We start from the raw sequence: 110913 nt of genomic DNA on the forward strand, positions 1-110913 counted from the left end.
GGAAAGATGCACGTCCACTTCAAAGACTACAAAGACATTGCTATTCTGCAGGAGAGGAGGACGAGTGGACAGAGTTGGATGGAGGAGACGGAAATAGATGTTGAGAGGGGAGAAGGGAGGATGGGAAGGTGGAGGTGCGGTGCTGGTGCTTCAGATGAGACTCAACACGTCTCAGTCGAGCTGCAGTGTGTGCAAAAACTCGTGCCTGCTGCAGAAAGGCTGAACTTTGATGGAGCTCCGGGGCGACATCACACGCACTCATTCACACGAGTTGAGAGAAATCAACAAGGACGAGTTCTCTAACTCTCTAAGTTTGCACTCAGGGAGCCGTTTAGGCTTCAAAGTGAGAGCTGAGAACAGAGAAATGATGCAGAATCCTCATCTATCACACGACTCCAGTAAAGCACTTCTCTCTGGCTTATTTGTGCTTCCTTGATAAAAGTCCACGCTTGGCTTTGTGGACACCATGTGCTTGTATGTCATTAACTTGCGTCTCTGCGGTTTGTTTTGGCCTCTGTGCTCCTCTTTTCTTTCTTCCTGCTGTCCCCGGGTCTGACTGTTGACACTTCCTGTCTGATCGTTTAAACGATCGATTCATTACTTACCAATAAAATCTTTTATATAAAGAAACTTGAAACAAACACTTCTGACAGTTTTCAGGCACACAAAGATTGTGTGTTACACCTGTGTTACATGAGGAGGGTGAATTTCATCAGATCATTTCCGAGCAGCTCTGTTGGACAGATCATGTTTCAGCACAAAAACAATTCAGACATCAACATGAGAGCTCTAATATTCAGGTTTCAGGCTCTTTAAGCCTCTTTGTTACATAAGAAGCTGTTTAAGGTCTTTCTGATGATTTCAGTGACCAACACTGAGTTTGTCACAGTCCCGATTCTCCTCTGACCCTGCTCTCGACCTTATCTCCAAAGAATCAGGTGCAGTGTGTGTGTGTGTGTGTGTGTGTATTCATATCTTTATGGGGACCAAAATCCAGGTCCTCACAAGTTTGAAGGCATTTTTGAGAGTCAAAATGTGGTTTTAGTGTCAGGGTTACAGTTAGGTTATGGTTAGGTTTAGGGTCAGGGTTAGGGGGAGGGGCTAGGGAAAGCATTATGTCTATTTGATGTCCCTACAAGATATGAATACCCGACGTGTGTGTGTGTGTGTGTTTAAAGGTTGACCAGTAGGACCTGTGTGTGTCTGAATACGCCTACTTACTTGTTTACATAATCCAATATGAATAAACATGAGATGATTTATGAATAAACATGTACGAGGCAGCAGTGTGAACACACACACACACACACACACACACTGCTGGGAAATCTCAGTGCTTCATGAATATTCAGGCGGCGGTTCTGTCGTTCGTTCTCACACTCATTCGTTCTGTTTTCCTCTCAGACTGACGGCTCTCTCAGGCTGGATTGACACTCGTCCCACTAAGCCTCTCCTCTCTCCTCCTTCACTTCTTTCTTCACTCTCCTCTGTTCCTCTACCTTTACCCACCCACCCACTCTCACACACACACACACACACACACACACACACACACACACACACCGGGCAGCCATCACTTCCTCACTTGCCACACTTTCCTCTCCATCTTTTCTTCCTTTTCATGTCTTCTTTGGTCGCCTCTCAATGAGGTCATCCACTCTTTGACCTCTCTCTCCTCCTTCCTCGTCTCCTTTCCTTGCTCCTCAGGTTTTAATGCACCAACTAAAACATTTCCACAGTGGCTTTGTTGTTTTTGTTCATCAGACGTAGTGAATATTCAGTGTTTTATGTTTTAAGCTGTTCACTTTGGTCCTGCAGTCTTAGAAGCTTTACGACTAAAATCTGGATATTTTGTAACAGTTTAGAGGTTTCGTTATGATGCTTCATCATATCTTCTTGAACATTAGGGCCCAGCTCCAGTCCAGCTTCAGCACGTCCAGCTTCATCGCGTGGAGGCTCTGCTGTTCCAGATTAATTCGTTTTAAGTGGAGGTGAGTTATAAAGGCCTCCAGCTCAGAGTCAGGAGTATTAACAGCGGTCTGTGGGTCCAAGATGGAGGAAAGTCAATGTTTCATGAGTGTGACTTTATTTTGAAGGCGTTATGCTTTTAAAAACAATATTATTACCAATATGAACAAACAAGAAAGAAGAAAAGATCACAAACACATGGAAGCAGGTCAGACATGCTGTTACAATTTGGTTTTCCAGTCAGTGGACTTGATCTTAATACAGAAATCTGACAGCAGGTTAAAATGCTGCAGACTGTTTGTGTTGGAGAAAGCCGAGGGAGTCCCGGAGCTTCCTGCTGTATTTTTGAAGTTTGACTCCACAGAGTTCGGCGTGTTACGGAGCAGGTGAGTTAGCAGCCGGATCGGAAATGGCCTTTAGTCGCTAATGATCTGGTGGCCGGGTGTGACTGATGAGGCGACTGACAGCTACGACACAGGATCCGACTGCTGTGAGATAAAGACGTGATGGTTTTTATGAATATAATGCATTTCTATTGTAACACGTGTACTTTAAGGTGAAAGGTGAGAACAATATTTAAATTGATCCATTCGGCTCATTTCCAGCTCCGTGTTTTAGTGCTTGGACTCTGCTAGAGCAGCTTTGCATGATTCAAAGGTCAGAATAATCCTAACTTATCTCATTCTGTCTGAAACAAGCTCCTCCCATTTAATCAGAATCAGATACTTTATTAATCCCTGAGGAAAGTATGTGTGTTGCAGTTGCTCCAAGACAGTAACAATAACAGACTGAACTAAAAATACAAAATGTTACAGAACTGACAAATTTAAGAAATAGCACCAATTCTAAATATCAAGAATTTGAGAAGATCAAGATTTAAGCCAGCTTTCTTCTACCTGAGGATGGCGGTCATCATGACCATATAAGGATAACTGCTCATGATGACATCATACAGAAGAGTAGGGTAAAAAAACTGTCTGAAACTGAGTGTTTGGAACAGTCTGATTATTTTAAGTCTTTAATATGAACAGCTACAGAAACAGGAGATGCATGAGAGACAAGGAAAATGAAAAGTCTCGTGAAAAAATAAAAAGCTTTGCAAACTTTAGAATGACAGATTACTATTTAAATATGTTTCACGATAGGCTAGTTAAACAACACTGAGTTCAGACTCTTCGTACCTCAGTGCTTGGCATGAAGCTCACAGATCTGGAAACAATAACTGGTTTAAGTCATCGTTGAAGGAACGTCTGACCCTTCTCTAACTACATTTCAGAGAAACACAAACCTGACTTTTGGGAAGAAAATGTGAATAGCTGTTGATTTGTGTCAGCTGGAATAATTAATTCCTTTGTTCTGTGATTGCCAAGAGAAGTGGGAGAAGTCTTGGCAATCAGAGAAATGACATATTCTTATTGGCTGTCAGGGGCGGGCTCGTCACTGATGGTGACTTAGACCTCAGAGAGCTCAATCTTAACAATATTTCCACAGGTGATGAAATATTCCAGCAATCAGTGTTTTCACATCATGCAAACATCAAACTTTCTCTTAGATATTAGACACAGAAACCGCCTTTAGTGGAAACTTCCAGGTGTTTGCTGTCCTAGCTCGCATCTTCCATTGTGTTTGCACAGTTGCTGTTATGTTACTGCTGCAGCTGTGGTGGAAGTTTAGGGCTTGTTTTGTGCTGCCATGATCAAAGTATCTTAAAGCTGGTCTTTCCTAGCGCTTGGTAGACGCTTGGTTTCTTCATGTCTGCCTCTTCCTCAGCCTGTCATGCAGCGACTTGATGGTCCACGCTTGTTCCTCTTCCTGTTCCTCATCACGTCTGTCTTCAGCTGCCTGAGGCTTTCTTGGAGCAGCGTGTCTCGGGAGGCTATCATCCTGATGTACTAAGCTCCGTGTTTCACACACATGTTGGTTTTATTTGGTCTGCAGCACCTGGAGACGTGTCTCACAGTCGAGGAGTTGCTGCATAAAAACTGAGACTAAATAAAAACTAAAAGCAGACAAAAGCAGCTTTTCTGAGCAGAAAGAAGGAAAGTCACAGAGAGTCGATGAAAGGTGAAGTCGTGCGGTGCTCAGACCTTTAGTGTGTTTGTTTACAGGCGGAGACCTTTCTGTGACCTTTCCCTCTCCGATGGACACACAGATCGTTTCAAATCCACCGTCTTGTTTACTTTTACATTATTTAGCTCGATCATTTGCGGGCCCCACAGAGTCGGGCCAAAACCTTTAACACAAACTTTAAAAGGTCAAAGTACATTTCAGCATTCAGAATGTGTCAGGTCCGATTTAGTGGAGGAGAAATGACCAAAGTGGCCCGTGTATCAGCAAAGTACGAAGACACAAAAAACTCCTAAAAAGCTGGAATTCTGCAGAAAATGTCGTTTTACAAAATGCACTGACGAGCACATCTCAAGACTTCATTATTTCTTCACAATGACATGTCCTCCCCGCTAAGAAAACAGAACAAATCTACGAGAAAAGAGCGAAAAATTACACACTGTGTTCAAATCTCTGTCCAGCATGCAGGTCATGAGTCCGGCTGGAGCCACGTCTCAGAGGTCAAAAAATCCAGCTGTGGACCATTTAAACATCTACACTTATGCCTGCTGTTAGCAGCATCATGCACATCATGCTCCCAAACACAAGAAGCAAAAGCAGCTTTTGTCACACACGAGAGTCACGAGTTGGCTTTGAGTTTTTCTTTCCATAAATAAAAACATTTGCACCAAGAAATGAAGCAGAACAAGAAGCAGCAGGTCCAGAAAGTTCCTCTCCAGAGTTTTCCACGAGCAGCTTGCATGAGGATGCAGAGGGAAGCTGGGGAGGTGCTGCCCCCTCTGGTCCTCACCGGTCCTGCAGTAACTGTTACACTGCCCGGTGACGAGAACATGAGCAGGACCACAGACTGACGGCGGCTCAGTGCATTTACTCAAGTACTGCACTTGTACTTTATTGAAGTATTTTTCATTTGGATATTTTGGATACATTAAATGTTTTATGTTTTGTATATGATGCATATGTGTCATCATCCGCAGCTGCAACATTAAAGTGATTTACACATTAATGAATTAAACATGACCTAGTGGACCACAGCATGCAGATTTTAATACCAAGACTTTTGCACTGTTACTGTCTGAAGTAAAGGACGCGTTTCCCTCTGGAGAAGACTTTTCTACCTTTTGAAGGTTGCCGGTTCGAGCCCCGGCTCGGACAGTTTCGGTCGTTGTGTCCTTGGGCGAGACACTTCACCCGTTGCCTACTGGTGGTGGTCAGAGGGCCCGGTGGCGCCAGTGTCCGGCAGCCTCGCCTCTGTCAGTGCGCCCCAGGCTGTGGCTGTGGCTACAATGTAGCTTCATCACCAGTGTGTGAATGTGTGTGTGAATGTGTGGATGACTGGATGTGTAAAAGTGCTTTGGGGTCCTTAGGGACTAGTAAAGCGCTATATAAATACAGGCCATTTCATGCAGAGGCACAGGCCTGCACACGAGCATCAAATCATACAATATCTTTGATCAAATATTCTAATATTAAACAGCAAACGTCTCATAAAAATCTAAAAATAAGTCCAGAAGTTTGTTTTGAATTTTCCCGTCATCTCATAACTCGCTCAGACTTATTTAGAGCAGAGGCATCAAACTCACTTTACTTCATGAGCTGCGTCTTCAGTGGCCCGGAGCAGCGAGCCCATCGTACCAGCTTCACTTACACGATCATTTCCATGTGCAGGTGCCCACAACACAAACACAACAGTCGCAGTAAGAGCCACAGGCCTGAGTTTGCTCCACTGATATCAGGATGGCAGACAAACATTGAACTGGCACTGATTTTGTACCTGAACATGTTTTACTGAGCAGCACAGCTGCTGACATCTGCAGGGGGAGGTCGCCCCCCTGTGTCTGCATGAGCACACTGCAGCTTAAACAGCCGAGGCTCTAACAGCAGCAGTAATGCTGACGTGTTTGTTGTTTCTGCAATTATCTTCAAATGTCGTACTTTCCTAACTTTCTATTGACGACAGTACAGGACAGAACAGAAACAGGTTTATGTCCAGTGTTGATGATGTCACAGCGTCTCACACAGAGGCTGTTTGTCATTAATAGTCTCAGTAAGACTTTCACTGCTGCAGCAGAAAGAAGATGCAGAGGTCTTTTAATGACACGAATCAGTGGTGCACATTTAAAATAGACTTTAACTGCTTTATCATTTTACTTTGGTAGGTTGAAGCTCCTTTGCCTTAAACTGCTGCCGAGCATCAGGCGTCGAGCTCGCGGCTGCTGCGGCGTCTCTGAAGCCCAGGATGTTTAGACAGCGACCTTCAGCTGGTCTGTGTTTTTGGATCACATCTTTCACACCTCATTCTGAACAACACTGCCGAGACTCTGTGGGGTTCAAACTGTGCTCTTCCAAACATTTGGTGCAAGTTTTAGCAGCAGGCCCTGGAGAACGAAACGGTGGCTTTGGATGTGATGAAGCACAGCGGACCAACCACACGAGCAGACGACACCACAAATCATCAGATTTTCACAAACAAGAAAAAGTTTACTTTCACCTGAGAAGAGGACTTCGGACCTTTGAGCAACCGTCCGTCCTCTGACCTCTCAAGTGAAAATGAAATATTCTAACACTGAGTTACTGGAGCTCTGCTTCTCATGAGCAGTAAAGAGGCTTAAATTATTTACTTATGATTAACATAGATGTCTCATTTTTAGGTGCACTATTAAGAACAGTGTTAGCCCTCAGCCTCCTGGCAGCTGCAGTTATGCTATTAATTTGAAAATCCTACGTCGTTTCGTTCTCGAGTTATCACATTCACAAACTCGCCGTCCACGCCACCCAGCGAGGCGATGACATGCCCCGTGAGCTTTTTACGGCTGAGGCGCAAAAATGACACGATTTAGAAGATTTGTATTAATTACAGACTTTTGTATAGAAAAGTGTCTGGACTTCTTTAAGTTGCTTGAAGACGTTTCACCTCTCATCTGAGAAGCTTCTTCAGTTCTAAGGTCAAATGGTGGAGAGTCCCAGATCCATCTGCATCTAAAGGTCAAAGGTCACTCTTTCGAGGATGCCAATGTTCACATTTTGGACAGAGAGGACAGATGGTTTGAAAGAGGAGTGAAAGAAGCATCTATGTCCACTGTGAGCGACCATCTTTGAACAGAGGCGGGGTTTACGACACCAACTCTCTGCCATCTATAATCCAGTTTTGAGATCCTTCCCAGACGCCTTAACGCCCACTCACATCCTGGGCCATCTGACCTCAGGAAATCGCATGATAAGGTGGGGCCAGGTTTCACAATGAGCTCACCCGAAACTCTGGCTGATTGGGACCCACGCCCAGTTTCCCACCTTGGCTCAGGCGATTAGAGGATCATCAGGGGGTCCTTTTGTCCCTCTGTGGGGGGTCACTCCCACTAGGTTTATATCTGGGACTCTCCACCATTTGACCTTAGAACTGAAGAAGCTTCTCGGATGAGAGGTGAAACGTCTTCAAGCAACTTAAAGAAGTCCAGACGCTTTTCTTTCCAAGCTCCTTAGACTACGATGACCTGGATGACTGAGAACCTTCACAGACATATCAGACTTTGTGGAGCTTTAATGTGAAGGCGAACAGTCTGGAAACTTCACATTAAAGGTCGACCGCTTTGTTGAAAACAAAACAAACTTGGAGTTAAAAGAGGGGCAGAAGTTTTAATGTTTAAACATTCAGCTCTTTACAAACATTTTTGCAGGAAAACGATGAATGACGGGAGACTCGGCTTCAGCTTTAATGACACAAACAGCTGTTTCACACATCAGCTCATCAGCAGCCATAAATTAACACCCCAAAAATACTTAAAGGGAACATTTGATTCTCGTGGCCTCAAAACAAGCCGACACTAAACTAAATACACAGAAGACGCATTTTCAAATGACACAAATGAAACAAAGATTAAAAAACATAACTGGAATCACTCGGAGCTGCTCGTGTCCTCACACAGAAACAAAAGTACAACATGCTGCCACGTCCAGTTCAGAGAGAAACACAATTATTGCAGTTTCAGATGATCAGAAACTAAAAACAGTCACTGCAGCAACAAACACGCAGCTCAGACAGCCAACATGCTGACCTCCTGTCACATTAAACCACTGCTCTAAGCAGATGATCATCAGAACATAAAACAGACTCAATTATTTGTATTTCACACGCTGTGAGAACATGGCGTGCACTCTGATCGCAGGTGCACGCTGGAATATTCACTTCTACTCTCGTTTCTACTGAAGCGAAAAGAGCGTAAAGGTTGGAAACCCGTCTCACCCGGGCTCCTTCACTCCTCTGTACAACCGAGAAAGTTTAAATGAAAATGGAGGAAAACTGGAACGTTCTTCCACTTCCTGCTTCACTACAAGGTGAAACGGCTTTAAAAAGGTAAAAGAAAAGGCAGGAAACAACAACAGGACATAACTGTAGCAGAGTTTACGACGATGTGCTCAATACTCCTGGATGGCTTCTTTGTAGCCTGACAGGCAAGACTCGGGGCAAACTCCAACCTTGGCATTAAAAACAATAAGACAACACACGCCGCTCACGCTGCGGTCGGGTCAGCTGTCTGCACGCTAAAAACACTCCAGAGGCGCTTCCAGACGTGTCGCTTCCTCCCACTGTAATCACACGATGAGATGAAAGCACAGGTGCCGGGTGACAAGCAGCCAATCAGAGAGCAGCCACAGAGGGGGCGACTGTAAGAGGACAGAGAGCACTTAGACGACCTCACTCCAGGATTACACGACACAAAGCTCGCAAGCTCGGCTTCTGCGACGGCAGCAGCAACATTCACCTCCTTCTCTCCACCGCGCTCCTCCGTCTCTGTCCGTCCCCCGCTCAGGTGCGCCTCCTCTTGGCTCCTCCCGGACTCGCCGGGTTGGAAGACGACAGGAGCTTCTCAGCCGCTCGACTCCTCTTCCTCTTCTCTGCCTCCTTCCCTCCACTACCGCTTCCGCCGCCTCCTCCCGTCGCCGCTGACGACAATCCTCCGTCACTTCCTCCCTTCTCCTTGTCTCGCTCTCTCTCCTTATCCCGAATGCTGCTTGTTCGCTCCGACATCTTCACAGAGGAGTTACTCCCTGAAGCAGAGAGACGGAGGATCATATTAAAACCTGGTGTGGTCTAAACTCTCCAGACTGCACAAACTTCACCTCGTCGCTTATATTCTTCTAAGACTGCTGGGACTTTAATCTCTCCTCATCTTTTCTGACTGATTTTATTAGATTTACACTTGGCTGGTGTCGGTGTCACTACTGGTAGCACGAGGCGACACCTGGAGCAGAACGTTTGCTGTGGATCCTCCAGGCCCGTATCTGCTCCTTTATCCAAGGAGGAAAAGGATGAGTGCAGCCAGAGCTACAACATGACCTCCAGCAGGACACTGGTGAGAATGTCTCTGATGTCTCTGACCAAACAATCAGAAACAGACATCACGAGGGTCGCCCGACGGCCAGACGTCCTCTAGTGGGCGCTGTGCTCTGACCAAAGTCTGACTTTACAAACTTCTGCAAGTGTCACTATCATCTGCTCAGCGAGCAGAAGCAGCTGGAGGGTGTAAGGTGTGATGGAACGACTGGACTACAGAGCGGATCGACCAACTCTAGCAGCTCCCAATGAAACCTCCAAGCCTTACACATGGTTGACGCTCTGAGTCGGTTTAACCTTTTCAGACTTCACATGCTATCAAAATGTATCAAAATGCTCTCCGTGAGGAGAGGTCAGAAATATATGTTTGATTATATCAAGCTGTGCATTATTTGTTTAAACCCAGTGGATCACATGCACATGTGTCTGAAAGCGAGCAGCTAACTCTGAATTTAAGTGTAAAAGAACCGCTGAGGCGCCAGGACGCCCCAGCTGACTGCACCTTAAATGCGAGACAGTCTGGTACCTTCTTCATGTGTAGCTGGAGGTTCTCTCTCCATCCTGAACTCCTCTTTGGACTCCTCCTCTGAGCCCAGCTTCCCTACAAACGCACAAATTAGCGTCCGTTTAGACAAAGAAACGATGTTAACTTTTTTGTACTGGTGTAAACAATTTAAAAAAGCTGCATTTCTGACGGCAGTTCCCTCACCTTCCTTCACCTCCTGGATGATGTCATCGGGCAGGGAGAAGCTCTTCTCGTTGTTTGGGAACGGCAGGATCTCCGACTCGTGCTGCGTCACAGAGAAATGACAGTCTCAGTGGTGATGACCGCGTTCAGCGCGGCATGTAACAAACACTCAGCATGTGTGTGTACGTCCTCACCAGCGCCTGCATGTCGTACATCGTTCCCAGGTGGTCCCAGATGACGGAGGAGGAGACCTGCCGTCCAATGTTCTGACTGAACTTGTCTCTGATGCAGATCATGTGGAAGTGACGGTTCACGCCTGCAGACAGAGACACACAGCATGCACTGCATCATGGTCACTGTTTTTTCCCAGGAAACACATTAACGCATCAGCTCTTTTGCCTTCCTGCAGTCTGACGGAGCCACCTACAGGCCAGCTAAGCCAGATCAGTACATTTATTGGACCATAACTTTTCATATTAGCTGTATTTTATAGAGGAACCCAAATCCTTTATAATCCTCCTCCCTCAGTTAGAGGGACTTAGCTTCTCTACTTTATACACCTTTCTTCTTTTTTGTAGAGTTTTCTTTCTTGAAAATACTGAGTCACTCTGTTTACACATAAATCCAAAATTGGATTTTTAAATGACTTCTTTGAACTTTTTTACTCTTACAAAACTGCAGGAGCAAAAATAAAAATAAAAAAAATTGGAAAAATATGAAGTGAAACTGTAACTGTACTGGAACTTAAACAGCTCTTTTCCACATTTACTGAGCACTCAAAGCATGTTCAACTGCACACTGCATTCAACCATTCACACAGCGAGGAACCAGGCTGGACGCACAAGAAAAGTGGTGTAGTTTTCCAAACACCTGGACTTTATTTTACCCGGAAATAGAATAGAATTCAACTTTATTGTCATTGCACATGTCACAAGTACAAGGCAACTAAATGCAGTTTGCATCCATCCAGAATAAGGCTGCCACGATTACGTCGACTATCAAAATCGTCGACGACTGATTTAATAGTCGACGCGTCGTTTGAAGCTTTGTAAGATCCTGATAGACGCAGGAATAAGTAGCAGGATTTAAGAGTGTAATAATGGACTGAAACAGAAGATGGCAGCACTGCATGTACAAGGATGCCAGCTGCCGTTAAACCCCGAAGAAGAAGAAGCTGTGTCCCAGAATTCATAGCGCAGCCCAGCTCAGTTTCCAACAATGGCGGCAGCTAGTTAGTTTTAATATTACTCTTATTATTCTTTCTGGGTCACAAAATAAACGTTTAACATATTTTCAGGCGAGAATGTAGCTGTGTAAACCTCAAATATCTGCTCAGTTTATCAGGACACCACATATTTTCAAAAGCGCTCCGACGTTTTCGGAGACGTCTGTTACCCACTAGCTCGTTAGCTAGGCGGGGGCAAGGCTAACTAGAGCCGTGAGAACACCGGACTCCCAGCACATCGTTTTCAAACCCACCGCAATCTTTCCTACTCAGGTTAAACATGATATATGAGTCACTTAGATAACTTACAAATGTTATTGTTTGGCTTTTTTAGTATTTTATTTGTTCCTGAGTAAATCAGTTATAGTTATAGTTTTTACACAGCTGAATAAACGTCAAGCAGACAGCTGATTATCAGAAGTGTGAGATGCTCGAGAATTTACTCCGGTGTCCTGTTATATTTTAGATAGCAAGGAGTTTATTAAACTTCACTGAAACAATCTGCAAATTTCATTAAAATTGAATAAACTATCATCTTGTCTTTATTTTTAGTTAGCACAGACCTTAAACACTTCAAGCTGTAAGCTAATGATAGTTATATAAGAGCAGATGCTGCTGGTGCAATAAGCTGCACGTTTTACATCCAATGGATGATGATCTGATTAGTCGACTAATCGCAAAAATAATCGGTGACTAGTCGACTATCAAAATAATCGTTTGTGGCAGCCCTAATCCAGAAGGCAATATTATAGCTCTATTACAAAAATGGGTTACAATGTACACGGTATGAAGGTATTTTATGCATAAATAAATAAATTCAAAATGCATAAATGCAAAAACAATATTAGAAAAGTTAAAAGCAACAGTGGTGGGCCCTTAAAAGAAGTCAAGTAAATTGAGTTGGACTGTAACAGCAGTAAGACTCCAAAGTAACATAAGGATCAAGACCTGTTCCAACAAAGAGGAACTCAAATACTGATGAGATCAACACTAACACACGACGTCATTAAAGGAAACAAAGGCAGCAGTTGGTTAAATCTGATTGTGGTGTTGATGAGCACTGTTAGGTTTGGTCAAAGGTATCGGTGTAATATGAGTTAGGTTAGGCTTCCTTAATACTGGCCATGGGTTGGATGCAGTGAAGTAAACAAACAAAGAGCAGTAAACCTCAGAGTCCGCACAGCTCAGCTGATCTCACGATTTTTATTCAACTTATCTCGAAGTCAGCGTGTAATTCCCTCTTTGGGTTCTCTGTCCTGCCAAACACAATTAACAATCGTTTTCCTCCTTAGAATCAGTTTCACTCTTGACCTGCTAACCTAAGTGTCTCACCTGCAAGGCGAAATCGCTGGTTTTTAACTTTTTAAATAAGCATCCTCCATTAAACACCTGTTATTGCAATAAACTGAAATTAACGGTTTCCTAGTGTTTACATATTGATTCAGAGGCTCCTGAAAGCAGTCCAAGTTAAACTGGTTTAACTAGAGGAGATGCTCCAGCTAGCCGCATGCTAACGTTAGCTCTGGTCTTACCGACTGGTTTATGTCCGATCATCGCGTGGAACAGGCACACCTCCACCTCGTGGCTCCACACCACCGAGTCCTCTCCGGGAGCCAACGCCGAATCCGGCGGCTTCTCGTCGGTCTGGTTCAGCGTCACATCAGCTTCTCCCATTATTAAGGCAAAACCTAAAACTGGCCAGAAGCAAACGACCGTGCACCGTTAGCATCGGCAACCGGAAACGTAGTAAGACTTCCGGGTATCGGATTTCAAGATAAAACGACAAAAAATAGCCAGAGTGAAAAAAATTTTAAAACCGAAATTTGAGGTAAATTCATTTATTTGTTTTTAACAAATTCCAATATTAATCCTACACTTACAGTTTCAGTGACCGTCAAAGTTAAATGATAAACGGTCCGTTAAAACGCCACATAAAGATGGCTCTAGAATTTTCTCTTACAAGTGGCATGTGTTTGGCACAGAGACACCTCAGAAAAGTGAAGTTTGTTCCCCAAATCTAGTAAATAATTCAATAAAACTAAGTAAAAGTGTCTAGGGACCTAAAAGACATTAAAACTGCTTTCGTTTGAGGAAGTCGCAAAGAAAGCGACTGGACTTAAGTTTCTTTCCAAGCCAGACACTTTACTGTTTTAATTTTACTAGAGCATCAGAGATAGGATTATTTGTATTTTTTGGCATCAACATTCAAATTTATGTTAAACAATTTTATTTTCCATGATATTTCCATATTTTTAAAGCCTCAAAAGACAAATTTAAAACCAATTTATCAGTGAGTTTACCATTGTCAGACATCAGATTTAAATCAAATTACAAGCCTCAAATATATTATCTCCCCAAATTAGGAGTTCCTCAGAGATCTATTGTAGCTACTCCGTGGTTCTCAAAACAAGACAATGTAGTTTAGTATATGTATAAATGCCCAAACAAATGAACTTTGTCGTGATAATAAAAAAAATGCACTTTTTCAGGTGCTATTTTGCCAAGTAATTAAATTGTTAAGCACCAAATCTCTAAAGGTGAACATACAAGCAGTGGATGAGGAGTCATAGAAGCAGCCAGACTCAAAGGTTATGCTTCTCTATGCGGTGATCAAAACACCAAAAGTTTTATTGCAAATAAAACGGATACAGTTGGCGCCGTAAAACGGCCGCCACCACAAATACAACCAGAGAGGAAGAAAAAAAAACAATTTCAGGTACATTATATTTAAAATTAAGTGGCTACTGAACTTCACTGAGCTGAATAAGAGCATTTTGTTTTTACATTGATACAAAACTGTGCATCTCTTAATAAAGCATCCATAACAATCAATAACATTGAGAGTATTAACGTGAGGCTGATTATGTTCAGTTAGGCAGGGTTTTTCCAAGCATCCGAAAACTTTGTAATTATCTGCAACTGCATATGATTTTATTTAAAAACAAGTTAGGACCGTTTTCCGTTTAAACCTTTACTTTGAAACTCTGAATTACATTAAATTGCAGTTGTACTTGCATTAGGTTAAGCTCACTGGCTTATCCCGTGGAAACAGTTGTAGGATATGTTGACATTATGGGAAATGCAGTTTCAAGCAGCAGATTTTGGAAATGAACCTGTAACACAGGCCAACAGTCACCATGTCTCCGATTCTGCTGAATTCTTTTTGGCTATTTTTCTGAGTTTGATCCTAGTTTGAGGATGCTTTTGTAAAACACCCTGTGACACTTTGCCTCCTGGGCTCATTCTCACTGCTTATCAAACGAAGAAGCCACGGAGCTCCTCCCATTGCACCTTTTCACCAATAAGGTGTGAGAATGATGCCTCTTGCTGGGCAGTGAAGGCAGTTCAGTCTGCCGCCTCCTCCTTTTGCTCTTCTTCTCTCACAGGCCAGAACTTTAAGACTGAAAACCAAGAATCCAGTTTTTATTTATCCACACAGGAAAAAGTTCACCTGTGCAGCTGATTAAATTCCAGACACACTCCAACTGAAAGGGACAGCAAGGAGCGAAATTGAGGGAAAATATTTTGTACCTTTAGTTTCTAACTACTTTTTGTCATCATTATTTATTTATTACGAGTGGCTGCACTGCAGTATTCACACCTGGAGCTATAACTAATTATTCTCACTAAAGAACCACAGTTGGAGTTCAAGTCGCCCCCTCGTTTTCAACAAAGAAATCCAAACTGTGCTTTTGGTTTCTAAACATTTTCCACAAAACCACACTGGCATTTTTCTGTCACCACAAAAAGTGTATCTGTTACACGTCTGAGCAATAAAGCTCCAGAACCTTCATAAGAGACTGTAAATAAAAGATGGACAGCCACTGTGGCATCAGTGAGGGCAGGTCTGACGTGCTCACTGGCCACAGACGGGTCAAACCTGCTGTTTCACATTTAAACTAAGCTAGTGACCGACGCCGTAGACCAATGATTGCTAACGTGTGGGCTGCAGCGATAACAGCAACTCAGTTTTACTCAAGTATGTAAGTTAAATATTTATATAAATTTATATCCATTCATCCTCTTCTGCTTATTGTCAGGTTCACAGGCAGGTTGGAGTCTATCCCAGCTACCATTGGGCGAGAGGTGGTGGTTGGATTGTTATTACTGAGCTAAATTTGCTGCTCTTGTATTCAGTTGTGTCCCAGTGGCAGCTGGTCACACATTGGCCTCAACGCTTTATAGCAAACAACCTGCGTTGTGTTTTTTGAAGAAAAAAAACAAAAACTAAATTAATACTTTCTCTTGAATTTCAGAGGGAAGCTTTTAAGACTGGATGAGCCTCGTGGGACTTTGTTGCAGCTCTCTTGACTTTGGGGAAGAGCCATAAACTATTCATCTAACTAATCCAACACATTATACAACTGGAACTCTTTCATCTTTTATAGACGTGTCTACGATATTAGCTCTCATCTGTGCACCAATTCACCTCCAATTTCCTAATTCCAAAACAAACCAACTACTTGATCCTCGTCAGGAACAGGAACCATATTTTAGGTTAAAAACCTATAATACTCGGACTGTTTCTACTTCCTTTCTCAGCCTCAGCTGTACGGCCCTACGACCTACAGCTGCAGGGTTTAACTTGAAGCCACGTTAGCACCACAGGTCTGATTGGAAAGCAGATTTATTCTCTGGCAAACAGCTGGACAGACAGGGAGAACTCACATGTACAGTCAGCATGGAGACAAGTGGATGTAAACACAATACAGCTTTAACAAATGACAACATAACTGTATACCTAAAAAACTGAACCTGTTAGCCGGGGTTTCCCCTCTTAAAATTCTGGCCTATTATAAGAAACAAATACAGATAAAACCAGTAGAAGAAGCTGATGCTGACGGAGCAGACGGCAGTGTGAGCAGCGCCTGGTGAGCGGAGACACCCGGAAACAAAGAACCACATCTGGAGAGTTCCCACGCCTCCAGACTTTTTTACAGGATCAGATTCTGGGGATCATCACAATCGTCAGCGGTTCTTTGTTTGAGGGTTTCAGAAAAAAAAAAAAGTAACAAACAAGAAAGAAAATGGCAGCAGCGCTCGTTTTTCCGTCCGACTCGTCCACGCTCGGGGCCGTGTAAAGGCTAAAACAGGCGCTCCTTCTCGTTTCTCTGCCTATCTGAGCGGCGAGCTGCAAACACATGATGAGATCCGATTGGACAGGTGTTCCCTGACACGCCACTTCGTGGTCCTGTGTGAGAGGATTCGTGGTAGGCACCGGGTCCCAAAACGACTTTTAATAATTACAAACATCATCGTTGGCAGCGCGACGGCAGTCGTAACCACGGGTAACAGTCGGCGGCCGCTCCCGTGGTTATCAGAGACAAACGCGTTGGCAACATGAGCCCCGTTTCCCCTGGCTGACAAGCTGGAGAGACTGGAGGAGGCGGGGCTTCAGTGAAATGTGGTGGCAGCAGGCTGATGATGAAAAGTGTTTGAAGGAGGAGGGAGGGCAGGGGGTGGGGGCGACATGGATATTATTGGTCCTTCTTCTCTGATTCTGTCGCTTCCTCTTTAGTCTCCTCAGATGACTCCTCATACCTGAAGAAGAGAAGAAGGACGATGTTAGTGTGTTTCACGAATATGAATCCAATGCTGCAGTTCCTCTAATGGCCTCTGGAGGCTCAAACACCCCGATTCAAACAGTTTGGATTCTCGCCAATCTCCACCTTAAAACAACTGAAAGGTGAGCGATCGCTTTTCTAATAACTCACCCATTTGGCTTTTCTCGAGGCCTAAAGTTACGGGTGCAGCTGCTTTGCAGCGTTTGTAAAGATCGGTGGAACAAACAGTATCATCGTGTTTCATTTCTCGGTTAATTAGCAGCGACCTGTGTCTGTGCACTGCACCTGTCTGCTTTACCAGTGCTAATCAAGCTAACAACACCCCACCTTTGGATCAGCTGAATTTTTCCTCCTTCATGATTTTATTAATGCTATAAAAGGTGAATCTGATGGAGCGATGGTTTCATGTAAGCAGGTTAATGGGCTCATTAATGGGCTTTTTACCTGCCCAGGTGAGACAGAGAAGGGGACAGTAAAGATAGAGGGGCGGGGCTTCTACATCGAGGTGGGTTGTAATCTGCGGTGGCGCGGGGAGGAGCCTGTCGCCACAGAGACGGCATCCATGGAGCTAGCCAGGCTTGCGGGAGAGCCGCTGACGGTTGGAAAGGAAGTAAGTCTGGGAGAGGTGGGAAGAACTTCCTCTGAAGACTCATAGCTAACCACGGGGGGGGGGGGGGGGGGGGGGGGGGGGACACGGGGAGCAGAGGAAGGAAATGGAGACACAGAGGAGATAAAAGAAAAATACAGAGAAAGAAAAAGGAGATGATAAAAGTAGTGAGAAAGAAAGGAGGCAACGACAGAGTGTGGTAAATCATCTTAAACTCTAAAGGTCTAAGTTACTATAGAGCTCTACTGCCGTGACAAACGAGGAGGACGGAGGATAAAGACCGACCGGAAAGGTGGAAGAAGAGAGGTGGGAAAAAATGTAAGAGAAAGTACAAAACAGACATGGGAGCAGGGAGTGAAATGATGAGGTCGATGAGCAGGAGACCCTCAGTCTGCTGACAGAAGCACCTGAACATACAAAGGAGCCGTCATAGACTCTGCATTTAACATGGAAACTGCTGCTCGGAGAACCTCGGCGGTTCCTGCAGCGCAGACTAAACTCCAGACTGAGAGATCCTTTAAAAACTGAGGAGGTGCTCCTGTTTTTAAAACTCTATCATTAAATCAGGCCCCGAGGTTGTCTGTGCTGAAGTCAAGGTCCAAATCTTATTTATTCTTAAATGAAACAAAGAAATGTGGTTTAGCAGACGTGCACTTTGGTGCATTTAATAACAGAAATGCTTCAGTGTCATTGGTCGATAGATCACACTTTTAAATTTTACATTATACCCGAAGAAAAAAAGAAAAGAAAGAAATCTGTCCAATCACAGAGCTTCATTCTGGAATAAACAGCCAATAGGGTTTCAGCCCGCCAGGCATGAGATTCTGAACCTTTAATCCACTAAACAAAGAATCCTCATGAGTCTAATTTCAGTAATTACAAATAAATCTCTCAGCTCGTTAATTTTAGTGCAAACGTATGTTCAGACTTCAGAAACATGTTTTCCTGCTAAAACAAGCTCGGCCCTGCTGCCTCACCGTGGTTGGTCACCGTGGTTACTCACCTGAACATCTCTGTGAGCTCTCCTTTGAACAGCGCTATGATGACGGGGAAGCCGACGCAGGCGGGCACCAGGTACAGCAGGGCGGGCTGGACACACAGATTTAACAGCTTTTAACGTCCTCAATCATTAAAACTGAGACGGGCAACATCATCGGGTCTTTTTTAAGTAAATGATAACTGTAAATCCTAAATACAGCAGCACAGCATTTAATGGTGTCTTTCCCTTGTTTGGATGTTGGTCTGTAAATAAATAAACTGCACAACAACAAACAGCCGTGAGCGACGAGTAAATCCTTAAAGCTTTATTGGCTGCGGCTTCTTAAACACACCCTGTACAAATTTAATACCTACAGCAGATTTTCCAGAAAATTAAAACTTCAGACTTTTCACTTAATAAGCTGCTCACAAAATCAGACTTCATGTTTGTCCCAGTTTTAATAAAGCCAACGTTTAGTCCGCTTCCAGGAAACAGACTCCACGTCAGACAAAGGACGGACGCTGAAGTTAAAGGTCCCGACCAGTGAGAACACAGAGTCACTGCAGCCATTTCATCAACCTCATGTTCTTGGCAACCAATTATCAGTTGTTTAAATAAGAGGAAAAAAAGAGAGCAGATTAGCTGACTGTAACTCTGGTCGGTATGACAGGATGTGGTTTTCATCGGCTTCACATGGGGAGCTTCAGGGTCCCAGAGGTGGTTTAAACTGGAAATTCGAAGCTTTACTGCACTGATGATAAAAGGAATAACGCAGGAACACAAAGGTCCCAACCCTTAAATCGGAGCCTCTCTCCTATTCAAAGCTCTCTGGAAATCTCCCCGACAACATTCAGCCTGGCTCAAGAGCAGTTCTGGACATTGAGTAGACTAAAGTCTGTATTCTGCTTGAATAAATTAGACTGAAAGGAACAACAGCAAACAGAACGCAGGAAGAACTCTGGGATACACAACAAATCGAATTTTAATCTCGATCACGATTTAGACTAAATTATCAAACGATGCGGCGTTTGCTAACGTGAATCGTCCAACATGAACTCAAATGCCCGTAACTGCGAGTCCTCAAAATGAGCTGATGCGACTGGCTGCAAAGAGGCTGTTTTGAGAAGAGACTGAACAAAACAAAGTTGAGAAGAGTGATTGCGCTTTAAGCCTCGTACCTGTGCATGTTTGAAGGTGTGCATGACAAAGATGGTGAGGCCCAGTCCAAAGATGTAGGCCAGGAAGCTGGAGTAGAAATACGTCCTGCTGTTTTTATTCAAGCTGCAGGTAGAAGACGGTTTCACATGAAAGGGAATAAAGAACATTCATCTTGTTTAAATCCCACAAATGAGAGAAAACAAAGGAAACGAAGCAGCTGAGAGGAAAGAGGACCGAGTGTTACCTGACATCGAAGCGCAGCAGCAGAGCGATGAAGATACCCGGGATGACAATGTCTCCCAGTCCCAGCATGGCAAAGTTACTGGCCTCCAGACCTTTCTCCAACAAGTCCTGTGGAAACACCACTGCAGTGGAGCAAAGACGGGTGGGGGAGATCACAGCAGGACAGGAGGTCAGCTGGGTGAAGTCTATGAAGAGCAGGAGCTAAAACTGACTGACACGGTCATACACAGCACTTACATTTGATTGGTGCTTCAAATGACTTGGCAACAGTCACCATGACGTTGGTCCCAAACACCTGGAGACACACAGAATAAGGATGATGTGCAGCTGTGTTCATGCTGGGTCATTGTTGGAACATCTGGATTGTGTCAAAGTGCTGAAACTGAACATCTGGACATGACAGAGCTGAGCTCGAATCTTCTGGAACGTTTCCGTACGACTACCTGAGCTGGACACGTGATCTACTCACCCAGAAGACGTCGTAGATGAACAGCCCCCCCAGCAGGATACAGCCGGTGCTGACGTTGTTCAGGTGGAGCAGCTCCACTCCGTTCAGGGCAAACGCCAGCCCGAACAGGTTATTGGCTATCCAGTGCTGTGATGTCACAATACACACGCACACGTGAGCACAAAATGACGCATCTGAGCGGCTGAGACGAACACATTTACACAAATCCTTTTGTTTTTGAATCCTTTATACAGATGTTGACCAGATGTTCTTTAGTCTCAGCTAAATAAACGAGTTTGGATTCAGAGGTTTTATCCTCATTATTCTTTAAATAATAATTACGGTAGAAGCCAAAAGTGAAGCTGACAGCAGGCTTCGATCGCATTACAGATTTCAGCTCTATGTCACAGCGTGGAACATCATTTCTGATGGAAATAATTAGAGCTTACATTTTATACCATCTGTCGGAAAAACAGGAAACATTTTAAAATCTGTCGATTTTCTTTGTTTCACACCAGAAGGAATCAAACATAAGCACTAAAAGCTATTTACTCAGTAAATAACTAATTTGGCATCTTGATGAAAAAACAATAATAACGTGCTTCACTGTTTTTACTGCTTTTATGTAAAAGAGTAAACTGAAAAATTCAAGAACAACAAAAACAAGATTTTAACACCATGAACATTAAATATCACTTTGATTATAAACTTGCACATGTTTGTGGATTAACCATTACTGTCATTTAGGGCTTCATAAATAATTCATTACCCCACAGATCTAAGCTCAGCCATGTCGGAGCTCACAGCTATGCTCAGCTCTGTGTGCTGCACGTGTCACTTTTACCTTTTTGAGCAGGTACCAGACTCCCACCACGCTGCTGATGAGCAGACACACCAGGTTCTTGGTGTCAAACTCATAATTGACTATTTCTGTAGAGACATGGAGAGACGCAGGTCAGACATGAATGTGAAAGACGTCAGGAGACCTAAATCGGGTTCAAAAGGCCGTTCAATAAACCACATTTATACAGAGATGCTTACAGCTCTGACAGATTCAACCTAATAAACTTTAACTGAGGCCGTTTGTCGCTTCCTCAGTAAACACGATTCAACGAGAAGATTTACTCTAAAACTTTACTCGTGCAGATGAACCTGTACAGCAACATTATCGTCCTGACAAAGAGAAACAACATTCACTGTTCTAAGGTTTTATACATCAAGACATAATAAACAGATCATGTGTTTCTTTACTGCTTCAAAGGGACCTCAGAGGGTAAGTGGCAGCCAGGCGCTGATAGTTAAATGCACTTCATTAAGTGATCATCAGCAACAAAGTCCATCATTCTAAAATTAAAAAATACTGACGGCTGCTAGTGCCATCTGTCAGCCTCCTCCTAACTCAGGGATGGGGAACTGCAGGCCTCGAGGGCCGGCGTCCTGCAGGTTTTAGACGTGTCAGCTGATGTAAATGGCTAAATGACCTCCTCAACATGTCCTGAAGTTCACCAGAGGCCTGGTAATGAACTGGTCATTTGATTCAGGTGTGCTGACCTGGGGTGATCTCTAAAACCTGCAGGACACCGGCCCTCGAGGCCTGCAGTTCGACAGCCCGTCCTAAATTCACCTTTGGTATCATTTTGAAACCTACGTACAGAGATTTTCAGACCTCTGAGGTCACTGAGATTCTAACTCATTCGAGATTAGTAGCTGCACCTTTGGTATGAATTTGAAAATACTGCGTTGCCTCATTCCTGAGTTATCGCATTCAAACTCGGGTCGTCACCTCGGCCCATCCACCCGTAAAAATACCCTTTTACAGGCGAGGAGGGCAACAATTATTCATCTGAAAACTTTCCATGTCAGACTCTACAGGCCCCAGTTAGCATGTTAAAGGTTAAAGTTCATGACAGCACAGTTAGAAAAAGAAAGCACAGCTTAGGTTAGGGAAGCTTCATCTGAAGGAACGATGACATAATCCACAGCAGCACACACATCTCACACCAACCGGCAGCACAGCAGCGATTTAATCATCGAGCCGAGCGTGAGGTCCTCTCTATACCAAAGTATTCTGGGGTCAAGCGTGAGGTCGTCTGTCTCATAGCTAATGCTTGAGCTAACATTTGGTCCAGAGGAGGATCCAAGCACAGCAGCAAATCTCCAACAGAATAAGAAAAGAATCACCGTGCAGCAGCGACCCAGTCAAAGTCCAGACCCGAGTCTGAATGAAACTCTGCAGCAGGACTTCAGAGAGCCACGCATTCACGAAACCCCACAAACCAAAGACTGGACTAAAATTCCTTCAAAGCAATATGCAAAACAATTCACTTCCTCTGGCATCTTTGCCGTGCAATACTTTAAGAATTAAATCGGAGCAATAAACAGTTTGAACACGTTTTGGGTTTTTTGTGTGAAACAAAAACATTTGCCTGCTCTTTTTAGGAATCTGGGTCTTTTAAACTGTATTTTTAAACGGTGTTTGTTCCCGTCGTTGGTGGAACGGGCAGCAGGTCTCACCTTCTTTGGACTCTCCGGAGCCCTGAGTGAAGAGCAGCTGGTACTGTTTGTTTGGGAAAGATGCTGGGAAGACTCTGGACATCAGAGGACTGAGAGACAGAACCAAGAACAGAGTCGAGTCACCTCCAACATCAGTTAAACCAAAGCGATTCACTCGCACACACATTCACGTTCTCTGACGTACCTCATAGTGTGAGACAGAGCCAGGACGCCCAGGACGAAGAAGTAGACCGACAGCAGCAGGTTGATGTACTCTTGAGAGAATACCTGCGTCACAGCACACGTCCAGCATCAGAAACAAGCCTCATCTGACGAAATGCACCGTTGCAGCTCTCCCCGAGGTAAGAGACGCCGACTTACCTTGAAGAAGAGGTAGAGCCCAAATAAAGTGCAGCTGGCGATGATGGGGAACCTCGCTGCGTCCCGACTGGTGATGGTCTCGGGCATGTCGGCTGCATTCTGGGAGAAACGGAGCGGAGACAGAAATATGAGCAGGTAAGGTGAAGGTTCACCAGAAGACAGGGATGTGCACACCAATCCAAACACCAGGTGAGACCACACCAAGCTAAAGCTTCCCATCACAAATTTAACCTGAAAGAAGATGAACTAGTCTCCAGACAGAAACCAGTGAAGTTTTAAATGAAGATCATCAATTTTAAATTAGGGTTATATGGACCACAGTTTATGTGTTGTAATGTAACTGTTACTGTCAACGTTTAACGCCTAAACTAACCCAAATACCGGGATTAACCCTGAGGCCGTGTGAGGCCCTGTGAGGCCCTGTGAGGCTCTGTGAGGCCCTGTGAGGCCCTGTGAGGCTCTGTGAGGCCCTGTGAGGCTCTGTGCCAACACTGCAATAAGCAGTTGCTTCACTCTGCAACCACAAACTAATCTGAGGCGCCGCCTGCTGCTCGTGAAATGAGGCAACACAGGCACCACAAACCTGCCTGCACAGCTGTCATGCTGGGGGTCAAATACTCAGTTTTGCTTAGAAAGCCTGAAGTAACTGCAGCTGTAATCAGAGCTGAGCCAATCTCTAAATACTAGAATAACGTGCTGCGGTGCGTCCTCCTCTGTGGAGGTGACAGTGGAGCATCGCTGAAGAAAGAAAGGAGAAACTGTCCAACAAGTGCTCACCGGGACTGATGGCAGGCACACGGGCACAAATCAGGTAAATATTAGTGTGTTTTTCACGTCATGCTACAAACTGATACGAGTTTAACCTTCAGTGACAGCCTGAGTTAGACCCACAGACGAACACTGAACACTATGCCTCTGTGATAAAATCTGATTCTTATCGAGGCGTCGCTCGTGTGGATATTCATCATTTAGCAACAAAGCTTCTGAAAGCTGGGACTTCCTGGTGGTATAAAAGGCTTTGGAGGATACAGCCATCACACCAGCGTGGGTTTGAGCGCTGCAATAATTACACAATGGCAGAAATGTGCGTTTCCACAGACATGCCAGAGGGCACCTCCCTGTCTCTACCGAGGCCTGTCCTCCTCCCGATCAGGCCGTCCTTCCACACTCGGGTCGGATCACAGAAAAGAAGAGCTACTGTAGACTGACAGAAGCCCTGAGAGAGAAGCCTGAGAGTCACCTCCATCTATATTCTCCTCCATCTACTCACCCGAGACAGAAACTGGGACAGAGGAGGATGTAGAGGGATAAGGAGAGGAATCCTACACAAACCAATGCTTTATAATCCAAAGCTCAAGTTTACAGTAAATGCAGGATTAATATTACAAACATTTTCTAAATGGTAACATCCTGTCTTTCCTGAAACTAAAGATGTTTTTAAAGCAACATGAGCTTCTATAGAAACCAGTAAATCTGCAGGTGACTGAGTTACTAGGGGTGCAACGATACACAAAATTCACGGTTCGGTTCGATACTTTGGTGTCACGGTTCGATATTTTTTCGATACAAAAAAAATGTTCATGCCTTTTTAATTTGTCATTTATTAAAATTATAAATATATATTTTAACTCAAAAGTACAGTTTTTAAATTTAACCCTAACCCTTGTGCGTGTTTTTTATTTTGACAGCGAATGCGCACCTGCGGACCACTTATGTGCAGCCCTGGTTATTTAGCTCGTCATATTGCAGCCACAGAAATTATTTTGTCCATGAAACCATAAAGCTGCACTTTCTTTTTGCCTTATAGTCTGATTTGTCATAACTTCTCCTGCTGCTTTTACACATGCACTCACATAAGCTCAGCGATTCTCTGCGCGATCAACCTCTCACATGTTTAAGCTGCGGGAGATTTCACTTGTCATGTTTGCATAGTAAGCTAACGATTAATAAGACGATGTCAGAGGAATTGGTGCACAAATTATCATCACTCACAGATCAGTGCTGTCGCTCTCTATACACAGTTCGCACGATTGCAAAGTGAAAGCAAAAAAACAAGCGCAAATTCAAACGCGATTTCAATATGTCACATATTGACAGTGGCTCACCGATGCCAATGACATAATTACCCAGCTACATTTCCGAAAGAATGCAAAAGCATTGACATATATTTTTCCTTCCTACAATAGCCCGACGGGCAGGGAAGAGATAGATTTTGGTAGCCCGACTGAAAAAAATCGCTAGCTCCAGGACGTCGGGCTAGCGATATTGCGAGCCCTGTATCTGATTGAGGAATCACTCATCTTTGGAAAAGAGAGTTTATTACAGAGAAATGGCTCTTTCCAAAATAAAAGCTATACTATCCGCTTCTTCTGGGCTATATTCTCAGCAGCATATTAAACAGCTGTCTAAATGACTCGGCTAAAGTTAGTAGCATGCTTGTTGTTTTTGTCTTTGCACTAGGATGATGTCAGCGTAAATGTGCAGTCATATTCGTTGTGTTCCCACTAGTGCTTTCAGGTTAATCTCGTTGAAATGACCTTAACGCCACAACACGGCAAATCTCCGTTAACGAGCTACCGCCGATCGCTCCGTGCATGGGGCTAGACAGCCAACACGTTAACGAGCTAACTGCGCTAACACACTAGTTCCCACCCATGTAATTGAGCATTGAGTGGCACATCCAACATACTGTTTTACTTTAGTCCATGACTCGCTTACCTTCAGGGTCATACGTCACATGAAAACCAAAATAATTCCAAACGCCAGATCTGAATGAGGGTGGGGGAGGTCCATGTTGTAAGGAGAGCTTAACTTCTGTCTCGCTAGCTTGCCCTGCGCTCTTCCTTCTGACTATGCTGTCTGTGTTGAGCGCTCAGTGAATCTGCGTTCGACTACTCCGCCTAGGCTGCACTGTCGACCCTAGGCGGAGTAGTCGAACGCAGATTCACTGAGCGCTCAACACAGACAGCATCGTCAGAAGGAAAGTTGATAAAATAAATTACAAATTTTGTATTGTTCGATACATATGCGTACCGAACCGAAAGCACTGTATCGAACGGTTCAATATCGATACGAATATCGTTGCACCCCTATGAGTTACATGTACCACAAACACACAGCTGTTAGCAAACAGGCTGAAGTAACACCGTGTTAGTGCGAGTTAGACGCTGCTAAGATCTACATGAGGACGAGGTTAGTCGCAGGAACCTTCCTGCACAGTTAATATATTCTAAAAATAAACCTCAGTACTGTGAGGTTGTGCGTTTTATGTACCAGTGTTTGGGCTCCACTGAGTCCAGTCATTTTTACTCCCTTTCAGAAGTATTTTCTACTTTAAGCCGTTATTCTATTTGCAGGCTGTGTTTGTGGTTTTGGCTTCTTTAACGAGTCCTCTGTGCATGAAACTGGTTCCTGGCATTGCTGTAGGACTTCCTGCCAACATCCCCCCCCAGTCTGTGTTATGTGCTGCTTTGAATTTGTTTTTGTTAAAGTCTGGCTTACAATTTGCATGAACCTGAACCAGACTAAGTGATCAGTGCAGTCGGGACGCAGGTGAAGCTTCAGTGGAACTTTGCATGTAATCCAGACGCCGCGGTCTGTGTGCGACTGCCGAACCAAAGAGGCCGTTTAAAGTAATCAAGTTCACGTAGCGTTATCAATTCCTTACGTCACCCATGAAATGCCGTGCTGATGGTTTGAGGACAGTTTAATGCGGCCATCAAAATGCACATTACTCTTAAATTTCGTATTTTCTTTCACTCAACCTTCATATTTAGACACGTCATTTCCCCCATTCTGATAAATTCCTTTCTGCACAAATTTTCCTGAAGTAGTTTTAGACAATTTCCTGGGAAATCCTGCAGCAGAATCTTGAACCTGTTTCAAAAACGTGTTTATACTTTTGGCACCGCGTTTCATTTTCTCTAACGCCTACAGAGCGTGTGAGCAGCTAGCTGTACCCACTAAGACACAATAAAGTTGAATATATCAGGCAGGAATAAGCTGGGATTATCAGCCACAGCAGATGATCTTTTTTTAACTTATCAGTGCAGAAAAACAGAAATCTAAATCTGATTGGTTCTTGACCCTCTTCTTCTCCATTGCAGGCGTTCCTTTTATTTCACATGTCTGTTTGTTTTTGGACAGCACACACACTGAAACAAGCGTGAGCTGATGAGCAGTTTGTTGTTCCGGCTCCACCCAACACCTCTGCGTTCATGCAATCCCTGCTGTGTCAGTGCTGGAAACCAACAGTGTCTGGGTGTATTGGTGCACACAGCGGCTCTCATACTCACTCTGAACCCAGAATCGTAATCATTTTCTCCGAGCTCCTACAGATAGACAGACAAACAGAATGGGTGGACAGACAGATGTGCACACAGACAGACAGGGAGAGAGAGGATCAGATCGGCAATCAGGAGCAGGGCTGGAAGCAGGGCCCAAAATTAAAGCAAGCAAACAGGTGTCCAATGCAGGAAACAGATCATCATTGCTGGAATTACACAGGGCAAAAGCTTCAGTGAATAAAAGCTTTGATGTATCTGAACTCATATTCATATTATAGGATGGCTGACAGAGGAGAAACAGCGAGAAAGAGGAAGAACGGAGGAAGAGAGGAAGGATGCCATGGACGCCGATTTTAAACTGAACATCACCCGAGGCTCAGGCAGAGACTTTCTGTCAGATTTACCAACGCCAGCACAAAACCGCGTTTAAACCCCCCCACACACATCTTTGCTACAGAGGTACGACCCGAGTCGTCACCCAGAGGGTTTACAGCCCAGCTCCAGGTATTTCTCATCTCCAGTGTTGCTATCCCAATGTCACAGGGCAGAGCGTGTAATGCTGAGGAGAAGGAAACGCTGAGGAGCCACAGAAAGAGCCATACAAGTCACAGATGTATTAAAATGAGACAAGTATCCCCGTACAGTGAGCAGAGCGCTGTGTGGAGGGTTATAGTCAAACTTCTGCAGAGTTCACACATCATCAAGAAAACCTCCATTGGTAAGTGCGCACACACAGAGCTCTGCAACATCACAAATCCCTGTCATGTGTTTTGCAATAACTGTTAAAGGCTCCATCCCATAACACGGTGAAATATTTGAATTAATTATTCAATACTGTATTTCAATTTTCTAGGATCATTTAATGCCATATACAGATAGCATTGTATCTCTGTAATGCTTTAATAAACAACACATTTGAATGAAGTCAACACAGTCAGGCTGATTTTCATACCTTGTTTTTTCCGTTTCCAACTAAATGTGAACAAAGACCCAGTTTGTAGATTTAAATTATTTTGTGAAGAACTATAAAATATTTAAATTCTCAGCATTACTGAAAATTCTCCCAATGAGGTGCTTTATTTACGCAGTAATTACAAATTACAATCAAAACAAAGCCTATAATGTTAAAAACCCACATATTTCAAACTATTTTCCATCTTCCTCACAACGGTGGGAAGAAACTGAGCATATGGAGAATTAGCAAACTGACAATTTCACAGTAGTATGTATAAATGTAGGGTTGGGGTCAAAATGACCCACTGGAAAATTAATCCACAACTAAAAATAGTCCCCCGAAAGAAGACTGCCTGCTGTTTTCAACATCTAACCAGCTGACGTTTTAATGGTTACTTTGTTCTTTAAATTTCCAAACTGAACATAAAATTAAATATTTAGTTTTGAAATTTCATGTCAAATTATCATTTCAACTTTGTAATGATAAATGTATTTTACTAACTTAAACATATATTTTATCTCTAAACATTTAATACTTTTCTCTCTTTATCATTATTATCACTCCTGCTATTTTCTTAATATAACTGCACACTTTCTATTTGCTCATGTAAAGCTGAGGAGCCAAAGAATGTCATTATGGGTAAACGTGGCTACACGGTTTATCTGCACATGACAATAAAACTTGACACTCTCATACTTGCTGTGTAATAGTTTCATGTAAGAAAAGACAGAAACTGCGTCCTTTCGAAAAATTATTTCCATTCTGTGAACATTGTGATCTCAATCCATCTCATTCCCACCGAGTACGATCCTGTTTTGTGAAACACCTGCCTCAGGCCACCGAGCCCATTCTCTCCTTCCTCGCGAGATTTCATTGGCTTCCTGTTTTTGCAAATGTGTTAAGCAGCCGCTGATATTAAAGAGACCAAAGGAACACCCGTGGTTATGATTTCAGTCTAGTTACTGCTGTTTACGTCTCATTTCAATTAATGTCGCAATTCCCCCTGCGTGACACGTCCGCCTCGGTTTGTGGATGCGTCACATGCGAGTGACAGGACCCGCTGTGACTCAGTGAGATAAAACAGAGTCTACGTTAACTACAACCATCAGTGAAGGCAAACGTCAAAAACCAAAGAAACGAGCGACAGAAAATGAGAAACATGACAGACAGCAGCGTGAAGCGTTCAGTCTGAAGTCATTTCTGAGAGACAGGTGAAGCTTTCTGGCATTACAATAACTGAGCAGCTCATGTCAAACTGAAATTCATCAAAAGTGGTTTTAGTCTTGTGCTGTAACCAGGGGAAAGGTACATTTGTCCCTAACGTGACAAGAATCCATCTAGTTTCTGTTTTGTCTTTAGCCAATTAAAACATCTTGAGGGGAACTGAATATTTCTCTCTGCTCGGAAACCCGTTTTTATGCCTTCTGTATACAAACAGAAGAAAACAACATCTAAAGTCATTCTCTTCTGTCTCATTGTCATGTGTAAATCTGAAAATTTAAATACCTATAGTGCCAAAAACATTGGGCGGGTGTGCCACTGCAGAGCACTGATGCACTCTGCTTACTGTTGTTCAGCATCTAAGTACTCTTTTAAAGAATCCCCACAAGAGCGTCATCAAAACTTTTTTCTGGAAAAATCAGAAACAGGTGTGTCCCAGAGCACACGGAAAACACCTGACAGCTCCGGCCTACATGCTGTCAAAGTTTAATCTAGTCTTAAAGTTTCTGAATGTGTCTGATCTCTCGACGCTTCTCACGGTTGCAGATCAGGTTCTGGGTCAAACTGATATTGCTCCTTCACTTGGACCGTCACACAGATATCACCCACTCTGAGAATTCAGTCTAGACATTACTCTGTTTCATGACCCGACTTTTCCCTCTTAAATCCGAACTTTGTGCATCAGAGCATGGGGAATTTTCCCCGTTTCACCAGATCCTACACTTGCTGCAGGACAGGTAGTTTTAACATGCATCCCCAGACAGTGCGCCCATAAAGGCAGAGCACCGTTAGAGCAGGGTGTGTCTCTGCTGGTGATACCTGAAACAGCAGCCGGTTTCATTTCACAGCTGTTATTAGCAGCTTCCGTTATGCAGATTAACGTGATTTTCTGCCAGCTGTGTTGCGTCCTCAGTCACTAATAAAAACCTCCATCACCTCCACCCGGCCGTTCAAAGGATGTGGGAGGTTTTTTCTACTTTAAGCTAACTGCGCATGTCTGCAAAAACCCCAAAACGAGAACAAACAGAAACAGTACACGTCTCTCTCCATCACCTGGTGATGCGTTCACGACCACGAGGCTAGCTTGGCGTTTTCTGACAGTCGGTTTAACCTCGTATTCATGTCACGACTCCGTTCAGCACAGTCTGTTTTCGGCTCACTGTACAACTTTTACTACAACTTTAAGTTACTACTCCCCACCCGGATGGCAGCGGTCCCTGTTACTCAGCCAGGTAAAAGTCCGTTAGGAAAAATGTAAATAAACATCTGTGCACACATCCTTTCATCACACGCCAAACAAGCACAAGTTGAGAAAAAAAAAAAAAACAGTTTAAACAGACACACACCAGAGGACCCGACACCCACTACGCAGCGTTATGAGTGCAACAAGTGCAGATAACGACTTTAAAAGCCTAATTAGCATCTGGAAATAACCGGTAAAATCAAACAGCTGGATCTTTAAACCTTCACTCGGAGTCTGGACGCGTATTTCCCAACTTTATCGATAATTTCAGCACATCATTCTTCAATTAACTCTATCGCGACTCCCACTTCTGTATTTGTTTTGGAAAAATATTATTTTTAGCGTCCTGGTGAGCCGCTAGTTAGCCAGCCGTTAGCTGTAGCAGCTAGCCGCTGAAGGCTAACGAGAGGCGGGCTGAAGTCAAACCCAAACGCCGGGGTCCACTAACAGTTACCTTGGATTTTGAGCAGGTGACGGACCGCAGGGCTCCGAAGAAGATGGGCAGGAGCGCCATGAAGACCAGGCTGCCGTACGCCAGAGCCGTGCCCTCCGGGGTGGCCACGAATTTGGCCGTGGCGTTGAGCGCCTCGGTCCCGTTGGAGTCCGTGGCGTTCAGGGCGTCCAGGACGGCCGATGCGGCGGCCTCCGAAGCAGAGGCCGGGATTTGCTCAGCCTCAGACATTGTTCTTCACACACAGAGAGGCTTCGGGGTCTGTTGAGGCTGTGGCGTTAACTGACAGGCGGATAGAAGTGGAAGCTGAAGCGGGGAGTCTGTCATTCATCTACCGCTGTGCTGCTGGAGTCCTGATAAGGCCACGTTTCCTAAAGCAGTGAGCGGAGAGCAGGCAGGAAGAGGAGGGCTCAACCCGCTGCTGTTTCCGGGGACACTGACAAGGCGTGCACGGCAAAAGAGGAGGTACCACGGGAGTAAAAAAGCAGGTAGTCACCATCTCTTTGTTCTGCTTTCAAAGCTATCAGACTCATATATTATCTATGTATACATAGATAATATATGCATATTCTGAGAAGCCACTAGATACAAACAGCAAGAAAACATAAATGAATACATTGCACACAAATAGCAGGCTATCTATATTAATGCAACTGAATTGTAAAACAACGACAACAACCCCCCAAAAAAGTTTTCAAAAAGCGCGAGCAATGGGATTTTTTTTTACAGTAATAATGAAAGTTTGTGATGCATGAAGTGTGTTGTGCTTGCAGAATGACGACACGCACAAGCACCAGATGCTTATTTTTACTGTTCCCTCATTCACAAAGAGTCGTCGCAAGGAAATGATCAGTGGGTGGATCGATTCAAATATCAGCGGTAACCTTAACAACGCTGGGATCGATCACCTAAGTCCACTAAGTCGCTCCCGTATCAGAGAGGAGACAGGTCTGTGCAAACACCGCTCCTCTGCTGCAGGAACACTTTGCTCCGCCACCTCTTTCCTCCTGTGCTATTCAGTAGTTCCACAGTCACGTGACTCAGTGGGCCAACATCAAGCAGGGCTGGCTCAGTGGTTGAGAAGGGGCGGAGCAAAGTGTGACAGCATGAGAGGTGTTTACATGCTTCCTTTCTGATGACCGAGAGCAAAGTATTGAACTTACAGCAGAGAAGCAAAGTCCAGCATTGATCCTGTAATAATATCAATATCCAACTACCAGCCTCTGTATATTTTATATATTTTATTTTAAACTCTAATTTGTAAAATATGTATACACACACACACGTAGATATACATATTTAGTATACACATTCAGTAATGTGCATACACTCTTATATCGTACATATATTTATTCATATAATTCTCAGATTTAGCCATTCCTATATTTTGCTTGTTCTTATGTTATTGTATTTTGCACACCTCTGTTGCTTGTGAAGCTCGCACACAACAATTTCACTCACATGTACTGTACCAGTGTACCTGCACAGGTGATGTGACAAAAGTGATTTGATTTTAACACTATCATTGATCCAATGCTGATATCAACACTGATATTGATACTATCAGTGTTTGGATCGATCCCCCGAGCCCAAAGCACTGATCGATGCAGGCTGCAGTCAGGAAAAAGTGAAGTGTGCTGGAAAGGTATTATGCCACGACACTCACTAATCTCATTGATGCTCATGAGATTAAGGAGTGTTATAAAAATAAAATGTCTCCATAATCCCAATCAACAGATTAGTTTTGTGATTAAGTGAATTTCAGACTGACATACTAATGTTCTTTCACTGATATACAAATAATCAAAGGTGATAGGATCAGCAAATCAATTTGAAATACATCCTTAAAAACTTTGTGGTGGATGAAGTGTTTTCTTACTGCAGTAAGAAGAAATGCAGGATAAGACGCGTTCTGCTCAGTTTTAATTCCAATTCACAACAACAGTCGCTTCAAGGTAAAAACAGGAGAACGTTCAACACCTGTCTGCTGAGGAAAAATGACAGACCGATGATTTTTTTGAAACCCTTTAACTCATTTAGTAATCGATCCATCCCTGTGGTGTTTTCAGGTGAACCTGTATCAATGCAGGCAGCTCGTCCCAAAATAACAACATCTTAAGAATGTTTTTTAAATTTTATTTTACTATTAAAAAAAACTTTACTGAATTTTATAAAACTCAAGCAATGAAAATCTTAACATTTTCAGAGGAATTCTAAATATTTACATCAGTTTCTGTACAGACCCGAGGGGGACACATCAAGAAAAAGATGGAAGGAAGAAGAAAACAAAGAACTCCTAAAAAATAAAATCAGATTACATTTTCACCTCATAACAAACAAGACTGTTGGATGCACTTTTGTCTTCATGCAAAAACCTTAATTTAAAATATTTTAAAATCAGCACCAAAAACCCTGAAAGTCTCATATTTGAATTTTTGTTTTAAAATTTTACACATTCTGTTCCTGGAGCTGCCTCGCTGCTCAGTCACTTCACTTTGGTCTAAGAGCAGTAGAGCTGGGACTATAAAATAAACCCGTGTTAAAAGAACGGACAGCGCCGAGTGATCCTGGCACAGCTAGAAGGTGAACTGGTTTTGGAATAAAAAAAAAAGACAAACGAGTATATAAAGCATTCAGAGCCTGGGATGATCACAGGGCAGAGAGGAAGGACCAGAGGATCACAGAGGCACTTATTAGGCTCAGGAGGGGCGTGGCCTGAAGGAAGAGGGCGGAGCTCTTTAATACCACTTCCACTGGGTAATGGTCGCTCAGCTGCACCACCTGGCAGACAGAAGCAATGGAAGTCAGAGTCAGACATCATCAAACAGTATTTACATCGGCTGTTTTAACAGGACACACAGGAAAAGGTGACAGATATTTAAGGTGTCCTGGCAAACCCGGCCTGAGAATGAGGATAAAAGCCGATCACTTAAAAATGACATTTATTTTTTAAAAAAGGAGGAAGAAATCCAAAACTATGTTGTGCAGCTTTCTATATTTTGGATTTAAATACCGTTTTTTCAGATGCTGTATTATTATAGATAAAGCTACCCAGCAACAGATCAGTGCTTACAATATTAAAGTAGTATACACATTCATTATTCCACATGTATCAATTAATCTTACGGATCAAATAATATAATTTCTACATAATGAGTGGCCACTTTATTAGGTATACCTAGCAAAGTGTTGAGCTGCTCGTTAACACAGATGTGATCAGTCACACGGCAGCAGCTCAAACAGAGCATCAGGATGAGCAAGGAAGGGGCTTTAAGTGACGTTGAAACCTGCTGTGGTTGTTGGTGCCAGACGGACTGGTCTGAATATTTCAGAATGGTAAATAGACCGGTTCTTAAATAGGCTTTTCTGCTCCGAGTACTCAAAGCTGACGTAGTGGAATTTTCCCACACAAACATCTGTTTACAGAGAATGATCTGAATGCACAAGACATGAAACCTTGAAGCAGATGTGTTACAGCACACTCTTGTCAGCTAAAAACAGGAAAAACATCAGACTCCTTTATCATGCAGTGTATCTGTTTGAGGGCTCAGGCTTCGCACGTACTCTCATTACAGCTCAAGAAACTACTGATGTGCCATCATCCTAAAATACAAATTACTCATAACTTTAAAATAAACATGTAGATAAATTGAACCCACTAAGATGTTCTAATTTATCAAACTTCCTTTTCAGACGTGTACCAAATTATTGCAAATCCAAATGATTCAGAGTTAAATTTTATATGTTTGATATGATAAGACTTTTACAGACCGTTAATGAGTAAACAAACTGTCTATGTCTGCACACTAGAGGGCGCTGCAGAGGATTCTTAAATATCAATTTCATGCTTTCAGACATAATGCAGTGTCAAAAAAAAAAAAAAAAAAAAAGAAAATATGTCAAGAAGACTACAAGCAGCCAAATGTCAGCATAATCAGCAGATGATCATAACCCACACTGAAGACAGACAGCAGCGTTTGTCCTGCTGGGCAGGAACTATAACTATAAAGACTGTAACAAACTCTGACGCTTCCAAATGCTTCAGGAAGGCTGTGATTGTGTTTTATTAGACCTATTAAATGTGACCAGTATATATGTGGTGTCATGTGATCAGTTACCTCGCTCCTGGACATTTTGAACTCCGCTCCGAGATCAAAGACTTTTGCAGAGAATGGCTTGATTGCCCTCAGGAAGGGTTCTCCATGCACAACAATCCTGCGCGCACACACACACACACACACACATTATTTTCTGTTCAAACACACACAAACTAAACCATTAAAATTAAATGCAAGAACATAAAACTCATCCACACATGAACCTTTAAAGTTAGATTAATAACAATAAGATTAACTGTAGCTGACATCCAGCAGGTAACTCTCTACATTCACCAGCTGTTATATATTAATCCACAGTTTTGTCAGCACACACCTGTCGTATGCACAGCTGGTTGCGTCGGTGACAGTGGTGTCCTCTCGGTTTCTGATCAGCCAGGAGAACTCCGACTTCATGAACAGCCGTATGTTTTTCCTGTCACTTCGTTTCACATACGCACAGCTGGCATGGAAATCTCCCAGGAACATCACATTCTACACACACAACAAAGCGAGTGAGTCAGCCTCCAAAGAATCCCACAGTAAAACTTCACCAGTTTTTTAAATCCTGCTGTGAAGGCCAGTGCTGCCTCTCAGCCTCCAAGCAGATGCACCTGTGGTTTCAATCTGAAACTCCTACATCGCCTTGTTCTCAAGTTATCACATTCACAAACTCGCGTGTTCGTCCTGCCCGGTGGGGTGATGACAATACACCATTTACAGCCCAGGGGTAAAAATGTTTACATTTAAAAGACATGCATAAATGCTTTTAGTCTCTATAAATATCTGCATCTTGATGAAGTCAGTGCTTCTATTTATTTTTATATTTCCAAGTTAAAGCTTGCTGATAAACCTGACATCTTCTGTCTAAATACGGACACTTTTGCCTGCAAATAAATTATCCAACAACACTGCAGATGGTAAAGTGCTGATACCGAGGCTTCAAAATCCTGAGTGCAGAGTCAGGCTATGGTTTCAAAGTCAGTGGTTTTTGACTTTTGTGTATAAAGTGACCTTGGATTCCTTGAAAGGCTCTATGTGAATAAAGTCATTTTCCATTTTAAAGCAGACCTTTACAAACACGGATTATGTGAAAATCAGAAAAAAGTTCTCTGTCACATCTGTTCTGATAAGCCTGTTATTAGATGAGTTTTCGCACCGTGTTGTTCCATTTCTTGCTGACTTCCACAAAGACGTCGTAAAGCTTGTTGATCTCCTGGACGGCCTTGCTGGGCTCACTGTGGAGAGGGACCAAGATAAACTCCCCGATCGCTGCCGGGTGGAAAGAGAAAAGGAAAAACAAGAAGAGAAAGAAAAAAGAGAAGAATGAAGGGCACCGTTTTAGTTTAAATCTGAAACTAAGAAGAAAAGCATTCAAAATGTTTTCTTATGCACTAACATGCATTCTTGCTTTGGAAGCGAACCACAAAAGGCTCTCTGACAAACGACTGCTGGCTCCTGTACTGGTATTGACCCGTCACGTTCACCGTCTGCATCCTGTTTGGAGAAGAAAAGATTAAATGCTGTTTAATCATTGGTACGAGCAGCATGTGACCCCTGGTTAATCTAATTTTTGTTCAGCCCCTCCTTCATGACGATTAAGTGGCAGGGTGAAAGTGACGGCGAGGTCACGCTTTATCCAAAGCTGGACAATTTTAAATGTTGCATTTGATTAATGTACTTTAACAGTAGCTGTGAAGCACAGACGCTCGTCTACACTTTACAGTTCAAATCAGCAAGAGATCGCCGAATCACAGTTGGTGTTCACGTACTGCAAACAATCTTGTAGCCTACAAGCAACAAACACCAGAGCAGCAGGATGAAGCCAACACAGAGAGGTCTTTTTCCAGTCCTGGACCACAGCCGGTAGCGGTTTTTGATACGGGCGACACGGGTGGTTGCCCGGGGCGGGATCGTGGTGGGGGCGGCATCACGGGCATCGGCAAAAAAAAAAAAAAAAAAAAAGGAAAAACCATCCATCCATCCATCCATCCATCCATCTTCATCCGCTTTGTCCGGGGCCGGGTCGCGGGGGCAGCAGCCTAAGCAAAGAGGCCCAGACCTCCCTCTCCCCAGCCACCTCCTCCAGCTTATCCGGGGGAACACCAAGGCGTTCCCAGGCCAGCCGAGAGATATAATCTCTCCAGCGTGTCCTGGGTCTGCCCCGGGGCCTCCTCCCGGTGGGACATGCCTGGAACACCTCACCCAGGAGGCGCCCAGGGGGCATCCTTGTCAGATGCCCGAACCACCTCAGCTGGCTCCTTTCGATGTGGAGCAGCAGCTGCTCTACTCTGAGCCCCTCCCGGATGGCCGAACTTCTCACCCTATCTCTAAGGGAGAGGCCAGCCACCCTTCGGAGGAAGCTCATTTCTGCCGCTTGTATCCGCGATCTCGTTCTTTCGGTCACTACCCACAGCTCGTGGCCATAGGTGAGGGTAGGGACGTAGATCGACCGGTAAATTGAGAGCTTCGCTTTTACACTCAGCTCCCTCTTCACCACGACGGACCGGTGCAGCGTCCGCATTACTGCAGCTGCAGCCCCAATCCGTCTGTCGATCTCCGGCTCCCTTCTCCCATCACTCGCGAACAAGACCCCGAGATACTTGAACTCCTCCACTTGGGGCAGGAACTCATCCCCGACCCGGAGTGGGCACTCCACCCTTTTCCGGCTGAGAACCATGGCCTCAGATTTGGAGGTGCTGATCCTCATTCCCGCTGCTTCACACTCGGCTGCGAACAGTTCCAGTGCGAGCTGGAGGCCCTCACCCGATGAAGCCAACAGAACCACATCATCTGCAAAAATCAGAGATGAGATTCTGAGGCCACCAAAGCGAAAGCCCTCCGCCACCTGGCTGCGCCTAGAAATCCTGTCCATAAAAATTATGAACAGAACCGGAGACAAAGGGCAGCCCTGGCGGAGCCCATCACCCACCGGGAACGAGTCCGACTTATTGCCGGCAATGCAAACCAAGCTCTTGCAACGGTTGTATAGGGATCGAATGGCCCGTAGCAATGGGCCAGACACCCCATATTCCCGCAACACCTCCCACAGGACACCCCGAGGGACACGGTCGAATGCCTTCTCCAAGTCCACAAAACACATGTAGACTGGTTGGGCAAACTCCCATGCACCCTCAAGTATCCTGGAGAGGATAAAGAGCTGGTCCAGTGTTCCGCGACCAGGACGAAAACCGCATTGTTCCTCCTGTATCCGAGGTTCGACTAACGGACGAACTCTCCTTTCCAGCACCCTGGCATAGACTTTCCCAGGGAGGCTGAGGAGTGTGATCCCCCTGTAGTTGGAACACACCCTCCGGTCCCCTTTCTTAAAGATGGGGACCACCACCCCGGTCTGCCAGTCCACAGGTACTGCCCCTGATCTCCACGCAACATTGCAGAGGCGTGTCAACCAGGACAGCCCTACAACGTCCACCAGGGGCTCTGCCACCAAGGAGTTGTTTAACTGCCTCAGTGACCTCGCCCCCGGAAATTGGCGGGTCATTCCCCTCATCCCCAGACTCTGCTTCCTCCTCGGAAGACGTGTCAGTGGGATTAAGGAGGTCCTCGAAGTATTCCTTCCACCGCCTGACAATTTTCTCAGTCGACGTCAGCAGCGCTCCGCCAGCACTATACACAGTGCAGGTAGAGCACCGCTTTCCCCTCCTGAGACGTCTGACGGTTTGCCAGAATCTCTTCGAGGCAGTCCGAAAGTCTTTTTCCATGGCCTCTCCGAACTCCTCCCACACCCGAGTTTTTGCTTCAGCCACTGCCCGAGCCGCATTCCGCTTGGCCTGTCGATACCTGTCGGCTGCCTCCGGAGTCCCACAGGCTAACCAAGCCCGATAGGACTCCTTCTTCAGCCTGGTGGCTCCCTTCACCTCTGGTGTCCACCATTTGGTTCGGGGATTACCACCACGGCAGGCACCAACCACCTTGTGGCCGCAGCTCAATGCAGCAGCTTCGGCAGTGGAGACGCTGAACATGGTCCATTCGGACTCAATGTCCCCAGTCTCCCTCGGAATGCTGTTGAAGCTCTGCCGGAGGTGTGCGTTGAAGATCTCGCGGACTGGGGCCTCTGCTAGACGTTCCCAGCACACCCTCACTACGCGTTTAGGTGCACCAGGTCTGTCCAGCGTCCTCCCCCGCCACCTGATCCAACTCACCACCAGGTGGTGATCAGTTGACAGCTCAGCCCCTCTCTTTACCAGAGTGTCCAGAACATATGGTCGCAGGTCTGCTGATACGATTACAAAATCGATCATCGACCTACGGCCTAGAGCGTCCTGGTGCCACGTGAACTTATGGACACTCTTATGTTCGAACAGGGTGTTCGGAAAGGAAAAACAAAAAAGAAAAATTGCTTGTACTCATTGGGCAAGACACTTCACCCATTGCCTACTGGTGGTGGTCAGAGGGCCCGGTGGCGCCAGTGTCCGGCAGCCTCGCCTCTGTCAGTGCGCCCCAGGGTGGCTGTGGCTACAATGTAACTGCCATCACCAGTGTGAATGGGTGAATGACTGGATGTGTAAAGCGCTATACAAATACAGGCCATTTACCATACAGTCCAGTATATAGAGAGACGAGACGACGAGGCTCCAGTTACAGCAGTGCAAGTAAACAAACAATAAATATAAGAAGAGTAAGAAAATAAATCTACACTTTAGGACCAGGGGTAAAGGGTCAATAACAATTTAAAATTTATATTTTATAGTTTGATGATTTAAAGTCTCACACACATTATGTATTCATGATCTGAATCCTGGGTTGTGTGAAATCCCAGAAATAAACCTTAGACAAAGTGAATCTGTGAACTAAGGTGTAGGTGTGTTAGATCATGTTGTGGTGATCCTCGAGTTGGTGGATTTGTGTTCATACTGGAGGGCAAAATTAAAACCAATGGAAGATGGACAAGAAAAGTTGAAAGCCATCAGGTGCTCAGTTTAGAAATAATAGAAAAGAAGCGAAGAGAAACGAGCAAAAGATGCAGGCAATACAGGCCAGAGGGAGTGTTCGCCCGGGGCGCCAAACAGGCTAGGACCGCCACTGACCACAGCCATGTCTTACCTGTAGATGAAAACATACTTCTGCTTGTCGTCAGGAGAGTTTCCCAAACTCTCACTGGCCACTGCCTCGTAGTCGTACTCGTCATACCTCAACGCAGAGAAGGAGACAAGAATGTGGAAAAACGCAGCAGAGAAAGGAGCTGCACGTCACACAGTACGCAATACATGAGCCCGCCAAAACATCAATGTGAACAGAGGAGCACAAGGACCGCTGGGGCTTATGAAGCCATCAGGTGAGCATTACAGAGCAGTCCTCATTGTTCTTTCAGAGAAACAAGGAAGCTAAAGTCAGATTTATCCCAGTGATCTGCTCTGCTGGAGTTCACGCCTCGATGAACGCTCCCTCGTGCACCTCTCTTCACATTGTTCAAGCAAATTTATACCAACATTCCTACAATTTAAACAAATTGCATTTTTTAGGTAACCAGTGCCCTAGTCACTGAAATGTCCTTTTTTTAATGGTCTTTTTATTTACACTTTCAAAAAAACAAACAAACACACACACACACACACACACACACACACACACACACAACCCAAGATTGTGCATGTGTGTTCGTGGTGGGAAGTCATACATGCATGTATGTAAATCTGCATGTAACCTCATTATCATGTTTTAGAAACACATTAATGCTTTTTGTGCCTGAAATGCTAAATAATATGCTAACATGACTAAAGCTAATGTAGCCCAGTCCCATGATTTTTACTACACCTAAACATAGTATCCAGGTACTTCTATTTGGAGTATTTTTTATTTTTATTTTATTTTAGCTCTGTTTAGCTGCTTTTGAGCATTTCCCCTCGCCTTCTCTTTCCATCATTTTAATCGAATGTTTCTGTTTTATGAGACCGCTGTAGTTTCATTCTGTGTTTTTTTTTTTTTTTTTTTTTTTTTTTTAACTCATGTAGCCATTTTTCTCGTTACATTGTGACTCCTAATGTCGCTTAGCAACTATTTCATGTCCACTTACATTAGAAGCTTTTCAAACTATTTCTGTTGTAATGCTACTAAAATTAATACTGAAACTTGGCACTTTAATCTACTGTAGTCTTATGAAAATGTTGCATGGACTTTTATTATGGGACTTTGGTTAAATATGACAGTAAGATTTCTTGAGATGAAGTCTTAATACTAGAAAAGCACATGAAAACAGTCCAGCGTGATAGTCCCAGAAGTGGAGCTCCCCAGGGCTTAGCACCCGGCCTACTAAGCTTTATACATGTACAGAAAGTATTTCAGTCACGCTGTCAGAAATATGAGACATATTTCAGCACGTGAAATTTGTAGTTTGGGATATTTACATCTAGCTAAATAAAAGTACAATTTACAAAACAAACAAACATGAAAATGTTTATTCTTCAACTTGAACCCACAGCATGTTTTTTTTGTACAGCGCCCACCCAAAGCTTGGACACACTGCACTGATGGGTAACACTTTATTTTGTTAAGTCAAAAGTACCTTTCACAGTAACCACTTAGTTGATAAATATTTTTGCAATTTAAACAGTCAGCAGTCCATAAACACATCACATATTTACATTTCGTTATGTGCTTTCACATGTGTGCTCATCTGCATTTACTACAGCTTTGATCCTTGGCTGCTCAGGTCTCCATGCTACTTCACCATTGTGAGTAGAAATGTGTTCATGTTAGATAGAAAGCACTTACATGGGAAAAGCATAGAAGAAAGTGCTTGTGTGAATGTGTGTGAATGAGGCAAGCGTTTTGAGTCCTCACTCAGACTAAAAAGGAGCTACATTTTTACCAAATTTAACAATAATAATAATAATAATAATAATAATAATCAGGGTTGTAGTGAACGTTACTTGAGTTGGCATTTAGATTGATATTAGTTTCTGTGTTTCTATTCTAGTTTCTATTCTTTTCCCCATAAAGACTGCATTTTACCACCTCCCCGTAACCATAACAACAAGTTTTGACATCTCCATGCGTGTCAATAAAGATGAGGTTTGATGACCTTTAGAATAGTTTCCAGGTTTTTCCCACGGTAAGTGCATGAGCAGAGACCGCCCTCACTAACTTCTAACGTGTCGCTCTATAAGCAGACATGAAAATGACAGAAACAGCTCAGCTCATGAAGAGGTTCAAGGGTCACTAGTGGCCCTTGAACCTCTTTTTAAGGCCCTGCTACTGACTAGGAGGCTTTCAAGTTGTTCAGAGTTAAATCAGAATCATTCAGTTCATGCTTTTCCCTTTAACAAATACTGGACTGATAAACCTGTATGACACATTTCCATCCCGATTTTCTCTAATAGTGACTTTCCAAAGTAAAGTGTTGCCATTTCAGGCATTTTGGTTAGTAAAGGGTGTAAATTTCGATTATTAGGATTAATGAATATGATTAGATGATACTTCACATGCTCATTAAATCCAGTGTACCTGTCAGATCCCCTGTTGAAGGCAGACAGCAGACACATAATGACCATCATTATGCACATATTGTGGTTAAGCAGTGTTAGAATACTAGCTGAGTATATTAAAAGATCGAGCAGTTTACGGTCTTGTATGTCAGCAACATGCCCACGTACTCTTTAGCAATACAGCAATCTCTTTGCATCGTTATCATAAAACACTGACTGGTAGTGAACTGTAGCTTTGTCAGTACACACAGAGTACAAACATAAAACAGGAGTAAGCCACAGCCAACTGAATCATGCTGACACCTGTTAGTGCCATCGTGCTGTGTTTTCATAGAGCTCACAGCTGCTGTATTAGAAAGGGTCAGACTTCCCTTTTGCTCTCACACAGTCTCGCTTCATGCTGAAGATTTTGGAAAATGCTTTTCCTGCTTATACTTTTTCCTGTCAAATATATGAAGTGTAATCAAAATGTTCTGGGAGTGGGTCTACAAAAATCAAATACCCTAAATTATGTAAGTGATGTGAGGCAAGGTAATCTTATGGAGCCCTGCACTATTATATGGCTGGTTTTATTTGAGAAGAGAGAACAAAGTTGCCAGGTCAGGTGAGTGAGCGCAGAATGGGACATCCAGGAGAACTACAAATAATCAATAATAGTGAATAATGACATCATCATATGATTATTTCAAGCACACACTGTCTCTGTCCGAGACCACAGAAGTCCCACCTACCTAATGGTCAAACTTTCTCTTTACGATTAGCAACCAATGAGCAATGAGTAGAATAAGTCCTCTTTAAGGGCTGAAACTCAGCTGACAAGATTTTCATGCTGATAGTTTAAACTGTAGCCAGAGTTTCCAGCGAATGTTTACCTGTTGAGCACAGACAGCAACGTTTCAATGGCTCGACCGTCTGGATCCACCACGTGCTGTAGGAGGCTGATATCACAACGAGTCAGGACCTGGACAGACACATGGGCACACAGAAAAAAGGTCATAGGTCGAGTCATAAATACAGCAACAGATCCAATTCTGCCAATAATTCATTCATAACGGCAGCAGGAAAAAATATAATATAAAATGCATAATAAAGTGTGTGTTACCAGTTTGAGATAGTGCATCAGTCTCTCGTCTGATGCTTTCGCAGAGTCGAATTTCTGCACGTTGTAGGCACAGATCCTGAGTTCAGTTGCTGACTTCAAGACAAAAATGGAGAGCAAAAGGAAGAGGGAAAGACCAGAAGAGCGCCACCTCATGGTTGGATCTGTGAAGAATAAAAGACGCACGATGTCACTGATGCAAAGCACAGTGTCCAAAACGCACAGCTCTCACTGACGTGGAATAAGCTAAAGAAACCAACTTGTGGAATGTCTTCACAATGCCTTGAGTTTGGAAATTTGATATAATAGTGAGAATAAAAGATTCCAATGACAATCAACCATCCTGCAGGTCCGACCTGCGTGCAGCCATGAATCACCCCAAAAAGCCAAGACGACAGAGCAAGGCCTGACAGTAACTGTGGTGTCACTACAGATTAATAACCACACTTCCTGTCTGCACATGCAGAAACACAGAAGCAATTTACAACCATCACACAAAGACGGTGCAGCAGCAACGCCACTCACGGCACAACCACACTGCCCACAGTCTCCATTTCTATCGATATTCTTACACAAGTTCTGTCAAACTCGACGCATCATCGTTTCCTGTTCGCAGCCTCTGGCTCACATTATTAGTGTAAATGTTACACAAATTGATAACCTATATATGAAATGACTACATTTTTAACCTGATTGCAAATATGAGAAAGCACAATCCTAAATGAAACAGGGACCAGTGATAAATACAGATTCAGTCAACACAGAGATTACAGGACACACAGCAGGCTGATCCTTGTTCTACAGTTACTTTCTACACTGAGCCAAATTTCTGTCACATTGTTACAGATATCAGCTCATAATGGAAACAAAAACTGCTCAGAAAACTTCAGGGAGCAGCTGACCATCACAGTACGACACAGTCAGGTAAACTTGAGGAATATCAGTCTGTCCAGTCTGGACGCATGAGGTGCACTGGAGAGGCAACAACAAGAGAACGTCCCAAAAGCGAATGTGTTAGCAGGCGGCGTTCACAGATGACTCTCCTCTTCCTTCCTCTCTAGTTTTGTGTTTTGTTAGTGACCGTCAGATGTTACCTGCACCAGCGTCTCAAGGATGGCATGTCCATTCATTGCATCGCAAGAAGGCCCGTGCGCCTCCCAGCACAGTCCATGACATGACCGTTAGAGAAGACAGACACACAAAAGGTCAGCAGCAGGACCAATATCTGCTCCTATGTGAGAGGAGGGAAAAGAAGCATGGCCAGGAAAATCACTTCAACCTGTCAGAAACTGAATTGAAGAGGTCCCAAAGGTTGATTCTGGTTAACTCGATGTAACGTTTTCACTGGGAGAAATGTTTTGTTACTCATCCAAGTGACTTCTTCAGTCTCAGCTGACTGCATTTCTGAGTCGAGGAGCGGGCCTAAGGGTACATCTTTCACCTTACAGTGCTGTGTCTGCAGCCATTCCCCGACTCTCTGTGAATGGTACTCATGGCCATTGATCAGTGGTTGTTGATCAACGGTCATGGTTATTTGCATATTAATGATCAAGGAACTGACCTCACAGCCCATTGTTCCTTCAGTGGGCTGATTTCAGTCATTGTTCAAATGTACTGTTTATAAGGTTGGAAGCCTGCAGTCATCTGAGACTGAAGAAGTCACTGGATGAGTGACGAAACGTTTCTCCCAATGAAAGCGCTACGTCCAGATGAACAGAACCAACTTTTTGGCGCTGCATTTTTTGTGCACTTTCAAATCGTCTATATCAGGGGTTCTTAACCTTTTTCACCTCGCGGCCCAATTTTTTCACTACAAAGTGGCTTATAGCCCAGCTTTAATGGCATTCACCACACATCAACAGGACTGGCAGGTCTGACACATGTGGAAGACATGAGAGTCTGGAGGCGTTGAGGAAAGTTTTATGCATCATCCAGCGTCAGTGGAGGCCTGAGGAGGCACGTCCTTATCCTGCATATTCTTGGAAGAGCAGACAGATCCCGACTGCTTTTAGATGCGGGAATGACATCATTACCCTTCTGCTAATGCAGTGCACTCTGGGTTCCTCCACTGCCTCATATTCCCCAGATCTGAAACCAACCAAGAACCTCTGGGTGCCACAAACAGTCCACGAGGTCACTGAGGTCACTGCCCTGATCCAGATGTGGGAGGAGGTCCTGAGGGCAGCCTTCACTGTCTCATCAAGAGGTTGCTCCCAGATTGTTGGGAGTGTACACTCCTGAACAACTAATGCAGTTTTACTTTAAACATTCATATAGTATTACTTCTACCTCACTACATCTTGGATGAAAATACTACTCTTTGTACACTTTTTTAAACCTTTAGTTTTTTCCTCATTTTTAATATTTCAAAAATTCTGACGTAAAAAAAATGCAGCAGAAGTAGCTGGTGGAGTAAATATTGTCTTTTTTAAATGTTTGAGAATCTTTTTGGTAGTAAAACTTGTTTATGACATGTGACTGTTCTGGGGCACTCAAGGGCAGTGAGCCAAGCTGTGAAGGCATCTTCATTATAACCATACATCACACAGACAGGTGCTTCTGTTATTTAGTCTGATCCTCATCTGCATCGTCCTAATGGCGACGAGCGAGGCCCTGCTGCAAAGCAAACGTGTTCCCAGATTTAATGACTACACAGGTGAAACAGCAAGGTGAGTCAGTGATGCTTAACTGACACACCAGCGTCAGCTCACAGGAGCAACTACATGGAGAAAGAGGACGAGAGAGTGAGGCTGCTGGGACAGAGAGAAACTCCACATCAGCCTCATGACTGCAGAGGAAAAGGGGAAATGTTCAACAGTCTTCAGGGGAGGAGACACAAAAGCAAGTTTGTACAGCTGAGAATGAGAGCAGGAAGTGTGCCGCTTGATTTTAAACACCAGCTTAATCTTGGCCTGTAAACATCCTTTCATAACTCATGAGTGTGACGGAGAAACATGAGACAGTGTGAGTGTGGAGGAGTCGTCTGCCAGCAGAGCTGACTGGTCTGACTGGTCTGATGGACGAGTGACAGCATGCTCAGGCCTGTGTGCAGAAAAGCTGTTTGTTTGCTGACACACTTTAAATTATTTTATTGTTGCACATTTTCACTCCATTTCAATAGTTTTGATCATGAAAATTCTGTTTTTTGTTTGAGCCATAAAGAAAAAAAAACTGCTGCCGTGTTTAATACTGCTGTTCCTCGAGAGTGTGCCGAGCTACTGCAGCTCTTTGTGATACAGCGCATCCTTGTGCAATACGATTTTCATCGCCCTCTGATGCTACTTTTTCATACGCTGACAGCAGAACTATCCAGGTCATCAGTTAACATTTACAGTCACAAGATTACTCTAAATCAGCCGTAGGTGTAAATGTGAGCGTCTCCATACAAACAGAAGGTCTGGCAGTTTGAGTGTCAGCTGTATGTTAACAGTGTCACAGTCTTCCAGGATTCAGTCCAAGGTCAGACGTTTAACATGTTAAACGTTCAAAGGTCTGCAAAGCAAATGCAAATCTGAACAAACAACAAGACCTTTGGAACAGACAAGACCAAAGCGCAGGAGTTCGGTCATCATGGAAAAACCAAGCCAAGCTGTGCAATACAGCTGTGCATAAATCACTGCTCAGAAACGTCAGTGAACTGGAGCAAGGCTGTAAAGACGAGCAGGTCAAAATTCCTTCACAGTGACGCGAGAGCCTGAGTCGTAGGTCGTACTTTCATTTTCCTGGACCTGAAACATTTGATTAAACTGTTTTTAATGCAGCCTTTTTAAAGTTGAACCCATATCAATATTAAATACACAAACACACTCTGTCCATGACTTCTCACTATAACATGACCTTATAGGAGGCACAAACAGAGCGAATGAGTAGAGATGTATATGCCGAGTGGCTGCCTGTTGCTAATAATAAAATGAGGAACCTGCAGGAATTAAAGTGAAGTGGTTACTCGCTGTGGTCGGGTTAGTTAACAGTCAGTCAGCCCAGCTGTGACTCTTCAGATGTCTTCACTCCGCCCCTCCCAGGCGTAAATGCGGTGCGACCGGTCGAGTGACTCCCTCAGTACACCAGATTTCTACACACCGACCTACCTGACTGACGACAACAACCCTCACTAACCTGCACGATACGAGATTACAGCACAAGGCGAGCAACAGTTTACAAGTTGCTTTGCCAAGTTGAGCACTTTGAAGGTTCAATTCAGACTTGGGTTATTTTTCAGGCTGTGGACGAGGATGTTTTTGTATCAGAGGACATAAGGCCTTAAAATCCTGTGTTGGCAAAACAAACAGTATCATATTGCAGCCACCACCCCAACCACCTTTCACAACCAGGGGAACTTTGTGGAATTAAGCTTCTGGCTACACAGTCATCGAGCTGCTTTCGAGTACAAACACAGTTTGATTTAAAACTGCGTAAACTAATCAGCCTTAGCTTTCAGACTGAACATAGAATTAAAACACTCGCTTCACCGTTTCTGACACTTGGTTGAAAGACTCATTCGGCCTGAGAAAGTGTTAGACGAGGAGCCCTGGAGCAAGGTGTGCCATTTGAAATGCAGAAGAGCCTCACAATGAGTGACAGCACAAAGTTGATTTTGATGTTATTTAACCAGGAAGTCCTGCAGGGTTAACAGCACTTTGCAGGGAAAGGAGGAGGGGCTTACTTTGTAGTCACTGCCACAAAAGTTCTAGAAACAAGTGTCGCCGCTCAGCAGGTGTTTTGAAAAGCCTTATTTCAGTTGTTATTTTAAAGTATCGCCTACATTTAATTTAACTTGTGTGGTTACCAGGAAAAAGTCTCACGTGGCCATCTTTGTTATTTACGGTTGTCGTCTTTCTGTCCCACAGCTTTGATGTCAGGACTCTGAGCGCCACGTCTCTCTCTGCTCTGACCGAATCAGTAAAATATCCAGAACTGACTTTAAATTCTGTGAACGGCTCCAAACTCCTTGGAATAAACCGTTGGGTAAACGGCAGCATAGTTCATGTGTTGTGTGGCCTGCTTTATTGTTCTTTCTGTTTATGAGTTTTAAGAAAGGATCTGTGTGAGTGCTGCGCTCTGGTAGGACACACCTGCATTTAAGGGGGTTTTGAATTCAAGGACACAAGGTCCGACATCTGATGTGTTTGAAGCATCTAATCTTAGAAGATCAATGCTAAGAGCTAGCTTCAATGGCAGCTACCTGCCCCTCCCTGATATGCACCACTGGAGTTTTATGGGTTGCCAGTAAATAACGGTGCATTTCAGAGACTTTCAATGTCTGTGTTAGGAAGGTCAAGGCGTGCAGGAGGTGCTGGCTAACATTTCAACTCCAATGGGTTTAATTTTTTACTCACTTGTTAGATTTAAGCATAAAAATACTCGTGAGTTGGATTAAACACTATGAAATGTTCAGTTAAGGTTATAAAAGATTACAAGCAGCAATAGAAAACCAACAGATGCCACCGTTAACGTTCAATTTCTAGTCAGCCCATTTATCCACCCCGACCTCCTCTCCACCTCGACAGATAGTTGTGCAATTCGACTTCCTCCTGCCATCATCACTGCCGCCACAGAGAGTCCTGTCACCAGAACATGAACTCTACTCATTACCATTCACTGGCATCAGAGAGAAACACATAAGATTCCTTGTCTTCATAGTTTGTTCCACATATTTATACACATCCAGATTCATCATGACTCTAAAATGGAAATTCATAAATCGTTCCTGTTTTTAAGGCTCCGTTAACAGTCCCAGTTAGAGAGTTCAAGACACACCAACCTCACTGTACCATTGCTGGTTTCTCACTTTGTTCAGGCGTGAAGCAGCATACATGTGAACTCAGCAGCAGTTTCCAGGTTAGCCGGTGACTCGGCTCTGAATGTTTCAGCTGGTGAGGTCAAATTCACCAATTATTAACAAGTTAATGCTTAACACTGGTCGAAAAGCACAAATCGCATGACTTTAAAGCTTCTTTCATCCAGAAAGAGACACAATGAAACCAAAATAAGTTCTCAAACAGGTCTGTTAATGATAAATAGACTGAATGCCAGTTTGGCACAAACTGACCTCAAAGGCAGACAAAAGAATAAAAATGGTTGAAAATATGAATCAAGAAGGGAACAAAGACACGGCCGACTTCAAAATGAGGAGGCAGGCAGAAAAATGCAGAAATCATTTTGCATTTTACACACCTGGTTTTCTCAAACGTCCATGGATACGAACCAGTGCTGAAGCTCATCTGCAAAACTTTCACTTTCAGCATGTTTTAAATAAACACCACATATGTATCCTGAATAAAGTCTTTCAGCTCAGCTGGACCATTAATAAGTGTGAGTCCAATCACGTTTCCAACTCAGCACCCTTGAATTTGGAATATTTTCATGGAAATAATCCAAGGATCTTGGAAAGAAAAGTGTCTGGACTTCTTTAAGTTTCCTTTAAGAAGCTTCTTCAGTTCTAAGACCAACTGGTGAAGAGTCAGACAGATTTCCTCAGAGACACTCCCTTAATTTTCCTGTTAGAACACCAAAGAGGCAGAATTCTGGCCAAACAGAGACTGGGTGAACAGGAGCTGGTATTTATGCTCCTGTTTACACAGCGTGCGTGAAAATATCTCAGTTTTAAATATTTAATCTGGAGTAAAGATTCTGTTTAAAGTGTTGCTGCATAATTTGAATACCTCCTGAGGAACTGCACAGCGTCTTTCTACATCCTACTGTGACTGGCTCTGTTTTACATTCCTGCTGCTTCACCTGCTTTATGTGGTTTTTCTTTCTTATTTTCTCTCCACCTTTTGTCACGGCCACGCACTGAAATACCAACATAGATTCCTTTGACGTGACTCTGAAAACATCCGAATTTAAGTTGGGAAATTTAAAAGATGTTAAAAACTACTACCATCCTCACAAAGGCACGAAAACACTTAAACATTGACAGAGTCCGTTCACACAGCCTACACACCCACGGCCACTTCAGTTTTAAGCACTCACACACTGAGCAGACCCAGTAACCGGTACTGGTCTCGTCCCAGTAACGGCTGCTGGATCAGTTGTTGTTTTTCGTACCTGTTCAGGTGAGTCAAATTACGACCGTCTGCTGCTAAGTCTCTGAGCGTATCCTGCTGGGTGTGGACGCTGTCTCAGCCTGGCGCAGGTATCGCCGTCCAGGTTGTTCACGTCTACAAATGCAGCATTCAGGGTCTGTGGTAAAGACGGGACGTTTTTTACATCATGACATCTGTGACACCCATTTTATGTCACATGATCAACCAACTTACCTATCAGCTGCAGCCCCAGAGCAGGTGTGAGCCACAGATGAGCATGACGTAGTCTGGTGAAATCTGATTTCCTTACTGCAGCCACATAACGCTCCCACAGCGCAGTGCAAAAAAGTATCATCGTCATAAGAATTATTTCATATTTAACACATAAAGTGACTTGAACTGTCCAAAAAATTGGTTAGGCAGTGAAAGCATGTTGGACTGGAGTCAGTGAGAATCTAAGATTAGTTAGAAATGTCATCTCTGGATATTTAAGTGTGTTTTTACAGTAAAATCAAAACCACCTTTGAGTATTTCCTCATCACATGCTCCACAGTAGTTTAAAAGGTGTGACTGATCATGTGTGATGATGAAATCCCATGGCTTCTCGGTTGTGTTCACACTGGAGTATAATAGCTGTGAGAAAATGTTGAGCAACACAATTATTTCCTGTTACTCCACCAGAGCCACACTCACCTGATGGCAGCTAGCATGAGCTCAGCTGGCTGGGAGCTCGTGGCTTCAGGCTGAATTCTGGGTAGAGGCAGAGGATCTGTGGGAGCAGAGCTGTGAGTCCGGAGAGGGCTGCAGAAACTCTACTGCTGCCCTGCAATCAGGCTGCTCAGCCACAGGCCTATACTCCTGGCAGGAAGAAGGACGCTGAAAAAAGACTTGTGAGCTGAGCTGTTCAGCTCAGAGGTGGTGTGTGTGGGTATCCTGTTCCTATTGCACTCTTCCAGTTTGAGGGTTCACAGTTCCTAATGCTCCTATTACCACTGAGACATTTTGTGCTTTATTCCTACACGTTTGCTCCACTTCTTCCTTCAGTGCCCTGTCCTTTACCCCATCCTCCTTATTTCTGATGTTACTGTCTGCTGGGATTGCCACATCTATCACAGCTGTGGCTTTCCGTTCCCTGTCAGTCACCACTGTGTGGTGGTTGGCCAGCAGCCGCCTCTCTGCCCAACAGGACCTCAGCCTGCTATTCTTTCTCAGCTGCCTTCTGATGTGTCTCCTATCAGGCCTTCTGCAGCCCTGATGCTCGTGCACACTATCCCAGCCACTTGGTTGTGCCTCTCGGCGTCTGCTGTTTCAGCTCGTATCCTACAGCCTGCTACTGTGAGCTGGACTCTCTCTGGGTCACTGTTGCACAGCATGCAGCTTGCATCCTGTGGTAGCTTGTGCTGTGGTAGACTCCTGTCTCAGTTTATCTGGTGCATAGGGGCCATGGTCAGAGCCTCTGCGATGTCCTTCAGGCCGGCTTATTTTAGCCACTTCCACTGTCTCTCATCCATCGGTCATCATCAAACATCAGAATTTCACAAAGAATCCCAACTTTTAGAGACTTACTAAACTGCCTGTTTTATTTCCATCAAACTGCTGTAGGACTTTTGAATTCAGTTTCATAAACACAAAGTTGAAACAAGTCATTCAACTTTCATAATTATCAAGATAGCGAGATCATTTACAGTTATTCTGGTCTCTGGTGTGTCTTAGCATCAGGAAGAATGAAAACAGTATTAGTGAGCAGGTTAGGAGGTCACTATCAGTCCTGTATACTTCATTCATACTTCCTTCTAGGAGAATGAAAAATTAAGAAAATAATTGCTTGAAGTTCATTCGGTTATATGACCACAGACTCATCTCTACAGATTGTTGTGTACTGTTCTTCTTCTTTTGGTTGGTCCTTTTAGGTCTCCCTACAGCAGATCAACTCATCCATGAACCCCCTCTGAGGTTTCCCCTTTTCCTCCTGCCGGGCAGCTCCTCTTCAACATCCTTTGTCCAGTATATCCACTATCGCTCTCTGTGCATGTCCAAACCAACTTTGTCCCTGTGACATACTAATATTCTAACCTTGTCCATTGAATGCCTGAACATCTCCACCTCAGCCTCCTGTCTTTTGATCAGTGCCACCATCTCTAAACCACACATCACAACAGGCCTCACTACTGTCTTTTAAAACTTCCCTTTCACTCTTGCTCTTGCCTTGACACTCACTCCACCCTGCCTGCCCACACTCTCTGTTTCAGCTCTCTTGTGGACTTGCAGCTTAAATTATCAGCTCAAATAGCTGCTGCAGCCCTGGATAGATGCACTGTGACCCCTGTGAACAGAACGCTTCCAGTGTTGTGCCAAAAAGTGATTAAAGGTTGGTGGTAATTAATATAGAACCTGCCAGACACATCGCAAACATATCTCTCATAAATGATACGACTTTAAGTATATTAGACATAAAAGCACACAGAAATCTGTTTTTGGTAGTCCATCGCTTTGATCTCACTAATTGCGACGACTCAGTGAGCATGTAGCCCCCTCTGCTGGTCGGACCCGAAGAGTGCATGTCCTTATATGGCAGCTGCCCGATATCCAACCCCGGGCCGCCTCCTCCTGTAGGCTGCGGCGGGTGGACAGCCCCAGGAATAAGGATACAGCTAGTCAGCTGTGTGCGTGTGCGGAGCCCACAAACCCCGACAGGATCGTGCGACTCCCAGATCCCGACCCGCTGGGCTTCAAACTTTACTCTGGAGGAGCTGGTATGGAGTAAAAGGAGCGGAGGGAGTGCGGGTGAGTCCCGCGGAGCTCGGAGTTAATGAATCGGAGGTGGAGGAGCAGCTCGTGGAGTGTAAACAAAGTTTTCTGGGGTAGCTTGTTAGCTAGTTAGCCGTTAGCGCCACAGCCCAGTTGATGCAGTCATAAACAGGAATGTCAGCTTCAAATTAGAGGGCGGAGACTTAAACGTCTAATCCACGGTGCTCGGATAGATTAACAGGAGCTGTGGGAGTTTTCCGCTTGAGCTGCGGGGTGAGTTCGTCCAACCTCCGGAGAGCTAACTAAACGCGTTTATCGTGTGATGCTCAGTAACTTTGAACCCCCGACAAGCAAAGCTGTTAGCTGGTTTGCTAACGTCACACTGCTGTGCGTGTTAGCCTCCACCTCTACAAAATACACATTTTATTACTGGTGTCCACAGCTGATACATACTTGTGTATTTAACGTTGTTTCTGGTGTTGACTACATAATAATTATCTGAGGCTTTCACGGACGTCACGTAAATTCTCTTTCCTCGTGCTTAATAGTTGTAAAGCGTATTCAAACTTGTTTATATTGTTAATAGTAATTGTTATAATTGTTTGTTTAGCTTTTTTTTTTTTTTTGCGTAAAGATGCAGCCTAAAAGAATAGTAAAAGTAAAACAAACAAAAAGAATGAAAGAAGTAGAAAAAAGATTTGATCAAACAAAAATTAATTAAAAATAAAACTGATGGTGCCCCCCCACCCAATAAATAAATAAATAAAAGTCCAATTTAAATACAATTAAAATGAAAAGTGAGCAGCAGACGAACAGATGTTAATCAGGATTCACTGTTGCTGTCACTCAACCAGCTGTCAGCTGAGTTGCTGACTCCCAGCTCTACAGGTTAAAGGTGTTTGTTCTTGTTTTGGTGGTTTTGGAATAATTTTAGAAGAACACCAAAACGGATAAATCCTAAAATCTTGTTAAACTCCTTTCACAAACAGCCCAGATATACATGTTACAGAATGCAGTCTTTAGCAGTGCTTGTGACTCAGTTTACACAGCCTATCCTTTTTATGTGACATTTTATAATCCATTGACCTTTATTCAGCTGTAACTTTGTGTTTAGCACTTTTCTTTTACAATTCTTGTCTAAACTTTTTATTCTCTCTGTATGAAGATAAACACACCAAAGTAACAAACCAGTCTAATTTTCCATACGCTCTGATGCAGCCTGCTGGATGGCTTAGATAAAATGCATTACAGTTGATGTAATGCAAGCACAGGAGAATGCAAATGAAAAAGTATTTTTAGATTAGATAAACTATTTGAATCATACTGTTCAGCTGGAACAGGGAAGGGTTTGTGGCTTTATGGATCCACTATGATCACTAATGTTTCATCACTAGAGGTCAAATTGTTTATGAGCAGAGTCCATCTGCTGGTTGTTTTGTAGGTGATGTGGCTCTTTTGACTTCATCAGACAGCGACTTCCAGCTTCTACTGAAAGTAGCATTAGAATTAGTACTTCAGAGTCTAAGGCCATGGTTCTCAGTCAGAGTGCAGTGAGTCATCAGATGTGTTGAAAATGCAGAATTGGTGAGCGAGGCATCCTGAGGAAGTTCAGCAGGCCAAAGCCTGGCTGCAGGCTGACTTAGCAAATCGGTGCATTATTAATGTGTGACATGGTTTCCATTGAGAGGAGCTGCCAGCTCTGTAACTGGAGCCAGCTCAGCGGGTTTGTTTCACATGTGGATCAGTGTGTCTGCAGTCTCTTCCTGACCTGGATTCTAAAAGTGAGTGAATTTTATTTTTCCCTGTGGTGCTGATTCACAGTCCCAGACACAGAATAGAGTGATTTGCAAAGCAATTCAAGTCTGTGTTATAGAAAAATAACACAGAAAATAGTGCTGTTTTTGTCAAATAAATGCACTTTTGGAATTTGTTGCCACAGTGTGTCAAATGAAATTGCAGCAAGAACATGTTTCGTCTTCTTTTAACAGCACTCTGTAAGAGTTTGGGACCCGAGGAGCCCAACTGATGGACTCAAATGTTTTTCCATTCGTGCTTCAGGGTTTCAGCTGCTCAGCTGTTCTGGGCCTCCTTTGCTGTATTTGTTTTTGTGTGTTGTTGTTTTGCAGTTCTTATGAGTGGGTCACAGATGTGGACTCTTAAAACTACAAGTCTAAAAAAGGAGAAAGAAGACAAGAATATACCATAACCAAATGTCTTGATGCACCTTCATCCAGGCAAGGACATCCCAAAAAGTTGAGACTGAAGAAGTCACTCCCACTGAAAACGCTACGTCCAGATGAACAGAATCTACTTGGGATACCAAAACATTCCTCAGAGATTTTGGTCTTTATTACATGACAGCAAATGGGTTCTACTTGACTGAGATCTGGTGACCGGAGGCTGTTTGAGTCCAGCGAACTCAGTGTCATGTTCAAGAAACCGGTGTGAGATGATCTGCGCTTTGTGCACTGCTGCTGTTGTGCATTTAAAGATGTTCTTCTAGGACCCTGCTCGTAACAAGTTGTTTGAGTTAATGTTGCCTTCCTGTCAGCTCAAAGCAGCGTGCTCCTTCTCTGATGCCATCATCAAGGCTTATTCTTCCACAGAGCGGCTGCTCACTGGATGTTTCATTGTAAACCTTGGAGATGTTTGTGCGTGCTTGGTTTGAAGTTTATCACTGCTTACTAGAGATGGACCGAGCCGATATTACGTATCGGTATCGGTCCGATACTGACCTAAATTACTGGATCGGATATCGGAGAGAAATAAAAAATGTAATCTGATCCATTAAATATCAAAAAAGCACCTCACAAAACTTGTGACACGGTGTAACTCGGCTCATAACCGTAGCATAACCGTAACTGCCTCTCTCCCTCTCCGGCTGCTACTTCAATCATGAAACTGATCAATGATCAGCTGATCGGCTTTTCTGTCGCGAGTCCGTGTCTCTTGTTTGCTTTTGGCCCACTTTGCACCAGAAAGAGGAAACCAGCGGCTGAACAACAGCAGCACGTTTAAGCTTGATCAGCTGTTGTTAGAATTTATTTAATATTACTTTCTACTCGAGGATCTTTTTCTACGTAGCTGACGGCTGGTAACTGTGCAGGGGCGGATCTAGCAAAGTTTAGCCAGGGGGGCCGATAGGGCATGAACAGGGAAAAGGGGGCACAAAGACATACTTTTCTTTCTTATTCTCATTTAAAATGTCTAGCTTTTAATAAATAATTATCTGAATCTTACACCCAAAGTTTTAATCTTATGTAAAATATATAGAAGTCCATTACTGTATATAGTAACTGTTAAGTCTAATATACCCTAGTAAGCTATAGTACTTTTTCCTTTGGGAACCATCTGTGCAGTCTGCAGTTCTGTTGAAGAAATTTGTTGAATCTATTTCATTATTCTTGAAAAAGAATTTATTTCTTCATTTTTTTTTTCACACTGCATCAAATTAAAGTTGTTTACGTCGATTAAGCATCATGAGGTGGAGGGTGGGTGGTTCCCTATTTTTTTTATTTTTTTTATTTTTTTATTTTTTTGCTGGGAGTTGGAACCCTACTAGTTAGGTTGCTTAATATTTCTGCTAAGTACTCTTTAAAATACCAGAATAGGGAGGATGGTGTAGGTTTAAGTTTATTAGATTGATCAGTATTGCTGAACTATGAAATATATTGGGTGCAGTGTATTTTTTTGCATACAGGTTTAACAGAAAGCTTTAGTGTTGTTGTTTATTTAAACTTGAGTATGAACTCATACAAAATGCAGCAAGATATTAAAAAACAGTTTTATTGATTAAAAAACACTATCAGATTCATATCGGTATCGGCAGATATCCAAATTTATGATATTGGTATCGGACATAAAAAAGTGGTATCGTGCCATCTCTACTGCTTACTGAAATCGGTTTGTTGGCATGTGATTTGAACAGGCCTACCTAATGACGTGGCAGGTGAGTGTGTTTCTAAGTACAGCTTCGTTATCAATGCTACATATACATCTACATGCATGTAGATAGTTCATGCAAATGTATACAAATTACATGCAATGAAAACCTGTGCAAAACTAGAATGAAAAAACAAATGAAGCTTTAAAATAATATTATCAGAAGATGCTTTAATAAGTAATAGATAAAATGACCTTGTAATCTTCTATTTCTTTAGGCTCCTCCCCCTGTGGTGGCCTGGCAACATCATGGCGTCTCGGCTGTTGGACCGCCTGAAGCGCTCGCTGTTTAAAGATGGTCAGGGGCTGGAACCTGAGCAGGAAGAAGGTGGCGGGCCGGAAGAGGAGGCGTTCAAGCAGGATCGCTGGGAGGACGAGCTGGCGGAGGATGAGGAGTGTGTAACCGATCGGCTCGGAGGGATGCTGTGCTTCGACGGCACAGACGGCGGTCTGGAGGACGGAGCCGAGGGTGAAGGGTCAGGACAGGACAGCGACTCTGACTTCCTGGGAGAGTCGATGGAGGATGGTCCCAGCAGCATGGGTGAAGTGCTGTTCTCTCTTTTCACTCGATGGACCTCGAGCGAAAACATTTTAATGTCTGAATCTGATTGAAATCAGTGCAGATCAGCACTGATTCAACATCTGTTGAAATTCCTACATACAAGAATGACCCGAATGAGTATTCTTCAATACGGGGCGATCGTTGGGAGTTCGTCTTGTAATCGGAAGGTTGCCAGTTCGAGCCCCTCTCGGTCGTTGTGTCCTTGGGCAAGACACTTCACCCGTTGTCTACTGGTGGTGGTCAGAGGGCCCGGTGGCGCCAGTGTCCGGCAGCCTCGCCTCTGTCAGTGCGCCCCAGGGCAGCTGTGGCTACAATGTAGCTGCCATCACCAGTGTGTGTGTGTGTGTGTGTGTGGATGACTGGATATGTAAAGCGCTATACAAATATAGGCCATTTACCAATACTGTTGTTTGGTTCAAAGACTTAGCAGACATTGATTAATGATCAGCAGCAAAGTCAGACTGGGCGGCTGTGACAGAGTTTATTTATCAGCTATCGATAGAAAGTAACAAAAGTTTACCCAGCGATGGAGCACACAACAACTCACAACCTAGCAGCCTGCAGTTAATACATACGGGGATGTTGTTCATAGTTGTACTTATGCTTTAGAGATGTTTTTATAGCTGAAACCAATTAACAGAAACTATAATCTAATGTAATATGTTAGCCAGCTCCATGGTTACAGCTCAGCAGCGTTGATCTCCAGCAGGGGAGCAGTTTAGCTTCAGTCCACTGGAAGCTAAACTCGAGGAAACCAGGACATGTTGTACTCCCTGGTCACCTGACCTGGCTTTCACCTGTCTTTTGTAGACACCAGTCCTGTGGGTATTTCCCCAGTGGGCCACTCCTCCTCTTCCTCCTCCTCCCTGCTGACTCGGCAGCTTCAGGAGAGCTGGAGGAGTTTGCGCGGACTCAGTGGAGGAAGCTCTGTGTCCTCTGTGAGATGGCAGACGGACAGCGTGTTGTTCGAGGTGACCGACGCCAGCGTGGTGCAGGACGGCTCCTCAAAATATGTGGTGAGTTGGCAAAGAGAAAAAAACTGTAACACAATAACCAAAACAGACATAAAAGCTTCAAATCCAGGCACTCTAGATTTGACAAAGGCCTTTAATTTATTGGTCTTAGGACAAACAAATACACCGACAGGTATCAGCTTGTCCCTTCTTCAGGCTGCTGAAATACGAAGATGCCTACAGAGCAATTTGAGCTTCAGGGCCACAGAGAGCCCCTGACCCTTGTATCTTCTCTGTGTAAAGTGCTGGTGCACATCCATAGATTGGATTTGGATGCTCTGATCAGAGTCACGTATACGTAATAGTCTCTGATCCACAGGTGATGTTTTAAATGTGCCGTGGGACAGATCTGTGCGCCGTGGAGCTCAAACTCTCTGCTCTCCGTTTCTCTCCAGCTGTACACGATCCATGTGATCCAGTCTGGCGCGAGCGATAAGATTCCTGCCATCATCACGCGTCGGTACTCTGACTTTCGGCGCCTCCATGCCACTCTTCGCCGTAAACACGGCGAGCACATGGAGCGTTTCTGTTTCCCACGTGAGTAAACCTCATGTATGCTGTCTTACCTTGATGCTGTGGTTGTTACAGTGGTACAGGGAAGTAAGAACTTCATAAAACATGAATGTTTGGTTTGAACCTCCGCAGGAAGAAAACTCAGGAGGAACTTCACAGCAGAGACGATCGCTAAGCGGAGCCGGGCGTTTGAACAGTACCTGTCTCACCTGTGTTCCCTGCATGCCCTGCGGGGGGCGCTGTGTGTCCGTCAGTTCTTCTACTTAACCGACTTGGAGACTGGACAGCTGCTCATCAGGTAACTCTCATAAACCTCTGTCTCCTCACCTTTATCCGTCAATGTCAGTGTTGTGTAAGAAAACTTAACAGGAACAAAGTGAAATGATCAAAATGCTCTCAGTGCTGAAATGTTATACTGTTTCTATTACGCAGATAGTGAAACAGGCTAAAAAAACAAAGAAGGTATTTAATAGATTAATAAAACTTTGAGTTAAACTATTGAGTCATCGCCAATTTGTGCTCTGAAGCTAGCTACAGTGTTTGCGCAAATTAATTACGCTGTGTGGTCAAATATTAGAGGAAATGTGTCCAACATGCACTCTTTGTTGATCAGTGTTGGGTCACTAGTCAAAAAAGTAATATATTACACATATTACAAATAACTAGGGATGGGTATCGGTTAGGTTTTATCCGATACCAGTACCAAACCGGTGCTCAAACGGTGCTCGAACCGGTGCTTAAAGAATGGAGAACACAAAATTGGTCCAAAAACCTCTCATGTTCAGCTGTTGTTTTGTAAAAAGATAACAGTGTTAGCCTTTTCTGCAGCTATGGGGCATATATGGCATCACTCTTGGCTGGAAGCAGTGCTTAAACAATGGAAAAAACACAAACTTTGTCCAAAAACTTCTCATGTTCAGCTGTTTTCCACTTTTTCTGTGGTCATTTTAGCCTTTTTGGCCAGGGTGAAGGGAGTATCTGCCATCAAACAAGAAGACAGCCGCATGTAGCTACGACGGTGTTTGCTAGTTCACCTTACCTGCATTAATGTAATAACGTGGTTAGCCTACTCAACTAAATTACACACAAACAACATTAAGCTCCTGACGCAGAGAAGAACGGCTGCTGCTGCATCATCATCCTCATCATTTCTGCTACACTGGCAGGGCTAGGGGCCAGGACTCTCCTCTTCGGGTTTTTGGGGGATGTTGCTAACTCCGGGTCCGACAACAGGCACCACACCCGCAGTAGATGTGCTCGGTGTGAGGTCTGGCAGCAAGCTATTAAATACGGTGCATTTCTCGGCTTTTAACAAAACGCTATACGTCGCCAGGTGTTTCATCAGATTTAGAATAGAATAGAATTCAACTTTATTGTCATTGCACATGCACAGGTACAGGGCAACGAAATGCAGTTTGCATCCATCCAGAAGTGCTTTAGTGATATAGATATATTACAATATATATTAGCAATAGTATAGATATGTAAGTATACTACAGAAATGGGTCTATTATGGTATGTTATAATGTACACGGTATGAAGTATGTTGTGAATATTCTATAACTATAAGTATGTACAGGCTGTAGTGAGTACAAGCTATGTACAGGATATGAACAGGATATAAATATGAAAAACTATACAGAATATGAAATAAATAACTTTACAGAATCTGGGATATACAGCTATACAGAAATGGGAACTATGCAAGTTGTAAACAGTTGTAGGATTAAAGATTATCGAATGTACAGAATGATTATTTACACAGAGCTATACAGTAGTGCAGTTAAGATAAGTGAGGGTGTAGATAGTTTCTACAGAGGTTATATAAAGTGCTGGTGGTTGTGAGTGGTGGTTCACTCCATGTTATTATTGTGTTTGAGGGTACAGTTGTCCATTGTGGGTGTGTGTATGTTCAGTCCATGAGTTTAACGTGGGTCAGATGTCAGGAGGCAGAGTTCAGGAGTCTGACAGCTGTGGGGAAGAAGCTGTTCCGGTACCTGGTGGTCTTAGTCCGGAGGCTCCTGTGGCGCCTCCCAGAGGGCAGGAGGGTGAAGAGTCCATGTGATGGGTGACTGGGGTCTTTGATGATTTTCCCAGCCCTTTTCAGACACCGCTTCCTGTAGATGTCTTTTATGGCAGGAAGTGGTGCTCCGGCGATGCGCTGGGCAGTTTTCACGACCCTCTGCAACGCCTTCCGGTCCGAGGCAGAGCAGTTCCCGTACCAGACTGTTATACAGTTGGTCAGGATGCTCTCGATGGTGCAACGATAGAAGTTCACCAGGATGTCTGAGGACAGGTGGTTCTTCCTCAGGGTCCTCAAGAAGAAGAGGCGCTGGTGAGCCTTCTTGACCAGCTTGGAGCAGTTGGTCGTCCAGGTGAGATCCTCGGAGATGTGGACTCCCAGGAACTTGAAGCTGCTCACACGCTCCACAGCCGTCCCCTTAATGTGGATGGGTGGATGTGGGTCAGCATTCCTCCTGTAGTCCACGATGAGCTCCTTGGTCTTCTCGGTGTTAAGCAGCAGGTTGTTTGTGTCGCACCACTCAGCCAGACGATCCACCTCCTCCCTGTAGGCGGCCTCATCGTTGTCACTGATGAGGCCAATCACCGTGGTGTCATCTGCAAACTTAATGATGGTGTTGGAACCATCAGCAGGTCTGCAGTCGTGGGTGAAGAGGGAGTAGAGGAAAGGGCTCATCACACAGCCTTGTGGTACACCGGTGTTCATTGTGATGGTAGATGAGCAGCGGTTATCCAGCCGGACATGTTGGGGGCGGTTGGTACAGATTTGAGGTGTTACCTCCTTTGACAGTATCACAGTATCAGCTTAAAGCACTTGTTGCTGCTGAGTTTGCATCTTTTGCTGTGAAGTACAGCCAGACTTTGACCACTTCGCCTTGGTCATTTTTAATCTGTAGCTCTGCTCTAAAAGGACGTACGTACCTGGACCCGCCTACTACGCTCGCAAAGGTAAAATGATTGGCTGGAATCCAAAGTGTGTGACATCCGGATATTGGATGGTTACTACCGTTTATGTCAGAACAGGTGCCATCATGGCACCGGATACCGGTACCCATCCCTACAAATAACACTTTAATTTAAAGTAATGCAGTACGTTACTTGGTTACTAAAGGGAGATGATAATTCATCACATTTATAACATTACTTTCAGTTTACTCTGTAAAACAGCCTGAAACACATTGTGTCATAATTACCATTTAACAGTATAAACCTGAGGCTACAGCCCCCCGCACCAACACAAACCCATAATGTATTTAGTTATGAACAAAAAGCCGACAACACAAAACGAAGATGAAAACCAACACGAAGAGACTTTAAAGCCATCGTCACGGTGATTCAGGTAGAAACGAAGGCTGCAGCCTGACGGCTCATCCGTTTGTTATGCGATGAAGTTCAGCGGCGGCTCGCTTCACCGTGGTGCCTTGCATCACTCTGGGTTTTTGACTAGCTTAGCATTAGCATGCTGTCTGTGCAGGTGCTTGCAAAGAGTCGAAGTTGTGTTAACAGCATAATACAGTTGTTTCTGTCCTGGATACAGTTTACCATTACGTTCTTGCCCTTTTGTGCAATAGAAATAAAAGTTGTGTCCATCTCAACGCTGTAAACTTCTATTTTCCTTCTCCAGCAACTGAAATCAGCTGATTGCAGAGCAAATGTAAGAACCAATAAGCAGGATCGATAGGCAAGTAGACTAATAATTCCAACTAGGAAAGGTTCTCGATTGCCATCCCTACTGAGTACACACTCATACAATAACTACTTCGCTGCACTGAAACAAACATTGCTTCAATATCCTTTTTGATTCTAATGGTTGACTGTGGTTTACAAAATAAGCACCGTTTCCTTTAATTAGACTTCAAACAACCAATTGAGTCCACAAATTCATCAGGAAAGTGTTTACTGACGTCAACTATCAAGTGAAAATATCAAGATTTTGCAACTAAATGACTCATTTAAGACTCATTTAAAATGAGGCCATTTAAAAACAATGTGGATCCACATTTATTTAATTGTATTTATATAGCGCCAAATCATAACAACACTCACATCAACAAAGAAATATAGTGAGAAAACCCCAGCATTCAGATGACTCACTATAAGCAAGGACTTGGTGACAGTGGGAAGGAAAAACTCCCTTTAAAGAGGAAGAACCAGAAGGGGCAGCCGTCTGCTGTGACTGGTTGGGAATGAGGGGAAAGACACAAGACAATAGAGTAACTGTGGAAGAGAGCCAGACTGTCCATCTTTTATATACAGTACATGCATAATGCTTTGGTGACGAGTGTTTCCTCAGGGAGTTTCAATTTTTGTTTATAGGTTTGGCTTTTTTTCAACTCTGTAACCATAAAGAAACAACTATAAATGATATACAGAACAAATTTAGCGTATGCCTTAAGGCAGGGGTGGGCAAACGTTTCAGGTAAGAGGTCACATTACGTTTGAAAATTTGACAGGCCAGCACCAGATGCATACTGTACATATCAAACAGAAGCCTAAAAAGGCCTTACAGTGACAAGTCAGACTCCCACGTAGCTTGTGCCTCTCGATGACCCCAACACGCTGTCGTACAGGTCCTCTCCACCCATTTTCCCCTTTAGGAAGGCCAAAAACTCCTCCGTTATCCCAAAATTGTCATTATTCCCATCCATTCTATACATCCAATTTCTTGCGCTTATCCGGGGCCGGGTCGCGGGGGCAGCAGAGAAGCCCAGACCTCCCTCTCCTCAGCCACCTCCTCCAGCTTATCCGGGGGAACACCAAGGTGTTCCCAGGCCAGCCAAGAGATATAATCTTTCCAGCGTGTCCTGCGTCTGCCCCGGGGCCTCCTCCCGGTGGGACATGCCCGGAACACCTCGCTCAGGAGGTGCCCAGGAGGTGCCCATCCTTGTCAGATGCCCGAACCACCTCAGCTGGCTCCTTTCGACTTGGAGCAGCAGCTGCTCTACTCTGAGCCCGTCCCGGATGGCTGAACTTCTCACCCCATCTCTAAGGGAGAGGCCAGCCACCCTTCGGAGGACACCCATTTCCACCGCTTGTATCCGCGATCTCGTTCTTTCGGTCACTACCCACAGCTCGTGGCCATAGGTGAGGGTAGGGACGTAGATCAACCGGTAAATTGAGAGCTTCGCTTTTACACTCAGCTCCCTCTTCACCACGACGGACCGGTGCAGCGTCCGCATCACTACAGCTGCAGCACCAATCCGTCTGTCGATCTCCGGCTCCCTTCTCCCATCACTCGTGAACAAGACCCGAGATACTTAAATTCCTCCACTTGGGGCAGGGTCACGTCCCAGACCCGGAGTGGGCACTCCACCCTTTTTTCTGGCTGAGGACCATGGCCTCAGATTTGGAGGTGCTGATTCTCATTCCCACTGCTTCACACTTGGCTGTGAACCTTTCCAAGGCAAGCTGGAGGCCATCACCTGATGAAGCCAACAGGACCACATCATCTGCAAAAAGCAGAGATGAGATCCTGAGACCAACGAAGTGAAAGCCTTCCGCCAACTTGGCTACTCCTAGAAATTCTCATTTCTAGTCATTATTCCCATTGTTTAAAATTCAAAGCTGAGCGGTGTCTCTACTTTCGTCCAGTGCCAAAGAATACAACTCTGCTTTTTGGTTTAGCTCACTAGCTAAGTCTTCATCAGCTAGCTCAACACAGTGAGTCACTGTCCTGCGTGATAAGCTAATTTTTTTTTCTAATTTGTTCAACATCCCTGGACGCACTCTTTGAGAAACTGCCCTTGCTGGTATTTGCTAATTTGAATGCCAGCAAACAACTTTGTGCTTGATTCTTGGATGGCACTTTGTCGGCTAAAAATGTTTTGCTGATTCTGCAAACTAGCTGCCGACCCCGTTCTTGCATTGACCGGTTGTTAGCATTATTAGCATGCTTGGTGGAAATGTGACAGCTGATGTTGTATTCACATCTAGACATACATCCTTTGACTGAGGTGAAAAAGTATAAACACTCACACTCGATGTTTCTTTTCTTTTCTGAGCATGAGACCACAAATCACTGCGCCTAATGCGCCATCTGGTGGAACGCCAGGCATTACAGGACAAGGTCAAATGAATGCAGTCATAATTATCATCTGATTTGGGCAATTTTGTGCTAATCTTCGGCAGGCCAGATTAAAAAGACCAGGATGTGGCCCGCAGGCCGTAGGTAGCCCATCCTGCTTTAAGCAGAACTCTGTTAGTCCAGGACAGAACAGCGCACCTCAACATCTCCTTAGCTTGATGCTTATTTCTAAATGTACTGTAAGGATAATATTAGATTTTCTTGTGCATTTCTTGAGTTTCATTATTTATTGAGCGGTTTGCCACTGAGTGTTTCACTGTTCAGTTTGTCTTGTTTCGTTGAGGGCGGGACGTTACCAGGATGCCTTGGGTCCTCTGCTCAATGCCAAGAGACTGCAGCAGAAACTGGGATGGGCAAGTTTCTATGACAACCAGACTCAGGCCCCTCCTCCAACCTCCTCCCATTGGTTCTTCACCCTGGTGGGACTGTCGAGCTGTTTCCAGCAGGTGGACCAGCTGGAGGAGGCTCGAGATCACTGTGACCACGCCCTGCGTGTTCTCACCCCCACAGAAACTCAGACTAACACAGAGGATAAGCCCCTCCCACCTGACAATAAGCCCTTCCAACCGTTGGAGACATCGCGTCTGGATGACGACAGGCCACACCCCTTGCTGTTGCCGCTGTTACGAGTGATGGTTCGGCTGTCGTGGCAGACGGGAAAAGACAAGCGACAGTGGGAGGAGCTTCTGCAGCATCTGGAGGAGCGGTGGGTGGGGCTAGACAATCATCCAACCATCAAAGAATTTCTGGTTAAACACAACCTGCAGGATGGCGAGGGTGAGGGCTAAAGAGCGCGCACGCTGCAGAGGGCAATCAGTACGGTACGGGTCGAGTGTTAGAGCCACTGCAGGGGAAACAAAGCCGAGATTTTCAAAATAAAATCTGAATGTTTTGAGTAATTTTAGTTTTATTTCTAATAAAAAAAAAGTTATTAAAGGGAAAAAAGTTTCACCTATAAAATCTGCTTTTTAATGTTGTGACGTTGGGCATTTTAATGTGGTATTGGAGGCAGCCTCAAGTGGCCGTTAGAGGAACTGCAGCTGTTCACACGAGTTTGGTTTCAGTAATAAAACCAAAAACATTGTTCTGAAAAAGAGTGATGTTAATGTAATGAAAGAGTAGGCCTCAGTAAATATCTGGTGGAAAGAAGCAAATCACAGAAGCTTGATTACAAAATGACAGAGCTGATGAGACTGAAGGACAGTTCACCTGAAACTCGGCCAGTTCAAAATCTCAGTTTTTATTCCCCCTGACAGCGGCTGTAATACTCTGAGTACTAATGGATCAGTCAAGGGTTCAGTCGTAATTTCAAAGCCTTAAACTAGTTCAGTGGTCTTTGTAGGTCCGATGCTTCACATGAGTTTTGTTCTTAACCGTGACTCCTCACAGGATTTCTAAAACAACAGCCTGTTATTCTACTTCAAGAGGAACTTCTACAATATTTAAGACTTTTCTTTTTCAAATAAATTTATTTTGAAAATTTGATCCAGTCGAAGAAAAAAAGTGTCCACATCACATTTTCAGAGTTACAATCAATGAAACTGCAGAAATGTTTCGTAGAAACGTGAGGAGCACAGATTAAGAACAAAGCTCCAAGAAGGAAGCAGAGGAAGGAGAAAAGGCTGCCTCAACAATCACGTTTCACTCTGTGACTCTGAGGAGGGAAAACACTTACAGTTTTAAAAGTCCTCTGACTTCCTACTAAAAGGTTTACTGATGATTAACAGTGTTACATATTGCAGCATTTAAAAGGGAGCAAACGGTGCCGAATGTAGAGACTCCGTGAATCTTGTGGACGATGCACGACGGGTTCAAGGCACCTTTAAATGTTTCACAGCAGAAAACTTTGATTGTATTTGAGCTCTGATGAAAACCACAAGACGAGCGACACACGTGCAGAGCGCGTCCTGCAAAAACAAATGACAGTCAAACTTTAGTATCCATCTATAAATCGATATCGGTAAGTGAGGCGGGGCTTTCTACTCATGTTGAGCACTCAGAGGCTCCAGGCCTCATTCACCCAGTCACGCACACATTCATGCAGTGCTTTTATTCAACACTCAGCCATCCCATATTACTCTGCTTATCCACTCGCTCTCGTGTTCGGCTGCTGTGGCGTCGATCCGACTGTGCCTGTAAATAACAGTACTGTGGCGCACTGAGCTGAATTTATGTTACTGCAGTAAATGACTAGAATAGGTCTTTAGGTCATTTTAAATATATTTATATTCTTAAATGTTTTGTTCGTCATGTTTTATTTCAAATGGAGCCTTTCGCGTTCCTCGCACTGAGGAATTCAGCGTCAGACGCTGTCACACATCCCTGCTAATATATACGCCTGTTTCTCTTATTCCTGCATATAAATCAGTCACGTTCACCATATTATCAAACTGTGTCCGGTGTGGGTAAAGCTCACAGGGCTGAGCAGGTGGATCATATGGCTTAAGGCTGTTGCAGAGGCCCGGGCTTTAATCCATCTAGAGGCCTTTCACGGTTCCCCCCGTCCTTTCTCTGTTGTTGCAACACAATAAAAACTAAAATCACCAAAAATATACTTTAGAAAAACCCTTTTTTGGTTGCAGGGTTAAAAAAATATAGGCACCACGTTATCTGAAGGTTCTGTTAATTGATGGCTGAACTTGACAGTTGAGCTGGATCCATGATCAGTGTCTCAAGTCAATTAAAAAATATATGCATGTTCAAAACAAGATCTGTGGCACACTAAGTGTACATTATTCAGACAGTGCTGCAGGTGAGCATCCTGCTAACTCATTTAGTGCTTTAAAAGGTTGATTGAATGAATTTGATAACATGTAAGGCCTTAATTATTTTTTTAGAAAGAGTGAAAGTATTCAGTGCCTTTCTAGATTTTAACGAGGTTGTGATCCACCTGTGCACCAGGAATAAAGGGAATTGTGAGTGCAGGTCAAACAGGAGCTGCAGAAACTCCACAGCGCACCTGTAAAGACCTGAGCTGTGACACAGTCGCGCTCACACTGAGCCTGCTCTGTGTGTGTCTGCGTTATTTACTCTTTGTGAGAGAGCTTTCATTTCACAGCTGAGGAGTAAAGCGACTTACTTGCACGTGTTTTCCTCCACCTGCACCGTTTCCACCTGCAGTGGAAAATTTCAGCGGAAAGCTTTGCCTGCTGCCGGTGCGTCACATATTCAGCGGTTAAAGAGGCGTTAAATGAGAAACGCTGTTTATCTGGAGGAACACTTAGCGCCTCTCCTCCCCCCACACAGCTCTCACAGCTTCGCAGTCATTCGAAGTAAAATCTGCGTGCTTTTTACGTGGATACGGTTACTGTGGAGACCGGCCCGAGTGGACGGCCACACGAGACAAAAATAGACGCGAGGAGCTGGATTTACATCAGCAGGAGAAATGTCAGACAGGACTGATGGATGGAGAGGAAAACAGGTGATTAATAATGAGGGACTAAGCAAAGTTGCCAGCGCCGTGATTTTGGGGCTGAAGGTTGGACACTGCACACGTAGAGATTTATGCACTTACTGTGTCACCTGTCATGTAGAAAAGCTGCTGATTTGTCAGATGTGAGTGCTGCAGGATCACAGTACATGTTCAGTATTATGCAGAGTTCTGTTATATCCAGCTGTTCTGCCGCACTACAGAAACCCTGCAACGCTCTCAGCTTCACTTTCTCATCTAATCTGGTAAATGTCTGTCTGTGTGCAGCACTTTATGCTTCTCTTTATGCACTCAGGACCATCAACCCTGTGATGAGTGCAGGAGCAGCTCTGGCTCCTGAGCTCCCTCTATACTGAAGGTAGAGTCAGAGAGGCCACTGCAGAGGAAGCGTGTATACTGGAGACTATGCACAGTTAGGCAGTTTCTCACTTCAGTTGTGTTAGCTGTGACCGTTACACAGTAACTGTCAGCCTGCTCTGGTTTCATACACACCACAGTAACCACAGGGCATCGAGGGGGGTCAGTGCATTCACACCCCGACTGTGAAATACTGTCAGACGATGCTAGTGCTACAGAAGCATGTGCAGGGCGTCCTTCGGTCTCAGCGCGTCTTTGAACGTAGGGCCGCTCCTGCAACTAATGATGATCTGAGTAAACCTGAACCTAAGTGACTCATCAAAAAGCAAGAAAACACTTGGAACAGTTAAATCTGGTTTGATGTCCACACAGCTGAGCCGAGTGTTTTAGTGCATCGCTCTCTGATATTTCAGTTTGAGGAAATGAGCGGCAGTGTGTCAGAATAAAGTCCTGCAGGATGCTTCGTGGGGCTGTTGTCTGCCTTACTTTCCACCTCACATGTGTGCAGTTTCCCAGCACAGAAGGAGAAGAGTGGGTTGAACCAACTAATAACTCTAGTGCCGGACGTCCTTATTTTGAAGAGCTGTTCAGGGACGGCAGAGGAGTAAGTGATTTTAACCCACTTCTTACTTTCAGTTTAAGCAAAAAGGACTTTCTGAGAGGTTCAGCTGAGATTGTGGTTTAGGTTCAAATATGCTTCTTTGCTGCATTGAGGCTGCACAGTGCTTTAGATGAACACTGTGCAGCTGCAGGTTCTGCAGGATCTGACAGCTTCAGGGCATTACACAAAGCACCTTTCTCTCTGCTGATCTCACAGCTGATTGGTTTAGACCAAAAATGTGGAACGTGGTTTCCCCTCTCAGCCTCTGCAGCTCTCCATAGCTGCCAGCTGTCTGTTAATAACAGATGACATTATCATTATTTTTATTTTTACATTACAAAGCCAGTCTGTGCAAAAAATATGAAAGTCCTCCACCCAGAGTACTAGTTTCTGGAAGGTCACACCTGATTTCTGTTTTCTTGTTTTTGTGTCTTTTAACCTGAGCTGCAGTTTGCAGTGAGAGCGTTTCTGTGTTTTGTGACACTGACGTGAAAATGAAAACAATCATTTGAGCTGTTAATCGCATGAAATGTGAAAAACTGCAGTTACTCTAAATGTGACTCCTGCTCCTCGGCCAGCTTGATGAATTTTTATTTTAACGGTGTTATTTGGGCTAAAGCTGACGCAGACACGTCACAGATGTTTCTAATGGTTTGAAAATGCACTTGTTGTGTCAGATGTGCAGTTTTCAGTGCAGACTGTGTGTATCCCACTTTATGCAAGCGCAGAAACACGTGGAAGAAATCTGTGCGTGGGGAGGCTTAGCGTGGATCTTTTGGCCTTTGCAGCAGCACTTCATCGTAGAGCTTTATTCAAGTTTATTTTCTGGAATATGTTTGTTACAAACTGCAGATCATGCCTTTGTTTTTCTTCATGTGTGCATCTCTGAGATGATTCTATTCTACTTTATTATAGTAAGAAATGTGAAGATCTTGACAGTTGTATAAAATTATAATAAATATATATTTTTCTTTTACTAGATGATGTCTTGTTTTTATCTATATGCCCTGAAAGCAAACTGATGATGTTACCTACTGACCGAGTCTCCTATCAATCATTTCTTTAGGTGACCTAATGTAACGCGTTTCCAAAGAGCTTGTTGTCATATAACACATGTTTAGCTTCATCAGTTTGCTCGGGCACCCATAAATTTTCAGCGGGGTCAGGTGACTCTGGAGCAAAGTCTGACAGTCAGCACTCCTTTTCCTTCTTTGGGGTTCAAGTAGCTTTTCCTAGATAAGGTGTTTTAGGCTCCTTATGCTGGTGGGTTAAGAATCCTCCACAAAGATGTAAACCAGCGAGAGAAAGTATCCAGGAGTGATGGACAGGAGGTGAAATCTGGAGCCAAATAAACTTTTAAAACAACATTTTAACTTAAAAGGACAAGATTTCATTTGTTAAATGTTAAAATTAGACGAGAATTTCCACTGTTGATAAAAGGAGTTCAAGTGGATCAAAAACATTCGTTCGTGTGGAAAACGACACTGCTGCCAAATCAAAGACACTCTGGGCAACAAGAGCCTGGAAAGAAGGCTGTTACCTGAGGAGCAACACTGCACAACAAGCGAGTGTAGGTCTGCAGGGAGGTGGCGCAGAGGGTGGAGCAAGTCTCTGAAGGATGTGGTTGATGTCCTTTACCCGTAGAAACCTTCAGTCGAGCCTCGATCCCACATCGATGAAGCCTCTGTGACGCTGCACTCAGGTCTGCACAGTCAGCAGTTTGTCCTCATAACAGGTGAGCAACGGCTGCAGGTTCAATCGAGCTTCTATGAGTCAGGTAAATCCATTAGTTTCATAGGGGCGTGGCCAAACCACCGCTCCTTCCAGAAGATTTGTTGCAGTGGCCGCTCCGAATGCAGGTGAGTTTAATTCAGGTGTTCTCAGGCGTTTGGATCCTGCTGTAGGATTTCTTTGTTATCTAAGCCAGAGCTGTTGAATGCAGATCGCTGACACGGCAGACTAACATCTTTGAAATTACAAAGTAAAACATTTTGCTGTGGCTGTCGTCGTCGGTGACTCTACAGTGTGACGGGATGCGAGCAGGTGGGAGGGTTTCTGAGAACATGAGATGGGTGCGTTTGTGTTTGGCAAAATGAGATTCAAAGGCAAACACAGAGGCCACAATATGAGCCTGACTGTGTGCTGAGCTCATCCTAATGTAGTCCAGGTGAGTGATTAGACGACGAAGAGCTAATCACTCACTCGCAGCTGAGGATGCAGCTGGAATTGGTAAGCAGCCACACCTCTGAGAGGACGCTCAAACAGGAAACCCGTCCACCGACACAGAGGTGGCGGGACGGCATCGAAGACACGCAGCGTTTCCTTTTGGGAGCTGATGCAGAGCACTTTAATCACAGTGACAAAGATCTCTGCCTCTGACGCACTTATTGCAGCATTCAGTCATACGTTACTTTAACAGCACGGTGTTAGCTTTATCTCAGTCTGCATACTCAGACACTCACTTTTTATTAGCCATAAACAAAATAAGTGAAATGAGGTTAGGGCTTGAAATTGTGAAAGAATTTTCCAAAACAAACAACATTTAAATTTCAGATGTGTCAAAAATATTATGGCCTTGAGTTTGTGTCTTTATTCTACTTTAACCTATTGTCTCCCATATCTCCTCAAATATATCCAAAGTTTCCCGTAACGGTATGGAGAGTGTATGTAACCCATATGTGCAAAAAGTTTATTCTGCTGTTGGACCTTTGATGTCATCAGACACACAATATGGCCGTGACCACAGAAACCTTACACGCCTGATGTTTTAAACCTTGTGTCTGTGAGGGGCAGCCAATCAGAAGAAAGCTGTTTTAGGCAGATGAACTGAAAGGATGCACCAAAGCTCGATATAAGATATGCAAAGCTGCTTGGTTAGAGTCCAGGAGTAAATACGTGGAGCTGCACATGAACAGAGCGGGTCCCCTTTAATGATGGCGGCAGTGATGCCTCCTGATGACCAGCAGAGGTCGCCCTCTCTCAGCACATTTAGTCATGATGACGCAGTTGGCTTTGAGGTTCCTCAGATCCTCTGATGGAGGAGTTTGCTCAGTGTGAAGTACATCGCGGGCAGTTGTGTGTGGCAGCTGTGCGGGGGTGAAACAGTTGGACGGTGCAGAGCGTGCAGGAAACGGACCCGCTCTCAGATTCAGCCCAGGTGGCTCGCTGCTGCTTTTCTCTGCACAGCTGACGACTGTAAGCTGTAAATCAGGCCTGTGCGAAACATTACCATGGTGACAAGGCCAAGAGCTGAGAGCTCAGCTTCTGTGGAAACACCAGTTGCTATGGCAACGGTCAGAGCAGGAAAGAAGCGCCAACATGGCCGTCGATGGAAAGCGTCACGTCCGAACTCGGAGCGCGGTCACAGCTAGTTTTTTTTCTCGCCTCGCAACGAATGAGGGGAAAATGAAAGAAATCTCAGTGACACCTGTGACTGTGTGAAGCTGAGCGCTGGCTGTCATGGAAATAACTCATTTGGTACAGAAAGGGTTTCACTGGTCTGCTTCAGACTAAAGAGGCTCTTTGTGGTCAGTTTCCAATCCTCATGTTTGTCCCGGGACGAGAGCTGCTGATCCTCAGTGGGAAACAAATCATTTTAGCTCCCTTCCAGCTCCTGTAGTTCTACTCTGTTTCTGATTGGTTGCCCTTCATAAACGGAAGGTTTGAACAACAGGTCTGTGGGGCTTCTTCGCTCAAAGCTTTATGTTTTCATTCTAGAAATTCACAGTGTGGCTTTGCATTACTCACCGTTGGAAGAAATCCTTACTGTGCCTGTGAGCTGTGCTTGAAGACGGCACAAAGAAATGAGCTCATCGTGTTCAGCAAAGCTTGCTTGTAAAGCCTTGAGCTGAGCGTTTTCACCTTTGTTACTAACAGAGATGGGCAGTAATCCGATTACTTTTTTCAAGTAATGACTAAAGTAAGGGATTACTAATGCAAAAAGGTAATTAGATTACGGTTACTTTCCCGTGAGCACGCTGCGTTACTGCGTTACTAAAACCGTGATTTTTTTTTTTGCGAGAGTGTCTCATGACAGTGACGTAAGCGAGTGCGACATTTGTGGCAAAAGCTGTGTGCAGATCAACAATGGATCATATATCGCGTGCGGGAGAGAGTATGAGCGTGCAGCGTTTAAAGCGTGGAAGTACCGACCTTACTTTGAGTTTGATTCCGTAAAAAGTGACAAAAACATTAGCGTCCGCTGTTCGAAGAAAACTTCTTTTTACAGCTAAAAAACCCTAAACTTCACTGACATGACGGCTGTGACACACCTGCACCAGGGCAAACCTCCGCCTGCCTCACTCCTGCTTTACAGGTGAAAATAGAGCAACAGGACCGCTGAGTCTTTGATGTTATTTAGTTTCTGCTGTGTTTTACTTGCATCTATTTGAAAGAGTGAGTGTAAACACAAAAAACTTTTATTTTATGTGCTGGAATGTGCAGAAAATAGGTTTAAATGTTAAATTAATTTCTTCCAGTCAGAGAATGTTGCAGATAATTTAATATTTGCTTGATGCATAAAGTTAAAAGATTAAAACTAATAAAACAAGTTTTAAAAAGAGACTTTTCCATTTGATTACATTTTATATGATGATTATGCAGAAAAAGTAGAATTGGGATTGATTTGTCGCTTCATTACCTATTCAGGGTGTAAATCGTGTTGTTAAAAAGTAACTAAGTAACTAATTGCTTTCAAAAATAAGTAATCAGTAAAGTAACAGGATTACTTTTGGGGGGAAGTAATCAGTAATTAGTTACTGATTACTTTTTCAAGTAACTTGACCAACACTGGTCACTAAAACCAGGTGTTACAGGTGAGACAGATCTGACAAACTACAGATCCCTGCTTGGTAATCACATGTTAAATACCCAGACATCGGGTCTTTGGTGCTGCTGTAGTAGGTTATGCTAAGGTCATTCCCATAGTGAAAAAGAGGGCCATCATAGGGTCTGACGCTGGGTCCAAGCCCTGATTCAGTCAGGGTGCTGTTGCCTATCCTGTAGAGGTCTGTACATCCCCCCATGGTTTCCTCCATCCTCTTGAGACTCTGCTATGAGACAAAGCAGGCTTATCTATCTGTGTCAGAAAATAAGGAAAAGAGGAACAGGATGGAATCCAGTCTTCAAGTCTGACATCATTAGCCATGCCTGGGCCCAAACTCTGCTGCAGGGCCCTAAGTCTAACGATCACTGCGGCATCACAGAGTTAAAAACTGTCTAAATCGTTTCATCTGTAATAAAATGATCAGCGTTGCTGCTTTACCAGGTGTAACAATTAAGTTTAACATCCATGAAAACTGAATTTATGAAATTTAATGGAGTTAGAAGTTAGCAGGAAGTTAGCTCGCTAGTTTACACCTAAACATTTCATACCATGTTCTGACTGAGAGATTTCTGAAACAAATTCAAACGTACAGCTCTGCTATCACTTTGACATAAATGAAGACAGGAAGGTAAACAGCAGTGACATTTGTAGTGTTACTGAAGTTGGGCTAGCTGGTATATAATGACGTGCTATGTGATTGCTAGCGACACAGCTACGTTAGCATAAACAGTGAAGCTGGAGGACGAAAACTAACTTTTTCCCACTGGATAAAAGTTAACATGAGGGTTCCCGATGGTTAGGGACAAATGCAATCGCATGGCAGGAAGCTGTAAACGGGCCAAACTTCAGTCGGGAGAACAACTGAGATAATCCATCCACAATACGAGGTTAGTCATTCATATACTGCTGCATGGGCTGGGCTGTAAGGTTTTAAAAACTAAGCTTTAAAATGATTAGCGGTAATAAAAACCTAGAGAGGCCGACTGTGATCACTGACTGTTTTTAGGGGCTTGTTGAGATTAAATAGAACAAGATACAAAACATTAAAGCATGTTAAAAACACAACAGCCTTATTAAATGCAGACTACTTTGGGCCCGGAAGCAGGATTCATCACGTCATCACTTAAAGACCGGATAGGTTCTCATTTAGGGAGAATTGGAAAACTCGTAACTCCTCCCACCTGCAACTCATCATAAGAAATTAGTTGTGTTTCTGTATTTGACTGCAAACATAAAGATGGGCAGCAGAGAGCAGGGTCCAGCTCATCAACATATCATCTAAACCTGGTTCGCCCCAGAGGAAAAGGCCACGTCCAAAACATTTGTCCACACTATTCACTTAAAACTTAAAGACACACAACTCACAACACGCATGTTTAAATGTTCACAGTTTACTGACATTTCTTTACAGGAGTTCTGGGTGATCGATCAAACCAGCAGAAATCTCTCACAGCTGCAACAGTTTCACAGACATCATGATTCAGATTTTCTGTCACATTTGTGAGGTCACAGGGTTCATGAAAACACAATCTGAAAAAATAATCGACACCGTCTCGTCAGTAGTTCATCACACATAAACTCGCTTCCTGACGTCACGCAGACACGACCTGAGCACCAGGCGTTACAGTGCAGTTGTGCAGAAGGATGCAGTCCCTCAGAATCAACCTGCCACAGACTGCAGTGAGAAGTTTGGCAACACGACCTCAGATTATTGCACACAAAATCGGCGAAGATGCATGAACAGATTCGCACAACCTGAAGAACATGAAGGGTCATTTACTCTCTAACCGCAATCCTCAAAATGTGCTGAAGCATACTTTGTGTTTAAAAGAATTCACCAATAGCCACTAAATAAACGGTCAAACATTTGTGGAAATTTGCTCATTTCTCTTTTCTTTTGAGACTGGAACCAGGACATCGCTAACAACCCTGAAACGACCTCTAAAGTTACCACGCTCATGGTTTCTTGATGGAACTGCTTTTTGTTCAGCGGTTACTGTGCGCTGCCTGTGGCACCATGGCGTCTGATCTAAAACCTGTCCTCGGTGACAAACATGGCTGACACTACGCGGAAGAGAAAAGAATTAAAACCACAAATTTCTAATTTACATGCTCGTCTGTGTTTGGAGTTTTCTAGTAACTCCTAACTTCTAATCTAGAAGCTTAACGTGTCCGATCATCCCATGCTGAAAACAGATGGCTCAACGTCTGTGTTCATTTTGTTAATTTTGACAAAAACTAGATTGAAATTTATTGACACTTTTGTTGATGAATAGTGACTACATGTTGTGCAGCGGAGTTAGACGTGCACAGTTTGATCTGGGGGGCGGGATTACGCTCACATGCTCCGACAACATGTCAAAGCTTGGGAGGAAGAGAAGAGTAAATTTAACGCTTCGTAAACTGTGTGCAGCAACTTTTACATTTTTACACTTTATATTTTAGTCAACTTCAGATTTAGTCTAAGATGATCCAATAATGTTTAGTCGACTAAAACTAGCCTAAGTAAAGGACAAGTCTTCACTGTCAAAGGTAAGTACAAAAATCTTACACTGGTTATAGTTACATAATTAAACCTGTGGTTTTAATTTCACAGTCAAAGCAGGAATATTTATTTCTGTTATTTGCCACTTTGTTACATATGTATGTAACGAAGATTTCACGACTGAAATTAAAACCACGGATCAACATTATGTAACTATAACCAGTGTAAGATTTTTGTACTTACCTTTGACAGTGAAGACTTGTCCTTTACTTAGTCTAGTTTCAGGAGGACCTGGCAGGGTTCAGAGAATAAATGGCACTCTTTGCAAAGTAGCTTGTTTTGACCTCCCGAGAGTTTTTCAAGGATGCAGCATCTTTTGAAAACTATGAAATCTTCATGAATTGCACACAGCCATGATAAGCACTATGAAGGTAGAAGTAAATATACCAGTGGCACTGGAGCACCAGACTTGGTTTCTCTTTACTTTTCCGTGCTAAGATAGGCTTCCACTCTGATGATCATCTGAACCCAAGAAAAAAAGGAAAGAGCAAATTTCCTTGAAAGTTGTTCATGTTCAAAGCAAAAGCTCAGCTGACTGGAGTTGGCAAAATCTCAAGAAGCTTTAAGGAATCACAGTTAGCAAACTTATCTTCCCTTTTTAGGATTCTCTTTGGTCTGGAAGAAGTTTGGAGACAGACTTTCGTCCGGCCTCGGAGGTTCTGGACAAACTGGCATTGACACTAGCTAAGTATTAACAAATTATTTACATATTTAATTAAATTCTTATTGTTATTAAAATTCACAAGATAAGTACCTGTAGCAATCCCAAGCATGTCCAGTTTTTGGCTCTGCTTTAGCTTAACAATTTTAATTATTAGCGCTGCCTGTCAGATGTCCGATCCAAATAAAAGCCCAGGCTGTAACTCCCCCCCCCCCACACACACACACAAAAAAGAAAAACAAACACAGGACGACAGTTTTAGCACAAACAGCAGTTTAGGCAATCAATGAAACACTTGTTCTGTGCTAATCAGGTGTTAGCATGCTAGGCTTTGACTGTAATATTAGCGCTTGTATATGCAACACTCAATACGCTAACATGTATGTACACACACTAGCACAGCAGGATGTTGGTGTAAAGCAGAAGTAATCTATTCAAGGCAAAATAAAGGATAAAGTATAGAAAACTACTATGATTATAAAATATACTTTTACACGGTACAGAGATATTCTAGATTGTCCACAAACCAAAGTTACCCTGTTATCTTTGGATAATCACTGCCAACAAACCAGCAAATTCACTCTTCTTCACACACACACACACACACACACACACACACACACACACACACACACACTGCTTAGAAAAAACCCTCAGATATATTCGTTTGACAGGACCAACCTTTGAAACTCACTTTCTTCCAAATCTTCCCATGAAATATGAAAATAAACAGACATTTTCTCATATTTAACAAAATTGCATTGAACAGTTAGATTATGACACATTATTAAATCATAACATTTAACCCTGATAAACATTTCTTAGATTGTTGAAACCACCAGCTTCCTTCAAAGGTGCCTGCAGTCATATTGGCTCACAGCAGCCCTTGTGACAAGATAACAGAAACCTTGATATCTTGATATTTAATCATCCTCTCTGATCTGAAAATCTACCTGAACGTCATCACTGATAATCTGACAGGCTGGAACAAAGTCTCAATTACGCGTTTACAGAATTAAAAGTACAATAATTAGACTGAATTTGCAGCTAACAGCTGACGTGTAGTGATATGTACCTGTACTCATTCATGTACTGTGTTTGTGTAGTATCATCAGTGTTGTGTTTTCACAGATTTCAGATGCAACAGCTCACAAGAATATAGTGTTTTTGCCTCCTGTGTGATAAGACTGATAGTTCTCTCATGTCTCTAATGGTTATGAAATTATTGCCAGAATGTAGTTAGCTTAGCTAGGCCCGGCTAAAAGATTAGAAATAGAGCCAGTCTAGAAGAGTCTACTTCCTGGTATTTCCACCAGGAATCCAGCCAGGTGAGCAGTAGGGGGCGATCGTGAGCCAATCCTGAATATGTGTAAATGAAGCTCAACAGCTAACACGTTTATTTACACCCGTTTAAAGACAAAAAGGCTATTTTTATTTTAGTATTTCTAACACAACACTGATAATATGCCAGATTTGATATGAAACGACTCTTTTATCTCTCCTTTGATTTTTATTTTTTCTAAATTATGCATCGGTCGTTTAAGGACGGGGCGTACTTTCTCGATGGCTGTGGGAAGCGTAGCTTAACAACAATGGAAACTTCCATTTGTATATAAGAAGCTACTGGTTGCGTCCCACTTCAAAAGCTGTAAAGCTTTCTCAGATTTACTGCAACACAAAACTGTAAAACTCTTGAAAAAATAAAATAAATAAATAAAAGTAAATCTGTTGGCTCAAAGACGTCTTTTAAGAACATCATGGAAACTCGCCAAAGAAAAATGCTTTCTCCAGTAGAACTGGTCTTTTTCTTCATCTACATAGAGCTCCACTGATTATGGAATAACTCGTGAGCGCCCCCTACGCTCTCTGAGAAACAAGGGAAAATGGGTATCCTGGTTAACTGGACACCTGTGAGGTCACAAGGTGTTATCTCAGGTGTGCTGGCAGATTTGGAGATTTTGCTTTATAACATTTGAAACTGAAGTACAATCGTAATAATTTCTATGCAAAACTCCCAACATTCCCAAAATTCCCAACCATGTGCTGCATGTGGCCTCTGTGTGGATTTGTTACTTTTCTTTGTCCCATGTTACACAGAAAGAATTTATTTGATAAACTGATGGATGACGATGAAGCCGCAGGATTTCTGAGGGACAAATGTTTTATGCTTTTGGTACGCTACATAAAAAAAATAATTGTTTGTGTGTTAAAAATATAACTCAGTACTCAGACAGGCGTTTACCAGGAAAATAAACTTTACTTTCATTATTTCATTATATTTAAATTTGAGTTATGTTTAAAAATTCAAAAGGTTGTTTTCAAATAATGACTTTTACAAACAATAAATAAATAACTGGTTCAGTTTGAATGTTAGGATTACTGAAAAACATACAGATGGATGAGCATGAAGGTGTTATTGGATGTGGGGTTTTCATTTGTATTCTTTAGTGTTGAACAAAGAGCCAAATTGGATATTTTGTATCAAGTCTTCACAAAAAAATATCAAATTGAAAATAATGTCATAGACATCTTTTTGTTAACGGAATAAAACGAACCTGGATTTGAGAAGTTCATACGTGGTGTGGACGGCCTGCTGTTGTTTGTATTTGTCCTTAAATATAAAGTTGTCCAAAGTCAGTCAGTAATTGTGTTAAATAATCGTGATCTCCATATTTACCAAAGTAACTGCGCACTGACAGATTTGTTATCAGTGGAGCGCTCTCAGGGCTACGGTAGATATGATACATCTGTCCTGTTTGATTTCCATGTCTGACCCACGTATTTGAAACACAGAACATTAGGATTTTGGACTTAACTCTGCAAGAATGTCATACGAGAGAAAGAAAATCAACAAATCCGACACTCTGACACCAGGATGTGTTCTGCACTGCAGCTTCAAAAATCATAATATTCATCATCAATTTATAGATGAATCATCGGGACTGGAGAACCAAATGTGAGAAGTGTGCGAAGTGGAGATTCAGCTGAACACAGCGCTGCACAGAGACTTGCGAGGCCTCTCGATGGCGCCGCATTTATTTACACTCCGAGTCTGTGGGAGTGCGTGGAGATTAAAACGGTAAACCACCCAGGATACGCCAGTGAAACGACGGTGTGTTGAAACAGCATCTTAGAGAATTTAGAGGCTGTTTGATCATAAAGGTGCAGAAATCCTCTAACAAGCTTAGAGCGAGCAGTTTTGTTGCTTCACACAGTCGACTTTGACATTTTATGGCACAGAAACAAAGGCGGTCAACTAGAAAAGGAGCAGAGACACGTTTCCACAAGGCAACACATCCAGTGGTGTGATATTTGATGCCGGTCGCAGGCGGTCTGGTGTGTGAAGGATCTGACCAGTTCATCGTGCGAGTTAAGAGTTTGAAGCTCATGCAGCTCTTTAGAGTCTATTTACTCGTTCAAAACAGCAGAGAGTCATTTTTATAGCAGGCCCTTGATTAGAGGCTCTCTGCAGATGGTTGTGTTGCTGAAACTGAGCTCAGGAAGGCTGACCGTCTCCAGGACTGGAATGATCATCAACATTTGTGTTCATTTAGCCTTTTCTGCAGAGAGCTTTCTCCCTCTGAGCCCCCGTTTTGGATCTGACCACGCTTTTTTTCTGCTCTTCGGTTGTTTTTATAAACCCAGATGCATTTGAAGAGCTCTGACGCATCATCAAATGAGTCAGAACTACCTATCAGATATTAAATAACACAGCTGAGATCCAGATTCACTGAGAGTGTGATGTGAGTCTAATGTAACCTCTTAACTTCCGCCGGGAAACTGGAGACCCATTTAGGGTTCTGGGTGGGTTTTCGCCTTTTTCTAGTTTCTGAAATGTGCTTGTTTAGCATCAAGCTGAAGCGTCGCCAAACCCAAGCTCTAATTCTTAGTGGGTCACCAGAAACCATTTGGATGTCTGAGTAGAATTTTAGCTCAGAAGTTTTTTCCTTTACGTCTTTACTCGGTGTGACGGAAATGTTCAAACTTTAGTCCCTGCAAGTCAACATCAGCTTATCTTCTACGGTTCTTTCAGATAGAGTAGCTATAGTAGAATTTATGAAATATTATGACAGTGTATCGTGGCCATTAAACCTTTAAAAAACATGAATGGAGCAAAGAGAGGAAGGTAATCTTCCCGAAAAAACGTATATAATTCTTGGTATTTTAATCCCAGATATATGGATTTGTAATCTAACGTTCAGAGTTATATATTTCTTTGAATGGCAGCGTACCTTGGAGAACTGATTACTGAAAGGTGTAAACTTTTGTCTTAATTTTTCTCTTTATGAGGACTTAAAAGGATATTCAGTGAGATTTATGTTGGCAAATCTTGCAAATTGTGTCCCAATACACAAAGTTTTGTTTTGAAATATATTTAAAATGTGATTTCTATGTGTAACTGAGGCGTGAGTGACCATGAAGTTTGCTGTTTCCAACACACACATTTAATGAATCTGGGTCTGAGTGATCTTGGAGGTTTTGTTCAGTGTGATCAGTAAACGATGACGTATTGCGTTCCCATCAGACAGTAGTGACCGACAGCAGTGGGCTGGGACAAAGCTGGCTGTCGCTCTCCACTCGAGTCCCGTGAGTCAACAGCTCCTCCACCGTTGTCCAATCATCGAGCAGCTTGCTGTTCCTCAGTCGGTTCTGCTTCATGTGGCTCAGTTCCAGCACCGTCTGAGATGACAGTGACCCCTGAATGCCCCCAGTTTGCTCCTCCCCACCTCCTCTCCTCTCTCGGTGTTGGCGTGACAGCGCCAGGTGGCGTCTTCTTTCCGTCCGGCTCCAGTATCGCCCTGCCAACCGTCCATCGTCTCCTTCCTCCTCCCCTAGTCTGCCTCCTTCTCCTCGCACCTCCTCGTCTGTGGTGACCTCACTGCGTTCCCTGGCCAGACGGTACGCTCGGGCCCTGAGCAGCTGATTCCTGACTGACCTCTGATTGGACAGTCTGGAGCGAGGTGAGGGTGGAGAGCGAGGACTACGTTGCGGCGCTCCAAGAGTGCTGTAGAAAGGACTGCACGTGCCCTTTGGCCTGCCAGGGCGGTTCCCGAGGGTCTGAATGCCACGCCAGTCTGACATGCCACTGGAGCCGGATCCAGGGCTCTTAGAGAGCGAGTCCTCCTCCCTGCTGCGGTTCGAGCCCGGGCTGTTTCTCATTGTGTTCTGATGATTGGTCAGACTCGTTTTGTCTATGCTCAGATGACTAGCAGGGTGACAGTTGTTGGGATAGCTGGCCCTGCTCCTGGGCCCCAGTGCATTGCTGGTTGTGTCTGGCTGGTTTGTCTGGGCTGTGTTTGGATCTGTCATGTTGGGATGGCTCGCCCTGCGCCGTCGCTGTCCTTCACTCAAATCTGTTATTGTTCGACTCCTACCTGGACCCTCTACAGTCCCGCCTCCTCTGTGCTGCTGCTGCTCCAACCATAGCGCCCTCCGCTGACAAGGCTCTGTACGACAACCTGTTCAAAGAAAGCTGTGATTAGGCGTTAGATATGTGTCTGCAAGAGTGTTTTTGGATATACTGAAATATGCTTGACGGGCATCTCTGTCCTACAACCCCAGAAACACTCACCTGAACCTGGATTATAAACATATGAGGTGAGACGCAAGTTTGTCAGGTCGTGGTGCATTAAGGATCCGAGACACTGAGCTGGTGACTTAATGCTATTTTGCTAGAAAGTCAGCACAACAATACCACGATGCAGTGCACGGTTTGTTATATAAACAAGCAAATGTGGAAACTACACGTTGAAATGTTGGCTCTCAGTCAAGACATTTAAGCATTTCTCTCCCTCACAATGAGAAAGTCTGAGACTTTATGAATAAAAGAGGGATTTAGCCACCGTGACATTGCAGATTGGTTTCTGTTAGCACTTTGTCCATCTACTAAAAGTGACTATGTTTGAATGAGATGGTAGCGTGGCCAAATTATCAGCTTGCTGAGCAAGATTGATTCATAGACTATGGGTACATCACACCAGCAAACATACGTGCTTATCAGTGGTAAGTTATGCTTCACCAAAGTCTTTACTTCAGCAACACTGAAGAGTAGACTTCTTGGATGGTCTGCAGCGATCGATGCAGGAGATACAAACACAGCAGAGAGGCTGTTCTCATTAATTCTAGAATGTGAGGTCCAGCGAATAGCTAACAGCTACTATTACCTGTGTCAGCACTCTGTCAAAGTGGCCACTCCCCTAACTTTGAGCCTTTGCTGTATCTAAATGGATGGATTTTAAACCTGATGTGTAGCTTATGTGAAGAAATCCATCTATAGACAAAACTCTACCCAGCTGTTAACCTACCTTTGTGATGCTGTAGAGTTGGGCATTTTAACATGAGCTGTTGGAGCCGCCTCAAGTGATCGTTCAAGGAACTGAAGCTTTGTCCCTGCCTTAATTTTCAGACGCAAATTTAGCTATTTGATTGGAGGGTGTAAACCTGATAATTCTGTGTTGATGTAGTTATGTTTTTCAGGAAAACAGGGATAAGAAGAAAAGACACCCGACGCTAAAGTCACTTTGACCTCTGGTTGGACTGTGATGAAGCCATAGCTCAAAACTTTGACAGATCAGACATAGGTGTGGACAGACAAATTAAAATGACTAAAAGTGGAGATTTTCACAATTATTTTACTGTGTTTTACTAACCGATAGAGGGTGAGGGTGGTGAACGGTGACGAGGTAAAGTGGGACTCCTCTCAGCTCTGTGGAAGTGAACTGTTGTGGTCGTGCTGTTACCCACAGAGCAATGGGATGCTTTTGGTACTCCAGGTTGGGTCATCGGAGTCGTCTCAGGAATCGACTCCAAATCCCAGCGTCCTCTCTGCTCACGAGGGGAGTGGCCTGAACGAAGATGGTGAGCTTGCCGGTGAGTGTGGCCTCCGTGAATCTTGTGTAGCCGTCTGTGCTCCCCAGTGCTGACACTGTGGAAGCCTGAGTCGCTGGGTTCGGAGGAGATTAGGGACTCTGAGGAAGAGGAGGATCCTTGAGAGGAAGGGGTGTGGCCAGGCAGTGATGACATGGCATCTGTCTCAGCTTCGGAGAGCGCTATCCGGTTGTGTGGGCTGTCGGGGCCACAGCCTAACCCGCTGTCAAGCTCACTGAGGGGAAGGTAGCCAAGAGGACGTTCAGACCTCCAGGGCTGACGATAGTCCGACTAAAGAGAAAATAAAAGAATTTAAACTGAGGTTTTTTTTCCAAATCAAACTGCAAAATATGCTGCAAATGCTCCATAACTGCAACATTTACTAATAAAAAATGGAATAGTTAGAGAAACAGTATAACAGAGACAGGGATAGGTCTGAGAAGAGGGCATAGCCTTGATACTGAAACCAGTTACCTGTCTGGGAAAAATTGTCGGGTCCACCTCTTCTGCACCGTAACAGCCAATCAGACAGCTCTCAGAGTTAGGCTGGTAGTGCAACATTTCTTGGCCCTGAAATAGAAACAAAGGTGAGAAAGGAAACTAGTGTGTCTTCATTGGAGAGGGTCATGAGTTAACTTTAGTGCTGAAAGTCTCCCAGACGTGACCTTGAAGAGGAGTTCAGTCAGATGTTTTTAAGGGCCGATTTATGGAACAATCTGGAAAGATCGCAGCTAGCGTCATATTTTAGACGAACACATTCAAGTGATATTTCAGAATAAAATGGTGTTGTAAACAAAAACAAGTTACCCGGTAGTCCAGTCTGTCCAGGTGGTCTAAGCTGTAGGACACACTGGGCAGGTAGTTGTTGCCTGGGTGCTGGTCATTTGATGATCTGGGGAGGTATCCATTGGGTGGGTAGGCATCAGGTGGCATCATCATGTGACCATTGGGAGAGTATAGGTCAGGTGACACAGTCATGTGACCATAATAAGGCCTGTGTAGTGAAAGAGATCAGGTCACTTTATATTTTATGAGGAAGAGGAATTCAATAAGAATGTAGGACGCTCCAGTAAAAGTGTCATATATACCTGCTTAAATAAAAACAATACATGTATAGTCTTCATGTTCTAAGCAGACAGGTACTTCAGGAGAACAACCTTCCATGGCCATGAGAGAGACACTTGATGGAGCATCGTGCTGATCTTGCAAACTCAATTTGCCCCAAACCCTCAAGTAAAAAAGACACATTGTCCTTCAATCTGACATATCATGCAAACAGAGGCATAGGATTTATTTTGGTGTTTTTCGTTGCAGTCGTTACACGTCAGCTCATCCCCAAAACTTTTCTAAAAGTTTTTATGATACGTGTTCTCATCCTTGATCCCGAACCCACATTATCTGCTTTGTGGTGAAAGTTTACTTTAGTTGTCCGTGTAGGTTCTCAGTCATCCAGGTCATGGTAAACTAAGGAGCTTGGAATGAAAAGCAACTGGATGTTTCATCTCTCATCTGAAAAGCTTCACCAGTTCTAAGACCAAATGGTGGAGAGTCCCAGATTTTAAGCCCTAGTGGGAGATCTCCCTTGAGAGGCTCGTTGACCCATTAACTGATCATGAGGTGTGAAAAAGGGTGTGGCTCATTATCAGCAGAGACCGGGTGAAACCATTATCAGGGTGAGTGGGTGTTAAGTCGCCTGGGAAGGGATCTCGAAATTGGATTATAGGTGGCAGACAGTTGGTGTCGTAAGCCACGCCCTTCTGTTCAAGGATGGCCGTTGTTCAGATGGTTTCTTTCAACTAAGCCATCCATGTCCACTGCTGGGAAGGCCTTCCACACCATGTATAAACTTATTCTTAGAGTTCAGATAGATATCTACAACCAGATTAGTTTTATTTCCTTGAGAATAACAAAAAGATATCTAACCATTTGTTTTCAATTTGATATCTATTTGTGAAAATGTGATACAAAATATCCAACTGTCTGCCACCTATAATCCAGTTTTGAGATCCCTTCCCAGGCGCCTTAACTTCCACTCACATCTTGTGTCTGTTGGTCTCAATAAGTTACATGATAGCGTGACGCAGGGACTCACAATGGTTTCACCTGAAACCTCTGCTGATAATGATTCGGATAAGAGGTGAAAACATCTTCAAGAAACGTAAAGAAGTTCATTTCCACTTTCCTTAGTTTAGCTTCAAACTTTCAACTCACCCTCTTGCCATCTTTTAGTCCTACGGCCAACATCTTATCCAGTTTGCAAACACCTTATTCCCAAAATCGGACCTAGGTTCCAAACTTTGCACCATTTAATTCTTTTCCTTCTCTATAAAAGTCTCTCATACTGTGAAAAACACAAATTTCTCTATTGTCATGAACGTATGGGGTTGGGGCGCTGACTTGGTTATCAAGTCAGATCTTGGCTCCTTAAAAGTAAAGAAAACTGAAATGTTTTTTACTTAAATCACAAAAATGATGCTGTCAGAATACGACAGGAGTACGTACCCTGCAGTGTAGCCGTCTCCCTGACTTTCCTCTCCCTCCATCAGCCCCATGGCTCTCAGGGCCTCCCAGTGTCTCTCGGTGGGGACGCTGCACTCAATTGCACAATGGGACCTTCGCCTCCTGTGACCATGCCCCCTTTTAGCTTCGACCTGCACAGCGACCGGCTGGCCATACTCGTCCACGTAGTGAAGCTCCTCTCGGTGTCGGTGGTGAGCAGGTTCACGAGTTTTAGCCTAAAGACCAAAAAAACATGAAAGCACTGCAAGCTTAAGAAAAGGTGGAAATGAACATCAGTAATTTGGTTCCTTCTATAAACCATTATTTATATTTTCAGCCACCCGAGGTTTCTGCCGTGAAACATCGCAGTATTTCGTGGAGTAGTGATAAAGCAGATAGGCTGCATAAAGACACAGAGGCAAAGTGGGAGTTTGGCCTCCAATACAAGGTCAGTCAGTGCTTTTGATCCAACTGTTTGGCATGCCTGACTACAATTGCGTTACATAAAGTGGCAAATGATTCACACTGTCTTTATATAAAAAAACGAGCCATTTTGCATAAGTTGGATAACAAAAGAGAAAAGTTTGGAACTGCAGCAAAGTTTTTCCTTTAGTACTGTGTTTACTGTGTTTACTGTGAGTGTGTTTTTTAATGGAAACAGATGTTTATTGAATATAAAGCCTCTGACCCATGACCCTCTATGACACCATCAGCTGTGTCTCAGAAGGCTCCATGCAGTATTCATGTAAACTGGAATAGTTATTACACCAGACAAATAAAACCACTGGGTGATGAATAGATCGTGTAAACACACTGGTACTGCTGTCCAGGCTCCTGTGCATGTTCATGCTGATCTCGCTCTACCTCCAGGATGACCCTGCTTTCATATCTGTGGGATGCAGGTGAGCTCGGCTGATTGGTTGCTGTTTTAGCTTGCTGCAGGCCTGACGCTTGAACGCTGGCTTCCCTCCAGCTCCTGTGGGCTCTCCTCTTTCCACCTCCAGCCAGCAAGCAAACTAGTCACTCAGCCTGTGTGTAGGATGTTAACTGATATCTGCCCAAAAATGCAACAGTCCAGGTTTGGTAGAGGTGGGTGGCATCTCTGTGTAATCCTCTATTTCTTCTATTTTGCTGAGTTAGGAGTTTATTCTTCTCTTTTATTTCATTAGGTATGTTTAGGTTGTAGTCAGGGGTGAACTGAAGCAAAACTTCCTTCAGCGAGTTTGAGTCTATCCTCAGTCACACAGAAATTTTTATGCTAACCATGCCTCTGTAGAGCTGTCACGATATCACATTTTCTCCAACAACCATGCAAACTCACTATGAATACACTGACAGCACCGATGTTCAGAACAGTTAGCATAGACCTTATAAACAGAGAGTGTTAATGCAGGCTGCATTAACACGACTGTGTATGTCTTTGGATGCATGCGGTCTATAGGTGAGCGTGACAGAGTTGTGCTGAATTTAAATGCCCTGAAACTAAACTACAAACACAGAAAGTCGAGAAGGAAAAAACGCCTCTCCCTCTACTGCACGCTCATCTTTTCTCTTTTCTTTCCCTTCAAGTTTAAAAGCAGATAACTGCCTCTCCCTGACCCCGGTTCTACTAAAGATCTCCTGTTAAAAGCACGTTCTTCCTCCCCACCATCCCCAGCTGCTGGCTCACAGGAGATCCAATCATTATAAATCAGTCCTATTTTATTTTGTAATCTTTGGTTCCTGAGTATTCTTGTAGTATTCCTTTGACAGTTTTCCCTTATTTTTTCAGCCCTGCCATCACCTGTTTAATTAGCCACACCTGTTCCCAGTCAGCCAATCAGCTGTGTCTCCCCCTGCTTCTCTTTGTTCCTTTGCCCGATCCCCTCATCTTTTTAAAGGTTTGGTTTTCCGGCAGTTCCCAGTGCTTTAAGCATTCCTCATGTTCCTGATGATCTTGTGCACGGCCTTTTTGGATTCTCTCTTTTGCCTGCCCCTTGCTGGAATTGTTTGCTCTGCTAGCTGACCCGTGCACGACCTCTGCCTGGTCAAAGAATTTTAGTCTCTTTGCCTCCGGGGTCTTGCATTTGGCTCCTCTGCTCAGCGAGCCCTGCACTAACAGTGTCGGGTACCTCAGTCTATAAAGCCCCTTCAGATGACTTTTCTCTATATGGATGCAAATGAATTCACACAGTAAAAGACAAAAAGATTTGCCTTTGTTGTTTTAATTATGCTATTAAGAAAAACTGTGAAAATCAACAAGTAATGCTGCAAACTATTGAACGCTTCCCTAAATAAGGAAGTGTTAGACGTGAAAGGCTGAATGATGGAGAGTTCAATAGAACTGAAACCAGCATAACGGAGGTCTGAGTTTATAAATGGAACAAAGACGAGTTCACTGAAAAATCGAGAAAGATTTCAGTTGAGTGACTCACATACAAATAAGGCCAGCTGTACCAGAGACGCACGATAAACACTGAGACGCCAGACTGGGAAGATTTGAGATAATAATGAAAAAGCTTCGACTCAGTAAATATTCTCTGCTGCTCGTTTCTGAAGGAGAAACATTGGCTGAGATTTTGTTTGGCTAGACCTTGAAAATAACACAAGTCTGGAGATCAGGCTGATCACAATATCTCATTTTTACAAATTAATTAATGAAGATATGATTTTGAAAAATAACAGCAACGATGTTATCAGTCAAATCAAGGTTTAACTTTAACTTAGGATAAAATGAGACCTGATCATACAGATTTTAAATATGAGAAGTTTCTTTATTAATTCCCAATTATTTAATTTAGAATTAGCTTTTTCAGTGCTGTATACCATTTTATTTATTAAAATACAACAAATAAGATCAAGCAAGCTCACTCTGTCCAGAGTGGATCGTCCTGTCCAGTCAGAGCATAAAAGGACCACTCACGCTCCGAAGGACAGGCAGTCATTAGGTCGGCTAAAGCCAAGTGATAACAAAACCCCCGTGTAACGGTGCAGCCTTGTGTTGGAACGTCACATGTGAAAGTTAAGATGCAGCGAAGTTACAGAGAGGCGGCATCTAGGTCAGGATTCAGCCCCCCGTAACCTCTGGACCAGCACTGGAGTCTTTACTCTCTCAGTACAAGGCATGAGGTCTCTCTCACACACACACACACACACACACACACACACACACACACACACACACACGCTCACAGAGCAGTCAGAGAGTGATGTGCTGTACCCTGGAGAAGTGTGTCGCGCTCCACTGCACTTTGACAGTAACACAGACTGATCTCTCTCCCCTCCCTTCATCTATCCGTCGCTCTCTGCTGTTTGTGATGCTTTGACTCAGTTTTCAGTCTCAAAGTGCAAAACTCTGCAGAATGCAGACATTCGTCATTCTCAGCACAAAATCACAGTTAGCATGCAACAAGAGAAAACAAGTGTCACATGAGGAAGGCTTGGTGAATCTGGGTCCACCAAAGTTTGATCATCAGAGCGCGAGTCACTGCAATGCAAAATGTCAAACTAGGCTATAAAGATAAAAACAAGTCTGATACTCAGCCTGCTGTCTTTTAAAGTAGATGATACAAGAGAGTCAAATTTATTTATACAGCATCTTTCATACAAAAGCTGCTCAACGTTCAGAGACGAAAAGATAAAAGCATTAGGACGAAACAAAAATGCAATAAATACAATAAAGTTTATATTTTATGTAAAAGCTACAGAAAAAAAGGTTTTAATCCTGATTTCAAATAATACACTCTTTGTTTTATTCCACAAACGTATGTTACTCTCATTCTGTAATCTGTAGTGGAATACATTTTAAAAGCAACCTTCCCAACACTGAGCTCCATAATCTGAGCTAAAGAAAGCATATAAATATTAAAAGGAAGCAGTCCAACAACAGAACCCTGAGGAACCCACACGTGACCTTTATTTGGTCAGAATTATGGTTGTAAAATGACAAAAAAAATCTGAATTTGTCAAATAAAATTCAAACCAATTAAGCGCAGTTCCTGAGAGTCCCACCCGTTTCTCCAGCCTATCAAGCAGCACTGAGATGAAGCACTGCTATGACTGTAACTTTTGATGCATCACTATTACGCTGAATAAAACTGTGATAAGAGTGGTGTCAGCGCTATGATGTGGTCAGAATCCAGACACTGAGAAGATTGTTCTGAGGGAATTTGCTGGTAAACAACCGTCTCAATAACCTTTGCCAAAAACGTTAATTTAGATATCAGCTGGTAATTACTAATTACTGAGACATCCAAGTTGGACTTTTTTAAAAGAGGTTTTATTACTGCATTTTTCAGGGTCTTAGTAAAATGCTGTGATTGCAGAGATGTATTATCTATCTGTAGTATTAGTGGGCAATATATCAAAGGAGAAAGTTGTAGATTTCATCTATTTAGCAATTTCTGTCAAAGATATGAGGTTTAAAGGTTTATTATTAAGTTATTATGTTATTACTATGTCTCTTGAAATGGAAACACCAACTGGTTGACTTGTCTTTTGTATTTTCTCAGTAAAAAATGCTGCAAAAATCATTACATGGTTTATTAGACGATAACTCAGAAGGAAGTGGTGGCAAAGTTTTTGTTAGTCTATCAATAAACTAAATAAAACACGAGTGTTATTGACATTGTTATTGATGATCTTTGAGAAAAAGGACTGTCATGCCCATTTTTTACTTTTGATTATAAATCTGAAGATGTCTTTATTAATATTGTAATGAGCCTGCACTTTAGTTTTCCTCCACCTACATTCAGCCTGTCTGCACTTCCTGTTCTGAGTTCTAACCATTAAATCATTGATCTTTTCCCTCCACGGATAATTTTGGTCTTAATTGGAGCAACAGTATCCATAACAGTGAGCAGACTAAGGTAAAAACCATTTACAAGATCATCAGCAGAATCCAAAAGCAAAGATGATGGAGGTATATAAGCCTCAATAAACTGTGGACAGGTATTGTCACTGATACGTTGATAACTTCATCTTTACCAGTGATTTTAAACACGACACAATAATGATCTGAAAAGGCTGCATCACTGACCACAGTGTCAAATACATTTAAACCTGTAAAGATCCAATACTCTTCTCTGAGGGCCTTTAACTTTCAGATTAGTGCAAAGCTCAAGCCCAGATTACGCAGATCTTCAGGATCGGATGCCAAGTCTGCATTAATGGTGCAGTTTGAGGCTCCGCCCCATTCATTGATGAACGATTATCCAAATCTTCAGGATGGGATGCTGAATCGTCCATTGATGCTACAAATCTGTTCTGTAACTTCACGGCCTGTTCACCGATAGGTTTATTCTTTGTTTGCTTAAATACTCAAATGAACATGAAGCATCAAAGGTCAAAGGTCACTCAGTCTGCTCTTCAAGTCGATTCATTCGTCTACATGGTAACATGCACTGTGCTCACAGTATTATTAACAGCTTATTGGCACATAAACCATAAAGTGCAACACACACATTTCCCCCGATTTTTCCCGTTTCTTTAAGACCATGCATCCCAGCTGTTTCCTCAGGAATCTCCCAGAATCTCTGACTTTTTAAAAAAATAATTGGTAAACACATATTAGTAAGTCTTACGTGTTTGTCGTGTTGCCAGAAACACGGTCCACACACTAAATACAGTTTATACCCATCTGTCAGTGCAACCTGGCAACACACAACCCGGTTCATTTGTGCTGCTGGTCTCAGGAACACCACTGTTATTTGCTCACAAAGGCGAACTGAGCGTGTGTTTTTGCCTTTGGTATAGTTGGAAAGATATTAATCAAGCCAAACTTCTGGCATTAAAAACTTGTAACTGAAATATGGTAAAAAGACAATATAACTTTATAAACATTCATGAAAATATCCACGCTGGACAGCTAAAAATGGCTGTGACTCGTCTGTGGTTGGAAAAAGGCGGGTGTGCAAAATACAACAATGAAAAACAAAGATGCTGCAAAATCAAACGATTTGGGCAGCAGGAAAATCATTTCACACATCATCCTGTCCCATATCATTTTCATTTTACAAGTATTATTATACATGAAGTCACATGTCAAGTGCCTTAAGGACACGCTATGAGAATTAGCCTGGAAAAACACTTTCCACAGCTTTAGTGCAAAGACTTAGCATCAGTTTTCTATTTCAGGTAAACGATACAAAGCTGCTGCCAGATGCTATTTAGTCACACTGATTAAATATCAGAGTTTTAAACTGCTCCAAAAAGGCACCAACAACACAAACACAGCTGGAAAGAGACTCCAGCTGAGCCGAGGTCTGTCAGACAGCTTAGAGCCGATTTCCCTTCTAAGTCCAGGAAGAGTCAACAACAAAAACAACTTCCAACATACCCAGAACCAAAACTGTGTTTTGTAGCAGGAGACCAACATGTTAATTTGGGCATTTCAACAGAGGAGTCGGTGGGACTGGCTCACGTTTTGGATAAACAGGTAAGTTTCATCGTGGTAGCCTGGCTTTCTTAGTCAGTAAAAATAGGACCAAACGTCTGACTGACAGCAGACTGATTTCTCAGGTTGTTAACGAACCATCAGACCACTGATGCTCACACCTAACGTCAGTCTGAGCTTCTGTGACATCACAAAACTGGAACTCTATTCAGATTTGTAAGAGCCTGATGTCGTTGGCTAATGTGCTGCATATCAACATACATCATTTAATGTAGTGTTAAAACCATTAAAAATAAACTTGTGCTTTTTTTAAAGAAAAAAGGTTAAACGACATCTTGCTGAACCCAAAATAAAGCACACGTAAGGCTTCACAGTAACATATACATGCTGCTGATGAGCTGAAAATCTATAGTTGAGGTGGTGTTCGTCCTCTGACTATGCAGCCTGACAGATGCAGAAATACTCAGGAGCAAAATAGATCATGAGCTCTGTGATTTGGGTGAAGTGGAAGTGAGTCACATTTTCTTTTGTATCGTACACACAAAGAAGGTCGTTTTTTATGAAATGATTGGACAAAACCCTGAAATGTTCTGGTACGAACATGGAGGCTTTATCTGAAAGCATCTAAATTTGTTATCATGTGATTTATCTCAGTTATAATTATCAGAATCCATGTTTGATCAGTGATTTGTGAATTATGCCGCTGACACAGTGTACTGTGCAGCCACGGGGAGGACAGAGCAGCAGCACCACTCTTTTATGTCAAACTGTCAGTCTCTGTGCAGTCACATGCCACGCCCTGCTTTGCAGCCTTAGATTCCTCCGATCACGCACAAAGCGTGGCTTTCTGCTCTGTTTCGTGTTAAAGCGCTGTCAGCACAGACAGGTCAAACATTCACATGCAGCTTTAGGGGCCATGAAAGAAGATCCTGCTGATCGTCTCCAAGAAAAACCTTGAGCTTTCACCTGGCATGTGAGCAGAGAGTCAATATGGACCGATTCAGTCACAGCACCAGTGGGATGAAGTTGAAATGACATCCTGGGCACAATCGTGTTGGTTCTTCTTCTTTTGGCTGCGCTCTTTAGGGCTCGCCACAGCATCCATCTGACCCTATCCCCAGCATCCTCCTCTGCCACACCAAACCTCTGCACGTCCTCCTTCACAGCATTCACGAATCCTCTCTGGGGTCTTTTCCTCCTTCTTACATCTCCATAGTCAGCATCCTTTGTCTAATATATCCACTATGCCTCCTCTGCACTTGTCCTTGCCAGTGCCCTCTTTCTTAGACATCTCCACTTCCTCCTTACTGATCCTGTGTAGTTCATTGTCCTCCATCTGTCCCCTCACCTCGCTAATTTTCTGCATTCATCAGCTCCCATCTTCTAGACACACTCTCTTCACTCATTTGCACATGTCTGTGGTTAACCACCCTAACTTGCTGCACATCCTTTCCAGCCTGATTTTCCTTCCCAGTCTTTTTCTCCTTTCTTAATGCCCAGTCTCACACACAGCTACTAAGCCTTTCCTGCATGCCTAGCCTCAAAGTAGTCTTGTCAATCTCTTCATCTCCCTGGAGTAGTGTAGTTATTGATGGAAAATCTATTTAGGAAAAAATACCTACTGTGCACACAAGACAAAAGATTTTTGGATGGGTCCACACAGGGATCTATAGGGGTCGTGAGACTGCACGAGTTAAGGACAGTAATCACCTCTTGTTGGCTCTTTTGATTGGAATTTTTGCTGATTGCTGATTGATACGGATTTTTATGGACAGACTGAAGCATTAGATTTGAATTATCTGGTACTGTTTTCTCATCGTTTAAATCTTATTAGCCTGTCAGATGTTCCACAGGGGTCAGTTTCAGGCCCAGTCTTGTTCTCCTTATATATCCTCACATCCTCATAGAGCATGTAAGTGAGATGCATGGTTCAAGTTGTATTTCTTATGTTAATTACTTACAGATATATCAATGTCAATGTCTTAAGGACTTTGCAAGGTCAAAAATTAATTTCCTCCAACTAAACTCAGAGAAAATGAAATTGCTGACCACGAGTTTTGGCCCATGCCTGAACAGATTCTGGCATTAGCTGATTCCCTGAAGGTAAATTTCATGGCAGTTGTAAAACTATCCTAGTGATATGTATAAGATGTAACTAATGAAAGGATATAGACAACTGATGAAAGTTGCAAAAGTGTGTAATCATGTTGGTCTGGATTGTCATTTTGGTGATCAGCTCAGAAACTCAGAAATCCTCAGACTAAATGGAGGGAGATACTAAAACAGCATCAAAAAATGTGGCTCTCATTGGGCGTGCAGCACAACCAAAGCAGCAATCATAAATAAGGCATGACATTACCGGTGTCATTGGGGGATAGTTTCATGGTGTTCAAAAATCTCTAAATGTGGGCCTGTTTGATCAGACACAGAGAGGAAATCCCTTCTTCTTCCAGTACTGGAGCTACTCCTCAAATACTGTAGTGTAGTGCAAGGCTGCAGTGGAGGAGTCTACAATGTAGGTTGGTGCATGGATTATAATAATTCTTTAGGTTGATGATGATGATAAAACTGTCGGTACAACTCGTAGAATCAAAGTTGAAGGAAAAACCAGAAACGTTATCAGTTCACATTCAACGAAAATGCTGTGCCTTTTGAAACATGTTGGCTGGAACTGTAAACTTTGAAGAAGAGGCTAAAAACTGACCAAATAGACTTCCGGTAATGGCGGCAAAGTGAGGAGACCCGTGCTTCGCGTGCTCAGTTGTTTTTTCTTCTTTAAATACTCTCTATAAGTCCAAATAGAACTTACGTTTAATATAGCTAGCTTGGGATCATAAGAGAACGCTATCATGCCTAAAAAATTGAACAAAGACAAACAAAAAACTACGTTTGAGGCACAAGATGAAAGCGGGGTGGAGGAAGGGCAGATGGACGCTATGCATGAACACGAACAAGAAAAACAACCGGCAAATTCAGATATGCCTTCTACCTTGGACTTATTAAACGCTATTCGTTTGTTCAAGCAAGAGTTCCATACTGAAATGGGCGGAATTATGTCAGCAATAGGAGCTGTTCAAGTTGATATACAAAAATGTGGAGGGCGAATTGACGAGGCTGAAAAAAGAATCTCTAACGCGGAGGACGAAATCACCTTATTGAAAAATGATATGGAAAGTCTTGAAAAACAGGCTAAATTTCTTTCCAAAAAGGTGGAGGACTTGGAAGGAAGAAGTCGGCGTAATAATATTCGGATCCTCGGCATTCCTGAAAAAGAAGAAGGTACAGATCCACGATCTTTCATGGAGAAGTTTATATCGGATACTTTGAAAATTCCCCCTCCTGTCTTGGAGAGAGCGCATAGGATAAATACAAGGCAAAGCTCCATTGCAAACCGATCGAGAGCCTTTATAATTAAGTGCTTAAGCTACAGAGATCGAGAAGGCATTATGAAAGCCGCTAGGACAATAAAGGAATTGTCGTATAAGGACAACAAGATAGCCTTCCTGCCGGACCTACCTGCAGAGACATATAGACAACAGCGCCAGTATGATGGTGTGAGGAAGAAGCTGCGGGAGATTGGATTATGGAAACACAGGATCATTTACCCGGCGAGGTTGCTTTTGACCAACGAGGAACGTACGCAGGTATTCGATACTCCAGCGGACGTGGACGTCTACATTAAGAGCCTTGAACAAGCACAAAATGCCTGATAAGGCATATGATGGTAGATCAACAACTTTGCTCTAAGTGTATTTACGCACTCTAATGGAAAGAACAATTTATTATATTGCCAAAGGATTACTACATAATGTTGGGCTAGACATTGGCTATTTTGTTTTCTTAATAAGAGTTACTAGTAATTTCACTTATTGTGTTAAATGTGGGAGAGTTAAAACTTGATAAGGTGGATTTATTTCTATTGTCAATATGTATATATATTTTTTTCTCTTTTTTTTCTCTTTTTCTTTTTTTTATGTAACAACTGTTGCTAAACGCGGGTAATTAGTTCCTCGGCCTAGAGTGGTCATGTTTCAAGAAGAGAACGGAAGTATTTTTGGGGTTAAGGGATACCTGTATGTTCGTATTCAGGCTGGGGGGTGGGAAGGGTTGCTCTCTCAAATCGATAAATGCTCAACATGGTATAATATCTTTCCTTTTTTTTTTCTCTGTGTATATATATGTGTGTATTTAGTTAATAGTATAGGTTAATATAAGTGAATATACATGACAGAAGTCTTGATTGACTGTGCTTCTTGGAATTGTAGAGGTTTGCGCACGTTAGTAAAAATAAAACAAGTCACTAGTAGGATTAAGAATTTAAAGGCCAAAATAGTGTTTCTACAAGAAACTCATATGCTAGATAGTGAGACAAATAGAATGAAACGTAGATGGCCAGGTCAAATATTTTCAGCGCCCTACTCCTCCAATTCCAGGGGCGTCATGATAATGATTCATAAATCTATACCTTTTCACGTTGAGCACGTGATTAAGGATAGCAATGGACGTTTTCTAATAATACAAGGTAATCTACTCTCCACTAGACTAAATTTAATTAATATTTATGGCCCAAATGAAGATAATCCAAACTTTTATAGCAATTTATTTCTTAAAATTTCAGACTTACAAGGTAAATGTATAATTGCTGGGGACTTAAATTGTGCTCTGAATCCACAGAAGGATAAATCCTCAGGCATGGATAATACTCACAATAGAACACGAAAGGTGATCAAACAATTCATGAAGGAGTTAAATTTAAGTGATATATGGCGAGAGCAAAATCCAACCAAGTTGCAATATTCTTGCTGGTCAGGTACACATAAAGCGTACTCTAGAATAGATTACTTCTTGGTATCAACTGAGTTGGTTCATTTTATAAAAGATTGCCAGTATAAGGAAATAGTAATTTCGGACCATGCAGCCGTTACTTTGACTTTCATAGAACCAAAACTGATCAAGACTCGATTTGAATGGAGGTTTCAACTGAAGTGGATGCAGGATAAACAGTTTCTTGATTATTTAGGTAAGCAAATTAATGAATACTTTGAATATAACTCAGATCAAACATCGGCAAGTGTAAGATGGGAAGCCTTTAAAGCATACTTAAGAGGGCAAATTATAAGCTATACTAGTAATAAAACAAGAGAAAGAAATCAAAGGATAAAATATCTGGAAGTAAGAATAAAAAAGTTAGAAGAGATTAGCTTTCAATCAGGTCAAAACAATGAGTATATTGTAAAAGAACTATTACTGTTGAGAACGCAATATAATGAAATGACAAGTGAAAAAGCAGCTGTTAATTTATTGAGATTAAAGCAACAATTCTATGACCAAGGTGAAAAACCCAGCAAACTCCTGGCATGGCGTATAAAAAAGATGGAATCTGAAAGGGCAATTACAAAATTAGAAAATTCAAATGGTAATACTATAGTAGACCCATTAGAGATAAATAATGCATTTAAAAGATTTTATGAAACGCTATATAACTCTGAACTCAATAATGTAACTAGAATGCAATCTTTATTTCTAGATAAACTTGAAATACCAAAAATTTTAGAAAAAGACAAAGTAAATGTTGATAGGCAAATTAGTATACATGAAATTATAGATGCAATAAACTCCTTAAATGCTGGTAAAACAGCTGGTCCAGATGGATTGCCAATTGACCTTTACAAATATTTTAAAGATAAATTAGCACAGCCCCTCTTAGATATGTATATAGAATGTTTTAATAATGGCAATCTTACTGACTCATTAAGGAAGTCTCTGATAATACTGCTTCCTAAACCTGGAAAACTAAATAATAAGTGTGAAAATATGCGCCCTATAAGCTTAATCAATACAGACACTAAAATTATTTGTAAAATTTTTGCTAAAAGATTAGAAAGTATTCTTCCAGTTATTATAGGGGATGATCAAAATGGATTTGTTAAACATAGACAGGGTTTTCATAATGTAAGACGAGTTTTAAACATTCTTCATAATCAAAGTGAGCAGGACGATACAGCCATTCTCTCGCTTGACGCGGAGAAGGCTTTTGATAGAATTGAACGGTCATATCTTTTTGATGTCATTGTTAGATTTGGGTTTGGAAACGTATTTCTGCATTGGATCAAGCTATTACATTGTCATTCTGTGGCTCAGGTTAAGACAAATGAGATAATCTCTGAACAATTTGATATTAAAAGAGGGTGCCCGCAGGGTTCACCTTTATCTCCACTCTTATTTCTTTTAGCTATTGAACCTCTGGCAATAGCTGTTAGAAACAGCAGACAAATACAAGGTGTTAGGATTGGTAGAAAGGAACATAGAATTGCTTTATTTGCTGATGATATCATAATATTTTTAAAGCAATTAAAAAATTCTGTGCCCGCTGTAAAGGATTTATTAGATCAGTTTGGGGTTTTCTCAGGGTATAAAGTTAATGTAACAAAATCGTCATTAATGTTACTTAATCAAGGGTACATTCAAAATGTAAGTCAGAATATATCTGGCTTTACTGTTAACTCTGAATTCATCTATCTAGGTATTAAAATAGTTCCTTCATTAAAAGATGTGGTGGTACTTAACTATAATATAATACTACAGAAAATTTCCAAAGATTTGGAGCGTTGGATAAGTCTACCACTATCTATTATTGGAAGGATAAGCGTTATTAAAATGAATGTATTACCTAGACTGTTGTATATGTTTCAAAATGTCCCACTGGCTCCTCCTGCTGGATTATTTACTAAATTAACATCACTAATCAGAGAGTTTATCTGGAACAAGAAGCAGCCACGTATTCGTTTGTCTTTGTTGTACCTTCCCTTTGATACAGGGGGGTTGAAATGCCCCAACTTTTACTGGTACTATTTGGCTATTCAATTAAGGACAATAAGATTTTATTTTTCATCCCAAAATACCCCGTCATGGGTGGGGATGGAAGCAAATGCTCTTAAAATGCCATTAAATTTGTACTTATATTCTGCGAAATCCAAACAGTTAAAGAAAGAAACAAATAATCCTATAGTTCAAAACATGATTGAAGTCTGGTTTACAATAAAAGAAATGATGAATATTAAGAACAATCTCTCTCAGTTTAGCCCCATCTGGGGAAATGCCTTATTTGTACCAGGAAAGTTGGATGCAGGGTTTCAGGATTGGGCAGTAAAAGGTGTTAAGAAAGTGGGTGATCTGTTTTGTGATGGAGTAATGGTCTCATTTGAGGATTTAGTCTTAAAATTTCAAATCCCCCAAAAACACTTTTTTAAGTATTTACAAATTAGAAGTTTTATTTCATCTATGCAAAATAAATCCCTTAATTTTCCCCAATTAAGTAAGCTAGAGGAGTTTATGGTGAAAAAAGGTGGTAATAAAGGCTTAATTTCAACATTTTATAATTGGATTGTTTCTGCCTCTTCAGAAACATCAGTTTCTAAGTTGGAAGCTTGGAGAAAGGACCTAAATATCAATATTTCTGAGGAGACATGGAAGTTAATTTGCTTAAAAGCACAAAAACAATCGATTAATAGTAATTTAAAATTATTACAATACAATTGGATCATGCAAACATATGTAACACCGGTGAAATTGAATAAATATAATAATAGAATACCAGATACATGTTTTAAATGTGGAGAAGCCCGTGGAACATTTTTTCATTGTATATGGGAATGTAGAATTGTTTGTGCCTTTTGGCAGGAGGTGATGAACAAAATAAACCAAATTTTAAATAAAAAGATCACTTTAGACGTAGAAATGATGCTACTACAAGTGTATCCTAAAAATATTAAATTAACAACCTATCAAATTAAGTTTATGGATTACTGTACATTACAGGCAAAACGTATGATTGCAATAAATTGGAAAACATCAGTTCCTCCTGCTATTGGCGCTTGGATAAACTCCTTGACACAGTGTATGGAAATGGAAAGGATTACGTACTTTCTGAAAAATAAGTTAATATATTTTGATGAAATTTGGAAGCCATTTAAACATTTTTTAAAAGTAGTAAATATAGAACAACTTATGTAGGAGAGTGGAGTAGGAGGAAATTGTTAGCATTGTGCATGCTATTTTTGTTTGTTCCTATTGATTATATTTTCTTCTTTCCCTTTTTTTTTCTTTTTCTCTTGAATTATGTATAAATGCCACATATGGTACAATTGTATATATATTTCATTTGAGCTTGTTTTTTTTTTTTTTTTCTTTGGTCGGAAGAGAGCAGAGCGGGAGGTGAGGGTGGGGGAAAAGGGTTTCTATTACAACAGCATATTATGGGAAACTACCTTTGAATGTTGTTGAAAAAGTAATAAAAATATTTAAAACAAAAACTGACCAAATAATGAGCACAGTTAATAATTATTAAATATACTGTCCAGCAAATATAGTGCTATATCAAAGCTGTTTACTGATCTGTTGAAAACTACAATTTATTGTGTATGTTTAACTAAATAGCACAAAACTTAATGTGTCATTAAGTTGAGTTAACCCTCAGACCTGAGAATGATCTATTACATAAAAACATGATATCAGACTAGCAATAAACTACAGCCCACAAGAAATTAATGCCTTATTTCTTGACAAATACATGTCAAGGAGTTACCAAGGCCATAGAGTGTTAATTTAAGTGGTTGAACGAATACATTTGTAGGGAAATATCAGCAGATGTAATTTTGCACATAAATTCATATATATATATATATATATATATATATATATATATATATATATATATATATATATATATATATATATGAAATATTTCATGTAAAGCTGTTTCTGAGCCAACATACAGTTTCACCTTTTTAAGTAGGGACCAGCGTAACTAACGCTTGCCCTGTCCTGCTAGAACTTAGTGCAGTGTTTGATACTGTCGACCACAATATTTTATTATTAAAGGTAAAGAGTCCTCTTCACACACTGAGGTTAATTATGGAGTTCCACAGGGTTCAGTGCTAGGACCAATTCTGTTTACATTATACATGCTTCCCTTAGGCAGCATCATTAGAAGACATAGCATACATTTACACTGCTATGCAGATGACACCCAGCTCTATCTGTCCATGAAGCCAGATAACACACACCAATGAGTTAAACTGCAGGAATGTCTTAAAGACATAAAGACCTGGATGGCTGCTAACTTTCTGCTTCTTAATTCAGATCAAACTGAGGTTATTGTACTCGGCCCTGAAAATCTTAGAAATATGGTATCTAACCAGATTCTTACTCTGGATGGCATTACCTTGGCCTCCAGTAACGCTGTGAGGAACCGTGGAGTCATTTTTGACCAGGACATGTCCTTCAACGCACATATTAAACAAATATGTAAGACTGCTTTCTTCCATGTGTGCAACATCTCTAAAATTAGAAATATCCTGTCTCAGAGTGACGCTGAAAAACTAGTTCATGCATTTATTACTTCCAGGCTGGACGACTGTAATTCATTATTATCAGGAAGTCCAAAAAACTCGCTGAAAAGCCTTCAGCTGATCCAAAATGCTGCAGCAAGAGTCCTGACAGGGACTAGAAAGAGAGAGCAGATTTCTCCTGTTTTGGCTTCCCTTCATTGGCTTCCTGTTAAATCCAGAATTGAATTCAAAATCCTGCTCCTCACATACAAGGTCTTAAATAATCAGGCCCCATCTTATCTTAATAATATTAAAGTCATGGAAAGGACTTTCACGTGATCAAATAGTTTAATTTAGCATTATTTAATTCTGTTATTCCAACTTAATTAATGATGAGCTTATTCACTGCAGTTGATTGAGTTGATGCAAACCGTGCAATCACGTTAGTCCAACAAAAGCACTTAATACTATTGGAAAGCTATTTCTTAAAGTGGAAATCCTTCCCACAATTATTTTAAGTTCATTCAAAGAGTTGTTCTTTGGAGTGTTCAACAAAGTTTAGAGGCTGGTTAAAATAAAACTTTAAAGAATGTATTAAAAAACTCACATATCTGTCACTACATCCTTCACTCACTATGTGTTTATAGACCTCTCTGCATTCAATCATTGGTTGCTATTAATCTCTGTCTCTCTTCCACAGTGTGTCTTTTGTCTTGTCTACTTCCTCTCACCCCAACCGGTTGCAGCAGATGGCCCCGCCCCTCCCTGAGCCTGGTTCTGTCAGAGGTTTCTTCCTGTTAAAAGGGAGTTTTTCCTTCCCACTGTCACCACATGCCTGCTCACACAGGCTCGTCTGATTGCTGTCTCTGTAGGATCAGTATGAAGCACATTGAGCTGACTATTGTTGTGACTTGATGCCATATAAATACAAATGAATTGAATTGAACTGTAATGTAACAGATTACTTTTAATTCCCCTTACTGGAGGTTTGATTCTTACAATCCAAGCGGGCACCGGTCTCCTTATTACAACAACTCGTGTTTTCCTCTCTGGTCTCTATTTAAAGTCTCGTGTAGACTGATATGTGTAGTGACTGTCTGTAAACACGCAGCATTTCATGTCTCATGTGTTCATGAAGTGCACTGATCAGGTCACCTCAGCAGGCATCAGCTTGAGTTATGACCTCCCTCCTCTGTTTGTCTCTGCCTGTTTTACCTGTGTGTGTGTGTGTGTGTGTGTGTGTGTGTGTGTGTGTGTGTGTGTGTGTGTGTGTGTGTGTGTGTGCTGCGCTGCGCATCATCTGATAAGGTGTTTGTTTACATGCACCACAGCGTCAGCGCATCCAGGAGAAAACCCTCTCCGACATGCGTTCCCAGATAATCGTATGTTCCAGAGTTCTGAGATGAACAGGAGCCAGAAAACATTCATGCTGCAGATTGTTCAGCTCCGCATGAAGGCGAGCCTTTTGATCATTGAGGCGTTCAGCCAGGAGATGTGGTGCTAAATGAAAACACGGCTAACTCGCTGACAACAATTACTGAGATGTGGCTTCTTGCTACAACAGGCAGCGAGCAGGAAGGAGGAGCGCTCAGTCACCAAGACAAACGGGAACACTTTCCAAGAAAAACTCCCAGTGACGGCTGGTCTGTAGAGCTGGAGCGCTCTTCTTAATGTTTCCTTGTGCTATTCAGGCTTTACGTGGATAATAGAGTGTTAAAAGCTTTTAAGAGAGTGATTTTCTTTTCCCCCTCTTATACAGTAGTCACCAACGGAAGTCGCGGTTGGCAGGTTTTGGGTTAAGAAAAGAAAAAGATCTTTGTAGAGTCAGATAAGATGCTCCATATCTGTGAAGTCAGTTTATTAGAGGCACATAAAGAAGGAAAAACATGCTGACCTATATTCAGATCGCTCAAAACTAATTAGGGAAATTATGGGGTTAATTAACATAAGATTAAATATTTATCTTTCTGCAAAATGAAATAAAATAAATCCTCCATTTGTCTGGAATGATGGTTTAAGGTTTTGTGCAGAATTCTGATGGAAATATGGAGACCGGAACAGAAACGCTGGATGACTCATCCCTCACTGCTTCAGTAAGTCAGATGACAAACTTGATTTTTTTGTCACATGGGGGAAGCAGGGGCCTTATTTCCAGGAGGGTTAGGGGGGTTATGACCCCCCAATAATCAGACCCAACCAGTATAATGATGAATTATCTTGCATAAATAGGCTGTTGATTTTCTTTGCTCATTTCAGTTATTACCAGCACAATAGTTGCATGTTTAATCATCTGGGAATTTACCCACATTTATTTATTTATTTAGACAGAGATCTTAACCCCCCAATGTTCAGCACAAAGTTACGCAGATGGGAGGAAGAAAACAGCGAAAATCCAAATCTACAGTTACAGACTGTTCGAAATAACCAGCAAAAAATACTAAAGATTTCAAAACCAAACGCTGTGTGATAATGAAACAGATGCTTTAGGTGCGCAGGTGTATTTGTAGATCGACAGATGATGAATGCATGGTCTAAACTTCTACTTTCACTTCATATTTGATGCAACATGATCTTTATCTTGTAAATAATGGCCCGCAATCACGATCATGATTGGGTGATTTACTGCAGGCCTGTTCCTTGGATTCCTTTTCTAACCCTCCTTAATCTTCATTTCTAGTTTCGTGCTGCTAAAATGGGGATGCATCTGTACTCACTCCCAATGTCTCACATATGGACAGTTGATCAAGACCCGTCAGCATCAGCATAACATAGTTTTTCTACAGGTAAAGACCGTGAACGTCTTCTTAAACTTCATCAAACAGCGAGTAAAAAACCAAGCAAAACGAAGCTTGAGACCTGAGCCACAGTCCCCCGGTTCCCTTTCTCCTGTGTAGGCTTTATGGCTCCTTTTACGCAGGAGCATTTGCTCAGATTTGATCTCATGCAAATGAGATTGGGTTTTAATTACTTGCTCTTTATGGCCCCTCAGGCTTGTGAAAAATAACCGTCTGAACTGAGTAGTCTGGGTGTCTCGTGCACATTCTTACATAGTCAGGATTAAGAGAAGATCTCTTAGTGAAACATTCACAGCACATCAGCTCACGTCTAGATTCTGGAAGTGCAACCAGCTCAAACGTTTTTCTGGGCTCGCAGATCAAATCAAAGATTAGCCTCGGAGTGTCAGGTCTTCATCTTCAGCAGACATCAGACCAGCAGCTCTCTGAAGCTGTATTTGACCCATGCATGAAGTGCCTGATGAGGCTGTTTGAAGTTAATCCAGCACATTTCCAACCACAGCTTCTCTGCCTGAACGCGCTGCTGACAAATACAATTAATTTTGTTAATCAAGTTATTAAGTAACAACAATGAAAACACCACCAAACAGTCTACAGGCGCACTAACAACTCTGAAAAGGTTACACTTGTTTCTCCCTGGTTTTACAAACCTCCAATTAATAATGAACAAGTTCTCATGTAAACACCACCATAATGGCTTTAAGTGAAGCACACATTCATAGCATTGCATGTGTAAATATAACTTATTTATTATAGGAATGAAAAGAACAAAGCATGCTTCATTTCAGGACACACACAGCACTGAGACGTTCTCTGCAGAGATGAGATAACCTGCTGGACGTGACCTCAGCTGATCTCTGCAAATCAGGCCTTTGCTTCAGCACAGCAGTGAGACTGGAGCCACTGTGGGTAAAACACTCGTGACAGCCTGCTTGGAGTTTGTCAAACTGCATTTAAAGGACAAAGTGCAAAGAGATTTGTTGATTTGATGAGACACAAACTCCCAGGCACTGATCATCACTCAGTGAACCCACTGGTGCAGCTAAGCACGGTGGAGGCATCATCATGCTATAGGGGTGCGTCTCAGCAGCACAAACACAGAGACCTGAGTGGGTTCACCTTTCAGTACCACAGAGACCTGGAGTAAACCGACCAGACAACACTGGAGTGCCTTCAGCTGCAGCGTCACAGGTAAAGTCCAGACTTTACACCCAGAGCCTCAGTGCACCCAGCACAGGCAGCATTTTAAAGGTTTACGTAGCCATAGTTAACAGTCCTGCTGTCAAACTTAGTGTTAAGTTAAAGGTTAAGCTTGGCCAATGACATTACCCTGATTTATTAAACTTTTGATTCCACAGTGGTCCCGAATTTACAAAGACTTAAAACTGGCGATTAAAGAATAAAGTCTTCAGAGAAGTGTCTTGATGCATCTCAACCATCCAGGAAAGCAAATCTCCAAAAGTTGATTCTGTTCATCTGGACGTAGCGTTTTGTGGGAGAAACGTTTCTGAAGGAACTGAAGGACCAACGGGCTGGGAGGTCAAACCTCCCAGCCCGTTGGTCCTTCAGTGGACTGTTTCAGTCATTATGCAAATGTACTGTTTATAAGACTGGGGAAACCTGCAGACAGCTGAGACTGAAGAAGTCACTTGGATAAGTGACGAAGCGTTTCTCCCACAAAACTCTGCGTCCAATGAACAGAATCAACTTTTGGAGATCTTCAGAGAAGTGTTTTTGCAGCCACGGGCTTCACCTCCTGCTGACCATCAGAGAGACTACAAGGCACATCTACAGTAGCCTCAGTTTTTAGACACAGAAATCATCTTTCATACTAAGGTTCTGAGGTTCTGCGAGGAGAATAAGATACACTTCTTACCCAAAATACTGGAAACTACCACTGCTGCTAGAGAAGCTTCTACAAAAGACTAAATTAGTTTTAGAATACTTTTTAAACGGCAAACAGGAGTGTTTGATTTTTACATAATATTAATAATAATAATAGAATTGCAAAAAGCAAGAAACACTGACTGAGACTCATTGAAAAAGATGTGAGTGTAAAGTGAAGGGATGTGAATACTTTATGAATCCTGGACGTGTGTGTGCAGCTCACTCACTGCTTTTCTTTCTGCCTCCTCATCCTTTACAGAAACACACACACACACACACACACACACACACACACACACACACACACACACACACACACACACACACACACACAGTCAGATAACAGCCTTTAGCCTTCAGTCATCAGAGCTTCTCTCTCAGCTATTGTCTGGGTTCATTCGTAATATCTGGGTTAGGGATTTGTGTACATGTGCGTGTGAGCAGGAGTGTGTGTGTGTGCATACAGTAAAGGTGTGTGTCTACATCTCCACAGTGATATAACAGAGAGCAGGTCATCCCAGCAGCCATCACATCTCATTTACCCACCCTCCTCCTCCTCCTCGTTCTCCTCTCTTTCTCACCCCCCTCTTTGTTTATCACTCTCTCTCTCTCAGACCCAAAACACACCTGCAGAAGCTCACTCACCTTGGTCCGAGTGAGACGGCAACCCATTCTGCCTTTGCCCTCGGACAGGTCAGAGTTAGGAGGAGCAGAGAGCAGAAAATGGTGAGTATGACAGGAAAAGAAAAGGAATAAGATGCAGAGATCAGATGAAAGAAACTGCAGAGGAGAGGAAGGAAAAGGGCAGAAGAGGGTTCAAAAGCATGAGAACGAAAGACAGCGAGAGAATAGAAAGAAAGAGAGAGAGAGAGAGAGAGAGAGTTTGTTGAGCCTCGTCCGCCCACCAGCTCACATCTCCAAACTCTGAAAACCCACAATCCCTGGCTAATCAGCTGTCCTCCTGTGCTGCTGAGGAAACTACAGCTCCCATGATGCTGCGGTGTAAACAGCAGCAGCAGCAGTCGGTGGGAAGCAGGTCCATCGCATTAAACCCCTCTCTCCTCTGGAATGAGAAATAATCATGGGCGAGCAAACTGCAGCAGGAGCAGCACAAAGCGGGACGAGCGAGACAGAGGAGAATGAATGAAAGAGAGAGAGAGCGGTACATGTAAAGAACAGAGCTGTCTTCATCTGACTGCTTCTTCCCTTTCTCTCTGTGTTCTTCTCTCTCTCTCTCTGCAGCTCGGCTCCTGCTGGCCAATCACAGTGGCTGGATGCAGGAGGAGGGAAACATTTGCTCTGATTGGTCAAAGGAAGCGTCAGCTGAAGCATCCATTCAACGTTTTTCTCTCCCCTCTGCTCCTCGCTCTTTCTCTCGTTCTCTGTATTTTGTTGGTCTGTCCTTGTCCTTCTTCACACGGTGCTTTTTCTCTCATCCCCATCTGTCTCAGAAAGCCCACAGCATCGACTGTGTGTGTGTGTGTGTGTGTGTGTGTGTGTGTGTGACTCCACCAGACCCTTTTTAGCCTTCATAACTCACATGTTCAAAAATGAAAGTGCACTTTGATGTCCTGTAATATGGACGTTATTTAGCATGAAAGTACATTTTGCACAGCTTCGTTTCGAATGTTAAAGTTGCTGTTAAAATAAAAGCTGGACAGAGAACACAGTCCAATCCCGTTTGAACACTACACCTTAATCTAAAATATAATATAAATACATATATATTTATAAATAACCCAACATAATGGAGATCCTGGTACTCTGATCCCATGCTGCTATATTTGGCGATAGAAACATGGAATTTCTCTCTAGCGTCATGATCAAGCTTTCAGTCCAAGTTCAACATTTTAGTTTATTTTTTTGTTTGTAAGTTATATTATAATTATTACCTAGTTTCAGATTTCCTGCGCTCCTGTCTTTCCTCTATTTGTCTCTTAAGTCTGTATTTCTTTGTTAGACCTGCTGTTACTTCCTGTTTTACTTTGTTACCCTCTCGTCTCCTCTGCTGGCAGTGACGACGCACCGGATGGGGAGGGCGACAACCCACAGTTATTCCTGGAGACCACCCAAGCCATTTCAGAGCGTGGCAGTGTCCCACGGCAGAATGGGCTTGACGCCAGCCTCGCCGGGGACCTTTGGAGACATCTGATGGGACATTTTGGATCGCTTGGGCCTTTCCCAGGAAAACCGCTGCTGGCGGTTCTGGGGTTGTTAGATGACAGCAGAGGACCAGACACTGTTTGTGGAAGGGTGTCCCAGAAAAATGGCAGATCCTGGGCCAGTAAAAAATGAGATTCAGTACATCCTGGACCTTAGACAAAGCTGCACACAATTGGGAAGGTTGTCACTGAAAAATGTGCTCCAGGCCCAGAAATGTCAGCAGGGCCTCTGCAACAGAGTGGCAAAATTCACCAGGAGATAAACTACTTGTATTACTGCCTTCTTCAAGCTCAAAGTTAGTCACCAAGTGGCAAAGACCCTTTGTGGTCACATGGTGAGTGGGCAACATACAGACAGGGGTGGAGCCACACAGATATATCACCTTCATCTCCTGAAAGCATGGAGAGAGGCCAAAACCACTTCTCTGGTCTAGTGTCCTGGTGAAGGAGAGAGATGAGCTGGGGCCACAGATGCCAAGGTTACCTGAGCATGAAAGCCAAATCTTCCAGAGAGAACTGGCTGAAATGCTGAAAATAGTTCTTATAGTTCTTGTAGTGAAGAAAGGTAGGTCTATATGCTTCTGTGTCAACTACTGCAAGCTAGATTCCCTTGTCTGCAAATTCCAAGGAAAAAACAGCGTGAGGTTTGGACCTGTTTGTCAAACTTTTGTTTGGCTTGTTCCCAGCGCCTCATGGACCATGTGCTCTGTGCCCACGCTGCAAAGC

General features: G+C 43.0%; 5 protein-coding genes across 8 annotated transcripts; 1 reads left to right on the forward strand and 4 right to left on the reverse strand.

Moving 5' to 3' along the window:
- Positions 1 to 7663: 7663 nt before the first annotated feature.
- On the reverse strand, positions 7664 to 13011 carry mrgbp (MRG/MORF4L binding protein). Its single transcript, XM_085344740.1, has 6 exons — positions 12813 to 13011; positions 10250 to 10371; positions 10077 to 10158; positions 9894 to 9968; positions 8796 to 9081; positions 7664 to 8697 (listed from the first exon to the last, which is right to left on the reverse strand). The coding sequence occupies exons 1-5, from the start codon at positions 12952 to 12954 to the stop codon at positions 8840 to 8842; spliced, it is 663 nt and encodes a 220-aa protein (XP_085200866.1). The 5' UTR covers positions 12955 to 13011; the 3' UTR covers positions 7664 to 8697; positions 8796 to 8839.
- Positions 13012 to 13878: 867 nt separating this feature from the next.
- hm13 (histocompatibility (minor) 13) lies at positions 13879 to 31730 on the reverse strand. 4 transcript variants are annotated; one of them, XM_085344557.1, is made up of 12 exons: positions 31313 to 31730; positions 27449 to 27484; positions 23154 to 23252; positions 22978 to 23060; positions 22794 to 22882; positions 21124 to 21209; positions 20301 to 20426; positions 20069 to 20126; positions 19833 to 19953; positions 19609 to 19711; positions 18455 to 18540; positions 13879 to 16821 (listed from the first exon to the last, which is right to left on the reverse strand). In XM_085344557.1, exons 1-12 carry the CDS (start codon positions 31538 to 31540, stop codon positions 16758 to 16760), a joined length of 1179 nt encoding a protein of 392 aa, XP_085200683.1. In that variant the 5' UTR covers positions 31541 to 31730; the 3' UTR covers positions 13879 to 16757. The 4 variants fall into 4 exon arrangements, with proteins under 4 accessions (XP_085200683.1, XP_085200684.1, XP_085200681.1 ...); XM_085344555.1 differs by lacking the exon at positions 13879 to 16821 and adding an exon at positions 17297 to 17499; XM_085344558.1 differs by lacking the exon at positions 27449 to 27484.
- Positions 31731 to 33929: 2199 nt separating this feature from the next.
- LOC146611429 (deoxyribonuclease-1-like) lies at positions 33930 to 51034 on the reverse strand. The gene is made up of 10 exons (XM_085345079.1): positions 50995 to 51034; positions 43951 to 44111; positions 43721 to 43809; positions 42868 to 42879; positions 40468 to 40554; positions 36803 to 36900; positions 36563 to 36675; positions 35741 to 35898; positions 35428 to 35524; positions 33930 to 34090 (listed from the first exon to the last, which is right to left on the reverse strand). The coding sequence occupies exons 2-10, from the start codon at positions 44101 to 44103 to the stop codon at positions 33959 to 33961; spliced, it is 939 nt and encodes a 312-aa protein (XP_085201205.1). The 5' UTR covers positions 44104 to 44111; positions 50995 to 51034; the 3' UTR covers positions 33930 to 33958.
- A 2607-nt stretch (positions 51035 to 53641) lies between these two features.
- On the forward strand, positions 53642 to 71156 carry snx21 (sorting nexin family member 21). The gene is made up of 6 exons (XM_085344919.1): positions 53642 to 53756; positions 57881 to 58203; positions 59035 to 59240; positions 59633 to 59774; positions 59883 to 60048; positions 66140 to 71156. Exons 2-6 carry the CDS (start codon positions 57912 to 57914, stop codon positions 66642 to 66644), a joined length of 1311 nt encoding a protein of 436 aa, XP_085201045.1. The 5' UTR covers positions 53642 to 53756; positions 57881 to 57911; the 3' UTR covers positions 66645 to 71156.
- An 11640-nt stretch (positions 71157 to 82796) lies between these two features.
- Positions 82797 to 95350, reverse strand: LOC146611431 (uncharacterized). The gene is made up of 6 exons (XM_085345613.1): positions 95258 to 95350; positions 87645 to 87877; positions 85950 to 86136; positions 85617 to 85712; positions 84926 to 85433; positions 82797 to 83734 (listed from the first exon to the last, which is right to left on the reverse strand). The coding sequence occupies exons 1-6, from the start codon at positions 95348 to 95350 to the stop codon at positions 82797 to 82799; spliced, it is 2055 nt and encodes a 684-aa protein (XP_085201739.1).
- Between the last annotated feature and the right edge of the window lie 15563 nt (positions 95351 to 110913).

The sequence above is a fragment of the Diplotaxodon limnothrissa genome, linkage group LG20 (assembly GCF_057381915.1).
Source record: "Diplotaxodon limnothrissa isolate DT_005_m linkage group LG20, D_limnothrissa_male_GT1.1, whole genome shotgun sequence".
Classification (NCBI taxonomy): Eukaryota; Metazoa; Chordata; class Actinopteri; order Cichliformes; family Cichlidae; genus Diplotaxodon; species Diplotaxodon limnothrissa.

What these genes read in the sequence shown, in the direction of transcription:
- LOC146611429 (XM_085345079.1), bottom strand. Translation starts at nt 44,103, where the DNA reads ATGAGGTGGCGCTCTTCTGGTCTTTCCCTCTTCCTTTTGCTCTCCATT. An exon ending in GCAAGAAATGGAACAACACG is followed by an intron (nt 35,899 to 36,562) that starts GTGCGAAAACTC and finishes TTGTGTGTGTAG; the next exon opens with AATGTGATGTTCCTGGGAGA. An exon ending in ACCAGCTGTGCATACGACAG is followed by an intron (nt 35,525 to 35,740) that starts GTGTGTGCTGAC and finishes GTGTGCGCGCAG; the next exon opens with GATTGTTGTGCATGGAGAAC.
- LOC146611431 (XM_085345613.1), bottom strand. Translation starts at nt 95,350, where the DNA reads ATGGAGGACAATGAACTACACAGGATCAGTAAGGAGGAAGTGGAGATG. An exon ending in ACAAGTGCAGAGGAGGCATA is followed by an intron (nt 87,878 to 95,257) that starts GTGGATATATTA and finishes TTTGGTCTTTAG; the next exon opens with GCTAAAACTCGTGAACCTGC. An exon ending in CGACAATTTTTCCCAGACAG is followed by an intron (nt 85,434 to 85,616) that starts GTAACTGGTTTC and finishes TTTTCTCTTTAG; the next exon opens with TCGGACTATCGTCAGCCCTG.
- hm13 (XM_085344555.1), bottom strand. Translation starts at nt 31,540, where the DNA reads ATGTCTGAGGCTGAGCAAATCCCGGCCTCTGCTTCGGAGGCCGCCGCA. An exon ending in GGCTCTACCTCTTCTTCAAG is followed by an intron (nt 23,061 to 23,153) that starts GTAAGTCGGCGT and finishes GCTGTGACGCAG; the next exon opens with GTATTCTCTCAAGAGTACAT. An exon ending in ATTTGAAGCACCAATCAAAT is followed by an intron (nt 19,954 to 20,068) that starts GTAAGTGCTGTG and finishes GCTCCACTGCAG; the next exon opens with TGGTGTTTCCACAGGACTTG.
- mrgbp (XM_085344740.1), bottom strand. Translation starts at nt 12,954, where the DNA reads ATGGGAGAAGCTGATGTGACGCTGAACCAGACCGACGAGAAGCCGCCG. An exon ending in TGTACGACATGCAGGCGCTG is followed by an intron (nt 10,159 to 10,249) that starts GTGAGGACGTAC and finishes TCTGTGACGCAG; the next exon opens with CACGAGTCGGAGATCCTGCC. An exon ending in TCCAGCTACACATGAAGAAG is followed by an intron (nt 9,082 to 9,893) that starts GTACCAGACTGT and finishes TCTCTGCTTCAG; the next exon opens with GGAGTAACTCCTCTGTGAAG.
- snx21 (XM_085344919.1), top strand. Translation starts at nt 57,912, where the DNA reads ATGGCGTCTCGGCTGTTGGACCGCCTGAAGCGCTCGCTGTTTAAAGAT. An exon ending in ACGGCTCCTCAAAATATGTG is followed by an intron (nt 59,241 to 59,632) that starts GTGAGTTGGCAA and finishes GTTTCTCTCCAG; the next exon opens with CTGTACACGATCCATGTGAT. An exon ending in GGAGCGTTTCTGTTTCCCAC is followed by an intron (nt 59,775 to 59,882) that starts GTGAGTAAACCT and finishes GAACCTCCGCAG; the next exon opens with GAAGAAAACTCAGGAGGAAC.